Source organism: Euprymna scolopes, chromosome 5 (assembly GCF_053919585.1).
Source record: "Euprymna scolopes isolate OS-2025 chromosome 5, ASM5391958v1, whole genome shotgun sequence".
Taxonomy (NCBI): Eukaryota; Metazoa; Mollusca; class Cephalopoda; order Sepiida; family Sepiolidae; genus Euprymna; species Euprymna scolopes.
Window position 1 is genome coordinate 18,606,219 of NC_136486.1, and position 129,176 is coordinate 18,735,394.

Consider the following 129,176-nt stretch of genomic DNA (forward strand, 5'->3'; position numbering starts at 1 on the left):
TGACATTTTGAATTATGTTCATTACGTGATGTAAGCAACAACTTAATTATCTCCTCTGCCACCTTATCTCTTTTTAGTAAGTGTATCAGTGATTTCGCTTCATTTAACAAACTTTCTTTTTTCATTAATAATTATTTTTCTACAGTATTGTTTTTCATAATTTCTGGAAATGGTACTATTTGAGACCTGATAATTACATATGTACCATTTGTTTCACTTGAAATTCGTTATTTTTCTTATTATAATATAAAAGTGCTGTTTTTTTTTTTAAATAAGAAATTCATTTTTAATCTAATTTGAGTTTTTCCTATGTCCTTCTCTTCTAATGTTAAAAATCACTTTTTAAAATTTCACAAGTTTCAATTATTTGGAATTCATTTCTTTGTTCCTCCAACCTGTTTTCAAAATGGCATCATGAGGCTGTCGCTCCTCAGTTAGTCATAAAATTTGACTTTTTTATAAAAAATAAAATTGCTTGATCAATTTATGTAATTTTTGGAATATAACATTTATTTCTGTTACAGGTACATACATCATACAGATTTTTCTTTATTTTTGTTTTTAGGGAGAATTTTGGATAAGCACCAAAGTTTAAATTCAAATTAATTTAAAATATAAAAATAATTGCTTATTAAAATGCAAAACGATTCTACAATTTTACAACAATTGGAAAACCCACTTTAAAAAAGAATCGAATTATTTAAAAGAAAAAAAGAAAAAGGTACTTGTACAGTTTAATCAAGACATTAAGAAATGAAAATATAAAAAAAAAGTGATATTGTACGTATCCGTTTTGGACTGAAAATCTCAGAAAAAAAAAATTTCACTTAATTTGATCGAGTAATTTTTTTTTACAGCGGAAAAACACATTTTTCTGACAGCACGTTAAAGGTAGCCATCTTGGAATTTTTTGAACATGCCACGAGGAGATAACTCAGTTTAAAGCACCGACACTTCCTCCCCATCTTTAATACTATCTTTTCTTCCTAAAAATCAAACCTTTTGCTCGATATCATAACAAATTGTTTTTTCGCTGTAAAAAAAAAAAAAAAAAAATAAATAAATAAATAAATACAAACTACTTGATGAAATTAAGTGAAATTTTTTTCCAAGAACTTCATTCCATAATGGATACATACAATATAACCTTTTTTTCTCTCGATATTTTCATTTTTAAATGTCTTGATTAAACTGTACAAGTACCCAAAAAATAAATAAATAAAAAATAATTCGGCACTTTTTTTAATTGATTAAAAATTGTTAACTACTGTGATTTGTAAAAAAAAACAAAAAGAACACCCAAGATTTCAATGAGATATTTTCTCCCACAGTTTTGTAAAAGTATGAAATCTGAAAAAAAAATGCTGGTTGCTTGTTCAGACCCCCCCCCCCCCCCCCAAAAAAAAAAACAAAGAAAAAATCTGTATGATATTTGTACCTGTGATGGAAAGAGAGTACCATACACAGAAACAAAAAGGTATATTTATCAAGTAATTTTATTTTTATAAAGTAAAACTCCCACCTCACCATATTAAGAATAAGTTTTCTCCCCATGCTAAGAATGGCTTTTTAAAATCTCGATTTGGAGTTATCTCCCTTGTTACTTCAGGCTGCTTTCAAGATGATATCGCAAACTCATCACTCATAGTTTAATCATATAATTTGATTTTCTTACTTAAAAATAAAGTTACTTGAGCAATTTACGTGATATTTGGTATACAATATTTTCTTTGTCACAGATACAATCATACAGATTTTTCTCTATTTTTGTTATTTTAATGGAGGGGGATTTTGGACAGGCACCAAATGCTGCTTGGAGTTTCAAATCCCTATGAAAAGAGTATAGCTTTGAAAACCATTTGCTTCCATAGTGAATGAAAATATCAAATTGAGAAGTTGAACTGAAAAAACAAAAAAAGGTGTTTATCTAGAATTAAACCTATTTTTTTAAAAACTAAATTACAGAAAAAAACTTTATGATGTATGTACCTGTCATTATATACGGCACAATCACGTTGACACACTGGTTCTTGCCAGATCACCGAAATTAAGCAACGTTGAGCCTGGCCAGTACCAGATGGGTGACCATTTGGGAAGGCAAGGCGCTGTATGTACCGCGAGGTAAAATACCAGGTTGAGAAACTGGTGCGGTCTATCCATCTCTCGAGGGTAGATAAGACTCTCTTAAGCAGTGGTAGGCACTCCATTTAGTGATAGTGTCACGATAAAAATTACCCTTGGCGGAGCATCAAGTATTCAGCTACCGACAAGATTTGAATTACACTACAAACTCGTGTAAGGAGTTCAATCTCGGCTACGGTTACACTGGATGATCCTGTCATGGAACAAAAATGTCATCTTTCAAAAGTCACATAAATTGATCAAGTAGTTTTTTTTTATATAGAAAATCATTTTCTTAAAACAAATTTTAGCAATTTTAATAGGAAATTGTAGCCATTACAAGGCTAATTTTGATCTTGATAGTTCGAATTGAGTTGTCTCCCTTTTATTTATAAACCATAGGAAATCAAAACAATGTATCACCTCCTCATAAAATTTTAATTTCTTAGTTAAAAAAAACTTACTTGATCAATTACCGTGATTTTTGGAAGATGATATCTTCATTCCATGATGGGTATGTACATCATAGTTTTAAAAACTTTTTTCTGTATTTGTTTTTTTAACTAGGTTAAACTCTAAATAAACAAAATAAAAAAATACTAAAGGCATCTTTTTTTAAAATAGTTCCCCATTTTAAAGTTATCGTCGTCAGTGTCAGAATCTGAAGAGCTAAGCTGTGCCCGATAGCCACCCGACAAATCGGAAGCTGCTCTCTTGGGATATTTCCTCATCCGAGGCACAACAGCATCACATTTGTTGCAGTACGAACCAGGAGTTCGTCCGGATTCACTCGGACATGAACACTGCTTTTCACGATTGTTCTCTATTTTAACTCTCGTCAATCTCTCCTTATTGTCCGTTTTCTCAGATTCTAAATAAGTAGTTAATTCGTAGTCATCAGTATCACTGCCGTCATCGTCACCATCTTTGATTTTCTGAGGTGGTGGTGATGGTGGCTTGATGTAAGGTTTCCGCTGTTTAAAGTACATCTTAGGGTTTTTCTCAGAAGGTTGAGTGTTTATCGACCTTAACTGGAAAGAAAAGCTTGTGAACTTTGGGATTTTAACGTCGAGTAGTTCACACAGTTGCTCCATCACTCGGTCAACGTATGTATAGATGTGGAGGTCACATTGTCGCTCGAGCTGGGTCGGCTGGAGGTTGACAATGACCAGCTTGCCCCCGTTACGTTTGGTCATTGCAGGGATCCGTCCGCTTGGGTTGATTTGAAGAGAAGTACCAAGGCAGACGCTCAAGTCAGATTTTCTGGAAAAAACAAAAAAAACAAAAAAAAATTAAAAAAAACAACAAAGAATTTATACATTTGTCCTGATTATATTCAAATTTTTTTGGGTTCATATCCAGAATTAGCCCTATATTAAAAAGTAAAATTAAAAAAAAATCTGTATGATATATGTACCTGTGACAAAACGAAAATGTCAAATTCTAAAAATCACATAAATTGGTCAAGTAGTTTTAATTTTGAATAAATTCAAATTTCATGTGTATCCAAAGAGCGACTATTGTGCTCAACATTTTAAAAACAATCTCAAGAAATGAACGGAGATAGTTCAACAATAATTCAAATTTGCAAGATTTTTGCTGTCATGTCTATAAATACCCATTAATCAGTTAAAAATGATTTTCTTTATAAAAATACAACTACTTAATTAATTTATGTGACTTTTGGAATATGATATTTTTGTTTCGTTACAGGCACGTATATCAGATTTATCTTCATTTTTATTTTTTTTTAATACAGGGAGGATTCTGGAGAAGAACAATTTTTTTTAGGTGAGGATTGATAATTTGGATTATTTGGACTACTATTTTCATTTCCCAACATTTTGACTTATGGACGTGTGGTGCAACAAATAGAAATGTTAAGTCATGATCGGTTCAATCCTCAATACAGGCGATACTAAGAATAAAATAAAATTTACTTTAAACTTCTACCTGACTGATAGAACGAGAACAATCTACTCTGATGGATTAAACGATTTCAAAATTAAGTTTTACAAGATGCACTTGAACGTTGGAGGTTACATCGGCCGAAAGTTGTTTCGTTAACAACCTAGATGGGAATAGTGATCCAAATGTTGACACTTTTATCATACTATATTTCGATCAATGTACTCTTCTTCTTCAGCTGAAATGTAGTAGAATCATAAATATTAACATGAATGAAAATTCAAAGAAAAATAATGAGAATTCCTCATCTTAAAATATTAGGCGGGGGGGGGGGGGGGGGGGCGACCTTAATGTTTAAACACAGTAGTCCAGAAAAAATATGGCTGTTAAGTTCTTAAAATGCATCCAACGAATCTTGTAAATATTTATGACAATAATTTCATGTGGACTGAAAAAATAATATTCCAACTTGTCATTAAGCTAACAATTTCAGAATGATTAAATGAATTGCCAAGTAGCAATACACATGAAAAAATTGAAATAGCTTGAAATATTTCAATATTGGTATGCATAGAAAGAGCTTGATGAGCTAAGAAAGAATCTTTTTAAATTTTTTAAATCTGATTAAAATTAAGGAAGTTATGGCTATTTTTGTGCCTCACACGTTTGGATATTTTTCCCTCTTTAAGACCATATGCGTTTTGTCACATTTTTTACACTACTTTTTCAGTAAAAATGTCATATCTTTGTTAAAACACAAGACTAAGAAATGAAATTTACCATATAAGTGTATTTTTGTACAAGGAATCAGAATATGCAACTGAAAATCTCCCAAAGTTTATGGTTTCCAAATAATCTGCAGTAAATGTGCATAAATATGCAGCAGTTCCTTAAAAATGCCATGTATCCATAAACAGAAAAGAAGTTGGAGAACTCAAAGTTGAATTGTAATGTGCTTTATGTACAAAAAACTTAAATCTAAACATAAGACCATTTAAAAATGAATATATTGCAATATTTCTTTGGTATTATTGTAGATTAACACCTTCTGTTTAACCCCACTCAACTCCTTCTGACCACCCCTCCAAAATGTGATTCTACCTTTTTAGGAAATTATGTATAAAATGCCATGAAAAACTTTAATGAAAGATAAACAAATTATTTTAGAATTGAATGTAAAATAATTTCCTAATATAGGTCATTCTAGCATTTTAGGGCAGTTAACTGTTTTTTTTTTCTATGGGAAAATATGCATGCTTTTTTTTTTCTTTTTTTTTTTTTTTTAAGATGATTATGTGTAGTTTTAAGAGGGTTTCTATGCAATGAGAATATGGGGAGGGTTGCCATTCGGACTTTGAATTAATTGTAGGGGCTAAGGAAAATTATGTGTGAACATACTGAAAACTTGACAGAGACAAAGCTAACAAAAACAATATTAGAGGGGGGAGCGGTTAGTTTCACAAAAATTTAATGTAAAATAATTCACCATTTCCTGGCCATTCTAACATTTTAGGACAGTTAACCAATTTATTTTCATGTGTATTTTTCTTTAAGGAAGGATCTATTTTTTGTTTGTTTGTTTTAGATGCTTGTATGTGGCTTACAAAGGTATTCTATTTGGGGGGGGCTTGCCACTCGAACTTAGTGTTATTGTTAGGGTTAAAGAGTGTTTTAGGAATACGAACCGTTACTTCATTTTTGTTTTGTTGTCCTAACTGCAAAATGCCGTTTCCATTTCAAATAAATATTTTACAGAAAGATATATATATATATATATATATATATACATACATATATATGTGTGTGTGTATTCGACAGGTAAATAAGTCAGAAAATGTTATATTTAGTTTTAATTTAATAAGAAACTGCGTTGCGAAATTTCAAAGAAAATTCCATAAATTTGTTGATTTCTATTTTCGAGGTTGAAGGTGTTAATTCCATAGGCCGTTTATACTACGCTGGAGCAGGTTGTAAAAATATCTTTCGCTTAATAAGTAGAAAAAAAAAATAACGAAATAAAAAGCTTCCTAATTGTAGTTTGATGTGTTTTCTTTTAAAATTTCAAGAATATTGATATAGATTTTGAGGGTTTGTATTACTATACACATAGATTCGAAAAAGTTGTCAAAAAACAAATATATAACAAATGTTATCAAAAGCAAGTTACTTTTCTACATAACTGGATAATTTTTTAGTGTTTTTATTTAATGTAACATGTTTATTCAGCTTGAAAACAGTGTTTACCGATGTTTGGGAAAATTTAAAATGGCGCCCGACTCTTGAAACGGTAAGTTTGGGGAAAAGAGTTAAAAATAAAAAAGTAGACAAAATACTGCTAGAAACTCGCTCAATATATGTTACTGTGACATGTGACATAGGCTGACATATATTCGGTGAGTTTTTAACAGTATTTTGTATAGTTTTTTTTATTTTTAACTCCTTTTCTCAAACTTACCGTGTCAAAGAGAGTCGGGCCGGGCGCCATTTTTAATTTTCCAATATATCGGTAAACACTGTACGTTTTTTGAGCTGAATAAACATGTTACATTAAATAAAAACACTAGAAAATTATCCAGTTAGGTAGAAAAGTAACTTATCTTGCCTTTGATAACATTTATTTGTTATATATTTGTTTTTTGACAACTTTTTCGAATCTATGTATAAACGAGATTTTGATACTTATTTTGATTTTGAAAAAAAACATTTGTGGCTGTTCGCAGTAAAACATTGTTTTAATTCGCTGTTCCAAACTAATTTAAAGAATAAAAGTGCATGCAATCTACAAAAGTTTATTTTGTTTTTTTAACCATGTTTTTAAATTTGACGAGAAATGTGAGAAATTGCAACAGATTCAATGAATGTCCGCGTATTCAATCACCGCGAGCGGATATTTTGTCAACACGGTTTTTTAACAAATAAGAAATAATATTTTTATTATGTTTGAAACAACTTTAATAGTTTATTTTGGAAGTATATTCCATAAATAAAATAAAAAACCCACTTTAAAAACAGAAATTACGATTTTTTTATATTTTATTCGCAGTTTTGTCTTAGGGGTGTCAAATTTGCAATGGCGATTTTCCCAAAGATTCTGACACTTCTACAGATTCATAATGCCGAATTGGTTGGGATTGTTGTTATTATACATTCTGAAAACCGAAATAGTTCTAAACTAATGTTATTCTGATAACAAAATAGCTCTAATTAAACATATAAGAACATTTATATTCATATTTTCATGTTTTTCTTAATTCGTTCTTGAATAAAAATTAAAGAACGCGCGTTGTTTATACACTGTGCTGTGCTATGGCTGATTCTACAGGCTGGAGCTGCTGCTAGTAATACTAACTTCATTTGACCAAATTCGAGAAATAGAAACAATTTTTTTTTCGGGTAGGTCCTTTTAAATTATCAATTACCGCGGTCCTACTCAACATAAAATAATACTTTTAATTGATAAAGATAGTAAAAAGATTGATTTACTTACTACTGGGTGTCCGAAGAATTTTTTTTTCAAAATGTTCGATACTAGTCATATTAAAGTCTTATTTTTAACACAACAAAAAAAGAAATGGTCAAAAATATTTTGGACACTTAACAGTATTAAGATTAACACCTCTACTGATTGGTTCCAAAATTTCATGACGAAATTCTTCATACAATCATGGTACAGGCCTTTAGAAAACAGGGGGGGTCATTACAAAACCTTACCGAAAACGCCATTTTATGACGTTCACATTTTTATCACTTTATTTGCTTAAAACTCTTAAAATATATAATGTACATTCATATTTATTAATTCATTTGAAAGTATATTCATTTCCGAACAAAACAGTAGTAATTTGAAGACTTGAAGTGCTTTGGTTTAAAAAATATGGCTATTTTAGTAGAACTACTTTGAAATCTGTGATTATCCAAAGCGTTTTTTCGTCCGTGTGTATTACTATGCCAAGCATCAGTTAATAGTCAATTCTTGTAGGTGTGAAATCTGTAATTTTATATGCGTATTAAATCCTTATTCGCAGTCAATTGATGGCTGGATATATTATAATAAGGCTGACTGGGAAGCCATCAGGGAACTAATTAGAGATGCTCCATGGAAAAATATTTTCTCTCTCCCTGCTGAACAATGTGCAAACGAGACCACTGACTGGTTCAAAACTGCAATCGAAGCGCATGTTCCCATGCGGAAATTTTATAGTAAGCCCCACTCTCCCCAATGGTTTACGTCGACTTGTGCAACTGCCATTACTCAAAAGCAGCATGCATACCGTAGGTTTAACCGACATAAGTCCAGTTCAAACAGACTGAAGTATATAGAAGCTAGAAATAACGTTAAGAAAGAAATAGCGACAGCTAAGCGAGAATTTACGGAAACCACTAAAAAGCGCATCGAAGCACAAAAACTAGGAACTCGAGACTTCTGGAAAATCTACAACAGTGTAGTAAATAATGGGCAATCAACAATTCCCCCACTAACCAACAATCACGAGGTTGTCTCCTCAGCAACCGACAAGGCTAACATGCTTGCCAGTCGGTTTGCCTCAAACTCCATACTGGACCCTTCCAACCACCCCCTACCTGACTTTCCTATGCGGACAGACGCCACACTAGACGATCTGAAAACCACCCCTGCTCAGGTGCATGCTATCATAAAAAACCTTGACACCTTAAAAGCATGTGGACCCGATCTTATCCCAGCTGTGCTATTAAAAAAGTGCTCAGCCGAAGTAGCTCCAGTTCTCTCCAAACTCTACAACAAATGTCTTAATGAAGCTTGCTTTCCGGGCTGTTGGAAAACTGCTTCTGTTGTACCAGTATTCAAGAATTCTGGCGAAAGGACAGACCCATCAAATTATCGCCCCATTAGCCTCCTCCCACTTTTTGCCAAAATATTTGAGACCATAATTAACCATGCTCTAGTCCATCATCTTACAGATGCTAAACTACTGACTGACAAACAATATGGATTTAGACGAGCCCGTTCCACAGCAGACATCCTCACTGTGATCTCTGAACGTATATACCACTCACTGGACAAAGCGGGGGAAGGCAGAGCGGTAGCTCTAGATATATCTAAGGCTTTTGACAGGGTATGGCATGAGGGTCTCCTCAGTAAAATCAGATCATACGGTATCACTGGTAGAATACTTAACATAATTAAATCCTTCTTAGATAAGAGAAAAATCCAGGTAGTCCTCGACGGTCGCACATCTAAACAATATGATATAAATGCGGGAGTGCCCCAGGGTTCTATCCTTGGACCTCTATTGTTCCTGATATTCATAAATGACCTCCCCGACAACATTGCCTCTGAGATGGGTATATATGCTGATGACACTACACTCTATGGCAGACACGACAGGAAGACGAATGAACACATTTCTAAAGAAATGGCAGAAACACTAGAGGAAGACCTCCAATCTGTAGTGGAATGGGGACAAAAGTGGTTGGTCGCATTCAATGCTGCCAAGACTAAACTAGTTTCATTCAATAATTACAAGAAACCCTCTCTACCACCCATAGCAATGGCCAACGACTCTTTATCTGAGAGTCCATCTTTCAAACTCCTTGGCCTAACGTTCACAGGAAACATGAGTTGGAACAATTACATTGAAGGCATTGCCAGGGCCGCTGCAAGAAAGGTAGGCTCTCTCTACCGTGCTAGAAAACTACTAACACCCGAAAGTATCCTGTACCTCTATAAGGCCACCATTCGCCCATGTATGGAGTATTGCTGCCACATCTGGGCTGGTGCATCTGCTACTAGTCTCTCGCTCCTTGACAAGGTTCAAAAGAGAGTCGCAAACCTGATAGGCCCTGAACTGGCATCTAAGCTTCAGCCTCTGTCCCATCGACGAAATGTTGCATCCCTCTGCCTTTTCTACAAGTATTTTAGTGGTGAATGCTCTGACGAACTGCAATCACTTGTGCCCCCACGACGCGAGCACCCTCGACAAACCCGACAGGCTACTAGATCCCACCCCCACACTGTAGAGGTCCCTAGATGTAAAAGATCTTTTTACTCCAATAGTTTCTTCCCCAGAACCGCAAGACTCTGGAATTCTATTCCAGGTCCCTGCTTCCCCAACAGTACTGACGTGCAGAAGTTCAAGTGTAACGTGAACCGACACCTTGCTGCCCAAATCCCTACATAGTACCCCAGTAGTTGTTGCCCCTGATAGTAGCCCCCTACACCAAAGTGGCAATTTGCCTTGTTTGGGGTGAAAATGTAATAAAAAAAAAAAAAAAAAAAAAAAAAAAAAAAGATGGACTTCGTCATTCAATATGAGAAAAAAAAACAACTTATTTTTTGAACGAAGCAAACTTTCCTTAAGAACAATTATCTTTATAATTAATATATGGAGTAAGGATTTTTTGTTTCAATTTTTACATAAAACTTAAACTTAGCAGCCATTTTCTTTATAGGATGCTGTCATCAATTTTTAAAGAGGCAAGAAAAATGTGTGAATATGGTGTAACAGACATCATGAATTGGAACAAATACATTGAGGACATTGCCAAGACTGCTGCAAAGGTGGGCTTTCTCTACCGTGCTAGAAAATTACTCACACCAGCGAGTATCCTATATCTTTACAAAGTCACCATCCGTCCATGCATAACGTATTGTTGCCATATCTGGGTTGGTGCATCTACTACTAATCTCTCATTTTTGGACAGGGTCCAAAAAGAGTCTCAAATCTAATATGTCCTGCACTATCAGTCAAGCTCCAACCTCTGTCCCATCACCGCAGTGTTGAATTCCAATGCCGGTTTTACACTTTAATGAAATGTGCTCTGATGAACTCATTGCATTTGTGCCTCCTCGATGTATATATCCCCAACAAACCTATCTAGCAACAAGATTCCACCCCTTCACTATTGAGGCCCCTAGATGCTGGAAAGCCTTCTACTCTAATACTTTCTTCCCTTAAATTGCTAGGCTTTGGAATTCCTGCCCTATTTCCTGCTTCCCTGATTGTACTAACATACAAAGGTTTAAATATAATATGAGTAAACATCTTGCTCATCTCATCACACTGTTCCTTATAGACATGGTCCCAAATAGTAGCCCCTCACATTGTCGTTCAAGTGGCAAAATGATATGTTTGGAGTGAACAAAAGTTATAAAAAAAAAAAAAAAAAAAAAAAAAAATTGAAAACTAATAAAACATAATATCCATGAAACAGTTGAGGCTTTACGAGTTAAAAAAAATTTGAAGTGAATATTCATTCAGCTTATGAAACAAATAAAATGACTTATTAGAAGAATATGCAGAAGATACTTTACAAAATTCAAAATCTGAAATTTCGTTTTTGAGGAGAAATCTGATATCGACACTTTCCCCTCACAAAAACGTGTTAGTAATTTTTAAAAAAAGGGGGGGGGGAGGAGAAGTTGATCAAGAGTGAGCTTAGCAGAAAGATAATGGAGTCTTTTTTTTTTTTTTTTTTTTTCGCTTGAGTTTGTGTTTTGAGTCATTTTATTTTTTATACTTGAGAACCAGTGCTCATCTCCTTGGCAATCACCAATGTGAGAAATGATGACACGACGAGAACTGAAATAAGACAAAAAAAAAAAAAATCCACAGCACACAGTGTTGGAGTTGACGATGGTTGTCAAACTGGGGGGCACACGTGGTTGCACATAAATAACAATCAAAACGTTCAGAAGAGTTTGATGAAGCACTGTGACATCACACTAGTTTGAAAGCATGTATTGATCACAGCATCAGTACAAAAAAAAAAAAAAAAAAAAGACAAGAGAAAGTCATCAGATCAAAGTTATTGATATAATTAATTCATAGACAATTGTTAGATCTGTAATTTACCATGTGCATTGAACTGTTATTTGCAGTCAATTGATGGTTGGAGATGGAAATATTAAAATAGATTTTGTTGTTTTATACAAAAAACTTTTGAGCAAAGCAAGCTTTCTTTACTTGAAAATTTGTATGTGGATTTTTTTTCAGTTTTTACATAAAATTCAAACTGAGCGGCCATTTTCTTTCTAAGCTGTTATGTCTAAACATTATCTCCAAAATCAAAGACCTTTGTTATCAATTTTTTTTTAAATTCAAGGTGAGTGAGTAGATATAGTATAAGTGTTAAAAGCAATTGAAAAAACAATAGTATCCAAGAAGCATTCATTCAGCTAATGAAACAAAGTCAAAAAAGTGTTAGAAAAAAAAAAAAAAAAAAAGAGAGCAAATAAGTTGAACAGCAGAACAAAGGTTATAAGGAATGAACTTAGTAGAAAGACAATGGAGAGGAAGTAGGATTGTTAATCAAGGTGTGGCAGTAAAGGAATGAAATAATGTTTAGAAGATGGTTTACAAAACCCAAAACTTTAAATTTTGCACTTAAAGATGAATAGCAATGAAGCGATGTGGCATCACACCTGTCGGAAAGCATCCGGTGATAACAGCATCTAACTACAAAAAGACAAGAGAAAATCATCAGATAAAATTTATTTATTTAAGTTTAAAAACTTACTTTGTCTCTTTATTTGACTGATCAAGATCTTCATCTGGAAGGTTGTCTTCCCAATCCAAAATCGTATCCGTTAATCTTCCTCTACAAAATTAAATAGAAATTAATTTTAAAAATAAAAATACATACACAAATAGTGATGGGATGATCCTAATATTTTTCTCACGATTCTGATTCCTTTTTAATAGTTGTAGAGTTCATATTCATTTTTGGATTACTGTAAAAACACACATGCATATAGTTTTGAAAATATAAAAATACACTTGGGAGGTTGAGAAGTGATCTATAGATTTTCGTTTTTACTGGTTATTTTGAAATCAACAAGTGAAGCATGCATGATCCCCCGTAAGTGCACAGTGAACAGGCCATAAAAACATGACTAAGTTCAGCATTGCCCCAAAAGTCCCCAGGGGACGTCAAATCCTGATGAAAATGAGTGGTGCAGTTTTAGACCTTAACATATATAAATTTGAGTTCTGCACCAAGCAAAAAAAAAAAAAAGAAATGACTAAGTCCATCATTTGGCGTAGTTATTGTAGAAAAGTGCAAACAGACAACAGTGAATTTACAGGTCCACCCTCCTTTTGTCGGGGACCAATAAAGATTTTATCATTTAAATAATTCATATCAGCAATCAAACATTTGTTTTAAACAAAATAAAAAAAAATTTAAACAATTGTTTTTTTTAGAATCAGCAGATAGGTACCAATTTTTTCGATTCCAATAATCCTAAAAGTTCAATTTTTCTGATTCTTGATTCCAATTAATTGTCCCAAGGCTTTTTGGCCAACCTTGGCCTTCGGGCCAAGATCAAAGTGTAGTATCTGTTCTGATACTCCACTTCAACTTTTTGTCCTCAGTTAGTGGAGGAGAACAGAGACAATTTCTATTTCTTTTCTCCACGTTAAAAATTGACCCTGGTGTCTAACTTTGCCCCCATGGGGAGGCAAAGTAAATAGCAACATAAAACCATTCAAGCATTTGGTGCTTGTTAAGAATGAAAATAAAAAATCAGAATATTGAATTTCAATTAAAACCAAGTGTATCTACTTGATTGTCATGTAGAAATTATTAAAACAGCCAAAAATTACAAAAAATCATAAAGTAAAAAATTAATTATTAATGAAAATAGTTTTCAAAAAATTGCAAGTCATACTTAAATAATAAACACAATTCCAAACTATGAGTTACTTCCCTTTAAGTTACATTCCAAACATAATAATGGCGGATCAATGAATTGTGAAAGTACGTTTTATGTAATGTCAGTAATTGTTACATGACAATTAAGTATTAGGTTGGTGCAAAAATGTCATTTTTTTATGTTTAACTTTATGTCAAAAAACGACATTATTTTTGCACCAACCTAATAACATTGCTTTTAGTTGAAATTGATATAAAAATTAAGTAGATAATATTTTTAATAGAAATTCAATTTTGCAAATTTCGTTTTTATTCCGAACATGCACCAAGCATTTTTTTTTTTTTTTTAACGAAAACCAGATATGTTTTAATAATAGAAAATCTTAATAACCTACATATAATCTTGTCAGTTTCTCCTGCACTCCTAAGTATGGGCCCAATCCAAAAAGTATTAACCTAGCAATGATAATGACAAACATGGCACAGCTCATTTTTTTTTTTTTTTTTTAACATGTCATTCAAACAACATATCCTCATCTTCAAAATCTATTGAAGCATGTTCAATGTTCAACAATTGGTTATCATCAGGCATATTTGTTTTATTAAGTTTTATCTGATGGATCGTCACCATATCATGCAGGCGTGAAATATTTGCGGCATACGATTTTTCGACTAGACGTGAAATGGTTTGTAGCATCAAAAGCTCAACAAGAGAACAATCAGCTTCGACCTTACCTTGGACTATAGACAGCTATCATGAGAAGTCAGCTAGGGGAACGTATCACATACACTTCATCATTTTGTGATTGCAGTCGAGATAATGGAGTTTGGTAAACACCATCTTTTTGTATGGATGTTAATGCGTGTGTATCTCACCACTACACGGATATTGGAAAGCAGGAGGGTTGACCTGACCTTTCACCTATATACAGCGCCTTGATAGTTCGAAATGGTGAACCATCTGATACTGGCCAACGTATAGCCATGGACATGATTGTTTTTTTCTGTTGTTTTTCATTTCATTTTGCTACTCTATTTACGGCATAATCATGTTGACATATGGGTTCTCGTCAGATCACTAAAGTTAAATGTCGGACTTGATCAGTGTGAGATACCAAGCAGTGTACATCGGAAGAAGTCGACACGTTCCAGCAAGAACTACGCACATTGGAAAGCAGGAGAACTGAACTGACCTTCCACCTACATACAGCACCTTGACTGTCCCAAATGGTCACCCATCTGGTACTGGCCAAACTCAGTGTTGCTTAACTTTGGTGATCTGACAAGAACTAATGTTTCAACGTGATTGTGCTGTATATATATGTATAACAGTTGGTAATGAGGGTAATAACAGGATTCTTGGAAAAAAGTTTTAAAAGTTTTTATGCTTCAAGTTCTTTTATATCTCAAAATATTTATTCATGCTGTTTGGTTGTTTGTAGAGAAAAGTTGTTGTTTTTGGCTTTGCAGAACATGATTGAGTTTTTTAAAGGGAAAATAAAAAACAATGAGATCCATGTTTGGTGCATTTTTGGTCAGGAAACCAGTATCTTCAGACATCTTGATCTAGTAATGCCATCATTCAGACTGTATACAAATGTTTTTTTAAATACTAATGAATCAACTTTTACCAAAGTTAAAAGCCACTTGAGGATAAGGGCTAATGAGATGGTCAGCTGGATGATGAACAACATTATGAGAGGATTAACAGAATGAACAAAACCTTCCGTTTTTTTACATAGCTGGTTATATTTTGCTATTTTTTTTTGCCAATAAACTTGATTTATACATTCAATATCATGGAGTTTTTATTCCCCTCCTCCATCCCTTTTATCCCTACAGCCTTCTTCTCAGCACTCATCATGTTAGGGAGAAATCTTTTTTTTTAATTATTTCAGCTTTTCTACCTAAACTATGGACTATGAGTTACAAGGTAGGATAGATAAGGTCTCAGAAGCATTTAATCAGCTCTGCAAAATCTAAAGAAACAAAAAATTCACCTTCAGATATAAATTAAGATTTTATGATAGCAATGTCTTATTCACACTGCTTTTTGGAAGTGAAACTTGGCATCTCAAAATCAGCCAAGAGAAGAAATTAGATGTGTTTGATTCTAAGTGCTTTAGAAAGATTTTAGGATTAAATGGAAGGATCAAATATCCAACCAAGAAGTCAGTGATCGTACTAGCCAGCAAATGGTATTGTCAAAAGATTGGCCCAGAGAGAATTGCCAACCAAGTGTTCCAGTGAACCTCTGATGGAAAAAGAAGGTGAGAAAGACCAAAAATGAACTGGAAAAAAAAAAAAAAAAAAAAAAATGGAGTGAAATTTGATTGTAATGAGAAGAAACTGGAGGGAAATTGAGATTGAAAATGACATTTTTTACATTGTTGGTTGTATTTTTTTTTTTACATGGTTGGTTGTATTTTTTTTTTTACATGGTTGGTTGTATTTTTTTTTTTACATGGCTGGTTGTATTTTGCTATTTTTTTTTATAATGCACTTTATAATATATAATATGTAATTTTTGGAATATGATATTTTCGTTTTGTTATGAGTATGACCATTACAATACAGATTTTTCTTTAGTTTTATTTTTTTTATATAGAGGAATTCTGGAGGAAAAAAAAAAAAAGGTGGGTACCACCGAAAATTTCAGTAAAAATTTTTTTTAGATGATAATAAAAAAATTATACAGTATTATTTGGTTTTCTAAAATTTTCAAATTTAACCTTGAATAATAATAATTTGAAAAGCCTGCTTTCCTCAAGAACAAACTTCCCCATTCTTCAAATGGCTTGCTTATATACCACCTAAGATCGTCTATCTGCATAAATGGTCAGCAAAAATTTAGCGAGATTTTGGGATTAGTTTGTACGACTATTTAAGACAAAATCACCTGGAGGTCGCCATTTTGGTTTCTTCTATCATTCAGTAGCCTAACGCTACAGGATGCGCACACACGTAGGCATTTTTTAAGCAAGTAATATTTGCATTTCACATAATTCCAGAGTCTTTGTGAAAACAAACGTGCCCATAATCTGTGAGGCAATGCTGAAAAAGAATATCAGCTTTGTTGGTGCGTCTTGTGTAATCTTTGAATTTTAGCAGGACACACACACACATGCACATATACAACTGCCTTTTATATATTACTGCCAGGGCTACCTAGCATTGCTGAGGCAAAACTGTAACATAACTTTTATCGTTCTCACTCTTTCCTCCTACGCTGTTTCCTACACTCACCACCTCACTTCTTTGCTCAACCCATTCCTGTCTCTGGACATGGGCACACAACTTGAGTTGGCATAAGGGAAGTAATTCTAAAAAACCCAAAAGAGTTACTTCCCTTTACATAACCTTAGAAGATGTGTGTACATATTGATAACATTAAATGATATAAATGGCCAGTTACGCCCCCCACCTCCCCCAAAAAGACATTTTTTTAAAATTCTATATATTATACATTTGAAGTTAAGCTGATTAAAAAAATAATATCAACTTTGTGAGTGTTTGTTGTGTATTTTTCAAGTTTTAGCTGGTCATACAAACAGACACTTGCCCTTTATAAAATAGATAAAACAGAAGTAAAATAGTGAAACATCTATATAACTATACCTGCACATTCCTCTTGGTTTGTTATGGGTACATTTTTCTCCCGTAAACTTCAAACCCATCGTTGATACAGCACATTCACCGATATACTGTAAACAGGAAAAGAAATGAAGAAATTTGTTAAATGGTGAAGACATCAGAAGAGTTTAATGAAAATAGTTTAATTTAGCTTTCCGTAGCTGATATTGCTCAGAAATCAGTGACAAGTTTGTTTGTTTAAGCAGCATATCAACCTCCTTTGGGTCATTTAATGCTGAATACAAGTTTTAAATTTTTGATACTTTTAGAATCGATTTTCGCTGGGTATATTTGGGCAATGTTTTGGTATAGTTTGTTATTTGATGGTTTTTATATTTTATGGTAAAGATTTGCTTTTTGTAAGAAATTTAGAATGGTTTTAGGATTTTCTTTATCAAAGAGTTCTTTTAAGTTTGTGGCCTTGATGAATTTGTGTAAGGTCATAGCAGTCAAGTAAAAAGTGTTTCACTGTATAAGGTTCGTGACATGGTATACACTTGGGAGTGTCTTCACTTTTTAGTTATGTGGGAGTGAGTTATGTATGTGTGTCCTATCTGGATATGTGATAAGACTACTACTTCTTTATGTGATTTTCTGGTATCTAGAAGGGTTTTTTTTTTAAGCATAGGGGTGATTTGAAAGAGTTTGTTGTTTTATCAATTGTTCCAGTTTTCTTGTCATTTCTTTGTGATAAAATTATTTATTGAAGGTTTTTAGTCTGTATATGGGACCTTTATGTCGCTTGGAGTTTTAAGGAATTTTTGGCCGTCATGTCAGCTTTTTCATTTCCATGGAAACCATAGTGACTAGGAATTTAACCAAAGAAGAAAGTTTTGTGTTGCATGATAGAATGGCAGTGACAAGTTTGAAAAAAAAAAGTATCACATTATACCTGAAAGCCATTCCTTTTGCTTACATATGGAGAGTTTTGATAACTTCAAATATACTAGCGAGGGGTACCCGGCGTTGCCCGGGTGTTTGAAGGTGTGTGTGAAAACTCTGGGGGGAGGGGGGGGGGCTAAAATAATAAAAAAAATGTTTTGGTAGGTAAGTATGAGGATCGAACCCGAACCGTTGAGGCAAAGTTGTGTGAAAAAAAAAAAAGTGCAACGGTTTTAACCATTGGGCCACCGCGAGATGCTAACGGAAACATGTTTGAATTTATTTAATTACTTGGATTTGGCAGGTGCATGTTTTAATGACTTAATGAGGTCAAGTTTGACTGCAGGATAGTATTTCATTTACTGTGGGAATGCTTTTTAATTTATGCAGATTGCGTATGTATTATTATAGAATCAATCCTCTATTATTATATATTACGAGGAATAATTTGCCCAGTGAACTCTAATATGACGTGACCGTCTCGAGGAGCAATACTGCTCCCCATTTGGGAGGTTAACATCCCCTAAAACCCTGAGTAAGACTGGGTAAATATGCTGAGATTGTCCGTTAAACGTTAATTGAATCCCGGACAGCGGCAGGTGACCTATAAAAAGGGATGAGTTTATTGTGTTTGATAAAAAACAGACAAATATTTTTATTGTTTGAAACAATGACAAGAAATGTCAGAATAAGGAGCAATGACATTCATCTGGCCTGAGGAACACCGGATCAGATGTTTTGGGTTTATGAGTAGAGAAATTGACAGGGGTTGACCCTTGGAGGTCGTGTGAAAAGAATTTCATTTTTGGTCCCTGATTTACAAAACTGCAGGCAAATTTTCTGAAATGCACACACGCAAAATGTATCTGAGGATTTCCAGAAAGCGTCTCGGACCCTGATTAGTTTTGCAGATCCCCAGACCCACCCCGTCCCCTTAGTATAAGAACGAATACGTGGGTTGAAATAAACAGACTGAAGCCAAATCTCGAGAGAAACATATGCTCCTGGTGGACGCATTACACATCTCATTCTCGGTGCTTATTCAGATTGGCACTTATAGCGATAAACAAAAAAATGAAAAACTTTTATCGTATACTTGTCACAGAATGAAGATGGTATATTCCAAAAATCACAAAAAATTGATAAAGCAGTTATTTTTATATTTTTTTTGAAAAAACAAATTTGCCATTTTTTACCGATAAGTGAAGGCCAAAGACTTAATATTAAAGAGATTGGAAAAACGTAAAAAAAAAAAAAAAAAAAAAAAATACATGCACAGCAGAAATATAGGCGCAAGAGAACAACACAAAGCAACTGATCTGATTTGTCTTATCACTGCTTCTGGTAACAGCCACGCCAGAAGTTAGGAAGTACATTAGCTGACTATAAACATTAAAAGTCCTTTGTGAAATGTCTAATCTCAAGCATGAGATGGTTTTGTTGCTTTGTGTTGCGGCATGTTAAGCCTTTTCAGGATATTTGATAAAAGTTTTCATGCTTCAAGTTTTTTTATATCTTCAAATAGTTATTCATGGTGTTTGGTTTGGTTATTTCATTTAATGACATATTAACCCTTTTCAGGTTATTTAATGACAAGTTGAGTAATTTTGGAAAGATTTTTGTCATTCAAGTTTTTTTATATCTTCAAATATTTATTCATAGTGTTTTGTTTGATTGTTTTATAGAGGGAAATTGTTTTTATTTTTGTCTTTGCAGGACATGATTGAGTTTTGCAAAGAAAAGTCAATAACATCAATATTTGCTGCATTTTAGGTTAAAAAGCCGGCATCTTCAGACAGCCTGATCTGATAGTACCAGATCATGCATGATACAAGACGATAAAAAAACGAAAATATGAAGCTTGTTCCAAAAGTAATGCATCCTATTCTTTAACTAAAAAAAAAAAAAAAAAATTGATGCGCTAAGAAGACGGGAGTTGTACCATTAAAACAAGCGACCTTTTGCGCTTTAGAATTTATTTTCCTACATAGTAACCACTATTGTCAATGCACGTTTGCCAGTAATGAACGATGCCTCAGTTGTAAAAGTCTGGAGTGCTCTTTATCTCTATCATCACTCTGAAATCGACCAACCCATCTAATATTACTGACATCAACTACATCGGCCTGTAAATGTTCAACAAATACCGATAAATGTTGATCAGTTTTTAATTTTTTTATACATAGAGAAATTCAATAATGCACCTCTGCTTTTGATACACATCCATGACAGAGGTTGTTTTCTTAGAGTCTCACAGCGTCAATATCTGCAACAGAGAGATGAAACTTTCAGGTCTGAATACACAAGTTCAGTCATCATAACAATGCAATTTACAATCCTATCTGATCTATTCGGGCGGAATAAAAAATAGGAGGCATTACTTGTAATAGCAGGAAAAGAAATGCGTTCATTTTCGTAAGATAAAAATCATACCTGGACAGAACACTTATCACATTCTTCTACGAACACGTTTCCATGCAACTCTGCAAGACGGTTCCGAGGAAATCCAGATTTCAAATGCAACCCATCAATGTTTTGGCTGATTAGGAACTGAATGAAACCTGGAATGGAAAATAAAACAAAATGTTAGATTCTTGTTCAGAATTCTCCTTAGATTAAGAAAAAAAAAATCTCTGATGTACGTACGCATGTTTAAATAAAAATATCATATTCCAAAAATCATGTATATTGATAAAGTAGTTTTATTTTTAAATAAGAAAAAACTTTATAAGTACTTGAGGAGTGGCCGTCATGATCACCATTTTGAAAACAATTTAAAAAAACAAAGGGGAGATAACTGAACACTAATTCAAACTTGCTTGATTTATATCGTAATGGCTATGAATTCCAATTAATTACTTCAGAATTATTTTCTTTATAAAAAAAAAAGCTACAAAGAGTTATTTATGCACATAACAAGAAAAACTTCCTTTGATTTTCATCTTCAGAACGGAGAACCTGGTAAAACAGAACCTGTTGGAATCTGCCACAGTGGATTTGTTAGAGGCCTCCATAACTTGGAAGGGGAAGTGAAACAACAAACCTCAAGTTTGTTGATGTTAAAGTTTTTTTTTGTTTTTTTTTTATACAGGCATCACCACATTACAAAGGCCAAGAGGCCACTCGAGGGTAAGGGTTAAAGAGTGTACAATAATTTAATTATTCACATGCTTTCATTTATTTTATTCGACCGTCCACCTTACTTTTATCTCCTCCCCTCCTTAGTTATTACTCTTCCCACTCCCTCTCTCACATGCCTACTACATGGCATCTATCCCCGCCCCCCACACACTATCATTTCTTCCTCCTGGACTTTTTCTTCTTATATGAATGCCCAAACGTGATCTATACAAGTTTGGCTTTTAAATTTTTTATACAGGTTGATAAAATGTAAAATTGCTTATGATCAATCCTAGTCGTTTGATCACCAAACAAATATGATCGATCACATCGACCAAAATATCTTGACCCAGCTTTAACGATGCATGTGTGTACTTATTTTTACTAGCATGTTCATTAGCTTATCCACATTTCCATAAACTAATTTTACATATATGTCCAAGTGTCACTATGCTTTGTTTGGGGTGAAAAAAAAAAAAAAACATTAAAAATATTATTTACTGTAGAATTGCATTCAAGTTACCACAAAAATCAGATCACAATCATGATTTTTATTTTTTATAATCATCTATTTATTAATTTATTGTTAAAATATAAATTTTATATTTACTTTTACATGTTTTATTGTACATATAGCCGATGCTGCTATCACACAAATCCTCAGAGGCAGTCTCATACGAACATACACACATGCATACAAGCGAAAATATACCTATATATGATTCTATAAATTGTTCATATTTCCTAACATATATATATATTTCGAGTTTGGATGTGCTCAACTGATAAGCCCAGCTCAGGGCGAAACTGTAGTCTTGGACGTCCGGTTTGTTGGTTATTGTGGCTCGTGTGAGCTGCTACGTTGTTTGACTGGAAATAATTAAATCACCTCTCACATTTTGAAAATTCTAATGTTAATTCGCTCGCTAGGTTAGCATGTTGGATGACATCGTTCTAACGAGTGTAAAAATCCTACTTGTGAGACGTCGACTTGGGTTCTCAATGGTTGGATGATGCCACCCCATCCCCCTTGAGATGAAGTAGGTACATTCTGATTTTGCCACGGTTTGTTTGATCTGTGTTAACTAATAAACTTTCTTGTATGTGCCACAGTTGCTGAAGTAGCAGAGTACTCGCCTTGCATGCAAGAGATTCAGGTTTCGAATCCAGAGTTTGGATGTATTCACCTGAGGCACGAAAATGAGGGAGAAACTCTAGTCTTGTACTTTTAGTTTGTAGACTATCATGACTTGTGTGAGCCGCAATGTTATTTCACTTTGGAAATAATTATATCATCTCTCACATTCTAAAAACGCTAATATATATATATATATATATATATAGCACTGTCGTAAATAATCTCACCCGCTACTTACCTGGCTGAAAAATGCGACGCTCACTGTGTGTTTGTTTGAAAACAAGCGGTTAGAGCACTGTAAAAGTGGTGGACAAATGTTTGTTTAAATAGACATTTGGTGAGATAATTTACGAGCACCGCTCCCGCGGGTCGATCAGTAAAACTAACTGTCAATGCGATGGTTCTAGGTTCAATCCTCGGCTTGGGAGAAGTGCTAGTCTAGCAGCACTGATGAGTTGTGATACAACGAAACAGGACTGTATGTCGATGACTACATATATATATATATATATATATATATATATATGAGGGGAGTTTCGAAAGTAATGCCTCCTATTTTTTTTATTCCGCCCAATAAGGAGTGGATTGCAAATTGCATTGTTATGATGATTGAACTTATGCATTTATGATCTGAATGTTTTATTTTTTTGTTGCAGATATTGACGGTCTGAGACTAAGAAAGCAACCCGTCATGGATGTGCGTCAGAAGCTGAGATACATCATTGAATTCCTCTTTACAAAACGAACTGAACCGATCAACATTCACTGTGTAATATTTCCAAAGCTGATGCAATTGATGTCAGCACAGTTTAAAGATAATTTTATCAATTTCAGAATGTCGACAGAAATGTAAGTGACAAAGCATGCTCTAGAATTTTACGACAAGGCATCAAAAGAGATTGGCAAAGGTGCTTTGAGAATGATGGTGACTATGTCAAAAAATAAATTTTGGAATACAAAAGGTTTCTCGTTTAAATGGTACCACTCTAGTCTTCATAGCTCTTCAACATTTTAGTTTTTAGTTAAAAAAAATAGGATGCATTACTTTTGGAACGACCCATATATACTTGACATTTTGATATTAGTTCTCTGGTTTGTTTGTTTGTTTCTGGTAACAATTTGGCCTTTAGGACAGGAACAAAGTGTAGTATCTGTTCTGATACTACAATTCACCTTTTATGTTCTCTGTTAGTGAAGGAGCAATTCTTCATGATTGAGACAATTTTTATTTTAGTTCCTATCCAAAGTGCCCCTTTTTCGGGAGCTGAATTTTCTGGATTAAAAACTGACCTTGTGTCTAACTCTGCTTTCGCGGGGAGACAAGTAAATAGGAGTAATATTATTGCTATTTTTTTTTTTATTGAAATTTCAACACTTCTATTCAATTCTATTATTACTTTTTTTTTTTTTTTTTGCTATAGGAAAGTAAACATTTGAAGTTGGAAATATTTTCATAAAAATTACATAATAAAAACAAAAGTTTGAAGTTCTTGTTTGTGGCAATATCAAATTCCCTTACAGGTCCTATATAAAATATTAAAATTTATGAAACTGCTTACCTTGTCTTTCGAGGGCTACAAGCGCCATGTGAGTCAGAGTTGGCTGGGCACTGTCAAAGGTGATATCCACTTTTGGTTCTTCTCCACGTTGTTCCAGGGTCCATACACCTAAACACACAAAAACAAACATAAAATGTTATTTGAAATATTAATTCAAATTAATAACTTTATATCTACGTCCATTGAACTCTTTGTAAAATCTGACAGCTGAAAAATTGCGTTTTCATTACAATAAAACAAGAAGTACATACGCTTTTTGTCAATTTCAATTAATAAGCAATGTCATCTACCCAATTATCATGCTAAAATTATTTAAATATTTCTAGAATACTACATGAAACATGTATTACTATGATTCAAGGAAAAAGTATTTCAACCATATTTGTTTTGTCATGTATGATGTAAACACAAGGGAAATAACTCAGTTTTGGTCTAAGTTTTTGACAGTTTTCACAATGAATTGCCTCCTCCTGCTAATATATGTGCTCTGGAGTTATTATGTAAGCTAAAATTGCTAATTTCTTCGAAAATTATTTTAACAAATAATTAATTTTCTACCTTTCAGCTTTTTGTAATTTTTTTTTAGATATTTTCATTACTGCAACATGACCATTCAGTAGATACCATTGGTTTCATTTGAAATTCAATATTTCAATTTTTGCTACAATTTTTTTTTATTTTTGCTTCTGATTGCCTAGGAATTAATATAAAATATAAACATTTTCATTAATAATATATAAATATAACAGAGAATTAAATGTTCCTATTTACAATGCCTCCCCACGGGACAGAGTTAGACACCAGGGTCGTTTTTTAATGTGGAGAAAAGGAACAAAAATAAAATTTGTCTCAGTCGTGAAGGATTTCTCCTCCACTGACAGAGAACAAGAAATTGAAGTGCAGCATCTGAAGAACAGATACTACACTTTGAGATATTAAATCTTTTATTCATGTTAAAAAAAAAAAAAAAAAAAAAAATACAGAAAAAAAAAAAAAAACAACGATGAACAAAAAACTTAGGCACATGGCCAACTCAAAAGGGGGGATTTTGGGGGTCGTTGGTCATCCTTGTCACTCCAGAACTATACAAAGTCAAAAGTTTCTCCCAGCTAGTATCTTCTTTCACCATAATACCGCATTCACCCTTTCATATTGGAGGACGTAACTCCCAATTTTTAAAACATTTTTTATTGACGTGTAAAAACAAAAAAGATAACAATAAAATGGTAACAATAATTCATTTGTGTCGAGGGCGGGGGAAGAAAAAACAAAAGGTGATTAGTAGGACCCTCCCAACCCCGTCTAATTGATAGACTGCCCGTTCCACTAGGTTTGTAAAAGGAACCTCGCTTCTGCGGGTCAGTCTCTAGGTGGGGATGCCCTCTAGATGGGGGTGAATGGAGAAAAGAAAATTTTTGTGGGTAAGGGATGGAGGTTAGTTTGTATTTCTTTTTCTCCAAGATGGGTAAAATTTAGAGGAAGGGGTGAGAACAAAAATTGCAGGTAAGAGGGGATGGGGATCTTGGAGGCTTCCTAATCGGGGAGGGATGGAACACACACTCAGCTAGCTGAGAGACTACTTGTTTAATTTTACTTTACAGAACTGCGCGTTCCACACCTAGGCGGGGAACACGTATTCAAATTTGGCTCCTCTTCGTACACACAGACTTGCCACATGTATCCATCTTCTGTCAAATGCCGCGCGATGCAGCCTTCTTCTATCACATCTGATCTTCACCCGTAGTTGGTGTTTAAAGAAAGCGATCAGATCTTGATCAGAAAAAGACAACACCCCCCGGCAACCTTGCAGACGCGATGTCCAAATCACCATTCTCGCCATGGCCAGGATCGTAACGTAGACCATTTGTCTTTCCCGGTCCCACGGCGGCCTCACGTTGTCCACAACATTAGATACAGTAATTGGGCGAGGATGCTCAGGATCGATGCGAGCCGTCACCCCACTGACATACGACCAGTACTGGCGGAGTTCGCGGCAATCGAAGAAAGCGTGATCCGTAGTTTCCACGGCCGTTGTCCCACAACGGGGACAATCAGGCGACTCCAAAAACCCAGAACTGCATTGTACGTTGTTGAGTGGAAGTGCATTTCGGGCCAATCGCCAGGTCAGAGAGAACTCCGAATTGTTCAGATGACTCTAACCTGGCGCCCAGCTCCACGTGAGCGGATCTCACTCTGCTGCCACCCCAAACGCGCGCATAGCGGGTCGTCAGCGGCCCCCTTCACTAGATCCCTGTGGAGTTCCCTACGGGTAGCAGTCACAAGGTCACTGGACCTTGGTAGTCGTTTTAGCGCGGCTCGGCACTCTTTCATGTAGGCAGATTCTCCCCGCGGCCTGCGACGGCTCTCGATGGAAGGGTCGAGAACGAGGTCGGGGAAGGCGGCAGTAACCACGGGGTGCCACGGTTGGTCCTCCTGCATATAGTGGCTCAGGAAGGCCAGCCTCTCAGCATCTCGATGACACTTCAAGTCCGGCATTCCCAAGCCTCCCTCACACGGACGTTGAATACAGACCTGTCTGCTCACCCAGTGTCTTCCTCTGTCCCAAAGGAGCGAGGACAAGAGTTCGACAAGAGCTTTTAGGTGTTGTGCAGGCAGGGGAAGTACGGCCAGTCGGTAAAGGATGAGAGGAAAGACGTAAGTGGCGCACGCCTCAGCTCTACCCTTTAAGGAAAGTTTCCTAGGAAGCCACGAATTGACTGCAGCCTCCACCTTTGACCGTACCTCCAACCAATTCTTGTCAAGCTGGAGACCCGGTCCGAACCACACGCCGAGGATCCGGACCGGGCCATCTGTCCAGCTGAAGGGCGCAGGGAGGTTTGCGTTGCCACTTCATGCGCCCAACTGCAGTCCTACCGACTTGTTGCGGTTTATCTTGGCCCCTGTAATTCTTTCGTACTGTGTGAGTGCCTCCGACACGACCTCAATGTCTCTGAAGCCCGACACGAAGATCGTGACATCATCGGCGAACGCGGATACCTTGGCAGCTGAGCCGCCAGGCAGAGCCATTCCGCGCAGGGCCGAATTTGCCTCCCCATGTCTCAGCTTGCGGAGAAGAGGCTCCAAAGCCAGGACATAAAGCAGGGGCGACAGCGGACAACCCTGACGAACCGACCGAGAGATAACAAAGGGTTTCGAGCGCTTTCCGTTCACTTGCACGACAGCCATGGGCTGTCGATACATTATGGAGATCCACTTGCAAAAGTCCGGTTTAAAACCGGCGGCCTCTAAGACAGATGCCAGGAAACGATGGTCGACCCTATCGAAAGCTTTGGACTGATCTAAGTTTATCAGCGCGGCTTCCGTGTCGTCATCTATTCCCCCCTCTAGGATCATGCGGATTAGGTGCAAGTTGTTCTGAATCGATCTCCCCTTCACAGCGTAGTTCTGTTCCGGTTCAACCAACTCGTCGATAACAACCTGCAGCCGATTCGACAGGACCTTGGCCAAAATCTTCAACTCTGTGTTTAGCAGAGTTATGGGCCTGTAGTCGTCTAACTCTTCCCCTCCATGCCCGTCACCTTTCTTCAGCAATGTGATCACTCCCTTGGTCACCTGCCCTGGGATGGATCCCTGAGCAAACCAATGGTTGAACATATCCGTCAGAAGAGGCAGAAACATGGGCGACAGCCTCAAGTACAGTTCGTATGGCAGACCATCAAGTCCTGGCGATCTGTCACAGCTGACCTGCTTCAGCGCAGTAAAGACCTCCTGCTCCGTCACCCGGCCCTCGCAACTAGCCGCTCTAGCCGCCTCGAGGCGGGGAGAGTCGGCCAAATAGTCGCTAAACTCAAGGACCGGAAGATCGGGCTGCTGCGTAAAATGCTCCTCGAAATGTTCTCGAAACCCCTCGCAGATCTCCCGAGTCGATTCCAGGGTGCGTCCATTCGGATGTTTGATTTTTGCAATGTATTTGTCCGAGCCACGCCTAGAAACCTCACGGCGCACGTCTGCATCAGAATTGACTGCTTCGTTGCCTATCTTTCTAAGCCTAGCTCTAACTACTTGGCCTTCGTAACGCTCGCTAGTCTCGCGTAGAAGGTCCTGCTTAGCTAGTTCCTGACTAACCTTATCACCCTCCCCCGTAGCCTGGGCTAGTTTCTGCTCTAGCTTCTTCTTCGTCTTGGCCTTATCTAGTGCGAGGCGCTGGGCATACTTGACGGAGAAGCTTCTGATCTTGGCTTTGAGACCTAACCACCACTTACTCCCGGTAACCGCCCCCACTAGTGCCTTTTTAATCAATTCTCTTAACTGATCTTGGAAGTCTTGTATCTCCAGAAGGGAGGTGTTTAACTTCCAGTACCCCGCTAACTTAGGCCTATTTCCTAGCTTCAGCCGGGCCATAACTAATTTATGGTCCGTCTGGCCTAGCCAAGTGAACGTGGGACAAGATAAGAAGTCTACTTCGCCTCTCCTAACTAACATCCTGTCCAAATAGGTATTTGGATAGGAGGAAACACTATTGGTCCACGTCCACATCTCCCGCCCTGGATGCTCGAACCGAAACCTGTCGACCAGACCGCATCTAGCCATCAAATCAGCCAGGCTGGACTCGCACCTCTCCGATCCTCTAGCTCCGCCTCCTACCTTATCTATGTCGGGGTCTAAGATGGAATTCCAATCCCCCATTAGCACTACCCGCTTCCGACAATCTACAAACGCGTCAAGCTGACTGAAGAATGAGACCCTCTCACGAGCGGTGCTGGGCGCATGAACCGCAATCACCCGGAACACAGAATCTTTTACGGCAACATCGGCCACAACCAGCCTACCCACCGCATCTCTATGGACAACGTCGACCGTCGCCGACAGGGTACGTTTAACCAGCACGGAAACTCCCTTCCCCCGCGGGCTGCCATATGCTGAGAAAACCTCAAAGTCTCGAGCCAGCACCTGACAGTCCACAGAGGAAACGAAATGCGTCTCCTGAATCGCAGCAACATCCACTCCCAGGGACAAGAGGTCGTGCCGGAGGCGAGCCGCCCGGCCCGATGATCTCAAGCCCCTCGCATTCAGACTAGCCAAATTCAAAGCCATGGTACCTACCTTAAGGTGTGTTACACTCAGCTCCGAAGTCAGCCGGGGAAAGGACACCGACGTTGTGTGCAATGCTCAAGGTGGTCAGGTTTTTCATGTCCTGACCTTCTCTCACAATGCCGCCGACATCCAAAGGGTAAGTCAATTTAAGGGCCCTATAGAGTGACGGATGGACCAACACTGGGACCCTTCCCTTGCATTGTTTTGCGAGTTCCTCAAGGGAAGGGTCATTTTTCCTAATCAGTTCAATTCCCGGACCAGCCCCTTCAGCGGCTTCCAGCATTGTCCACACGTTGGTTTTGCAGGCCTCAGGAAGCCTGACGAAAGTTGTTAGCCGTGGGGCGTCCGGGAAATTAGAGGGGACATTAACGTCTTTTCCCCCTATCTGTTGGAAGTCCAGCAGAGGTTTTAAATTTTTTCTCTGCCGGTGTGGTAAGCCCATTGCCACAAACAGGGGGTCTACAAAACAAAGTTCCTCTCTCGTTTCGAGGGCGAGAGTCCCTGTTGGAGTGAGTCCGTAAGTGGGAGAATCTGAAGGGTCTCTCCCCCTCCCGGGTTCATTCTTTTCTTTCTGGGATGGCGGCTCAATTTGCATTGGTGTGGGGACGAGTGTCTGTGTGGTGTCTGGTGTTGGTGTTGGTGCGGTGTCTGGTGTTGGTGCGGTGTCTGGTGTTGGTGTGGTGTCTGGTGTTGGTGTTGTGTCTGGTGTTGGTGTTGGTGCAATTTCTGGTGTTGGTGCAGTGTCTGGTGTTGGTGCGGTGTCTGATGTTGGTGTTGGTGTTAGTGCGGTGTCTAGTGTTGGTGCAGTATGTGGTATGGGGGTGGAAGTGGGTTGTGTTGTTGTTAGAGGTGGTGTATGCTCACAGGGAGTGGGGGCTGCCTTTTCTTCCCCTTTCCTTTTCTTTTTTATTCTTTTGAATGAACCGGGGAGTGGTGAGGTTGAGTTCCTCTCCCTCTCACTAGCAGATTCATCCTCAGAGGAGCAGTGTTTTCTTCGCTTGATCCCCGTCTCAATTGGTGTGGGGACCGTTGGTTGTTGCTGCTCCTCTAATTGTTGTTTCTCCGGTTGATGCTGTTGCTTTTCTGGTTGCTGCAGCCGTTTTTGTTGCTGCTGCTGCTGTTCTGTCTGTTGCTGCTGCTGCTGTTTTTGTTGTTGCCGCTGTTTTCGTGGCATTGGTTGTGGCATTGGCCGCGGCAGCTGATGTTGTTGCTGCGGCTGGTTCAATGGCTGGTTTGGCTGCTGCTGCTGTGTCTGCTGCCATGGCTGTTGCTGCGGCTGTTGTGGAGGTTGCTGTTGTTGTTGCTGCCTCAGTTGTTGGGTTGGTTGTGGGACGGTGGCAGATGGGATTGTGGGCTTCCGTTTCCGCCTCATTACCGTGATCCATTCCTCCCCTTTGGCCTCCTGCACAGTTTTGGGTTTCCTCGGTGCTGGGGTTGGTGCTCCGGTTGCAGGAGTTATGACAGCCTGTTTGGACACTGGTGCTGTCTCAGAGGTTGGGACCGCCTTTAGTGTCACTTGAGTAGGAGTTGACCTTTGAGGGCAGCTCTTGGCCATGTGACCCTGTTTTTGGCAGAACCAGCAGTGCGGACGACGCCCCTCCACTACTACTGTCATTGTTGCCTCCTTAAATGTCAGCTGTGCTGGTATCGCCTGGAAGCCTTCTTTCTTTAGCCTCATGGCCACAGTGTAGCTGCCCAAGTGCATGCCGGTTTTCGACCGCACTGGGGTTATTTTTTCCACCTCGCCGAACTGTGTGAAGAAGGATCCCAGGATTTCTGCTGATATTTGCATAGGTACATTGAATACCTGCACCCGGGTCCTTGTCCTGCCCTGGTATTCGGGCTTTAGTTTTATTCTCCCATACTTAATTTCCTGTAGGGAGAGTCTCTCCGCATCTTCCTTGGTGGGTAGGAGGATGTCCCACATGGCGTAGCTCCTCTGGTACAGGTATAATACCGGGATGTTTAGCTTGTGTAGGAGCCCTGCCATGTCTTCCTTTTTCATCCCTAGGAGGCGGTTTTCCGGCATATCCGAGATGATGAGGGAGAGCACTCTGTCTTCGATTGCCTCCCAAGCGCCTGGCACTGGTTTAATTTCTGCCCCCTCTATGTATTGTCTGTACTTGGTCAAGTACAAGTCTCTATACTCTTGAGGGGACAGTTGCTTCTCTACAGTCTTCCCCCATGCCGACCCTCTTGTTGGTGTTGGATCTTTGGTGAGGTTGGACTGTTTTTGCTGTTCCTTGGCGGAAGGGTTGCTATTTTGAGGGGCATTTCCCTTTCCGCTTTCCTTTGGGACCGACTCTCCCTGCTCTATACTTCTTCCAGGAAATACTTCCCTTTTTGGGGAGTCGGCCTCCTGGGGAGCATTGTCCTCTTTATTGTCCTTGGGAGCTTTTGCCCCTTTTGTTTTGGGGAGGTCTAGGCTGTATGCCCCCTCGTTTTCTTGATTTGCTCCCCTTTTGGGGCAGTAGCCCTCCTGGGGAGCACTGTCTCTCTTATCGTCCTTTGGGGCTACTGCCTCTTGATTTTTGTTGTCAGAGCGGGATGCCCTGTCCAACATTGTTTTTTCTCCCCTTTGTGGGGAGTCGCCCTCTTGGGGAGCACTGTCTCCTTTATCGTCCTTTGGGGCTACTGCCTCTTGATTTTTGTTGTCGGAACGGGATGCCCCGTCCAACATTGTTTTTTCTCCCCTTTGTGGGGAGTCGCCCTCTTGGGGAGCTGCTGGTGAGTTTTCTCCCTTCTGGGGGGCGTCCTTCGGTTTAGTGTCCGGGCGGTATGCCCCGTTGCTTTTTGCTTCCCCTGTTGGGGAGTCGTCCTCTTGGGGAGCAGTTTTTCTTGCGGTAGCCCCCTGGCTGGGGGTATCGGTATTGGTGGTCCCCGGGCTGAGGGTGTCCATTTTTGAAAAAAAAGCTCTCTCTTCCCTGTATAATTCACCAAAATGAGTGACGTGGAGTCGGCGTCCAAAGTGGGAGCCGACTTTGGCGCCAAAAAGAAGTGGCGCCAAAGGCGGCAAGAGGGGAGATAGAACTGAGAGAGGGAGTGGGAAGTTAGTGGAGGGAAGAGAGAAAGTGTTTACGACCCTCCCTTGCGGGAAGGTCGTAAATTATCAGCTCGGATCCCCCCGTGAGGAGGGAGAGCAGAGAAAGACAGACCAAGTGGGGGTGCGGACAGAACGCTACCCAACAAGCTCGCCGGGCACGAGAATGTGTCGCCAGAACAACACTGCCTATCGCTGTGTATGTATCAGAGAACAGATACTACACTTTGATCTTGTCCCAAAGGCCAAGACCAACAGTAACAATATACAGCATAATCTCGTTGACACATCGATTCCCGTCAGATCACCAAAGTTAAGAAACGTTGAACCTGGTCATTACTAAAATGGGTGACCAATTTGGGAATTCCAGGCACTGTATGTAGGAGGATATTGACACCTCGCTGCAAAAAACTAATGTTGTCATCTTCCCTAATGGAGATATACATGCGACTGGGGACTGCTTATGAATTTTATACTCCCATGTTCCTATTTAGGAAGAAACCGGTTAAACCCAAATTGGGTTAGTGGCATTTCACACACACACACACACACGTGACAAAGAAGAAAAAACTACAGAGTTATCAGCTTTGAAGCATATGAACTGTTTCGCACATTGAACCTTCGATTTTCAGTCTAACCAAGAAATTTGGTTTGTTGTTAGATTTTATTTTTTATTGTAGCAATCATTTACATATTAGAATAACTACTTTAAGAAGGATGAATTGAGGAAGACAGCCAGTTGGATTTTTTGACAGCCGAGGAGAGAGAACATTAGAGCCGAGATTTACCGCTGGTCATTGTGCTGGTAATGTTCCTATTTACTTGCCTCCCAACGAGGGCAGAGTTAGACACAAGGTCAGTTTTAATGTGGGGAAAATCCAACTCCCTAAAAGGGGTGCTCTGGATAGGAACAAAAAATTACCTGAGTCTAGAAGGATTTCTCTTTCATTGACTGAGGACAGAAAAAGTGAAGTGTAGCATTAGAACAGAGACTACACTGTGATCTTGGCCTAGTAATGTTATTGATACTACACTGTGATCTTTGTGCTGATAATGTTATTGAAGAGGAGTTACATTAATTTTCATACAGGAGTAGAAAATCTATGCGCATTTTACTTTTAAAATACATACATTAATTGAAAAATACAAACAAAAAAATTAATAAATAAAAATAAAAAATTGGATATATGTCCATTACACCAACCGGATGTTGTTGTTGTTGTTGCATATTACAAACTGGATTTCTCATAAATGTCTGATATGGCTGGACCAATAATAACATTATTTAGGAAGCCATATCATTTTACAATACATGCCAGCATATAATCAGGCATGTCTCTGCCCTATCGTTATTTTTATGGCAGCCCTCCAATCTACGGTTCCCCTCCCTGCCAAATTTTTACAAAAAAAAAAATACTCGACTAGCTAGAATCACTACCAACAATTTACTTAAATCTAAATGCAGATTCCATGAAGGTTCTTTCTTAAAACTGCCTGCATGTGGAACTCTATTCCATTGGACTGCTTCCCAACCGATTACAATATGGTAGCCTTCAAATCCAATGTAAACAAATTCTTGTTGAGCCATCTCCTTAAATAATCCAAATTCTACCCAATCTACACCATTACCGATGACTACACTACCACTTTACATTCATTAAACCTTATCCTCGAGTGGTCTTCGGGCCTTGGTAAGTGGTGACTTCCTTGTAAAAAAAAAAAAAATATATATATATATATATTTATTTTCTGAGTAAGTCCATTATTCTAGAAATGGGCAGATCAGTTTACCCCATAACAATAAGGAAGAAAACACAAAATTTGCCAGAGAGAAAAAAACATCAGTGATACTCGCGCGGTACTCAGATGTCATTACTGTTGCATATTACGAACTAGATTTCTTGTAAATGTTTCGTATGGCTGAACCAACAATGGTGGGTACTTCTGCATCTATGTTACCGTGCTGAAATAACATTTTTACTAAGCCATTCTTAACATGGGGAGGGGAAGTTGTTCTGTACTTTCACCTAACAATTTAATAAACAAAAATATCATAACTAGATTTCTTGTAAATCTCTGGTATGGCTGAACCAACAATGACAGGTACTAATGCAAGTTGCAATGTCTCTGAAAAGAAGCATTTTATTTATGTTTTACCATTTATGAAGAATTTCATAGAACAAGTGAAAGCTATTTACCTTTTGGCCCTCTAAAATCTGGAATGCCAGCAGCGGTACTAATTCCAGCTCCCGTGTGAAACACAACATGTTTACTTGACTGAATCAGGTCGGCAAGTTCTCGAACCTTTCTCTCAACCTCTTCGTCAGAGTCAAATCTTTCTGGAACTCCACATCTGCCCTTGTTTTCGTAGGGAGAGAGCCCAGCAGCATAATTCACAGACATAGAGGAGCTGCAAAGTAAAAGGAATATTTTATGCACCTGAAAAAAAAAATAAAATAAAATAAATAAAATTAAAAAAAATATATATATAAACATTTTCTAAATTATAAGCAACCAAAGTGTTCACACACACACACACATATTCTCACTTTTATATATAGACTAGCGAGAGGTACCCGGCGTTGCCCGGGTGTTTGGAGGTGTGTGTGGAAACTCCAGGGTTGGGGGGGGGGGTAAAAAAATGTTTTGGTAGGTAAGTATGAGGATCGAACCCGAACCGTTGAGGCAAAGTTGTAAATTAAAGTGTGAAAAAAAAAACATGCAACGTTAACCATTGCCTCACCGCAAGATGCTAACAGAAACACGTTTGAATTTATTTAATTACTTGGATTTGGCAGGTGCCCGTTTATTGAGGTCAAGTTTGACTGCAGGATAGTATTTCATTTACTGCGGGAACGCTTCCCAATATGTTATAGGAAAAAGACTAACCCACATGCGGCGAGCAACAAATGTTGAATATTTATCTTCCCAAAGTCGAGCAAATTAAATAGACAGGCAAGCTTCATTGTTAACTCTGAGATATTACGATTTATATGTGATATAAAAAGTTTTAAAAAGTGGTTAGGCGACCGACAGCTTCTCTGAAAAAAGCCTTTTGCAGACATACAGAAAAGGCGAACACACATACAAACATACATACATTTTCGCTTTTATATTTATAGATAATACAAAATACATTGTTTTAAATCAGTTGTAAACATTTATAATACCCAATACCCATCTGACCTATCATATCCCAAATTATTACTCCAGTATATTCCTTAACAAAAATCCTAAATGAATTTATCTATTTAGTAAATATAGTGTTAAGTCGCCGCAAGAATTAGTAACCGTATTATTGCTTAAAAAACATTAAAAAAAAAGATTGACATAAGTTTATAAGCGATAACAATAATACGTAAAGTCATCTAGGACTTTGTCGCATAATGGTTAACACACTCAACCATAGTATTAGGTTGGTGCAAAAATAATGCTTTTGACAAAGTTGAACGTCAAAAAAATGACAATTTTTGCACCAACCATAGTACATATGACTGTTCTAGGCTTCGGACCTCAGACCAAACTACACTGACAATCAGTAGAACCGTGAAACACATTTTCGTAGATTACTGTTTTATTAGTAAAATCTATATAAATATATAAAAGTGGAATTGTGTGCCTGTGTGTATATAGTTCCCTACCAAACTACAATTTTCAGTCTAAAGACTCGAGATTTAACAAAGGGGTATTAAGATTTGGGAAAATCTTTTTAAGCGGTTTTTGGACGGAAATTTGGCTGTTAAGGGGTCAAAGTTTAACGATTTGACGATTTGACCTTTGCAGTCTCTAGCAATCTATTCAGACAATTTTGGGTCTAAGCATTTGAAATTTTACATAAAGGGTATTCAGACATGCAGCAAGCTTTTTAATCAGTTTTTGGGTGAAAATTTTGCTACCAAGAGGTCAAAGTTGAAAGAGTTGACCTTTGCAGACTCTACCAAACTTCTCTGCCAATTTTGGGTCTAAATGCTTGAAATTTTAGATGTAGGTTACCTGGACACAAGTCAAATTTTTTAATATATATATATATATATATATATATACACACACACACAAAGTTATGAACAGTATATAGGCTCAAGCAAAGCCAGGCTGAACTGCTAGTAATAAATAAATGAATAATATTTGTTTATATCCAAAACATATGGGCGATCTAAGGAAAAATATTTTCCTAGATCTCCACGGTTGGAGGCGCTAATAACCATATTATCATAAAAAAAAATAAATAAATAAAAATCGACATTTCCACAGTCAGACAATGTCGCAGCTCACAAGAGCCATTAAAGCAACAAACCGGAAGTCCAAGACTGTTGTCTGGCTGTGGAAATAATTATATATTCTCTCACATTCTGAAAATTATATTGCTTATTGCTCGTTAAGTAAGTTTGTCGTGTATATATAAAAATTCCTACTAGTGAGACATCGACTTGAGTTATAGCTGGTCGGTTTATATATATATATATATATATATATATATATATATATATATAAACAGTTCAGAGACCAATAAAATGTGGATTTTTTTTTTAAATAAACATTTAAAATTCAGATTTTTTACCTATGTAAGAGTGTTTATCAGAAAACACATTTTTTTTTTTACATGGCATGTTATTAAGCTGTACGAAATCCAGTTGTTATTGAAGATTGAAATATGTTTACTTAAAAAAAAAAGTTACATTTTGTTTAGTCTCGGAACCATTTTAATATTTCTTCAATTACAATGCTTTCAAACACTGAAAATTTCCATTCAATAACAAAACATTTCCTTCGCAAATCAAAACATTTTCATTAAAAACATTTGTATCATCTGTAACTGTGACCAGGGTTTCCGAGTTAGAATCGAAGATTTGGAGTCAGAAGAATGCAATGAATAAGTATGAAAATTTTTTGATCTCTGAAGAATGAACCGATAGTTTGAATATTGTAAAACTTTAAAATATGGAGTTGGACCTTTGTTTTGTGCTCACCAGACCAACCTAATAAAAATATACTAGTAAAAATATTAGATACAAAACGATTTTGCCTGATATTTTGCTAGAGTTCAACTTCAAAAATACTTTTAATTGATAATAAATGTTTATATATTGGAAAATTACCCAATAATCTAAACAAGAAGTGCCCCTCAGCCTATCCTAGTTATATCAACATGAAAACAGTTTATTATATATTTTTTTATTTCATTTTTTGCAATCCTTTGAGATAAGATTTCATCATTTGTATATTCATTTTTGCGGACTTATCTTCATAGTTGATGTTGTTTCACCATGTTTTGGCAAACTCATCCTGTATCCCCAGTAATGATTACCTTCCATAGGTATTGTTGTTCCAGGTGAGCATTATTTGAAGATAGTCGTTTCAATCCTACTCAAAACAGGCCTGAGAATTAGTTGGCCAAAAACGTGGTGAGACAACAACAACTATGGAAGGCAGTAATTATTATACTATCTTTTCATGAGGGTGAGTAGTATAATCTCTGTTGTCCTCCCATGAATTATCTCCTTCAACCTTCAGAAGAATATCACTTTCACAATTGGTTTTTCCAAGTACTCTAACCACTGTGCCCGATTCAACTCTCAGTGTGGGCAACTGAAAAATACAATTGCGAATTACTTTGGACCTCCATCCAGTCATGGCTGACGGAATGAAAGCATGCTACTCCGTGAAGTAAATAAAGGGTTCCATTTGAAATTCCATCAAAATTAGACAAGATATACCTGAAGGTTGGAGGTTACATTGACCAAAATGTTAAATTACACTCAAGATGAGAACAGCAGTCCGAAGATCCCAAATAATAATACTATCTTTTCTGTTATCATGCCACCCTCCCAGGAATTAACTCCTCCTTTTCGAGGGGTTGGAGAGTGAGTAATGTTTGTTTATCATGATACTATCTTCTCAGTTATTACCTCCTCCTTTGGGGGGGGGGGCAGGTTAGTACATGTCCATTCACCATCGTATCATCCTTGTAGGCTAGCAAAAATTGCAACCAAGATGATCTCTACTATTATATGAAAGGCACTTTGTGTGTGAGTTTGTTTCCTATGGACTCCAAAATGGCTGGGTCGATTTTTTAAAACAAATTCACACAAATGTATTTTATGTATTTGTAAATTTCACACAAATGTATTTGTAAATTTCATACAAATGTATTTTATGTATTTGTAAATTTCACACAAATGTATTTTATCTATTTGTAAATTTCACACAAATGTATTTTATGTATTTGTAAATTTCACACAAATGTATTTTATGTATTTGTAAATTTCACACAAATGTATTTTATCTATTTGTAAATTTCACACAAATGTATTTTATCTATTTGTAAATTTCACACAAATGTATTTTATGTATTTGTAAATTTCATATATGATTAAAGAAGGAACAGTCCAATTTGGACCAAAGTTAACACCATTATACAGCTTAATATCACAAATGCATTTGCGAAGTTTTATCACTGAACTAGCAGAAAGTCCCAACATATAAAATTATCAGTAGGTTCTTTGGAGATCAGGTGCACTTTTGAAATGAATGTTTCTGTTTAGAGCACAATTGAACCAAGATACTTAACTTTTGCATTTTATACTTTAATTCAAACTTATAAAAATAATTTTATAAAATCCACAGTAGATTCTCTACAATCCAATGTAGACCACAATGCCTTGGGGACTAAGTTGCTATGGAGGCATGTAAAGCTTCTTCCCGGTGCATTGTGATGGGTTCCTGACTAGAACAAGTAATCAACTGATTTGATTGAAAAATGGTTGATTTCAATTGATTGACAATGACAGATATTATATGTCAAGTAGATATTAAAAAATGACCAGGCTTTGATTCTGAAAAAAATTTTTATTTTTATTTGAAAATTTATTTAATATTTTATCTATATTAATAAAATCATGGGTGCTTGCTCAGAATAGTAGATTTTGAGACAAACGCATTTCAGGTGAAAACATTACGTACTTACATGCTAGATCCATTTTTTTTTTTTTTTACCAAAAGTCATAGACACTGGTGGGTCTGCAATTTTGTATTTGAAATTGCATGTTGTCAAATTGATTGATTGTTGTTATCTCCCCTGGATTTTGAGAAGTTTTCCACACAAAAACATAGGATAAAACTTTATAAATCGATAAACTTCATTGTTAAATGTAATTATTTTTCTACTGGATCAATTCTTTAGAATTTATAGTTTCGACATGACGCATAAGTAGGTTATGTTTTCACCAGAAATGCGTTCGTTTCAAAATCCACGATTCTGCACAAGCACCAAATTATATTTCCACTTCCCGTGTCTGTTACTCATCTTTACATTTTCTTTTTACAAGGAAGTCACCATTTATGAAGGCCCAGAGGCCACTTAAGGATAAGGGTTACTGAATGCAAGACGGTAGCGTAGTAATCATTAATGGTGTTGAGTAGAATTTGGATTATTTAAAGGGAACGGTTCAACAAGAACTTATTTACATTGGCTATCATATTGTAGTTGGCCGGGAAGCAGGCCAGAGAAACAGTGTTCCACAAGTGAGCAGTTCCAGGAAAGAAACTTTGTTCATGGAAGCTGCGTTTAGATTTAGGCACAGGTAGAGAGTGGAGGAAATTGTTGATTTGTAGCTAGAGTGTTCTTTTGTGAAAGTTTTGCAAGGGAGCACCATAGATTGGAGCTCAGACTAGCGTTTGCTATGAAAATAATAGAGCAGAGACACGCTTGCAATGTCTCTTCTGTGAGAAAGAGGTTGCAGGGAAGAGAAAAGGGCATTATCTACTAGGTTTCAAAGTCAGTTTTGAACTATCAAAACAGGATAAGGCGCGGTGATGAGCTTATGCCCAGATGTAACAAAAGTACTCCATCTTAGGACGTACTTGGCTATTATAGAGGTAGAGGATTGCATTATCAGTGAGATATCTACTGGAGCAGTAGAATCATCCAATCATTTTTCAGCAATATTGGTAACAGATTTGATATATGAACTTGAAAAGTTAGTCTGAATAAAAAGCGCTTCGGATGTATTTTAATGATCTTGTTTTTAATCGACTTATTTATTTTACTGAATTGTACATTTGTTACATGTAATTTCCCCCATTTTTTTCTTTTTCCTCACCCCGTTTTCCATCTTATTTTAGTCAACTGAATTTCCGCTATGGCTCACTTCTTTACAGATATATGATATCTATATATCAGGAGTAAAAGCCAATTATCATTAAAAAGAACAAACTTTAAAAATCCCAGTAACATAATTACAAATTTAAATCCACCAGAATACATTTTGGTTTATTCGTAAACATATCGACATTCGTTGGAAAAAAGAAAAAGAAATTACTTTGCAACCTTCCGAAATTTGAAAGGAATTTTGAAGCAGTTAAACTGTCAAATAGAAAGTTACTTTGGCACTTGTACAGTTTAATCAAGGCATTAAAAAAATGAAAATATCGAAAAAATGTTATATTAAACTGAAGATCCCAGAAAGAAATTTTCACTTAATTTGATAGAGTAGTTTTTTTTGTTTTTTTTTTAACAGCAGAAAAACGCGTTTTTATGAGAGCACGTTGAAAGCAGACATTTTGGAATTTTTCTTAATTTTTGTTTGGAGTTTAGAAGCGCCATGAGAAATAACTCCAGTTAAAGCGCCGACACTCCCTCCCCATCTTTTAATACTAGCTTTTCTTCCTAAAAATCGAACTTCTTACTCGGTATCATAACAAATTGTTTTTTCGCTGTAAAACAAAAAGTACTTGATGAAATTAAATGAAATTTTTTTTCGGGGAACTTCATTCCATAACGGATACGTACAATTGAAACTTTTTTTTCGATATTTTCAATTTTAATGTCTTGATTAAACTGTACAAGTACTGTTACTTCTGTTTTTAAAATACTTAACGGGCATTTCTTTCGTTTTTCATTTATTTATTTATTTTTACTATAGACAGGTTTCAGGTTTCTACCAGTACTTTGTTTAATTTTCTATTTTTGAGCGATTATCAAAACTCCAAAAATGTGACCCTCTCGTGTTGAGCATTTTTCTTATTCTCACGTAACACTCGATACTTGTTTTTTAAACTGAAACCCTTTAAAATAAAACACTAAAACCTTATCAAGCTAGCTAGAAGAGTAACTTTTGTTGTTTTAAACAACAATGTTTACTTGACATGTCGAAAATAGTAATATATTAAAAAATTACGAAAATTCATCGAGTAGAAATCCTAATTTTTACTTTGGAAGAAATGGTATTTTCTCTATATGTGGACACATTGAAGATTGCGAATAGAGGGGGACATACTTATCTCCCTGTTCGCGACTGTAATGGCTGACGTTCCGATAGCGATATCCATTTTAATTAAAGCTGGTGCTAATGCACTTACTGAACCGAACCGCGCTATCTTTAGAATAGTATTTTCAAGTTAAAGTTTTGCGATATCTTTTTTTTATTAAATTATTCGATGAAAGTACAGTAATAGTTACAAAATATCTTCTCTCCCCATGTTAAGAATGGCTTTCTAAATAACGTTATTTCAGCACGGATCAATAAGTGCACTTGCACAGCAGCCACAGACAGCACTGTTTTGGTACTAGTGCTGTCTGACAGCACTAGTACCAAAACAATAGCAGTTGAGTTCTACTCATTGAATTTTCGTAATTTTTGGATATATTACTATTTCCGACACGACAATTATATTTTTTTGCTTAAAAGGACACATTAAAAAATCGATCTGTCACCAACATTTGTTATATACTTAAGAATTTTTAAAAAATTATTTTTTAAGTGCCCTTCTTATCAATTCTCTGAAAGTTTTGGAAAGTATTTATGCAATGAATTTATAAATAAAAAGGCAACTTGGCAAAAATGGTACTAGTCAGAGACTGATCTGGACGTAAATAATAACGTCATTATTTAAAAAGCCATTCTTAACATGGGGAGGGGAGAGTGTTTTGTACCTATTCTATACTTCAACTTTACAATTGAATAAAAAAACAACTTTAATTAAACTTGGAAATACGGTTTAAAAAATAGCGTGGATCAGTGGATCACTCTCTGCACTAGCACCACAAAAATATAGTTTTATGACAATTTAGTCCAATTTAATGACCAAACGATAGAGTAAAATTTCAAAATCTTATTTTAAAAAAGTTGATTTGGCAAAAAAAAAAAAAAAAATTAATTAAATAAAATAAACATCAGAGTTAAAGAAATGAAATTAAAAAAAATACTCAGTTTCTAAAAAAAGCGACATTTAGAAATTGTTTATTTTTTTTTAAATACAAAAAACACGTTTTCGTGACGTCATTGTTTTGTTACGTCACTAAAAAACGAATCTATTTCGCGGTTCCGTTTCATATTTTGCACAAATCAATTCCTTCCAGATTTTTGATCGAACATTTTAAAAAAGTCAGGAAAGTCTGATCATAATTAAATTATTTTTCTATTTTTATGTACGTACTATTCACACAATCTAAAACAAATATTGGTACGTGCAAACTTATGTTTCCGTGCTAAAATAATAACGTTATTTTGAAAGCCATTCTGAACAGGGGAGGGAACGGTGTTTTGTAATTCTTCTGTAATTCCACCTAACAATTTAATAGAAAAGATATAAAACTTGAATTTAACTTGAAAATACTATTTAAAAAAAAAAAATAGCATAGTAACATAAGTACAAAAGCACCCAATTATTTATCTTTAAAAAAAAAAAAAAAAAAAAAAAAAATGCGAACAAATTTAATGTTCCGTGTTCCGATCGTGTAAATATATTTTTTAAAACGGTAAAATCGTTTTTATTTACTGGTCAATGTTTTTTTTTTTTTTAAACACTTTTTTCTTTCGACCTATTAACAGTCCAATGCGTATATTTTTAATATTTACTTTGTAATTGTAAAAATATAAACAAACAAATAAAAAAATAAATAAATGGCTAATATTCAAGTTTGGACCTGTTAAACGTTTTCCGGTACTTATGCAGAATATGGACCCGTGCTAATTTTTCAAATGTAGGATTCTTTAAAAGTTAAATTCAATTTTTACGGTATCTTGTTTATTAAATTGTAAGGTAGAAGGACAGAGTAGTTAACGCACTCACTCACCCTCCTCAAGAATGAATTTCTAAATAATAACCTTAATATTTCAGCACGGTCCGTATTCTGCAGATGTAGCCGTTTTCCTTTTTTTTAATTGATCACGTATTTTTCGCGGCAAATCAACGGAATTTACAAAAAAAAAAAAGAAAAAATACGGAATCGTTATTTTTGCATGTTTCTATTCTTTTTGCAAACAAAGATAGTTTTTTCAGTTTTTTTTTTCAATCGAGATGAAAAGAAAAACTATTATTTTCCATCTATAATTCAATTGCAAAGGAAAGTGATTAATAGAAAATTAAATTATCCAAACTGAAATGTCTAAATATGTTGTTAAATATTAAATTGTAGATTTAAAGTTAAAAAAAGAAATAGAAAAAAAAACCCTAAATGTTTGTAACGTAAAATAAAAAGTTTAATATTGTTAAATATCACTACTCCGATGTCATTATAAACAAATTAAAATGATAATTGATTAATTTAAGTTTTGTACCTGGAAATTATTATACTTTTGGTCATCCGTAGGATTTTCCCCTCCAGTCTAAATGGATTAAAAAGTCAGCGAGGAAACTGGATAATAAATCAAACAATTTTTTTTTAAATGCATTCAATCCACAATTTCTTAGTAACATTTTAACGACATTTGATAAAGTGTGAGGGGGTTACTTATCTAAATTTGAAACAGATAAATATAAGTATTTACGCTACCTAGGAAAAAAAGTAAGAAGGAGCGTGCATTTTCAAAAATGCGAGACCGTAAACTGACAAAGATTGCGTTTCTCTCATGACAAAGAAAACAAATGTCCTTTCCACAAAAAAAAAAAAGATTCGAAAAAAAAAAATGGTTCTCGTACCGGGGCAAAGTCGTCAATAATAACAAAACAAAAAAAAAAACTGAACGCCTTTTTGTGGTGCTTTTCACTTTAGTCGACGACTGATATTATTAACCTCCTTCGCCTTAACATTATTATTACTATTATTCGACAGTGTTGTTGTTGCTACACATGCGAGGCGAACGTTCAATATAATAGCCGCTCTCAACAAGGAAGTGACTGGCCATATCATAGAACATTAACCAAACAAAAAAAATTCTATTTTTGACTTTGATGTTTGAGTACACTTTCTATTTCGCATTTGAGTTGATGACCTCGTTCTATAATTGTAGTATTAGAGACCGTTGCAACAACTCTCTTATTTTGCTGACCGTAAATTCCTATTTTAGCTAAAACAAATCATTTAGAGTGCAATCGGCTTTGGCATAACTAACCAAACAACATATTCCATTTTGTTTATTTATTTTACTTAAACGATGTTCTAATTAAAAAAAAAAAATTTTTTTTTTCACTTACCTTCACTCCAAACAGAGCATATCGCCACTTGGACGTAAAAAAGATTAACAAGATGTTGGTTTTAACAAGATGTTGAATTTCTGCATGTCAGTACAGTCAGGGAAGCGAACGGGTAGCAGGAAGGGAATTTCAAAGTTTAGCTGTTCGAGGGAAAAAGCTTTCTGGTATTTAGGGATCTCAACAGTGAAGAAGCGTGATTTTGTTGCTAAGCGGGCTTGTCGGGGATATGTATGTCGAGGGGGCACAAATGCAACGAGTTCATCAGAGCACATTCCATTAAAATACTTGATGCAATATTGTGGCGCTGAGACAGGGGGTGTTACCTTGTTGATAAATTGGGACCTATTAGATTGGAGACCCTTTTTTTGGATCCTATCCAAGAGGGAGAGACTAATGGTAGATGCACCAGCCCAAATGTTGACGTATTTTGTAGTGTCATTACCAAAATATGTTTTTGGTGTAACAAATATAAAAATAATAGGGGAAAAAGTAAAGCAAAGTTAAATAAAAGCAAAGTAACAATAAACAAAAGGGAATCAAAATATGAAAAGCAAATGAAAACCAGACTTGAAAAATATATCAATTTAGTTTAAGTTTTATTAAAAGAAATAAAATGCTAGTTGCTTTTATTTCCCAAAGCTAAGGTTAACAATTAACCTTAAGTACCAATAGCAAAATGATTTTAAAAAAAACAAAACAAAAACAAACTAGAACATAAAACAATGGAGTCTCTAATTTAGAAACTATTCTAGAATTAATTCTATCGACTGGAACAACAAAGTTAAATTTATAGTCCAAATGATAGTAACAAATAACAACAGGAAAATGTTGTCCTTTTTAAAATAATGATAAAAAACAACAACAAAAAAAAAAAAACAGTCTGACTTGATACGTAAAACCTTGAGTTACCTACTCCTTAAACTACCCTGTGCAAAGGAGATGGATATAAAAAAGATAAATAAAGGCTTGTGAGTCAGTTACACAGTAAAGTTGTTAATACCTATCTATGTTTTTTGTTCTTTTTTCCTGCAACCTGAAATCTGTGAGCGAAGGTCTTTCAACATTTCATCTGATGACGAGACTGAAGAGAATTTGGGGGAAGAAATGAAATAATGGCCACTAATACACACTGACCAGAACACAACCAGCACTCATTGGAAGAAATGGATAGACAGGCTGGAAAATCTATTTGTTGCACTAGACATTGACAATGGCAACTTTCTTCATTACGCGGGGGATGAAGTTTGTGACATTTTTCGCAATTTCACAGACTACTAAAAAGGAATAGGCTCGACAACTATCACAGAAGATGACTCAGTAATATCGAACAAATATAAAGTGACAAAAAGTCACTAACCGACCATTTCATACTTCAGAAAAACAATTCCTACAAAATTTTCAAATTTCGACGAGCCATGCAAAGCGCAGATGAAAATCTAGACTAATACAACATGAGGCTATGAACCCTGACTTCACGTGTGACTTTGAAAATACTGATTGGAGGATTCTGGGTCAAATTCTATAAGGATGTGTATCTTCTAAAGTTAGAAGAAAGGCCTTAAAGAATAATTCTACACTGAAACAAGTTCTGGATGAGGCCAAAGAATTGCACACACTTTACAGCAATGAGAATCACAAGTGCCGTCCACAAAGGAATGACAAAAATATCAGCAGTGGTAGTAAAGATAACTGCTCCAGATTAGAGGATTATTATTGTGTAGAGTACACACCTATCTACAGATACTGGCAGCAAAATAGCTGCCATGACAGCTCAAATACCCAAACACTAGATGCACGAAAAAAAAAAAAAGATGTCGGACAGCAAACCTGCCACTATTGTGAGTACTTTTCAACACATCCGACTTGTCCAGACCAAGGAAAAGAATGTAAAAAATGCCATAAAATGAACCACATTGTGAGAGTATGCAATGTCGAGATGGTAAGAGAAATTCATTTCATCCACTCTCCTGCATTCCCATCTACATTTAGTGATGAATTTATATTTTCAGTTAAAGTTCTGACGTCCCCTAAAACATCGAAAGCTATTGCTCTTGCGAATAATTTCCTGGTAATTTTCATTTTGGATACTGGTACCAGTGTCAATCAATAATTGCTGGTACAAAACAGAAACCATCTATACACAAACACTATAACTCGGATATGCGCATACCTGTCTAGACATGCAATACCTGTTTGAGAATTTATAATAGTTTCATTGCAAAAATTCTACTCTGGACCAAATTACGGTAAGTTTGCAATAACAGACGCCACATACAAATTTATCATGTCTAAACTTTTACCCACCATCTTATGTAAATTTTGAATGTCGTTACAGACACATTCATGCGTTATAAAAAAATCCTATCTTACTTCCTACAAGCGACATCATCACGATTGCCAAGATCTACAGACAAAGTAGTTTATATTTTCCCCTCTTGCTGGAAAGTCACCCCACTCTCCCAGTCAAGACTGTGTAAATATATAACCATTATAACTATGTTGACCTGACACCCTTATTAACTGGATTAAACACTCATACACATACAACTAGCACTTTTTTTTAAGGTAATTTTTACCTTAGCACCAACTCCACTATTTCCTTTAAATGGATGACTTCTATAGATTTTAGACTATACTGAATAAGACAGTCTATTTTAACTTTGACAGAGACAAATAGTTTTTGATATATAATAACATGCATTATACACTGTAATTCACTACGCACGCGTGATAAAAAAGTGTACTTTTCTCTGCATGACACTGCCACCCACACCCAATTTTTTGGGGGGTTTATAGTCTTTGCAGGTGGGTATGCTGACAACATATATCAAGGTTGAATTTGGGGTAAATACTTTGACAATCCCCCCCTCATAAAATTGGGTGCCTATTCCAAAAGCCATTCTCACCCTGGCGAGGTTGGTTGTGTCTATTGCATATAACGTTTTTAACATGAGGAGGTTACGGGATATCTATTCCGAAACCTGTTCTTAACATTAGGACGTTGAGGAAATTTTATAGCAAACCCCACTCTCCCCAATGGTTTACTTCGACTTGTGCAACTGCCATTGCTCAAGGGCAGCATGCATACCGCAGATCTAACCGACATAAGACCAGTTCAAACAAACAGAAGTATATAGAAGCTAGAAATAATGTTAAGAAAGAAATAGCAACAGCCAAGAGAGAATTTACTGAAACCACTAAAAAACGCATCGAAGCACAAAAATTAGGAAATCGTGACTTCTGGAAAATCTACAACAGTGTAGTAAATAATGGGCAATCAACAATTCGCCCGCTAACCAACAATCATGAGGTTGTTTGCTCAGCAACCGACAAGGCTAATATGCTTGCCAGCCGGTTTGCCTCGAACTCCACACTGGACCCTACCAACCACCCCCTGCTTGACTTTTCTTTGCGGACAGACGCTACGCTAGATGATCTAAAAATCACCCCTGCTCAGGTACATGCTATCATAAAAAATCTTGGCACTTCTAAAGCATGTGGACCTGATCTCATCCCAGCTGTACTATTAAAAAAGTGCTCAGCCGAAGTAGCTCCAGTTCTCTCCAAACTCTACAACAAATGCCTTAATGAATCATGCTTTCCGGGCTGTTGGAAAACTGCTTCTGTGGTATCAGTATTCAAGAATTCTGGCGAAAGAACTGACCCATCAAATTACCGCCCCATTAGCCTCCTCCCACTTTTCGCCAAAATATTTGAGACCATAATTAACCATGCTCTAGTCCGGCACCTTACAGATGCTAAACTTCTGACTGACAAACAATATAGATTTAGACAAGCCCGTTCCACAGCTGACATCCTCACTGTAATCTCTGAACGTATATACCATTCACTGGACAAAGTGGGGGAGGGCAGAGCGGTAGCTCTAGATATATCTAAGACTTTTGACAGGGTATGGCACAAGGGCCTCCCCAGGAAAATTAAATCATACGGTATCACTGGTAGAATGCTTAGCATAATTGAATTCTTCTTAGACAAGAGAAAAATCCAGGTTGTCCTCGACGGTCAAACATCTAAACAGTGTGATATAAATGCGGGAGTGCCTCAGGGGTCTATTCTTGGACCTCTATTGTTCCTGATATTTATTAATGACCTCTCCGACAAAACTGCCTCTGAGATGGGTATATATGCTGATGACACTACACTCTATAACAGGCATGACAGGAAAACAAATGAACACATATCTAAAGAAATGGCAAAAAACACTAGAGGATGACCTCCAATCTGTAGTGGAATGGGGACATAAATGGATGGTCACATTCAATGCTGCCAAGACTAAACTGGTTTCCTTCAATAATTACAAGAAACCTTCTCTGCCACCAATAGCAATGGCCAGTGACTCCCTGTCTGAGAGTACATCTTTCAAACTGCTTGGCCTAACGTTCACAAGAAACATGAGCTGGAACAATTATATTAAAAACATTGCCAGGGCCGCTGCGAGAAAGGTAGGCTCTCTCTACCGTGCTAGAAAACTACTGACACCTGAAAGTATCCTGTACCTCTATAAGGCCACCATTCGCCCATGTATGGAGTATTATTGTCACATTTGGGCTGGTGCATCTGCTACTAGTCTCTCACTCCTAGACAAGGTTAAAAAAAGAGTGGCCAATCTGATAGGCCCTGAACTGGCATTTAAGCTTCAGCCTCTGTCCCATCGACGAAACGTTGCATCCCTCTGCTTGTTCAACAAGTATTTTAATGGTGAATGCTCTGACAAACTGCCGACACTTGTGCCCCCACGACGTAGACACCCTCGACAAACCCGACAGGCAGCTAAATCCCACCCCGACACAGTAGAGATTCCTAGATGTAAAAGATCTTTCTACTCAAGTAGTTTCTTCCCCAGAACTGCTAGACTCTGGAATTCCATTCCAGGTTCCTGCTTCCCTAACTGTACTGACATGCAGAAGTTCAAGTGCGACGTGAACCGACATCTTGCTGCCCAAATCCCTACATAGTGCCACAGTAGTTGCTGCCCCTAATAATAGCCCCCTACACCAAAGTGGCAATGTGCCTTGTTTGGGGTGAAAATGTAATAAAAAAAGAAAAAAAAAAAAGAAAAAAGGATTGGGCACCAACAACAACTGTAGTTTAATTTTTTATGAGGAGGGGGCATGCTTCCACCGGGCAACGTCGGTTAACGGGTCCTGCGAGTTAAATAATAACTCCCATATAGCTATGAATCCACCTCCTTTTCTTAAAATAAAAATTCCCTATATTAAAAAATCGATCTTGTGACTAAACACAAACAATTTTTATTTATATTTAAAAATTAAAAATCATACCAAAAAATAATATAACTATTAAAATTTAAAATAATTTGTAAATAAGACAAACTGCACCTTGCATTACAAAATAAATATTTAATATACCCTTATCCTTTTTCATAAAAATAAATCTTTCTCTATATTAAAAAATGACTTTGGGACGAAAACACACAAAAAAATCAGTTTTATTATGTTTGTTTACAGATGTACGTGTGTGTGCAAAGATCAACCAATATTGTTACGATGTGTGTCGGATCATGACTTCCATTAAAAAAAACGGTAAACAATGGCTACATTCGATGGCAAAAACAGTCATGTGACCGATACGTCATGAGCATGTATGCTAACAACTTCCTTTTGTTTTTTTATCACAATCAAAGAAACACACATATAAAACTTGACTTTTCATAAATAAACAAAAACAACAGACTTTTGATTTCGAACTGAAATTAATATAAACACAGTAACTAAACATGTAAAACACTTTTGATTGTCAGAAGTTCGGTTGGGAATTAATTTTTATAACTCTTCTAAACACAGAGCTAAAGATTTTGGCCAAGGTCCTATTGAATTGGCTCCAGATTGTTATCGGCGAGTTGATCGAACCAGAGTAGAACTATGCCATGAAGGGGAGATCAATTCAAAACAACTTACACCTGATCTGTATGATCTTAGAGAGATAGAAGACAACACAGAAGCTGTGCTGATCAATTCGGATCAGTCCAAAGCTTTTGATAGGGTTGACCATCGCTTCCTGGCATTTGTTCTAGAGGGCGCCAGATTCAAGCCGAGTTTCTGCAAATAGATCTTCATACTGCACTGCGCGTCGATGACAGTGGTATAGGTAAACAGAAAGCAGTTGAAATCCTTTGCTATCTCCCGGTCCATGCATCAGGGTTGTTTGCTGTCTCCCCTGCTTTATTCCTTGTGTTGGAGCTGCTACTTTGCAATGTGAGGTCAAGGACGTAAGTCTGGTCCTGCACGGAATCACTCGCAGATCAAGAGGCAGAGTCTCTGTGTTCACTGATGACATCACCGTCTTTGTGTTGTGCTTTCGAGACATCTAGGCAGTGACAGAGACACTCACGCAGTATGAAAAGACCATGGAAGCTAAAATCAACTGCAGCAAGTCGATAGGACTGCGGGTGGGGGTCTGGAGGTGTGCTGATACCCTTCCCATTCCCTTCAGCTGGACGGATGGCCTGGTTCGGATCCTCAGCGTGTTGTTTGGACTGGGTCTCCAGCTTGAAAAGGATTAGTCAGAGGTAAAATCAAAGGTTGAAGCCACAGTCAAATTGTGGTTCAAAAGAAATTATCCTTGAAGGGTTGAGCTGAAGCATGTGCCACCTACGTCTTTCTGCTCATCCTTTACTGACTGGTAACACTTCCACTGCATGTGAACTATCTAAAATCCCTGCAGAGCAAGCTGTCCTCGTTTCTTTGGGACAAGGGGAACCATTGGGGGTGCAGACAAATCTGGGTTCAACGTCTGTGTAAGGGAAGTTTGGAACTGCCTGACTTGATGTGCCATCGAGACGCCAAGAGGCTGGCCTTCCTGAGCCGAACCTTGACAGAAGAATCTGCGTGGGACCCCATAGTTGAGGCCGCTTTTTCCAACCTCATCCTCAACCACACAGCTATAGAGTGACATGCAGTTCTTGAGAGAGTGTATGGCCACGCTAAGTAAACTCCAAAGGTCTAGCGGCTTTTCATGGCTTACTAGAAAGGAACTTTATAAGGAACCAGTGAGGGAGGCCGCCGCTGACAAGCTCGCCGAGTGTTTGGGGTTGTTGAAGGAGATCTGCTCCCGGTGGAGCTGGGTGTCAGGTTTGAGTCATCTCAACAACTCTGAGTTTTCCTTTGACCTGGTGATTGATCCGAAACGCATTGCCCCTCAATGCCATACTACATAGTGCCAGATTAGTGAGGTCACCTGGGTGTCCTTGTTGCAGGACCTCAGCCAAGGAAACACCAGAAACATGTTCTTTGAATGCAGCAGACTCAGACAGTACTGGGCATATGTCAACAAGGTGATGGCTTGCACTGATTCCGAGCAGCCTTGCCTGCTGTACATGTCCCACATAATCCAAAGCGCCAAGCCGCCATTGGACAGGAAGAAATGCATTGTGTTTCTCATGATCCTGGCCCGAGCCAGAATGATGATATGGACATCAGGACTGCATCAGGAGTGCGGGGTTGTGCCTTTTACTAATCAGGATCTGTTCCCCTTCTTCAAGCACTAGATGAAGTAAAGATCAGCTGTGATAGGAAAAGATTACACTAATGCCTGTGACCAATGATGGATAAAAATAGCAAGTCTGTGCGTGCATAGAGATGCCAAGTTGGAATTTGTGTTCCCCACCTAAGCATAGCATGCACGGTCCAGATCCTGCCAGACTCCAGACCCCTAAAAGTGCCTAGATTATGCCCCTACCTCCATCCCCTATAGGAAACCTCCAAGATGCTCGCACCCAACTTTTCTTTTTCGTCCCCAATCACCCCAATAAGTGACCTAATTTTGGAGTAACTTCATATACACCCTCTCTACTTCCTTTTCTTTGACCTCGCCTAGAATTCAGCCCCATTTAAAGGTCGACCTGCTTGTTTTTAGATCCCATCAAGCTGGAAAACAGTGGGCGATCTACGATCTAGAGAGTGTTGGGAGGGTCCTACTAACTTTTTTGTTTATTTTTTTGACCATACCAATGAATTAAATAAACGAACATCTTTCATCTAATTTTAGTTTTACTCATGCTATATATAAATACACATTGTATTTATATATAAAAAAAAAGAAAAAAGAAAAAAGCGACTTGATTCAGGTAATCTTAAGTAGGATGACACCTGGTGTGTTTGCGGTATTTTTTTTTTTTTTACAAAGGAGTCACCACTTATCAAGGTCCGGAGACCACTCGAGGATAAGGGTTAATGAGTGTAAAGGACAATATCATAGTAATTGTAAGTAGTGAAAATTTAGTAAATCTGATTACTTAAGGGGACGGCTCATCAAGAATTTGTTTACGTTGGACTTCAAGATGACCATATTGTAGTCAGCTGGAAAGCAGGGAAATGGAAGAGAGATCCACAGGTGTGCGGTTCTAAGAAAGAAGCTCTGTTCATGGCATCCACATTTAGATTTAGGCACAGATACAGAGGGAGGGAAATTATTGGTAGTGTTTTTTTGGTTTTTTTTACATAGAGGTCACCACTTATCAAGGCCTGGAGGCCACTTGAGGATAAGGGTTATTGAGTGTACAGTAGTCAATGGGATAATTTCATAGTAATCATTAGTAGTGGAAATTTGGTAAAGGGGACGGTTCATCAAAAGATTTTTTATGTTGGACTTGAAGACAACCGAATCATAGTATGCTGGAAAACAGACAAACGGAAGAGAGTTCCACAGGCGTGCAGTTCTAAGAAAGAAGCTTTGTTCAAGGAATCTATGTTTCGGTTTAGGCACACATAAAGAGTGGGGAAAATTATCGACAGTGGTTTTAGATAGACCAGTGTGGTGAATGATAATCTTAGTTGGGACAAGCATAGACAAACAAGTTACAGTGACGAGGATTACCATAGACCCTCCTTCCTCACTTTTTTTGATTGGCTTTTGTGCCTAATTTTGTTATGTTAAACCTATTTTGACGAAATAAAATATATAAATCAAAATGTGTAAACTCATTTTTGCACCCCGAATCTGCATATGCGTGAATTAATGTAAACAAGTGAATATATTTTGACCAATCAGAGAACTTTCTGGATTTATTGAAATTAGTTTTGTGCGAACCATCTAAACCCTTTAAAGGGGCCAGATTTTCTTTCAATAAACAGTTGAGACTAAAAATTCAGACAGTGCTACGTCTCCTTAATCACTACAGTTCTTAACTCATACAATCATACACGGTCACTCGCATACTCACACTTACAAAGCACCGCACACACACAATGACTGCTTGAAAGCCTTGAATCCATTAATGTTGTCTGCTCATTTAAAACAACTCGTCAGTTGAAATGTTTCCGAATTATTATCACTGAACTATTTTCTAATATGATAAACAAAGATCATTAACTCCTATAAACAATTTTCATTAAATTATAATTTATTTTATTGAGCAGAGAAGTCTTAAATTCAATTTTCTTGACTCCTGAAACTCCAAACTCTTAATTAATCGATCCAGACTTCTAATGTCTCAGCTAATGAACCCCCTTGTTTTTACAAGAACTCTAAAAATATTCATGAACATTTTTATGTTTTCCTATTGCTGTAAACTTTCCATTTTAAACATATATAAATGATCTCTTTTGTGAATTTATGCCTTTTTAACTAATTATTTTGTTTTGTTTACCGGATGATAATGTAACTTTTCTCACATTTGAATTAAAACCTGCAAATCTATTTCATTTAAATTATCTTTCTGAATCCAACTCATCCTAAAAATATCTCCCTCCTTACAAAACACCCCAAAGTAAACCCCCATAAAACCTGTTGTGAACACATCCCTAAAAACTAATGATTGCCTCCCCATACCTTCTCAGTAAAAAAGCCCTAAGCTGTCTAGGGAGCATGAAGCCTTCCAAAATGTGACTGATGCTCCCAGTCAAGTTGACTGAAGCCAGCAGCAGCAGTAGTTCAAATAGCTCTTTTCAGGACTAACTTCCACAAACTATTATTGCAATTCAAGCGGCACTTTTCAGGGCTAACTACCACAAAATAAATTTGTACCTCAAGCAGCCCCTTTTAGGCTAACTTCAACAAACTATTATTACAATTGCAGTGGCCCTTTTCAGGGCTAACTACCACAACCTATTATTGCAATTCCAACAGCTCCTTTCAGAGCTAACTACGACAAACTATTATTGCTATTCTAGCTACCTTTTTTCCTACTACTGCCTGCCTTCTGAGACTCCCCTCTACAACCAACAAATTCCGTCTCACTCCAGCAGCTCCAACTCATTCCTGCAACCTTTTGTAGCTTCCAGCATTACCTGCAGTTCCAGTGCCTCTGGCGGGTGTACGAGCCCTTTTCTAGTCTCGCACAAAAACACGCGTTCACATCTGAAGCCATATTTCTTGTCATATACATATGCGCACACGTACACATGACGATATATTCATGTTCACGTACATACACTCACATTCACGTGCATACACACACACGCTAACATACACACATGTACGCACACACACGTGCACACGTACGCATACATGGGCAACGTCACTTCCCCTTTGAAGGAAATCCACACATGCGCAAAAGACCACCGGAAACAACTATAAAAGCAAGAGCAGTAAGCTGCTTCTTTCTTTTCGAACCAGCTTCCGACCTGAATGGTCAACGGACCAGCCGCCTCCCTGTCGCCATCTGCTACTGTGTGGGGAAAGAGCTAACAGACAGTATGTACACTTTATACACTTTCTCTCTCCATGAACTGGATTCACTTTCTCTCTTTCTCTCTCTCTCTACAACAGACTTTCCTTCTCACCAGCTAACAGCGAGAGATGCACGCCAAACTGGATTAACTTTCTCTCTCTCTCTCTCTCTACGACAATAGACTTTCCTTCTCACCAGTTAACAGCGAGAGACACATGCCAAACTAAACACGTGCTGTACCCTTTTCTTTCATTTGTTTCTTCACGAAATAAATCCTAGTGTGTTTTAATTCAAATAGAAACGTTCTTCGTTCCTTCCTCAAAACAATTCATTTTTCCTATTTTGCCTCACCACTACACGGGTTCCAGTGTCTCTAGCTCACTCCAGCATTTCTCGGCTCTCTGCAACAGTGGTAATCGAAAACTGTTCCTCTTGTTTTACTTATTGTGTGGGGTCCTTAAAACCTAAGATCCCAGATCTTCTTTAACACCTATTTGATTATTTATTTTTTAACCAAAACAAGAACTTTTTAATATCAGGAACAAATGTTGACTGGACACCGTATACTGCAGACTTTTAGTTTATGGTTTTATATAGGTCAAATAATTTAAGCACCTGAAGTGCATATTTACCCCCCCCCCCCAAAAAAAAACAAAACAAAAAAAAAAAGGAGCGGTACTTATGCACCTGTGTTACCGTGCTGAAATAATAACGTTATTATTTAGAAAGCCATTCTTAACATGGGGAGGGCGTTTTTTAAAAAATTATTCTGTACTTTCACCTAACAAATTAATAAAAATATCAAAAATATCGTAAAACTTGAAGATGTTTGTTCAGTGAGTCGACAGATCGATTTTTTTAATTATGTGATTTTGAGCAAAAGCAACAGTATTTACTTGTCATATCGAAAATAATAATATATCAAAAAATTAAGAAAATTCATCAAGTAGAGTAACGGCTATAGTAATTTTAGTAAAAAAAATGTTTGTCTCTATAAAACAGTACACCAGCTATTAAAGTGGCGAAAAGGGAGATAAGTACACCCATTGTATTCGCAATCTTTAAGGTGTTCGCATCTAAGGAAAATGCAATTTCCCCCTAATTTTGTGTAAAAATTATTTTTATAAATAATTTTCTACTCGATCATTTCCATTATTTTTGGATATATTACTATTTTCGGCATGGCAATTATGCAAGTACTGTTGTTTTTTTTTAAAGTGATATATTAAAAAAGAAAAAAAAAAATCAATGTGTATTAACAAGTAGGAAAAAAAAAAAAAAAATACGAAACTAAATGTTAAACCGGAAGTTAAATTCAACTTCGTATTTTTCAACAAATTCCATGCGCACGTGTTTGTGAAATATTTTCAAAATGAAAAAGTAAGTTCAGTTATTTCTATTTTGTTTTATTAACCATTTAAAAAATATTTACTTTTTAAGGTTTCGAACTTGATATTCATCAGAGTGCAATTATTTTAGTTTCATTCGAAATTCTAAACGATGCTTTTATTTGGTTAAAAATGTTTTGTTTACGAAAATGTTTGGCATAAATAATGGATTTTAAACATTGTTTTCACGACGACAGATGTCGTATATTATTAAAACAACGTTTAAAATAGATATTTAAATTATAAAGTCAATATAAAAACGTTTTTAAACGGTACGTGTTTAGTTTAATCAAGACATTAAAAAATGAAACCCATGAAGGGTTTGTATTACAATACACATAGATTCGAGAAAGTTGTAAAAAAACAAAACAAAAGCAAATATATAACAAATAAATGTTATCAAAGGCACGGTAAGGGTGCTAGTGCAGAGAGTGATCCGCGCTATTTTTTTAAAATCGTATTTCAAAGTTTAATTTAAGTTTTATGATTTTTTTTTATTCAATTGTAAAGTTGAAGTATAGAATAGGTACAAAACACCCTCCCCTCCCCATGTTAAGAATGGCTTTTAAAATAATAACGTTATTATTTACGTCCGGATCACTACTCTGCACTAGTATCAGATAAGTTACTTTTCTACCTAACTATCTAATTTTTTAGTGCTTTTATTTAATGTAAAATGTTTATTCGGTTCGAAAAACAGTGTTTACCGATATGGCGGCAAACTCTGTATTTGAACACGTTAAGTTTGAGAAAATGAGTTAAAACTAAAACTATTTAAAATACTGTTAGGAGCTCACTCAATATATGTTACTGTAACATAGGATGACATATATTCGGTGGGTTTTCTTAATATCCAGAAAACTATTTGTCTGACCCAAATTTAAATGTGATATTTGTTTTCAGTGTACCCAAAAAAAAAACATTTAAAAGTCGTCAATTTAACGGTGAATGCTGAGTTGCAGTTAAAGTAACCCCCCCAATCATTTTAGTGTTTGTGCATCTTTTACCATGCTATAAATACCATTTTTTTTTTTTTTTTTTTTTTTTTCAAATTTTTAAGTAAAAATTTCATGCAAAAAGTCCATGAAAACCTTAAAATTTGCTTAGTAATCAAGTGAAAAATGGAATTTTTACTTGATTAAACAAGTTGCAATGATTTTTTGTTTGTTACTTTGTCCAAATATGATACAAGCGATTCACAGTGCTTCTACAGAATTTGAATTAAACTAAACTTAATTTGGCCAAACTCCCTTTTAGACAGTCCAAAAAAGAATCTCAAATCTAATAGGTCCCACATTATCGGCCAAGCTCCAAAAAAACCTAACAGCCAGCCATAGTTCTCGTCAGAATGTGCTGCTGCCATTGCACACAGGAATCACTTTTTCCATTGCTTCCAACGTAAAGATGCATTGAGACTAAAGCCGCTTTCAGGACTGCCAGCAACCATTGTAAGAAAGTAATAAAGAATGCAAGAGAGTTGTATGCTCAGTCTGTCAAGTCCAAAGTAAGCTGAGCAGTGGCTTGGTTCCCACCAGTTTTGGCAAATAGCAAACAGAATCCTGAACAGAAGTGTGTGTGCTCTATCCCAACTATCATCAATGGACCTGAGGTAATCTCGTCAGCATCAGACAAAGCCAAACTCTTTGCCAAGAACTTTGCAGCTAATTCTACCCTTTGCGACCAAGGCCGCCAACCCCCTGTATCAGAAAACACGCTATGTGATATACAAATATCTGTACGTGATGTTGCCAAGCTAAAGCAATTGGCCCTGACGGTATTCCAATTATAGTATTCAAAAAACTTCAACCAGTACTAACGCCCATACTTACAAAACTGTTTAAATGTTGTCTTAAGGAGAATTGCTTCCCATCATCCTGGAAAATCTCATCAGTATGCCCTGTATTTATGAATTCAGGTGATCGCTCATTTCCCTCTCAGTACAGGCCAATAAGTCTCCTGTGCATCATGAGTAAGTTGCTGGAATCTGTGTTAAATAGAGAAGTAATCAACCATCTCAGCAAAAATAACCTTCTTAGTGACACACAATATGGTTTCCGTTCTGCTAGATCTACAGCAGATGGGCTTACAGTTATATCTCATAGGATTAGCGAATCTCTCGATGGAGGCAACCTTTCTAGGGCAATTGCTCTTGACATATCAAAGGCCTTTGATAGGGTATGGCAGAAAGGTTTACTTCACAAGATCTCCAGCTATACCATAGCTGGAAATGTCTTAATTATTATTGATAAGTGATGATGCAGATGTAAAAAAAAAAAAAAAAAATTATGCGTAAGCTTTAAGTATTTACTTCAAAAGTGCTCAATACATAGGTAGAGCTAGTTAGTAATTTATAAAATATATATGGCGATTAAGCTACACTGAATATTCTGCATTTCATCCACTCTAGGATTCTTCAGGCTTATGCGCATAAGCCTGAAGGATTCTAGAGTGGATGAAACACGGAATATTCAGTGTAGCTTTAGGTGTATCAAAATTTTTGTAGGAATTTTTGACACCCCTAACATGAAACTGCAAATAAAATATAAAAATCTCGTAATTTCTCCGTTAAAAGTGGGTTGTTTATTTTCTTTATGGATTATACTTCCAAAATAAACTATTAAAGTTGTTTTAAAAGTAAAGAAATATTTTTTTTTTTTTTTTTTAAAAACTAATGAATTTTCTGAACTCAATATTTTTCAATTTTTAAACTTTAAAAATCTATCAAAATTTTTCTATTGATTCTATTTTTACGATATTTTCAGGGTCAATGTGAAATTTTATGTTCTTTCCAATAAACCGAATATAATATTTTAGACAAACGTTTTTTTTTTAATTCACGCCCCCCCCATTTTCAAGTTTCTATTAAAAAGTAAATAATTAATTTACTCACAAATTGAAGAGAAAAGGTCTATAAATAATATATTCAAATTTAAAACAAAAAAAAAAACGTAGTGTTTTTTAGAATTTTACCTGTAAAGTTTGAAGTTTAAAACCTTTTTTTTTAAACCACGTTATTCGTTTGTTCTTTTTTCTTTTCTTTTTTTAATGGAACCTTGGTCCTTGCTCCTTTTAATAGAAAAAAAAATTAGGGCTTGAATTACATTTTTCGAGGAGTTATAAGCTTGGAAAGACAGTGGGTCGAATAATTCACGCTTCACATTTTGAAATGTCTATTAAAAAGTAAATAATTTATGTACCAAAGTCTTATATATCACAAATTGAAGAGAAAAGGTCAATAAATAATATATTCAAATTTAAAACAAAAAAAAAAGTAATGTTTTTTAGAAATTTACCTGTAAAGTCCGAAGTGTAAAACCTTTTTAAAAAAAAAACACATTGTTTTTTTTTTTTTTTTGTTTTTTTTTAATGAAACCTTGGTCCTTGCTCCTTTTAATTGAAAAAAAAAATTAGGGCTTGAATTACATTTTTCGAGGAGTTATAAGCTTGGAAAGATGGGGTGGAATTATTCACTATTTTCACAAAATTTCTGACACACCTAGTGTCACTTAATCACCATATATATTTTATAAATTACAATATATATATATATATATATATATATATAGTAACATTTTTGGATGTCATATTTGTTGTAATAAACATTCCTATCTCGTTTAAATATGTTTTTCATTTATTTTTATATAAACAAAATTTTGGTAGTTATGCACTTATGTTACCGTACTGAAATAATGTTGTTATTATTTAGAAATCCATTCATAAAATGGGAGGGGAGGGTGTTTTGTAATTATTCTGTACTTTCACCTAACAATTTAATCATAAAAAAAGATATTGTAAAATTTGAAGTTAACTATCTACGGAAAACGTGGGATAAAGTTCAGAATAGTTAACAGTCAGGAACTCGTAAAACAAAAAATGTTTTTTAAATAACAAAAATAAAAAATGAATGCTTTATGTCCGTAAATGAGTTTACAGATTTTTTGTGTACGTCACGACACAAAAATTCTCATGTTATATGCGTTTATTACTCTTTTTATTGATGCATGCATAAAAAGATTTTATCCAATTCTTTTCAAATTTTAGGACAAAAGAAATTAATATATTCGCTATTAAATAGCATTTGAACAGTTTCTATCTTAGCTTTGCACTACAAAGTGTCATCTTTTTTTTTTTTTTTTTTTTTTTTTTTTTTACATGGGGGTCACCACTTATCAAGGCCCAAAGGCCACTCAGGAATAAGGGTTATTGCGTGTACAGTAATCAATGAGATAGTATTGTAGTAATCATTAGTATTGGGGGTTTTGATAGTGTCTTACTTAAGGGGGCGGTTTGTCAGGAGTTTGTTTATGTTGGACTTGAAGACGTCCAAGTTGTAGTCAGGTGGGAAACAGGCAAGCAGCAGAGAGTTCCACTGGCGTGCAGTTCTAAGAAAGAAGCTTTGCTCATGGAATCTACGTTTGGATTTAGGCACAGATAAAGAGTGGGGAAAATTATTGACAGTAGTTTCAGCCAGACAGGTGTTTTTCATGAAAGATTGGCGAGAGGGGACGAGGGATTGGAGCTCAGGCGAGCACCTGCCATGGAAATAACGATAAACCAAAGACAGGCTCGCAATGTCTCTTCTGTGGGAGAGAGGTTGCAGGGAAGAGAAAAGGGCATCCCCCACTAAACCACGAGATTATTGAGATATTCTAACTTTTGACTGGAAGGATGTAAGTGTTGTGTTCAAATTCTGTCGCAAAGACAATTCTTTTCACTGATTAGCTAAAACAACTAGAAACATTGTCGACAGGTATAATTTACACTTCGAGTGTTTATGTGAATACATCTCGGCTGCTTATTTGACAAAAGTAATCTACCACCAGCAGACATGCTTTGTCATTAATAGTCAGATTTAAATAGCAATTTCTTTGAATTTACAAATCGTATCAAAAATATTAAAATACCATTTTAAAGTAAATTTTATTGTGAATCCAATTATATAAGTTTTATTTTGATGGACGTAGGAGAAATGTACTTATTACTGATTTAAAAAAAACTATGAGTGCAAAATTAAGTAGCAGTGTGCACTTTGTCCAGCGCTGAACGTTATGGTGTCTGGTATTGCTACTCCAAAAACAAAAACAACGGCTCACCTTTCCCCCCTTTTCCTTTTTCCATTTTCTCTTTACAAAACAACCAAACCAAACACCATGAATAAATATTTCCAGATATAAACAACTTGAAACAAAATGTTTTTTCCAAAATTACTGTATTTGACATTAAATAACCTGAAAAGGGTTGATGTTTTATAAAACAAAGCGACTAAACCTAAAAATATTTTGATTCAATGGATGTCCATCATGAATGCAGACTCCACAATATTATTGGTATTACACAAGTAATTGCATGTACATACAAGAGAAATTTGTTTTTTTGTGTAATTGCTACAATTCTTTGCCGTAATAAAAATTATTTCTCTTTTCAGCAAAAAATCAAGGATGCCTGTAAATCCAAAAATGTCAGATGAAGACTCAGATCCTGACCCAAACTCTAGCGAGTTTTACTACGATGATGTCGATGAATTCCATGCCAACAGGAACAAGGTAAAGCAATTTGGTTATATTGAAACTTCTATCGTACACATGATGGCCGAAGGTCGGTGTTAATCTGAAAAAAAATTATACAAGGTTTCTAATAATCTGAAACAACTGTTTTAATAACTTTTAAAACAAATTAAAATAAAGGGTTTTGTGATTTTTGTATTTTTGAGATGAGGATTTATAATTTGTATTATTTGAGTTAATTGGACTTCTGTTCTCATCTTGAGTGTTATTTGCACAACATTTAAGTTGATGTAACCTCCGACCTTCTTCCAGTGCATTTTGTCAAACTGGCAAACAACGACCAAAACATTGAAGTTCTTTGCAGATTACAGAGTTTGGCAACAAAATTACTGAGTTCGACAAGATACATTTGAGGAAGATAGGTTACATCGGCTGAAACATTGTGCGAATAACACTCAAGATGAGAACATTCGTCCTAATAATCCAAATAATACAAAGTGATTAGAATTATTAAGTTTATAAATAAATTAATACTTACATTGTAATTGACAATTGTTTAATTAACTGCAAAAATAGATTTTATAATTTGAAAAATGTAAGAAAAAAAAAAGTTAAATTATAAATTTGTAATTTTGAAATCTGAAAAAAAAAAAAACAAACAAGTTTTGTTTCAAATTTATTTATAAAAAAATACTAATTTTATTTTCACAATAAAAGTGAAAAAAAAAATTTTGTAATATATTTTTTACTGCAAAAATCATAAAAAAATACTATTTGCTGGCCTTAGGAGGATTGCATACTTTTTCAAACTAATATAGGCCAAAACATTGTAAGAAAAAATACAGATTCAGTGAGCTTGGATATTTTTTACAGGTTTTAAAGTTTCACTCTAAATAAATTCTTATGTCTTTACTATCAAGGAAGGTCAGTACAGTCAGGAAAGCAGGAAACAAGGAGGGAATTATAAAGTCTAGCAATCTGAAGGAAGAAACTATTAGAGTAGGAGGGTTTCCAGCATCTTGGGACCTCAATAGTGAAGGGGTGAGATTTTGCTGCCTTTTAAGTTAGTTGGAAGTATGTACGTTGAGGGGACACAAATGAGTTCATCAAAACGCATTCCATTAAAGTACTTGTAAAACAAGCACATCGATGCAACATTGTGGCAATGGGATGGAGCTTAATTGATAGTGCAAGACCTTTTTCTTCTGGAAATTGCTTGAGACGAGGCATAAAGCAACTTAATGTAAGGAGCTAAGAATGAAAGATGATTATTGCAAAGACAGGAAATGCCTATTGACATTAGTCTTGAAAAGACAAAGCCTGTAGGTAGAAGGAAATCAGTGAGCAGGAAGAGTTCCACAACCTTGCAGTTCTTGGAAAGAAGTCACTTGAATAGGAAGCTGTATAACAATGAGGTATTAAAACAGTGAATCGATGGAAACCACTAGACCAACGAGTCAAATGAGCTGGAACAAAGGAAGCAGGGAATAGATCAAACAATTCTGAAAAAACACATGCCATAATAATATTTGCAGAAAAGACTGAGACTAGCAACATCACATCTGTGAAAGAGGGTGCAGTGAAGAAGAAAGGGTGGGACCAATCAAATTACAGATATGTTTCTGCAATTTATTAATGACCTTCGAATGGGACAGAGATTCACCAGGCCAAATATGACAACAGTAGTTCATACTTGGTCTGATCGTAGATTTGTAGAGATAGAGAATAGCTTCGGATGTGTGAAAGTGTTTATAGAGAACTGATTTTATGAGACACAGAATAAGCAATGGATTCAATATGAACGCCAAGAAAGATTTAATGATAAAAAGATACCAAGAAGTTTTTAGAGTGGAATTCTTATTGAGAGCAGAGCCATCCTTAAGAATCTCAAAAAAAAGCTACAATTGAAAGAAAATTGCTAAGTATTAACAGGATTAAACAAAATGAGCCTTTTCTTATCCCAATCCATAACTGAACCTAGGTCAATTTCTACATCAGCTGAATATTTCAACTAATCAGAGGAAGATTGACGAGAAACAATATCAGAAAAGAGGATGGTATCATCAACATAGATGTTAATTTTTTTTAACAATATTCTATGCAAGATCATTTATATGGAGAAGTGTGTTGGACCTTAAGGAAAACCAGCATTGATAGGAAAAGAAAATGAAGAGCTACTATCCAGAGTTACTCGCAAGCTTCAATCAGAAAAAAAAAAGACCTAAGAATGTCAGGAACTTTATCACCAATACCATAACCTCAAAGTTTATGGAGAAGACCAGGATCATCTTTGAAATGTCAAGCCCAATGACCCTACCCTCTCTTGAATTATCCATAATCCAACAAATCCATTCAATTACAACAGTTAATAGATCAACTGTTGAACAAAAACCACAAAAGTCATATTGAACATTGCTAAAAAAAAGTCCAGACTTTCCAGAAAAATGAATAAGCTTCCATTGATCAACCTTTCAAAAACTTTGCTAATAACAGAGAGAATACTAACAGGACGATATTCAGTTGAATCAGACTGATCACCAGCATTTTTACAGATAGGAACAACAGAGGACAGGAAACGGAGATTGAATAATTTTCAAGAGGATAGAAGAAAGTTCAAGCGCACAATGTTTGAATACAGCAACAGAAATCAAATCAGGACTGGAAGCCTTAGACTGGTCACAACAGGCAAGAATTCTAGCAACATCTTTGGAGTAATAATTACACAATCAAGAGACTGATCCGAAAGAACAGCACCAAAATCATCGAGAGAAGAATTGAGACCCATTTTGGATCTTGTCTAAGAGTGAGAGTAAATGACTTTAATTTTCTTCAGATGTGTCTTGTTGAACTTTAGAATTGGTATGAAATTTGAATGGAATCCTTTATTTAATCCCCAAGAATAACTTGTTCTCTTCTTTTGTCAGCCATAACCAGGTAGAAGTTTTAAGAAAATTTTAATTTTATTCTTAGTATTGCCTGTATTGAGAATTGAACCGTCAACCCCTAGAAGACTTGCATTTTGAACTATTACTTAGCACTTTACCTGTTTCCCATGGATTCTTACAAACAATTCAAGTATAAATTTTAATCTATTCTTATGACTTGTAACTATAAATTAAATTTCATGCTATAATTGTCCACAAAAGAGTTTTCATCTAAATGAAGAGCCAACACTATATTATTGACAATTATTATTTGTGTCGACATTTCTTGATTTAATATATCAAATAACCTAATTTCGACAGAATTCAACCCAGCTCTAAACTACAACCTTACTCGCTTGATAGCTAGCTGGCTTCTTTCCTTCTCGCTTTATACAGATGCTTGATTATCTCAATCCTAAATCTCTGGTGCCTCTTAGAATTCCAGCTGATGTATGTTACTTTGGTATTAGATGATATTTTACACTTAAAAGCAGTTAGGGTTGGCTATTTGAAGTGGACATTATTTTTTCTAGAAAGAATCCCATCTCTAGTTGTCATTTGTGCATGACATTTTCTAAAGGATTGTACAAGTCAAATGTCAGGGTATATCCTTGCATACAAACCAGCACCAAAATATGCACAGCTTTGTTTTTTCCATCAATCGGATTTGTTAACACAACTACTTATACCGTCTCTCCCCTTAATGTTTTATGTTAGTTATTTTTTTTTTGTCCCTCAATTGAACCTAGTAATTCACTCCTGTTTGTCTGAACTTTTCTCAATAACCATGCCTTAAATTATTTTGAAATTTTTGCATGAACATTAGTCATGGTGAAAGTAAATTTTTGCCAGAACGGATTTTTCGAGATAACTCTAGTTGCTCCCGTAGGGGGCATTATAGCGGTAAAATTGATCCCAAATCGTTCATCCGTACGCACTTTTCTTAGTAACCACGCCTTGGACTTTTAAAATTTTGGACAAACATTAGTCATGGTAAGTGTAAATTTTTCACAGTTTTGCATGCTTGGCTTGTTCTTTTTTTAAACTGATGTTTATTTTCTCTTTGTAGATCTCGTTGGACAAAGCAGTTTTGGCTGATGATTCCACATCGGAAGATGAGGTTTGTAATCGTTTCTTTTTTCTTTTTGAAAACTTTAAATTTCACCAGAATGTAGGAGCATTAAAATATTTAGAAGCGAATTTGACAAATAATAAAATCATTATTCAGCCAATGACGTTGAAAATGAAATCAAATTTGATGGAGGTGGATTAAAAAGTTTGATACGGAAGCATTTTTTTTCTTTTCTTAAGCTGCCACCATTTATTGAGACCTAAAAGTCACTCGAGGATAAGGGTTAACCTGAGCACCAGTTGAGTGGTGATAAATACAGTGATGATTGGTAATGATGATGATGATTGGGTAGAATTTAATTATTTAAGAAGACAGCTCAAGAATTTGTTTGCATTGAACTTGAAAACGACCATGTTGTGATCAACTTGGAAGCAGCTCCATGGTATTGTATTCCACAGACGTGCATGTTCTACATGCCAGAAATAGTACAATTTACATCTTTACGGCATATTAAGGTATAGTTTGAAAGATAAAATAAGAAAGCGATTTCTTAACCAACTGAAGTTAATTTGTTTTCTTTGTTGTAAAAAAAGGCTTAGTTGATTACTTAAGCTATCTCTGTTTATGAAACATTGGCTATAGTTTTTCGTGACTGAATGATATTTTTAGGGAATTCTTATTTCAGTCACGTAAATTCTTTTGATTTGAGAACAAAATGCATGCTCGAGTCATCTTTGTTTTTCTTTTTCCCAGGATGAAACGTTTGCTTATTCACCTAAGCAATAACAGCGGCCCTTTTTTTTTTTTTTTCTTTCTCTCCTAACGGACAATAACATGAATGAAGCAATGCTCAAAAATGAAAAACTTCTGTTGAAAAAAAAAAATCCATCTTTTTATGTTGCCACTTCAGACTCTAGATGGATAAAAATTCAGACATGGACAAAGTATATCCGGGTGGCAAAGGAATTGAAATTGTTCAGAAGTTTTTATGTTGGTGTTACCACTGGAGCACAGGGTGGAGCAGGTGCTAGGGTGATTTCAAGAGTTAGCATGGAGTAATTTCAGTGAACTTTTGTTATTACTAGCCAGATGAGCGTTATCACAGTTGACTAAAGAAAGAATCTATTAGGCATGTGTATGCAGTGTGATGCATGGAAGTGCAATCTGGACAGTGACTTTTGCTTTTTAAATATAGAGGAAATTCTGGACAAGAACCAAGTTCTGTAGGGGTTGCCTTCTATGCATATTTGTTGTTGTTCAACTTTTTGCACTGGTTGGACATGTAATCCAGCCTGATGGACCTGCTAAAAAATGTGCTTCTGTGGTCCCCAGAGGTCTAGCGATGAGCTGGGAGGCCTCTTTGTTATCATTAAGACTTCTCTGGAAAAGGACGCTAGCCTCTTGGAATTGGAACTTCTGCCTAGAATGAGTTGGTGAGCATCATGGCATACCGACTTGGTCAATGTTATATTAAAAAAAATGAATGTATGGAAGCAAGAAGGAAAAACAAAGAAGTTTAGTTTAAATTTTTATTCAGGGTCAATGCGATTATAGCAGGTGCTGTTGGTGATGGTGGAGGCGGTGACGAGGATGTTGATCAGCTGTTTGGAGTAAGGATAGCGGTCGGTCAGCAGGCTCTTGGGAGTTGTTGGCAAAGAAGGGGTAGTCTGGACAGCTGCTGCAGGTGTCGTCTGGTGTGAGGTTAATGATGGCTAGGGCTGCTGCTGATGTTGTTTTAGGTGAAGTTGACGATGGCTGGCAGCTGTTGGAATGTCTGTGTCAGTGGGAAACCTCACTGTTTGGCGATCTAGCCTGTTTTGCTTGGTTGTTGAAAATCAGCTGTATTTATACTTGGCTCGCAATTGTAGTTGAAGACATGGTTCTGGGTGTTGATACGTTGTTTTTGTTTTAGAGCTGTGTTAGTTTCGATGTCTTAACGTATGGCAGGAAGTCATCTGTTTGGGGGTTATGTCCACTTGTCTACATCAGATTTATGCTGATAAACTTGTGGATGTATTCAAGTAAAAATTATGTTCTCATAGTGTTTCATGGGTTAATTATTTGCGTTGATGTACGTGCAGGAAGATCGTCAGTCGTGATGTTCATATTTAAAACTTGATTCTTTTTCCATTGAATGGTTCCCTCCAGTTGTTTTCTTGCTGGGATGACTTGCGAATTATGTTGCTGGTGTAGACAGAAAAAATCAAGCTTTGACATTCTTATGTGCATTTGGTATGTCCGTTTGGTTTATGTTGACAAACAGGGTCACTATCACTGCTCCTGCTAATTTCATGTTTTTTTTTTTTTTTGTAAATCTGGAGGAATATGTGATATAACATCAATGTTTTACCATCAATTGATGGATGACTCCAGACAGGAAAAGACAAGGTTTTAAAGTATCAGTTTCCAATTAAACAAAATATTAAATTTTGAAGCAAATAAAACTACTTGTGTTGTTTATGGACCTTTTTTTTTTTTTTTTTTTTAGTGTCATTATTTAGAAAACCATTCTTAACATGGGAGGGAGGATCTTTGTTAACTTTTCTGTACTTTTCCCTAACAATTTAATAAACAAGAGATACTGTAAAAATTGAATTTAATTTGAAAAGCGTATTTATAAAATAGCATGGTACATAAACTGCACATGCGCCAATAAAACTTATATTAAGACGATTTCTTTTTCTTTTTTATGAAATTTTCTCAGGACATGGTGTTGGGGATCGAGTCTGATTCAGCTGAAGAAGATCAAATCTATAATCAATGCAAGCAACAGTTGAAGGCCATCAAACAGAGCAGCCGGAAAGATAAATTCAGAAAGAAGAAAGATCTGAAGGGTATCATTATTTTTCATTTTTATATTTATTTTTGAAAATGCTTGCAATTCATAAAGAGAAAACTGATCAAATTTTTAGAAAACAACTTCTTTTTCTACTATTTCTAACCTTGAAGATTTCTTGTTTTAACTTGTTAATGAATGTTGGTGTATTAATGAAGATTATGGCTGGCGATGAATATGTGTGCGTATATGTAGCCCATGAATGAGAGAAAGTAGTGGAAGAAATAAGGATATTTACAGTTGACTTGACAGACATTTTATTTACGAGGAGGCAATACATGAAACAAATTACATCTATAAGTTTTAGTCTGATATTACTTGAGTTTGTGTGTCACAATTATCACGGACAGAAGTAATATATCTCTATATATCCATTTATCTAGATTCAAAGTTGTTTTGTTGACGCTTACCAGCATTTGTTTCATCCTGTTCTCATGTCTTCATCTGAAAACTCGCATATAGACGTGAAAGGGAGGTAATTCCGCCTGAAATAAGAGTTAGCTCCCCTTGATCGTGGTTCTATCGTCCTAACAACTTGAGGGGTGATACTATAAAATGATTTTGTACTCCCATAGTTTAAATTTCAAAGTACATGAATGTTTCTTTTGTTACGCTGCTTCTGAGCAGATATTTCCATCTCCTAAGACATTCACAACAAGAACTTATTTTGTAGTCAATAGTACAATATCTATTAGATTGGAGACCTTTTTTTTTTTTTTTTTTTTAAATGCATATACCACTTTTGGTAAATTTTTTTCCAATGTATTATTTAATAAATGTCAGTGGCACTTGCCAATCTTAACATGGGTAGAAGAGAAGTGTTTTGTAACATGTATGCCCATTAGTATTTTTCAGTTTGGAAAAAACATGACCTCCATTAAAAACAAAATGGGTTACATTGGATAATAAAGATCTTAATATTCACAAAACTACTTGTCTGCGCCAAATTTAAATGTGATATTCATTTTCAGCATACCTGAAAACTCATAAAAGTTGTCAATTTAATAGTGAATGCTGAGATGGAAAGAAAGAAAAAAAAATGCTCCACTTTTATTCTGAGGTCAAAAATGCAGTTTAAGGCAAAGAAGTCCAGACATGTTACATATGTGAAAGGTAAACAGAAAAAAATTTAGTATACAATATGAGGTGATGTGATATCGTCTGTTAAAGAAGATCCAGTGAAGAGTTTAAGATTTTACGTTGGTGCATTAAATGACAGAAGTAAGAGAGCTGAAGTATAGCAAAAAAAAAATAAAGTGTGAAAAGGATTACAAACTATCATAATTGCACCCTGCAAGCTGATTGGTCGGAGTGTAACCAAATCACCTAGCAGGGACAATTATTCTGCAAGAGAAAATAACTTCTTATTTATGATTGTTACAAGTGTTATGGTATGCATTTTTCATGTTCCAAAAGAAGCAATCAACAATAAAGACAGTTTACATATTTACAATCCGCAGAATTTATTTAACAAAGAAGAAAAGAATTTGCACGTTTGTACAGTAAACATATTTTTGCGTTAGTCCATGCAAGTCATTGTTAAAAGTGTGGACGTGCCGTAAAATTTGGCGGTGAAAAAATCTTTTCGCATGCCTCGGCTATGACCGCTTGGTGAAAAAGAGAAAGGAAGTCAAGTGTCATAGCGGAAACTTGTGGCGCCACGATTAACTGTCAATCACTGAGGCCAAAGGGCAGACAATTACCCGTTCTTTGTTTTTCAAATTGTGTTCAGGTGTTTGCCTCACTTAGCAGTATTTATTAAAACATACATTCCTACACAAGTTTTGCCTGACTTGTGTATGCGTGAGTCGGCACTAACCCTATTTGGATTTTACCACCTTCCTCTAAAGGAGGAAGTTTCATGGGAGTATGAAATTCACAAGCGGTCCACAGTCGCATGTATATCCCTGTTAGGGGAGATGACAACATTAGGTTTTTGCAACTCTTGCAGGGAGGTGTTAACATCCTCCCACATACAGTTCCTGGAATTGCCAAATTAGTCACCCATTTGCCTGACTTGGCCACCATGTGATAGCACAATACTGTTAGGGAATTTGAATTCATAAATATAAAGGTTGATGGGATTTTTTTTCAAACTAGTGTAATTATTTATTTCAAGAGAGAAGAAAATGTGTGATAAAATATATTTTTGTATTTAATTTATTTTACCTTTTTATATTTATTTTTTTCAGATGAAGCTGATGAATTGAAACAGAAATGGGGGGACAAGAAAAGTCATTTTTACGGTGGACTTCAGGATGCTGAAATAGGTAAGAGCATTTTCAGCTTTGTGAATGTGTAATGCATGCATCAAGTAGGATGCTGAGAACAGATGGCCTTGTGCCAGATTTCTGCAGGTGCAAACAGAACATAAAACAATATGAGATTTCCCTTTTGAAGAAGAATATGAACATGACAGCCACAGAGTACACAAGTGATATAACTAATACATTTAAAGATTTATGAAACTTCCCTTGTGTATTCACTGCACTGGAATTGATTGTCCTGTTCATGCCGATCTGAAATTGTCGTCTGATCCAGTCAGCACTTCAACAAAGAAATTCTCCCTCCAAATCAAAAACCACCTAAACTAGTTTAGTAACAAATAATATTTGTTTCTTTGGAAATTGCAAGTGGTACTCGTTTTACAAAGACGAATAGCAGCCTTGTAGAATTAGATTTTTGCCTGACTATATTGAAATGCATCAGTCCCATTAACACAGTCCTTTTGCTGAGAACCCCTAAAGGATTTAAACCTGCCTGGAGAGGCACATGACTAACTGGCCAGCACCCCTGCATAAAATCAACTGCCTCAAACATCCAGTTCTCATTTCTTTTCTGGAGGAGAGCCGGCTCTGACTGCCTCCCCTTTCCATCTCTTGAATTTTTTTCACTCCTGACTGATTCTGACCTTTGTAGTGATCACCATTCAGCCACCCAGAATTTGACTACTTAAGATATCTACTGGAGATAATGGCCAGACAGTTTCCATTCAAAGAGGACTTTTGGACATCACTTTTTGCAAACAGGTCAGTTTCAACATGATCCCTAGTTTAATGAGAGCCTTATTTTACTTAAAACAAAGACATCTCTTCGGTGATCAGACTCTGGCCAGAGACATTTTGAGTCCTCTGTACCTCCTCTCTTCCTTTGAGCATCTATTACTGCAGCATCTGCCTTTCATATGTACCAGAAAAACAGGCTGTGCAGTGCATTTTTACAGATTCAGGTTTTTATGGTCAGTGTGCATACATGAAAAAAAAAAACATATTACACCTACAAGAGATTGCCCTTTTAGAGGATATGGACATGAATGTCACAGTGTATGCAAGCGATGTAATTAATGCATTTTAATTATAATATAGCTAATGTATTTTATTTCTCTAACTACAAAGCAGATCTAATCTTAAAATCTGTGTTTTCAGTTCTGAAATGAAGAAAGCTCATTTTCATAATACTCAATTTGTGTTATTCTTTCGACTTTGTATGTGGACAGGCATTGGTTTGGCTACTTTAGTTTAAATAAAGAAAAAGTCTACATTTATAACGGAAAGAAAAAGTCTACATTTATAACGGAAAGAAAAAGTCTACATTTATAACGGAAAGAAAAAGTCTACATTTATAACGGAAAGAAAGCGTCTACATTTATAACGGAAAGAAAAAGTCTACATTTATAACGAAAAGAAAACGTCTACATTTATAACGGAAAGAAAACGTCTACATTTATAACGGAAAGAAAACGTCTACATTTATAACGGAAAGAAAACGTCTACATTTATAACGGAAAGAAAACGTCTACATTTATAACGGAAAGAAAACGTCTACATTTATAACGGAAAGAAAACGTCTACATTTATAACGGAAAGAAAACGTCTACATTTATAACGGAAAGAAAGCGTCTACATTTATAACGGAAAGAAAGCGTCTACATTTATAACGGAAAGAAAGCGTCTACATTTATAACGGAAAGAAAGCGTCTACATTTATAACGGAAAGAAAGCGTCTACATTTATAACGGAAAGAAAGCGTCTACATTTATAACGGAAAGAAAGCGTCTACATTTATAACGGAAAGAAAGCGTCTACATTTATAACGGAAAGAAAGCGTCTACATTTCTTTTGAAGAAAATCATTATTTCAGTTTGTTTTGAGTTTTGTAATACTATTTTGTTTTGATTTCCAACATTGATCGGAAAGAACTTTCATTTTTGTCTTATTACATTTGTAATACCACCCTGGGCAGGTTCTCGTTACATACATGGGCAAGAAACTGCACTAACCCTAAGTCTCGGTGACTATACTCTTAACTCTGTCTAGTAGTGAACCATTCAAGGGTGACCAGACTCTCACTGGAAAATACTGCTCAGATGCTTGGAACACATAAAACAACCCTAAGTCTGTGGCAACACTGTTTACTTCAGGCAGCTGTATGTTGCTTTGACTTCGTGTTGAGTTCTCTTTTCACAATAGCTTAGTCTGTGTCTTCACCATCTAGGCATCAAAGTAGACCTGAAATCAACTACATCCTCAATTTGACAGGCAATCAACAAATGAAGAAAAACCAATGATCATTTTTCTTATAAACAAAACATAATTATTCACTAAAAAAAACTCTGATCATTTAGAAGTCTGACTCAAGATGCAAATATTCAGGGACTGATGGCTTCCATTAGTAAAGTTATGGCGAATAACCCTAAGTCCGGGGGCTTGGCTTTGCACAGCATGGATTCGGTAGCTTGGAGCAGAGTGGAACTTAAATCAAGGGTTCTCTTTCTCTGTATGATGTGGCCTCTCCGGCCTCAGAAAATGTGCGTCTTAAATCAGAAGCTTCTCTCTGACTGGTGTGAAAACCCCAGGCAGCTGGCAGAGGGTTTCTTGAGTCTGGGATTTTTCTCTGGTGTGAAAGCCTCAGGCAGTTGGCAGAGTGAGTCCACAAGACTATTTTTGCCTTTCTTTATATTGAGAACCAGGTGGGCTTATCCCTGCCTTCAATTCCCAGAATTTCACACTCTCGGCAGTTTTTGAAATTCTCAAGTTGTAAAAAAAATTTTCATTTTCTTCTTCATTAAATCTATAATCTCTGACTGCCACTCTCAACAGAAGGGTTCATTGCCTTCACTCTCTATTGGGTCTCTATCTTTCACCATCACTCATATGGGAGTTTCTCTCCTTTTTTTGCTTCATTTGCATAACCAAGATTTTTTTCCAAGGGCCATTTCATATGAGTACAAAAATAAATAATTTGGTTATCTGAATAAAATACGCATCAGGTGCGCTTGGAAGCCAAATTACAACACAATATTACGAAAATAAACAAATAATTTCAACCTTGGAAAAACTCAAATTGGCTAAAAAATGATTTTCTTTATAAAAATAAGACCACTTAATCAATTCATGTGATTTTTGGTGTGCGATATTTTTTTCCGTCATGGGTACATATGTCATACAAATTTTTTTGTTTTTTATTATAAAATGAATTCTAGACAAGTACTGTTTATGCATAAATATTTCAAATACAATTTTGATTTGCATACAAAATAGATAAATGATTTTTTATTTTTAATTGAAACTTTAACATTTTTATACTTTTATGATTTTTTTTTCTTTTTTTTTTTAAAGATGCGGATGCTTCTGAGGATGAACTTAATGCTGCCATTTTGGAAGAAAAAGAAGCCCTTGCTCTGCAGAAGAAAATGACACAAGATTTAGATGAAGATGATTTTGAGCTTGAAATGTTTGCAGTATGTAACTGTTGAAAAAACAAAGTTGTTTCCCCTTGATTATTTATTTTTTTTTGTGCTTATGCAAAGAGGTGACAGATCGATTTTAAAAAATAATTACTAAATTGTCATGTTGAAAATAGTAATATAGAAAAGAATTATGAAAATTCATTGAGTAGAACAACAGCTATTGTGTTTTTAGTAAAAAAAAAGTCTTTCGATATCGGCTACATATGTTGGATGCCATTATAATATAATCTAAAATATGCTTTCTGAGTTATATCCCCTGTTTCTATAATCTTCATGGTTTATTCTGAAACATCTACAAAAAATGCAATTTTCTCTAATTTTCTGTAAAAATTTCTTTTAATTATAAATAACTTTCCACTTTTTTATTTAAGTTTTAATTTTAGTCTTTTCCAAATCTTAAATCTGAAAGTACACAAACACCACAGGTTAATGGTGTACCATTTGATGTTCTGTTGACTTAATAATCTACTGTTTGTAAATGGTATATAGTTAAATAAGCCGTCCTAAACAATAAATAGCTTAAGACTCAAATTAATAGTAAATTCCATTTTAATCTCTACACTCTCTTTATATAAACTTGTATGAATTTTAACATTATTTTTTGTTTTTCTTTATAGCCACCAAAAAAGATAAAAGAAGAAAATGAAAAAATTGTCAAAGATTTAACCAAACTAAAGAAAAAAGAAAAATTAGAGGTTCGTATTTTTCATATGATGTTTATTTTAATTCTTTTGAAACTTCATGAACTACTGCTTCTGAGATTATGTTGTTAGGAAATGAGTGTAAATTGTATTTTTTGAAAAGAAAATATTACAAATATTTTTTTTACCCTTTCAAGATGGGACAAAAAGTTGAGAACAAAAGATTTTACACAAAAATAAAAAGAAATTGATTTTCTTTAAGAAAAAAAATGTTTTGGTTAGTTTTTCTAAACGAAGTATTGTTGCTTATATGATGAACGCCGCCGGAAAATATTGGATGTATTGCCCACACGCAAATTCAAGATCCGAGCAAAGCCAGATGTTAAATCTGATTACTGACATAATTCAATTAAAACAAAAGAAATCGATATTCCAATTGAAGAGTTGGGGTCATGGAAAATGACTTGCATAAACGTAAATAATGGCATGACATACATTTTGACCTGGGATGTGTTGACCAAACACAATGAGCATTCCAAAGTGACCATCGAGTTCCGATGTATGGAACAAACAGAAATCACAATTACAGAGAGCGAGCAGCAACTCGAGCAGTAAATGACATTTCTACTGTTGCCCTGGACTGATACCACACTACCTAACCCACATTTTCATTTTTTTTTGTACTTATTTTTTACTTTTTCTTTTTTTCGCCTCCAAACAAGGCACAGAGCTACTTAGTCATAAGGGGCTACTATTTGGAACCAGATTTGCAAGAATACTATTTAGGAAGTTAGATAGTGAAATGTCTGTTTAAAATAAACTTTAATTTCTGCATGTCAGTACAGTTGGGGAAACAGGGGCCCGGAAGGGAATTCCAAAGTGCAGCAGTTCAAGGGAAAAAACTATTTAAGTAAAAGGCTTTACAGCATCTAAGGATCTCTACGGTGTGGGGGTGGTATTTTGCTGCTTGTCGGGGGTATTGTCGTTAAGGGGTAGTGCTTTGAGTTCGTAAGATCACTTGCAATTGAAATACTTATAAAACAGGCACAAGGATGCCACGTTTCAGTGATGGGACAGAGGTTTGAGTTTATTTGATAGTTTGGTGGCTCTTTTGTCTGGGAACGAGAGACTAGTATTGGATGCACCAGCAATACTCCATGTATAGTATGATTAGTGACCTTGTAGAGATACAGGATACTCTTAGGTGTGAGTAGCCTTTTAGCATGGTAGAGAGAGACCACCTTTTTTGTAGCAGCCTCACCGACTGATCTCTCTTGTCATATGTTATCTAATATATAAACAGCTGTCTGTCTGTCTCCATATTTTCAAACTCTATCTCCTCCGAAACTAATGATTGGAATTTTTACAGGCCGTTCTTTTATGGGTCTTTAGCTGGTTAAAATTTTTTTTTAAGGGGTCAAAAATGGATTAAAATTGAAAAAAATTGTTAAACATTTTATACATTCATCGTAGTTTATTTTTAATTATTAACCGGGTTTTATGCGTGTCATTTACAATGGTAACAGCACCAGCTTTGAATGCTACAGTTTTGGTTTCAATTCTAGCTGATGGCACCTAAATACTTTTTTTTTTTTACTTTTGAAATCATGACTCTATAAGAATATATACGAAATCTGGACAAATTAAAATATCATATTTAAGCGTATTTTACGCCGAATTCAAGCTAATTAAAAAAACAAAATTATCAAAAAATCTTTATGTACCTGTCACGGAACAAAGATGTCATATTCCAAAAATTACGTAAATTGATCAAGTAATTCTTTTTTAATATAGAGAATAATTTTTTTACACTTTTTAGCGATTTTAGCCTTTTTTAATAAGTAAAGGGAGATAACTAAATTCGAACTATCGAGATCAAAGCTGATTTTGATCTCTATAGTTCGAATTTAGTTATCTCCCTTTACTTATTAAAAAAGGCGGCGAAACACCCACCATTTTTGTTTCCTCATAAAATTTGATCTCTTTAATAAAAAAAAAAGTAACTTGATCAATTTATGTGATTTTGAAATACTGTAACAGAACACACACGAGTGTGTGGGGAAAATATCATCAGGAACTGTAGGATAGCTGGTATTTGAAGATATTAGCTGCAGTAGCTGAAAAAAGCACATATGCAAATTAGGAAATGTGCGCAGACTTGTCAAATGAAAAAAATACTCCATGTAGTTGGGAGAGAGAAACAAAGTCCGTGCCAGAGAAGATGGATGTGTAAAGTTGAAGGCAACAAATGGTTGACTAATGTCAGTGTGAGGAGGAGCAGAAAGAAAAACGTGTGCTTGGTGAGATGAATGTGCGGCCCTGTAGTGGTGGTGAGAGGCTTTTAAGCTGGTGTCGAGATGTTAGGGTTTTGTTAATCTCATGGCAGACCAAATGAACAGTTAGAAAAAAAAAAAAAACCCAAGAAACAGGCATCGTTTGGAAAGTAACGGTAATAAATGTCTTTTAAATAAAACAGAAAAAAAAAGCTGAGTCAGATTTATTTTTGTTGGTTTGTTGTTCCTTTTCAATGGCACCAGATGGTTTGGAGGTTGGAGAGAGGTTTGAATTGTAAGGAATACGGTTCAAGCATAACGGCCACATTACAATGTAATATTTTCGTTCTGTCATAAGTTATGTATATCAAAGATTTTCTGTATTTTATTTTTTTTTTTTTAAATTAGTTTTAATTCTGAATAAAAGCACTTTTTTTTTTTCATAAAAAAATTGTATAAATGAAAAGAAAAAAAAACAAAAATGAAACAGAATTTAACCCACACGTCTGTTTTGTAATTTTGTCATGATAAAAAAATTTGTTTTTATTTTCAGATTTTAAAGAAAGAATCGCCTGAGCTGTTGGAACTTATAAAACAACTTGAATCAAAGGTAAGAATTGTTTTGTAAACAGCATAAATTCTTCCTTTATAAATTCAAGCATAATATTTATAAAGAGGGAGGAGGTAAAGCATGGTTATCTGATCTTGAGACGTGGGTTTATTCTCCATTCACCCCAACTCTGCATTTAATCCTAAATTCGTAACAATTTAATTATTGGTGTACAAATTGTGTTCATATATGCTACTAAGATTAAGCTTCTTGCCTTTACTTTAACAATTACAAAAAATACCTCAACCATCAATTGCCATGACAAATTACCTTGGATTTATTTTATGTAATGTACATTTTGTTGTAATTGAAAAACATTATCTTTCATCTAGCAATTAATGATATAGATATAAAATGTTCAATGATTTTTTTTTAAAAAGTGCAACAGAATGTACATTACATAAAATAAATCCAAGGTAATTTTTTGATTCAATTTAAATTAAATTTTTATACCTTACTTTGTAAAATTTATGAAAGTGCACTTTGAAGATGAATAAATTTCAAATTGAATTTTGTACCTTTATTTTTAAAGCCTATAGTAAAAACATTTTGTTTAACAATTTTCATGCCCTGGATGAAATGCTTTTCTAACTTGTGTGTGTGTATATATATATATATATATATATATATATATATATATATATATATTGAAGTGGATAGGGCTCCTTCATTATGGTAAAGGTAGTTCGTTCAATAAAAGGAAAACTCTGATAAAAAAATCTATCTCCGTTGATGGTTCCTGTAACTGGACTGTTACTGACATCAGTTCAGAGCTAATAGGGCTTCTGTGCTGTGGGAAGGCAACCTATCTAAAAGGTAAACTTTGATTAAAAACCTGAGAGTTTGGTATAGACCAATCATCTCATTTCTTTGGACCTTCCCTATCTCACTCAAAAAAGTGGATTGTATACTGTCCAAGCTCAATTCCACTGTAAAGAAAATTGTACACGGTTATGTTTCAGAGTTTTTGTTTTTCTTCTGTATTCTGTCCTTAATACATGAGTACAAATATGACGTTTTCACCATAGGGTTGGTCCTAGGCCACGGGACCAGTTATGATGTTTTATTATGACGTCACAAGACGAGACAGAGAAAGACAAAGAAAAAAAAAACAGACGACTTGTTATAAATAATAAGTCTATTACAAAAAAAAACAACAATAAAACACTAATTCCTTGTTACATCAAGCCGTTTGAGTGTGGACACTGTAAAAGTCCGTGTTTGTAATCGTGGTGGTGGTAGATGCGGGGCGGCGCGTCTATATCTCTCTCCGGCTTTTCTCTCTGACTGCCCCTCTGACTGCCTGCTTGCAAAAAAAAAAACCTGTGTTTTATATATTTTTGGCTAGCCCGTCGCACATCACCTTTGACCTGAGGCTGCTGATATGCAAGATATTAATCTTCCATTCATACGTATCAAGTGTTTCAACCGGTCAATTATTCGGGTCGCTTGACTGGCATTCAATACCGTATTTATACCTATCAAATGTCGACCGGTTCAACTTTTCTATTGTTTTCTCCGATATATTTTTAGCAATGATTTTCTGTTTACAAAACTTTGGCTTTCTTCTTGTTTCTGTTCAACTGTTATTCATCTACCAACTAGTATCAGTAATTCTAAAACCCACGAGCCAGGTTCGATTTCTCATTCCGCACGCTTTACAGTGTTACACAAAACTTGAAAAATCTCTGAACGGTGGTCAACCATCATATTTATATCTCAATCATATGAAAAAATCAACTTCTCAGAGTCAGAATAAATTTGATCCGAGATAGATCTTGTGCACACAAAGGGTATGACATCCTTTCAGATAGTTTTATAACAATAATAAATGATTAGGATAAGATAAGCCTCTTTTAATTATTTATTATTGTTATATATCTTTTATTATTCTAAATTTGAGTCAATTAATGTTCTTTGCTGTATATAATTACAATTATACAAAATACATAAAATATTCTTAACTTTGGGAATTGAGATATGTTTAAAAAAATTCCATTTTTATTTTATTTGTATTATTTGAACTAGACTTTTCATCTTGAGTGTTATTTTCACAATGTTGTGATTGATGTAACCTCAGACCTTCTTCAAGGTGTATCTTGTCTTGGGGAATCTTTCTGTCTAACTTGAGGATTCTTTCTGTTGAATTCAGTAATTTGCACAGAATTTCAAACGGAACCTTTTATTTAATGCACGGGGGTAGCATGTTCTTGTTCTGTCAGCTACGACTAGATAGATGCCCTAAGTAATTCACAATTAGTTTGATGAAGAGGGCAAGCAGAAAATTTACATTTTGTCTTTTTATTTTTTAAGATTTAACTGTTTTTTTTTTTAAATTCGCTTCTTCCTGATTCAATGGCCCTGTCGGTGGGGCATTAGAATACGCCGACTGCCCCCCTGCAGAGGGTAAAAGTCCCTCAATGGGGGTCCTGGATATGACCTTAAACTATATCCAGTGGTGAGGCCCCAGCTTGTGGGCTTTGGGGAGTGTGGAGCCACCCTTTAATTACTATTGCTCCCAGGTCCACTCTGACCCGGAGTGGTAGTACCTGTTAGGGTTCCAACTATGGGTTAAATAGAAACCGACATGAAAACAACAAATATATTCTATTAAAAAATTTTTTTCTTCCGAATCTTTGGATCCGGCATTAAATAACCCGAAAAGGGTTGATATACCGTAAAACAAAAACAACCAACCAACCAACCAACCAACCAATCCTGATTCAAAAAAATCTAATCCATGCTCATAGGATGACTCAAAGGGAACACATTATTTCTCGTATATGTTTATGTATGTATGTGTATATGTATTTGCATTTACAGGATTCACTCCTAAATTAACAGATCATTATGAATTTTGAAACACAGCTGTTAGACATAGACAGCATTTCTCAGGGCAAAAATGCAACATATTTCTATTAAAACTTCTGTTTCTCTACCTCTGGTTATCCATCCCTTTCCCTCTCTCTCTCTTTACCCCTCCTCCCCCCTCACTATTTTCTTCTCCCTTTCTTCCTTCTCTCTTGATGGAGGAAAATATGCATACACAGCTTTTAAATTTTAGATATTATTCATCCGGGGCAATGCCGATGAAGAATATACCAACTTTATCAGTGTTTGTTTTGTAGTTTTTGATTTTTAGTTGAACATACAGTCAGACAATTGGCCATTACATAATAGATAATATTTGATAGTTGCTATTGATGATTAAATTGTTAAAAACTTTTTTCAATATTCACTTAATTTATTTTTATTTATTTATTTTTTTTTTTAAGTGGAAATGATCTAAACTTATTTTTTAGATGGAAATGATTCAAACTTTTTAGATGGAACTGATCCAATCTTATTTATTTCTTTTAGATGGAACTGATCCAATCTTATTTATGTTTTTTAGATGGAAATGATCCAAACTGTCTTGCAGCCGTTATGGAAGCTTGTAAATGAGGAAGGTGATGATGTTCCCAAACAGACTGCAACTTATGTCAACACAAAATTAAGGCTGACTCTTGGGTTAGTAAAACCTTTCATGATTATTTCCCTTGAATATTTTTGTTTCTTTTTTTAATACTTTAAAAGGTTTATTCATATAAATATATTGGATTGTTCAAACTACCGTTTTCTTTTTTTTTTTTTTTTTTTTTTTTTTTTTTTTAAATATTATTCTCACAACATTTCGGGTGATGTAACTTCTGACATTCTTCAGGTGTATCTTGTTGAACTCTGAAACCTTTCTGTCGAAATTTGGAATTTTGAATGTAACCTGTGGCATAAAAGATAAAGTACGAGGTAAAAATTTAGTTTTATGTGACACTCTTCAGGAGGTTGGAGGTTGAGGATTCAATACTCGGTCTGGACAATGCTAAGATTACAATTGTGAATAACTTAAGACTTCTACCCAGTCATGGCTGATGGAATGAGAGCATGCTACTCCCATGCATTAAATAAAAGGTTTTGCACGAAATTCCACCCAGAATCCAGAGTTTGACAGAAAAATTCCTGAGTTCAATAAGATATACCTGAAGGTCGGAGGTTACATTGGTTAAAATGTGAGAATAGTACTCAAAAAGATGAGAACAGTAGTCAGAATGTTTCAAAAAATACAAATTACTAATTCTCATCTAAAAAATTCAGAAACATAAATTTAATGTACTTTATATGTTAAAAACCAATATTCTATTCAAATTTACTTGAGCAAAATTCACTGTACTGTATGAAGTCTTGAAAGAGTTAAATGTTTTTTTCAGCTCATGATTTAGTAGTTCTTTGCTTTTATTATCTTAAACACTTCATCAAATCTCCACACTAACCTTCCTGGCCTTGATAAATGGTGACCACTGTGTAAAAAAAAAAAAAAAAAAAAAAAAAAAAAAAAAAAAAATGATAATGCAACATTGCTGAAAACAAAGAAATATTAAAAGAAAACAATTTTTGACAAAAACCAAGGCAGCCATTCCAAAGGTATATTTGAAAATAATATGAAATGTTTAGGCCAAAGAATAAGATTAAAATATACACCAAAATACAAAGTAACTAATCCTGGAATAAAAGAAGTTGATTTCTTAATGTATGGTTACTTTTTCTTATTATTTCAAGTAAAATTGGTTTACGCAATAGATCTTAAGATATAATAATAGCTTTGTTGTGGCGTTGTCATGTTTCAAAACATGAATTCAAACATAAGCAATAACAAAAAATCAATAAATAAATGAGTAAACATTATCAATAATGTTGGAAATTATTTTGGTACTGGTACATATTGTGAACCAGATGTATCTTAAACGATTGCTTGGCTTTAGCGGGAACATGATGTCAACAGTTGGATTATGCCAAGCGTTGCCGATAAAATCATAAGAATGCTACATAAAAGAAAACTAGCAAAATGAATAAATGTAAAATGTAGAAATCAAAAACAACAAAAAAAAGTAAAATGACTTACTGTAATTTGGTGTTTTTATTATTCATTTTTTTTTTTTTTTTGTTAAATAACTAACAAGAAAAGGTTAGAAGAAGCAAAAATTATTTATTTTTGAGTCGAATAACTTTAAGGAAATGTTTTAAAAAAAAAAAAAAAAAAAAGGAAAGAAAAATTTTGTTTTTCAAATATATTTTGCCATTTTTTTTATTTATTTTTTTTAAAGTTTTTTTTTTATGAAGGAAAACTGGAAACAAAATTGTTTTTTTCTTTTCCCAAATATTTAAAAAAATATTTTTTGTAAAATAGTTGTTTTTTTTATTGTTTCAAAATTGAGGAGAAGCTTTTGAAGGTTCTGTCGATAATTTGGATGTAACAACTGGTGTTTTTTTTTTTTTTTTCTTTCTTCCAATATTTATCCAAAAGTTATCTGTCAGGCATGCGAGTGCAGCCTTGTAATTCCACATTGTGATTGGTTGATTGGCAAGTTATGTCAGACAGCAGCTAAACCCGAGCTGTTGCTTGGCATAATCCAGCTGTTGACGTCATATTCTGTCAAAGCAAAGCAAATATTGAGATACGTCTGGTCCACAAAATGCATCCGTACCATTATTTTAATAGTCAAAACAATTTGTTTCGTTTTAACTATGTATTGGTGTAATAGAGCTCATATGAGTGTATAGGAAAATATCAGCTGGAATTGTAAAATAGCTGGCTTGTGAAGATATTAGCAGGAGTAGCTGAAAAAAGTACATATGCAAATTAGGAAGTGCGCATGAAGTTTGTGCAACGAGAAAAAGAATAAAAAGGACACCACGTAGTCGGAATGCGTAAAGTCGAAGAAAAGAAATGACTGGTTACAGCTGGCATGTAGTGGAGCAGAAAGAAAAACGCAGCCAGGTGAGATAGATGTGTGGCCCTCTGGTGGTGGCAAGACATTTAAGCTGGTGTTGAGATGGCAGGGTGTTGTTAATCTCATGGCAGACAAAATGAACAGTTAGAAAAATGCAAGAAGCAGACATTGTTTGGAAAGTAATAGTAATAAATGCCTAAAAAAAAGCCAAGTCGGATTTATTTTTGTTTATTTCCTTTTTGACAGTGGAAATCCGAGAGATGTTTGAACTGTAATGAATGTGGCTCGATCGTAGCGGCCACCTTACATTGGTGTTAAAAACAGTATATAATATACTAGAATACAAGCCCGCAGACCACCATAATTCTACTGAGATAAAATTTATTTATTTTAATTTTTTTTTTTTTCCCAGGTATTGTATCAACATTATGTTTTACCTTAAACTGAAAAGTGAAAGAGTTGCTGTACATAATCATCCAATTGTGAAACGATTACTTCAATTTCGAAATGTAAGTACTTTTTTTTTTTTTTTTTTTTTTTTTTAACCCTTACGGCAATGGAATTGAATTAACTCGTTTTTTTTTTTTTTGTCTTTTTTTTAATACAAATAAAAATGGAATTGTTAATATCTACTAGTATTGGGATGATTAATCAAAATCGGTAATTGTAAAAATTGGAACATTTGAGGATATCTGAATCGGAAAGATTGGTGTCTATTTTTTAATGCCAAAAACGATTCTTTTGTCTTTTTTTATTTAATTTTATTTAAAAGAAAAATCTTCCATTACAAGCAATTATGATAAAATAATATTTATTGATTTTGAATTACCAGTAAAACTAAAATTGATGAATCATTCCTCACAAGTGTATTTTTTTCATTTAGGAAAATATATGCATATTGTGTTTTTACAGTAATCGGGTGGGGTGAGGAATGACAACTTTATGGTTAAATATTTAGAGCTTTATAAAGAATTAGAATCGGGAATTTAGTATGGAATCAGTAATAAATATTGGAATCGTCCTATCACTAGTATCTACCATTGTGAAATATGCAATCAGCCACATCGAGTTCAAATCTGTTCTAGCATCTCTTGCACTCAGTTATCTCTAATACTGTTTGGGGGAAAGTATGAACCCACAATTTCCTCTTCTAGATCAAAGGTCAGAGTGGGCCAAGTGTTACATGATAAGGGCTGTCCCCTTTTCATGTAAGTATAAAAATGGAGAATTTAGTTTAAAATGAAAATGAAATAGCATAGGCGGAATTCGAACCTCGTAATCTGGTTTAGAAATAGATTACGTGTGAGAATTTAAAAATGTAAAACAAACATTTTGTTTAGAATATAGATAAATATTTTAAGGAAAGAATGTGAACTCTCAAGTTTGTTATGAAATTTTAAATTGAAAGAATGCAGCTTATAAGATAATGTTTTTAACATATTGAATATAGGTTAAAATTCCTTTTGAGAAATAGGAAAAGTTTTGGACACGTATGTCCAGGACACGTGAAAGAATGCACATGTTTTAACATGTGTATGACGTCATGGAAAAGAGAAAGTTCTAGGAATAGAGAAAAACCTTAGTTAGGAGAGACAGTCAGTGAGAAAACTCAGGGGGAGTCAGACGTCTAGAAGCGAGACGTCACTTCAAGAAAAAAATGTGAAACTTTGAATTCTTGATGATGGAATCATGGCCGTGTGAAGAATAAACCATCAAGTGTTTTTTGTAAAGCTCGTCTTGTGTCTTATGATTCTTATACAAAGGTAAAGTCCAATTGTATTATATATTTGTGTTATATGTCTTTACATACACGTCTCAACATCATCATGTCCTCACTCAAAGAGCTTTCTTCTCCTTCTTCCATCAGCAAGATCTAAGAAAGAACATTTAAAATATATAAGAATAATAACATGAACAATCTCTCAAAATCTCTCGTACAACAACTTATACAACTTCTCTCTCTCTCTCTGAGTCTTACAACATCCCTCACTGTAATAAGACTCTTTCTAGGCATCTCTCTCAAGACAAACACACTTCCTAAGACTCTCTCAATGAAACACTGATATGCAACACAAGTATGTCTAGAAGGAATGGTGGAAGGATGCAGAAAGACAGGTAAACATTTCATGTTAATGAGTTGATGAAGGAAGGAATTATCTATGTGTGTTAAAGTTATGGAATTAAAAATAACATGAAATTGTGCACTCATGTATTGCCCTGTTCGACAATGATCGCTAACCCCAACGTTGTGTGCTATGGACTTTTTTTCTTTCATTTTTCTCTTCTTATTCTGAAATCGTGTTGTTGTTTCTTATGCATGCGTGGCTGGCGAGAGAATGCATGGGTACACAAATATAAAAAAAACTAGCAAACAGTGCGGCGTTGTCTGGTTGTAAAATACTCAGAAATATTATATTTTAATTATAATTCTTATTTATTATAAATAGAAATACAGTAAATATTAAATGTAACGTTAATCACTTTGAAAAAAAAATGAAGTAAAAGAAAACAAAGAAACTGAGACATGTGCATGCGAGTTATGTTTTTCCTAAACAGTTCACTTCTTGTAAATAAAAAAAAAAATACTCAAACTAAAATCTTAACCAAAACCTAAAGACAGTCGGTCAAGTATGATAATCATTAGACTAGCTTGACATGATCTTTTAAAAAATGTTTTCAAACTTACTTATACTTAATGTAAGTTATGTCATGTGTATGATTCACTCATTCGTAAAACAGTTGACAAACAGACACAAATCCAATGACTTGCATGTACCAATTTTTCAATTTTGACCCCCCCCCCTTAGCAACCCTTTTTTTCTCAATCAAAACAGATTAAAAAGTTTTCCACATGCCTGAATACCCTATATGCTAAATTTCAAGTCTGTAGATCAAAAATTAGTTGAGTATTGAATTACACTACAAACTCGTGTAGTGAGTTCAATCTCGGCTACGACCGTGCTGGATGGTTGGTTGTTTTTGTTTTACGGCATATCAACCTTTTTCAGGTTATTTAATGCCGAATCTAGTTATTTTGAGGAACGATTTTTAATGGAGTATATTTTTTTTTTAAAGTCGTATTCTATTTAACCCATAGTTGAGATCCTAACAGGTACTACCACTCCAGGTAAGAGTGGACCTAGGAGCAATGGCAATTAAAGGGTGGCTCCACACTCCCCAAGGCCTGCAAGGTGGAGCCTCACCATCGGATATAGTTTTAGGTCATATCCAGGACCCGTGCTGGATGGATATAGTATGAGAAGTGTCGTCACACACACACACACACACACACACACATTCTTACTTTTATAGAATATAAGATAAATAACACACTGACTCTGACACTTTCTATAAATATTTGTTGTACTCTGGATTCATGTGTGACACCATTGTGGGAAACTTCCCTCAAAGCGCTAACGTCCATATCTTAGATTTTCTATGGAGGCTGAGTTCATCAGTTGATGTCAGCTCATTTTGATCTCCCAAAGCTTTCCCGACCTGGTCCAATCTACGATCTGGCTTTTACTGTGTCAAATTTCCAACTGTTCTCAACCATGTTCAATTGGCGACTGTTGTCAACTGTTAGACTCAAGACTTTTCCTGACCATCAAAAACTATTGCAAAACCCATCGCTACTCACAAAACCAACTCTAAAATATATTGACCGTTGTCCCAGTTATCGTCACACTTTGACCAACAATCCTACCTCAGTTTCCTTTTGTGTTCCTTGGTGAACAATTTCCTATCCATTGTTATTCCACCAACCCTATTTCTGATATATTTTTTCCCTTGATAAACTTATTTCTTGATTTTTGTTGTACTTGCTTTTTCTCTTTCTCCCCCACTTCCCAACACTTGGTGGTGGGGGGCTGCGATAGTAACACAAAATAACAGAATTATTGAAATTGCTTTTTTCTCTCTGATTGAAAAGTGAAAAAAAAAATGTTTTTTATTTGTTTGTGCACAGTTGAAAATTTGTTACGATGGCTTTTAGAAATTTTAAGTGAAAATGATCCTTCCAACCTATTCTTTATAATTCAACTTCAGTCCGATAGTTCTCTTTATTGTTTTGTCACCGAAGTTATGAGATGGTTATAAAATGGCACCTACTAGTGTCTTTGTGCCATCTTTGCATCTTCCCATAAGACTTTAAGAAGGGGGAGGTAACTCTGACCGAAATAGTAAAGGAGTTAGCTCCCTTTGATAGTGTTACATCATTTTAACACAAGTAATGTTTTCTATAATGGCATAATCGAGCGCAAATTATTGAAAAGTTTTTTTTTTACTTATGGTTTTAACATAATGACGAATACCTCTCTGAAAAGCATACTTGCATCCGATTGTTATTTTGTTATTTTTAATTTTATTTAAATTTTTATTTTTATGACCTATCAACCTACTTTGCATTATTTAATGCTGAATTCATCATTTTAGTAAACATATTTGGACCAATTAGGTTTCAAGCACCCCATAAATTAGCAAATATTAAAAGGGACAAATACTAAAATTCTGTTTTGTGATGAAAAGCCACACAACTCAAAATAGTTTTAAGTTAAAAAGAAAAGGTTATTATCTGTTTTTTTTACAAATTGCAGAAATAGAAGAAACTGGTGTACACTGGAATTCATCCTTTTCATAATGTTTTATTTCTGGGGTGCCTCAAACTTAATTGGTCCAAATATTTTTAATACTTCAAATTCTCAATATCTTCAAGATTTGTTTTTATTTTAAATGTATGGTTTATATGTGATTGGTTTGTAATTTTTGTATGCATATTTATTTTGTAAATGAATAATAGTTAGTAAACGATAGTTTCTATTTAACCCATAGATGGTCAAATCCGGATACGAGTGGACCTGGAAATAATAATTAAGGGTTAACTCTACACTCTCTTAAGCCTCATCACTAGAGGTACTTAAACGTTCTCCCCAAGACCACAATTATCTCAACTGTATTATATTTTATTTTATTTTTTTTGACTTGGAGTCACCACTTATCAAGGCTCAAAGGCCACTCAAGGATAAGGGTTAATGAACGTAAGGTGGTAGTGTAGTAATTATTCATGGTGTAAATTGGATATTATTACTAATAATCACGGTATTACTATTTGACACTCATCAACATATATCCTCAAGTGGCTTTTAAGCCTTGATAAGCAGTGACTTGCTAAAAAAAAATGTCTGAATTGACTCGGTTTCAGTTCGACATAATTTGAACGGAGAGATTTATATTTTTATCAAATTTTCTTTCAGCTTCTGAAGCAACTTGAACCAATTGATGAACAGTTTCAGGATGAGATGGAGATGCTGGCTTCTTGTTTAGAAGCTGGTCAATCTGTGACCTTTGAAGCCGTAGACGAAGAACCAGAAATGACCACGAAACAGTAAGTTTGAATCATTGTTAACTGAAATAATTTCTAAAATTGTCAAAATATGAAGATGCATCGTTACTAAAAAGTCGTGTTGGATTTTCTTTTTACTTTTGTATTAAATAATATTATGCATGCGTTATTATCGTTTACATGAGTTTGTATTTTGAATCGGACATCTTTTGAAAGCGCGGGGAAAATATTGTTCTATACATGAAGAAAGATGGGAAGGTTCACAGACTAAAAAAAAGTTGTGAATCACTGCACCTCGTCATTAGTTGGGAGTTCAATACTCATTGGATTCTCCTTTTTTACTAATTGCTTAATCTTATTAATTCATATTATTTGGATTCTTCAAACTACTGTTTGCATCTTTTATGTTATTTTCACAACATTGCGGTCAACCTCAGACTTTCTTCAGGTGTATATTGCTGAACTCTGGAATCGGCATGGAATTTTGAACGGAATCTTTTATTTAATCCGCGGGTGTTGTGTTCTGTTCTCATTCTGTCAAAATTCAGTTTTACAATTTGACTTTTCTTGAGGTGGAACGTTCAATCTGCAAAGCTAGCGACACTTAAAATACAATTGCAAATTAGTTAGGACTTCTACCCTGTCATGACTGATAGAATAAGTGTTATAGAGGTGGGGGTTGTAGGTGGCAGAGATGGACGGTCGACTGTCCAGGCTTGCGAAGAAGAGTCGAAGGAAAGTTGGTTAGATCCTAGCTAAAGGCAATGATCCTGGATCCAGGTGTTCCGAAAATGATGTAAAAAAAAGTTCAAAATGGGGGACGTAGAATCCCCGAAATTAGGTCACTGACTGATATTTCAGACGATGCATGGTGGAGCGTTTTGACATCATTTGTGCCAGTAAAATAGAGGCAGCAGACAATGAAAAGAGAATGGTGACCATAGACAGGACAAACGGACACACTATGTCATTCTGCATACACACACACCCCACAGCCCCTCCATGTTGTCAGAAAATAAACATTATTTTCAAATCCTTCGTTCATGTTACGTATTATTTTAAAAATGCAAGGGAATTTTTGTGTGTACCTGTTTTTGTGTGTACCTGTTTTGTGGAGGTGTGCCTACTTGTACGGATTTCAAGCAAACCCTGATTAACGATCCAGCTAGATTTTTGAATAGCACAAGGGCATGCTAACCCTGTGGATTAAAAAAAGGGTTCTGTTCTAAATTCTGTGCAGAAACATTCCCGAGTTCGACGAGATACACTTTAAGAAGGTCGAAGGTTACATCGGCCGAAACGTTCTGAAAATCACACTCAAGATGAGAACAGTCGTCCAAAGAATCCAAATAATATGAATAATCAATCCTCATCTCAAAAATTCAGAAACACAATGTTATTAAATCTTCATTTTGGATTGTTCAAATAGTTTTGTGTTCGAGGACCATGTTAATTTTTTTTTTTCATGGAATGTTTTCTATAATCCAACTCTAATGTTATCAGTTTTACGATAAAAAATAAGATTCAAGATTAAAAAAAAAAAATGAGGGGAGATTGACACTACAGATTAACAAGCACAACTGGATCCACAGCCACAAAAAATGCTGATTGCATCACCCATCGCTACTTTGTGTGCGTGTGAAGACACTTCTCAACCTATTTACTCAGCAGATATTTGATCTATAGACTTGAAATTTGATATATAGGATATTCAGGCATGTGGAACACTTTTTAATTGGTTTTCATTCGGGGAAAAAAGTGCTGCTAAGGGGTCAAAATTGAAAAATTAATATGTGGGCGTTTGTCAACTGTTTCATGACTGCGCTGGCTTGTGAAACCTTATGTTAAGTATAAGTTGGTTTGAAAACATTTTTTAAAGATCATGTCAAGCTGGTCTAATGGTTATCGTACTTGACTCACTGTGTTTAGGTTTTGATTTCGATCTGTTTGAGTATTTTTTTTTTTACTTACAAGAAGTGAACTGTTTAGAAAAACAAACACAATACTCGCACGCACGTTTCAGTTTTCTTCTTTTTTTTTTTTTTAAAGGAATTTAATGTTACGTTTAATACCAGGCAATGTCAGGTATATCTTCTAGTACTATAATATTAGTATTAGTTATTATTGTTAGTATGAATACACATTTAGAATAGGACATTTTTTAAAAGGGGGGTAAATATTGTTCAGATACATAATGAAAAGGTTCACAATGTAAAAAAGGTTGAGAACCATTGCGTTATGCCATTAGTTGATGTTCAGTACTCGTTAAATTCTCCTTTTTTTCTTGATTGCTTAATCCTTTTAAATTTTCATCACGCATAGTTCAAATATTTTAGTGTTTAAATATTTAATGTCAGTTTTATGAAGAGAATAAAATATTTGAGTTTATTAATAAATTTGATTGAGTTTTCATATCGTGTCACATATGTAATATTTCTAATCTTCAGATCCCAAAGAGTTCCATCAACGGATGCAGAAAACAATTTGGAATCCGAGGTTATGGAAGAAGATGATGAAACTGAAGATGCCAAGAGAGCTATTACCTATCAGGTAAACCAATTTTTCTTTGATTAAATAGAAATGCTGAGGTTTCCAATTAATTAATGACTAAATTTACCTCCATGTAAAAGAGTTATATAGCAAAAGACTAACGTAATGACTTAAGATTGGAATATTTGATTAAAGAACAAAAACCAGATTGCGAATTAGTTATTAACAAATGTAACCATCAAAAACGATGGAGTATTTTCTGCTTGCTCATGGTGTTTCTATAGGGAACATATTTCATAACTGTTATGTGATAAGCTGATTGACCCATTTTAGGAATAAATGGACTTGCCCAGAGACAATAAATGCATTTACATTTAAGCAGTGTGGCAGCGATTCATGGCAGTTATGGCTCCAGAATCATGATGTAAACTTTTATTATTACACTTTTTGTCAATTATCATTCAAACACAATAGTGTTTAAATATATTGTTACGTGTTAGTTTTACTAATTTAGAACTGCTTTAAAGCTTCATCGCTCACTCATTTTGCGACCAAATTTCAAACAATTTTTACAGTTCATTGGTCACCTTTTCAGCTATAGTTTGAAAAAAAAAATTTCAATTTTCATTCAGTAAAACAAAAGTTATAAAATTACTGTGTTCAAAAATTCTCAGACTCTGTAAGGAATAGAGAGACGTTTTTTGGTTGGGGGGGGGGGGATTGGCTGTTGGTTACCATAGCAACCAAATATGTTATACTACTTCAAATCGGCTGGGAACAGCGGAGATAATGATGTAACAGAATATATATAAAAAAAAAAACTGTCGCTAATAATTCACCACTATCTTGATCTGTCGCTCAGCTATACTGTTGCTAATAATTCACAGGTAACAAGTGAAACAGGGAGAGAGAGAAAATTTTATTTCAAAGCAAAGCCTGGAAAAATCATGGATTATATAGAAAAATGCGAGCATGTAAAATAATATGGTTAAGATTTAAACATGGAAAAGTAAAAGGACTAGTTGTTAAAACATGGAAAAAGAAAAGGACAAGATATTCTAGTAAAAAACATAATAAATTTATAACTTAAAATATTGCAGCATTAAGAATTGATTATATAATGTTAAATTGAATTAAAAAAAATTCTTAATGCTGCAATATTTTAAGTTATAAATTATAATTTTTACTAGAATATTGTCTTTTTTCTTTTTCAATTTTAACAATTAGTCCTTTACTTTTCCATGTTTAATCTTAACCATATTACTTTTCATACTCGCATTTTTCTATTGTAATAACACAAGATCACCACAACAACAACAACAACAACTCTACGTATATATTTCTTGATCTTAATCCACTCGCTGATTAGCATGCGCAATAGCAATCTGACATTCTCGAGCAACATGGATTGGAGTAAGTACGTACAAGATGCTGCCAAGTCTGCTGCAAAAAAGGTGGGCTCCCTCTACTAGTCAAAAAAACTACTCACATCTGAAAAAGTTATATTGCTATTAAGCCACCATCAAGGAGAGTAGAAAGTAGATCTTGGGTTTACTTTCAACAGTTGGGGAACTCTTGCTTTCTATATTTTGTCCTTTAGTCCTCACATTCCAGAAGTGAGGTTTCTGACAAAGAGAGAAGAATTGCTGTTTTCTGGGTCAGAATCTATTTTATCCAACACTTATCATTGGCAAGTTTTTGATCTTAAAGTACTTTTTTTTTATTTTACATCCTTACATCAAGTGGCTTCATGCCTTGTCTGAGTTGGTTTCCATTAAAAAAAAAAATAAATAAAAAAAAAACATTTGCCTGTGTATGGAGTATTGTTACCATATCTGACTCATGCACTAACCATTGACCTCTTTCTTTTTGGACAGGGTACAGCAAATTTCTAATTTAATGCATTCTGCACTGTCTTCCAAGCTGCACTTCCTGTTGCATCGTTGCGCTTGTAACGAACTTGTTATGTTGGAAATAGTGATATATCAAAAAATTGCGAAAATTCATAGAGTAGAAAGTTATTTATAACTAAAATTAATTTTTACGGAAAATTGGGGGAAAATCGTGTTTTTCTTAGATGTTATAAAGTAGATAATGAGGAGTTCACACACAAGGGACATAACCATCGCCTTCTGTGAGAGTTGAACGAATATTTTAGATTGTTTAGTGACCAACATTTTAGCCTTATAGCAATAGACTTTTCTTTTTCATTAAAAACACAATAACAGTTGTTCTACTCAATGAATTTTCATAATTTTTGGATATATTACTATTTTCGACATAACAATTAAGTTGTTTTTGCTTAAAACGATATATTTTTAAAAAAATTCAATCTGTCGATTCTATCTTAACAAGCACAAGATTATCAACTATCTCAATAACAATTATTACCTCCCTTACTTACTACACATATACATTGAAATATTAAAATGGAAACACAATACTTATTGTGTTAATGTTACAAAAAAATTTGACAATTTCCCTGGCTTTTGGGCTGAACTCAAAGTGTAGTAACAATTTATTTCTGTATGTTTATATTTATATAAAAAAAAAGAAATCAATTTAGGAATCTTAAGTAGAACAACCCCTAAAACGGACAAAAACCTAAAAAGCTGATGTTTTGTCTGAGAAATAGATTCATGCTAAGATTGAACTCGTGATTTCTTTATTTTTTTAGATGAAGAAGAACAAAGGACTGACCCGCTACAATAAAAAGGATAAATCCAATCCTCGAGTGAAACATAAACTGAAGTTTAAGAAAGCCAAAGTCCGAAGGAAGGGACAGGTAAGTTCACACGTGTCAAATTTGACCAGAAATTGTTTGGATATAAAACATTTATTTATCAATGTCAAATTTGAATGTTCATTTCTTCAAACTCTACAACTGAATTTTTCCAAGTGTTTAAAAAATGTTTAATCTGTATATTCCTAGTGTTATCAGATCGGGCTGTCTGAAGATAATTTCCTTTACAAAACAATCAACCCAAACACCATGAATATATATTTAAAGATATACAGAACAGTAACCCTTTATGACTTGAATTATGATGTAAATGATTAAAATATTTGTTAATTTTAGTTAGTTTAAAGGGTAATAATACTATTGCCTTCAAACTGGAAAAATTATAAAGTTCAATAGCTAAACTACCACTGAGAAATTTTACATTTCATAAACTTACCTTGATTATTATTCATAGTGCTTGAAAAATGTGTGTTTATGACAAGAAATGAAATCCTCCACTCTCTGAGACAAATAGTGGCATACTGAATGTAAGCACTGGACAGTTGTAATCTGGAGGTATCTGGCATCTACTCAGATATCTATAAGGCATACTTGAATCAATTCTCACTTTTTTATACTGTTATGTTCATTTATTTACGACTGAACGAATTAGTTCAACCAGGTCATAAAGGGTTAAGCATAAAACCTTTACGAAAATAAGTGAATGCAGCAATAAATAACCTGAAAAGTGCTAATATGCCATAAACCAAACCAATCTGTATATTAAAAAAATCTATAAGACAACTTCTCGTGTGGTTGTATAATCATGTTTCTCATCTCTATGACATGACTTACAGATTTTATATTTACTAATAATTGGTTTATTGAAATAAAAAAATGTATTAGTGCAAAGTACTAAAATGAAAAAAAAAATTGTTTTTTGTCCAGAATTCTCCCTATATTAAAAAAAATAAACATCTCTACGATGTATGTACCTGTGACAAAACAAAAATATTATATTTCACAAATCATATAACTTGTTATTTATTTATTTTTTTAAATAAAATAAAACTTGATGAGTATCGGAGACATGACTGTCTCACCCGCAATTTTGAAAAAAAAAATCTAAAACACAAGAGAAATAACGTGACAATAATAGATTTATGTTGTAATGCCTACTAATTCCAACTAATCACTTAAAAATGATTTTCTTTATAAAAATAGAACTACTTGATCAATTTACATGATTTTTGGAAGATAATATTTTCATCATGGGTACATACATCATAAAGATTTTTCTTTATTTTTGTAAAGGAGAAATTTTTATAAAGGAGAAATGAAAAGAATGAAAAAAATCTTTTAAACAAATTTAATTGATGAATTAAATCCACCAGAATACTTTGTATTTCTTTGAAAGAAAAAAAGTCAGACATTTTTAATATTTTATTAATGATTGAAAAAAAAAATTACTTTGATCTTTCGAAATTTGAAACGAATTTTGAAGTATTTAAACTGCCAAGTAGAAAGTTATTTGAACTACTTTGAATTTTTAGCAAATTTTCATTTATTAAAAGATTGGAAGCTTTTGAAAGCTATTTGCATCTAAATATTTTATAAATAAAAACTAAAACAACATGAACAAAATTACTAATAGTTTTATCACAATTTCGTTCAATTAACAATCAAACAATAAAACAATAATGTAATTAAATTTAAGTTTCTGGATTTTTGAGATAAGGATTGCTTATTTGGATTCTTTGGATTACTGTTCTCATCTTCTGTATTATTTTCACAACGTTTTGGTTGATATAGCCTACAACCTTCTTCAGGTGCATCTTGTTAAGCTTGGGACTCTTTCTGTCGAACTTGCAAGGACCAATGGTGGAGTAAATAAACTACTTGGTAAAATTCAGTTGTAAGTTACACTCTTCTGGAGGTTGAAGGTTCAATCCTCAATGCAGGCGACACTCAAAATACAATTGTGAATTATTTAGAACTTGAAACCAGGGCATGTTACCTCTGTGAATTAAATAAAAGGTTCCGTTTGATATTTCTGTGCAGATTCCAGAGTTTGAAAGATTTGCAAGTTCAATAAAAATAATCTCTAGTTCGAAACACACCTGGAGAAGGTCAGAGGTTACATCAACCTAAACGTGACAATAATAATCACAATAAAAACAGTAATCTGAAGAATTCAAATAATACGAATTTAACTTAAAAAGTCCCATTTAAAAGAAAATTAGTTTGATTAAAAACCAAAAAAAAACAACAAATGATTTAATTTTGGAAAAAAAAATGTAACAAAAATGAACTTTATGTCTCCTGGGCAACACTGTGTTAGTACAGATTACTGTTGAGATGATTAATTGGAATTGAGAATGGAAAAAATCAGAACTTTTTGGAATATCATGATTGGAAAAGTTTAAACCTGATTTCTGATTCTTAGAATTGTTTTGTATTTGTTTTTTGTTTAAAACTTAATTTTGCATTGCTAATATACTAATGATGAAATAATAAATATTTATTGATTTCAAACTGCTAGTAAAAAAAATATCTATATCATAACTTTAGGTAAGAAAAAATAACATGAGACAGAAGAAATGACATAGGTAAAAATGGCACAAGTGAAAAATATAGATGAAAATCTCACAAGTTTATCAAATCACTTTTTGAATAATTTATGAGGAAAAAAATTAGAAAAAGAAAAAGTTCCTTTTGTGTAATGCATACATAATTTACTTTTGCGCACATATTACCCAGTTTTTTGGCAATCCAAAAAAAACCCAACTCTATAACTAAATATTTAGAAACTTGAAAAGAATCTAAATCGATAATTGTATTAGAATAAGGGATTTAGAACACAATCGGTAATTGTATTGGAATCGGTAAAAATATTGTAATCGTCCTATCACTAGTACAGATAGTTGATTATGTAATAAAACAATTTTATAAGAATCCGGTATATAATGGTTTGTTATGTAATGATCCGTTATATAATAGTTTGTTATGTAATGATCTGTTATATTATAGTTCATTATATAACAAATCATTATGCAATAGTTTATTATATAATGATTCAATAAGTGAAGACCTAGATGGAGAGAATAAACATCACATAAAATACAGGAAAACAATTTTTTTTTTTTTTTGTAAATTTATTTATTTTTAATTAGGAATAAAATTGTACAACCATTTTCTTTAATGAGTTATATGAAGGTGTTTGTTATAATTGAGATTTTGTGTTCATTTTGTAAAGAAACCTCAGAATATTATTTAAAGACACTTGATAACACAAGTCATTATACGTGATTAGGTTTGATATGTAACGAAAATTTGATGTTTGATACAAATGTTCCATTTTTAAATAATCAGTTCTGGCAGGTGTGACATTCACTCCTCCAATACTCATAAAATGTGATCTTTTTATTTAAAAATAAAACTGTTTCGTCAATTTACATAATTTTTGGAATATGATACTTTCATTTTGTTATACGGATTGTTCTTCATTTTCGTTTTTTTACTTCTGGACAAAAACCAAATAATTTTATTCGGATTTTTTTTCTTTTTTTTATAATAATAAATCCTTATTATAATTAATAATTAAAAAAAAAGAAGAGAGACTCTTCAAAAAGTGAAGATCACTGTTATATACAAGGTGCCTTCAATAAGTTACCAAACTTTTTTTTCGTATGAGCAGTTTTATTGATAGTACACACGTGAAATGCTAGTCCCCTTCGAAGTAATCTTCTCCAGCTGCAATGCACTTGTATTGTTCCAACACCTTCTGGAAAGCTCCATGGAAGTTCTCCTGTGTGAGCTTATCCGTGACCCTTGTCACAGCCTTTTTCATTTCCTCAGTTGTCTTATAATGATAGCCTCTAAGGTTTTCCTTGAGCTTAGGGAATAACCAAAAGTCACAGGGAGCAAGGCTTGGAATACAGGGAGGCTGAGGAATTGTCTTGATACCCAACTTTGTCAAATAATCTGTGACAAGGATGGAGTTGTGGACTGGTGCATTCACGCAAATCTTCCACATCTTTAGGTTCTGGATACGACCTTAAACTATATCCGATGGTGAGGCTTGCGGGCTCTGGGGAGTGTGGAGCCACCCTTTAATTGCCATTGCTCCCAGGTCCACTCTGACCCAGAGTGGTAGTACCTGTTAGGGTCCCAACTATGGATTAAATAGAAACTGACTTGCAAAAAACAAATTTATTCTATTAAAAAAATTTTCTTCAAAATCACCGGATTCGGCATTAAATAACCTGAAAAGGGTTGATATGCCATAAAACAAAAACAACCAACCAATCCACCACATCTTTAGTCCCTTGCAAATAATTGTGTACGGTTCCCACACTGACATCAAACTGTGCACTTAATGTCTCTATAGACACACGATGGTTCTTATACATAACATTCTGTCAATCAACTCTGGTGTTTTGACTTCCTTACTCCTCCCGCACCTCATCTCTTACAGACTCCCTGCCTTCCTTGAATCTTTTATGCCACTCCAAAACTGATGCTCGATTTATGCAAGATGGTTCAAAAGCAGTCTGAAGCATTCCATACGTTTCTGTGTCATTTTTTCCAAGTTTAAAACAGAATTTTATTGTATATCGTTCTTCTAAAGTGTCCTCATGTCTAGATTGCATTTTTGAAATTCACCAGCTGTGACAATCAGGCTTTAGTAGGGTGTATTTCGATTCCTGCTGTAGCTGTTTATTTGAACCTGGAATCATAAAAACTGGTCAGTCATCTCATGAGATGTATAGCAATAACATACTGAATTTTCAAGAATCTACAATTTTAAATGCCTGTACAAAAAATGCCCGGAAACATATTTAAGACATCTTGTAAGTTGAAAATTTCCATATAAGTCATACCCTACAACTAGACATGACCTCAAAATTCGAACTTTGCAAAAAGTAATCTTTGTTCATATTTTTGTTGAAACATAAATTTTGCTTGTGATTTGCTTGCAAATTTGCAAAATACATTCTTTTTTACCAAAATCTCAAACCTTTCTTTCTAGGTTCGTACACCAAGGACAGAGCTGCAACGTTATGGTGGAGAAATTTCTGGTATTCGAGCGGGAGTACGGCACAGCATCAAGCTTCAATAATGGCCCAATTGTAATTCATTTTTTGGACTCCTTTATTGTCATCTTGTGGAACTGGATTTCTTCCCAAATTTTGCAACCTATATTTGAGATGAAATTGATTTTGTTTAATTATAATTAAAAAAATAAAAAGCAAGAACAGATTTCTTTGTTCATTCTTTTAGACATGTCAGTTTCTTATTTAGAATTCAATCTAATTAAAAAAAAAAAAATATGGAAAAAATTTTATGATGTACGGAATGTAAATATTATTTTCCAAAAATCACGTTAATTGATCAAATAGTTCTATTTTTTAATGAAGAAAATTATATATTTACAATTTTTAGCAATTGTAACTTATTTAAGATTTCTATCCAGTCATGACTGACGGACCAAGAACATGCTACCCCCATGAAGTAAAGAGTTCTATTTGAAATTCTGTACAGATTCCCGAGTTCCACAGAAACATGCTTGAGTTCAACAAGATACATCGGAAGTAGGTTGGATGTTACATCGACTGAAATGTGAAAATGACACTAATAAGTACAGTAGTATTTATTGATTTTAAAAATCAACATTTTCGATAATCATAGTATCATTGTCAGAATTAAAATCAATTTGTGTTTTTTTTTTTTTTCTCATTGCATGTTGTTAATATGAAGAGAAAAATGGTATTCGCATGTTGTTCTTCATTGATGATATTTTCAAATGTCCAGGATAGGAGAAATGTATGGCTTGTGTGAAATGAATTAAGATTGTTTTCGCCATGATATAAGCTTTATAACACTATTTTCCTGTACTATGCAACACCAAATTATCTTGCTGGCTGGCTAAAGATTAAGTGTGATCAGGGGTGTATGACACTTGGCCAAAAAAAATGTCTCGTGCCAGAGAATTGATAGAATGTTTTTGTTAAGATAATGTGGAGAAAAATTGATTTTCCAATGAAATAAAATAGGCAGGTTGGCATTGGAAATCTAGCTGAGTGACCAGAAAAATTTTAGAAATAAACCATTTGTCTTGCATCAGGCAGGAGAGCACCTTACAGATAAGAAATAAATTAGATGATGAGAGAGAGAGAAACTGAGTTCAGAAGGAAAAGAAACAAAAAAAGGTGAAAAATAGATTTCTTTAGAACAAAAGAAAAAAGGAGGGAAAGAAAGAAGGGGTAATCTCCAAACAACAGAGGAGAAAATGCTAATCTCGAAGAGATATAAGGGTCAGATTCAGGGTTTCCATAAAACCTTTTGTTTAGCAGATAGGAGACACTTGCCTGCTAACCTTGAATTGGGCAGGATAACTTTTTGTGTTGACTGCCCAGGACTGAGATCCCAGAAGGAGCTAAGTGGAGAAGCTCTTCCTCCTCCCAGCAAGAAACTATCTGAAAGAATTCAAGTTGAAAATCCTGCATCTAGAACCCAAATAATCTAACTTTTTTGTGCACAACTATATCTGAAATTATTTAATGCAATAATTATTTTCATTTATAAGAAAGTGACCTCTGAAGTTTTTATTGATTATTGATTGCTTGGATTTTATGAAGATAATTCAGTAAATTTCCAGATCTAACCTGAAGCCTGAACTACAGCTGCAAGAGGCCCATGTCTGCTTATCACTGCACCCATAAGAGAAAAACTCGAACCCATAAGAGAAAAACTCAACCCAGACATTTGATAACAAACGACCAGCGTGTTAAAGATTTTGTGCTTTGTGCACGCTGAGCATCAGAGCAGTAATTCCAGTGACCAGTAAGTGTCTGGTTAGATTTTGCAGGGTCCATCATTAGATGAAGATAAAAGTGTAATCACTGGGACTTAGGGTTAGCGCCCATATGCCGAGGTTGACAACATAATCCTCCTGGCCTGGTCACACTAATTGGTTCTGTGATGCCGGATTGTGCACCTCCCACCCTCAGACTTGGTTACAGTGTTGTTTAAAATTTAAATAAGTTTAAGTTAGCCAATATACAGCGCAGAATTTTTATTAAAATAAGCAGATAAATATTTGTTTATTAAAAAACAAACTGTGTTGTATTTTGGCTTTTTAGTGTAAACTTTGTTTATTTTAATTTACATGTTTTTTGTGTTTTACAAAAGCCTTCATTAAATATAGTTCTGTTGTATCAGTGAAGATAAAAATGAAATGTAATATTTCCGCATATGTACCTCTTCATCGTACAGTATATAGATACACTATGGCTGACTGGGATAGCTTCTGTACATTTATATCAGATCTACCTCTGCATTCCATGTTTAAAAAGGATGTGTCTTATATAGTATCAGACCTAGCAAAATGGTTAATTGTAGGTATAGACCGTTTCATACCCTCCAAAAAAATCCCAGCAAAACCCAAGATCAAGCTGTGGTTCTCCGGAATGTGCTGCTGCCATTGTGCACAGAAATCACTTTTTCTATTGCTTCCAATGTAACAGAATCCTGACACTAAAGCCGCTTTCAGGACTGCCAGCAACCACTGTAAAAGAGTAGTGAAGAATGCAAGAGACTTGTATGCTCAGTCCGTTAATTACAAAGTAGTTGAGCAGCAGCTTGGTTCCCACCAGTTTTGGCAAATAGCAAACAGAATCCTCATTTGAAAAGTGTGCTCTATCCTAACTATCATCAATGGACCTGAGGAAATCTTGTCAGCATCAGACAAAGCTAAACTCTTTGTCAAGAACTTTGCAGCTAATTCTACCCTATGCAACCAAGGCCACCAGCCCTCTGTATTTCCTCCAGTATCAGAAAACATGCTATGAAACATACAAATATCTGTGTGTGATATTGCCAAGCTAATCAAAAACCGTGATTCCTGTAAAGCAACTCGCCCTGACAGCATTCCAATTACAGTGCTGAAAAAGCTCCAACCAGAACTAGCTCCCATACTTACAAAGCTGTTTAAGCATTGTCTTAAGGAGAATTGCTTCCCAACACCCTCCAAAATCTCATCAGTATGCCCCGTATTTAAGATTCAGGTGATCAGTCGTCTCCTGTGCATCATGAGTAAGTTACTTGAATCTGTGTTAAATAGAGAAGTAGTCAACCACCTTTGCGTCTTCTTGGTGTCTTCCCCACATATGTATCACATTCCAATATCTCTGAGCCAAGGTGTATTTGCGGTCTTTGACATATTGCCTTTTTGGCTCCAGGAATGAGATTAAAGTCGAGTGAACTTCCAATTTACCAAGCGAATCATATTGGCTGGCATCAATTGCATTTTATTGTTGACATTCGTTTGGCGATGTGATCAGCTCCACTTTTTAGACTGACTTTTTCTTACATCTTAGATCATTTGTAGACATTTATGCTGATGACACTACCATCTATGGCAACACCTCAATAGTGGTAAATGACCATATTCTTTTTGATGCTCTCTCCTCTGATCTTAAGCACATGGTACAATGGGGAAAGAAGTGGCTGGTTACTTTTAATGCATCTAAAACCAAGCTTCTATCTTTACATCATCAACACTCTGATCCCCATCTGGCATCAATTGAAATGAATGGCTCTCACCTTGGGGAGGCTCCATGTTTTGACAAGCTTCTGGGCTTAACCTTTACTCCTGATCTAAAATGGAACACATACATTAAATCCATTGCCAAGGTTGCTGGAAAAATAGTAGATCCTTCTATCGATCCAGTAGATATCTCACTGCTGATGCAATTCTCTGCCTATATAAGAGCCAGGTATGTCCAATGATGGAGTACTTGTTGCCACATCTGGGTAGGAGCTACTAGAAAGACCTTATCCTGCTTTGACAGAGTTCAAAATAGATTTTGTAGCCTAGTAAGGGATGCCCTTTTCTCTTTCTCACAAAAAGGACGTTGCGTTTTATTCTGCATTTTTCTCTTCTAAGATATTGAATACTATTTAAAAACTGCCTAAAATATTTGATACTATTAAAAAAAAAAAAAGAACATCTATTTACGTCAATATTTTTATTCTTGCTGACAATAATAACGAAATACAGAAAATAAAGAATCATTTTCAAACAAACTCCAAACTCCTGATCTTAAATGGAATACGTACATCAAATCTGTTGCCAAGGTTGCTGGCAAAATGGTCGGATCCTTCTATCGATCCAGTAGATATCTCACTGCTAATGCAATTCTTTATCTATATAAGAGCCAGATACGTCCAAGGATGGAATACTGTTGCCACATATGGGCAGGGCATGAGCTGCTAGAAAAGACTTGTTCTGCCTTGATAGGATTCAAAATAGACTTTGTGGCCTGGTGGGAGATGTCCTTTTCTCTTCGCTGCAACCTCTATCTCACAGAAGAGATGTTGCGAGTTTGTATCTGCTTTATCGTTATTTTCATGGAAAATGTTTGACTGAGCTTCAATCTATGGTCCCCACTCGCCAAACTTTCACAAGAAACACTTGTCAAGCTGAAAACACTATCAAAAATTCCCCTCACTCTTTATCTGTGCCTAAACCTAAACATAGATTCCATGATCAAAGCTTCTTTCTTAGAACTGCATGCCTGTGGAATTGTCTTCCGTTTTCCTGCTTTCGAGCCATCTATAATATGGTTGTCTTCAAGTCCAATGTGAACAAGTTTCTGATGAGCCGTTCCACTTAAGTTAACAAATTTACCGAACTTCCATTACTATCGATTACTATATTGTCCTTTTGACTACTGTACACTCTTTAACCCTTATCCTTGAGTGGCCTATCGGCCTTGATAAGTGATGACGCCTATGTAAAAAAACAAAAAAACCCCCCCAAAACTAACCTTCACTTATGAATTAAATTCAAACAATAGTATTCCATTTCCTGACGTTCTCATAGATGAATTCATTACTTCTCATATAAAAAGACTATTACAACCAATTCCTGTATCTTAAACTTCAAAAGTGAATGCCCATACCAAAAAAAGACCGCAATTATAAAAAAAAACATTAATCGAGTCGAATTGATCCCCTCAAATAAAAAATATTATACAGTGAATTAAAGAATATCAAACAAGTCCTGATATATATATATAGTGCAGTATAATAACCTAGACCAAACTAATAATAACGAAGTTAACAGTCCCCACCCCATCAATAGATTCTAGCGCAACAAGCTACACCACAACTTTAAATCAGATGAAGCTTTGCAGCTAATTCTACCCTATGCGACGAAGGCCATCAACTCCCCATATTTCCTCCTATAACACAGAACACGCTAGGTAACATACAAATATCTGTGCATGAGGTCACCAAGCTAATCAAGAACCTTGATTCCAGTAAAGCAACTAGCCCTGACGGCATCCCAATTATAGTGTTAAAAAAAGCTTCAACCAGAACTTGCTCTTATACTTACGAAACTGTTTAAGTGTTGCCTTAAGGAGAAGTGCTTTCCGACTCCCTGGAAAACCTCATCAGTATGCCCTGTATTTAAGAATTTAGGTGATAATTCATCTCCCTCTCAGTACAGACCAGTAAGTCTCCTGTGTGTTATGAGTAAGTTGCTGGAATCTATGTTAAATAGAGAAATAGTCAACCACCTCAGCAGAAATAACCTTCTTAGTGACACACAATATGGTTTCCGTTCTGCAAGATCTACCGCAGATGTGCTAACGGTTATATCTCACAGGATTAGTGAATCTCTTGACAAAGGCTTCCTTTCTAGGGCAATTACTCTTGACATATCAAAGGCCTTCGAAAAGGTATGGCATAAGGGACTTCTTCATAAGATTTCCAGCTACGGTATAACTGGAAATGTTTTCTCAATCATTAAATCATTTCTCTCTGATATGCTCATAAGAGTAGTGGTAGATGGACAAAAATCAGAGGCCTGCACTATTAATGCTGGAGTCCCTCAAGGGTCAATCCTGGGCCCAACTCTCTTCCTGATCTACATCAATGATCTCCCTAAACACATACTTAAATCATTCGTTGACATCTATGCTGATGACACGACCATCTACGGCAACACACACATCAAAGGCCGTAAATGACAAAGTTCTCTCTGATTCTCTCTCCTCTGATCTTGAACGCATCGTTCAGTGGAGGAAGACGTGGCTGGTTACCTTTAATGCATCTAAAACCAAACTCCTATCCTTACATCATCAACGCTCTGATCCCCATCTGGCATTAATTGAAATGGATGGCTCTCGTCTAGGAGAAGCCCCATGTTTTGACAAGCTTCTGGGTTTGTCCTTTACTCCTGATTGGAAATGGAACACATACATCAAGTCTGTTGCCAAGGTCGCTGGAAAGATGGTGGGATCCTTCTACCGCTCCAGAAGATATCTCACTACTGATGCAATTCTCTATCTATATAAAAGCCAAGTATGTCCAAGGATGGAATACTGCTGCCATATCTGGGCAGGAGCTGCTAAAAACAGCCTATCCTGCCTTGACAGAGTACAAAATAGACTTCGTGGCTTAGTGGGGAATGCCCTTTTCTCTACTCTGCATCCTCTCTCTCACAGAAGAGACGTTGCGAGCCTATCTTTGTTTTATCGTTATTTCCATGGCAGGTGCTCGTCTGAACTCCAATCTCTGGTCCCCCCTCGACAACCTTTCACGAAAAACACCCGTCTAGCTGAATCCACCGTGAAAAATTTTCCCCACTCTTTATCTGTGCCTGAGTCAAAACGTAGATTCCATGAACAAAGCTTCTTTCTTAGAACTGCACGACTGTGGAACTCTGTTCCGTCTGCCTGCTTCCCACCTGACTACAACCTGGATCTCTTCAAGTCCAACGTTAACAAATTCCTAATGAACCGCCCCCTTAAGTAAACACTTCATTAAATCTCCACACTAACGTACTGTACTTGCAATAACCCTTATCCCTGAGTGGCTTCCGGGCCTTGATAAGTGGTGACCACCGTGTAAAAAAAAAAAAAAAAGAAAAAAAAGGTACTAAGGAATATAATACATCGATATATAGCTTGGTCAATAATAATAAGATCAGATTTATCATCTAATACAAGAAATTAAAACTACTGACCTTATAATTAAAAACAACACTTCGCTGACAACAAAATCAATCGATGAAACCAATGTAGTCTACCAATTCAAATACCCCTCAGGAGGATGCATCTCCAATAATAGAAATACCAATAGCTTACATTCAACACGCGGCCAATACATTGTCCAGATAATTGACCCTACACCTTTCAGATACAAGCTCGAATAATCCGTATAGATAATTTTCATGTTTTCAACTAGGATTTTTCTACATTGGGAACGTAAAAACGTAAAAAGACTAAAAATACTGGAAGCACTGTATATAAGAACTAAACAGCCAAAAATTAACAATGTAAATTTTGAAAATAGTAATAACATTTTAAAGTGCCTGGGTACGTAACCATCCACTATGTATATATGTATGTGTATATGTACATATAATTACATATATATATATATATATATATATATGTTGTTGGTTGGTTGTTGTTTTTGTTTTACGGCATATCAACCCTTTTCGGGTTATGTAATGCCGAATCCAAAGATTTTGAAGAAAATTTTTTTAATAGAATATATTTGTTGTTTTCACGTCGGTTTCTATTTAACCCATTAAAGGATGGCTCCACACCTCCCAAAGCCCACAAGCTGGTGCCTCACCACTGGATATAGTTTAAGGTCATATCCAGGACCCCCATTGAGGGACTTTTACCCTCTGCAGGGGGGGGGCAGTCGGCGTATTCTAATGTCGCCCCCCCCCCCCCGACAGGGCCAATATATATATGTTGTAATGTGAAGGTATAAATAATAAGAAAACTGCAAATTCTGTACCATTTTGTAAATCACACCTTTAAACCATTGTACATTTATTTCAGTCACGTTTAAACAACAAGAGCTTACGAAGTAGTCATTTTTATTTTTAAGTAACAGAAGTTTCACACATTTTTTTTCACAATTACACTGAAATCTGTATCTCATTTTTTATCCTTTTTAAGATTAATTTTGATTGAATTATTGAAATAATATTTTATTACATTTACACAAATTCTGATTTTTTTTTGCTTATTTGAATAAAAGATTAACAGAAGTACATTTATCGTATTGTTGTTTTAGAGGATCAAGCAAATATTATTTGATACATTGAATTCTGCAAATCTTTTAACAAGCGAGAATACTGAATTATTTATTGCGCAAACGTAAAAGAAAATATTATTTAGATTAACCAATGAAAATGCGTTTTGAAAAGCAAAAAAAAAAAAAAAAAAGTGTTGGTTTAAGGAGCGTCCGTTATTTCAGTTGGAAATATACATCATCGTCTGGCCATTACAAATTTCTTTCAAATTAAAAAGGTCTGAAAGTTTTATTAATTGGTATTAGGCATCAACTAATAAATATCCCCCAAATTTTAGTTTATTTTAGGTATTTTAAATGAATTTTGGGGGAATAATATTAACACAATCGCTACATTAAAAATTCAAGCATTTCAGATTTGTATTTAATTAAGATTAACCATTATTTATTTATTTATTTTTTAGACATTTTTCTACATAATCACAATCATGTGATTTATTTTGATCCAAACGAATAAAGACATAAATTTCATATTATTATATCCTCATTTTAATATTAAAGAAACAAAATTGGTAAAAACTGTTCTGTTCAAAGAAAATGAACCATATAGTGTTTATCTGTGACACTATTGTTTCCCGGGGAGACTAACTTGGTTCAGGAACTTCCTAGGAATGCAACCAACTACCTGGGGGATTAAATGATATCAAACGATAGCCACATGAAAACAACAACACCACGGGTCGATATGTCGTCGGCTATAACCGGCTGGCATGGGCCGCTTCTTGTGTATTCATTGCATTGTCACAGGCAGCATTTCCATCATCAGCAGGGACCGCATATTAAAATTTAACGCTTGTGTAGAAACAGCGAACAAATGCATTTTTATAAAAATATAAATTACTTTACATTTAACACTGGCGGAGCATATTTTTTATAAAAACCAGTTGAAACCAGACGCATTGTTATGTTGCGCCATTCGACCCCAGAACGCAAGCTTAATAGAATTATATTTAATTCTTTCTTTCTTCATTGAAAGAGAAGTGGGAATGATAAAAAATCTAAATCAAAACGCGGATTCCATGAACAAAGCTTCTTTCTTAGAACTGCACGCCCGTGGAACTCTGTTCCGTCTGCCTGCTTCCCACCGGACTACAACTTGGATGTCTTCAAGTCCAACGTTAACAAATTCCTAATGAACCGCCCCCTTAGGTAGACACTTCGTCAAATCTCCACACTAACGTAATGTACTTGCAATAACCCTTATCCCTGAGTGGCTTCCAGGCCTTGATAAGTGGTGATCACTGTGTAAAAAAAAAGAAATATATATATATATATATATATATATATATATATATATATATATATATATATATAGAGAGAGAGAGAGAGAGAGAGAGAGAGAGATAGATATTCATACAGTTTGAACATTGTTTTGTTTTCGTTTTCTCCGGGTTTGACATTTCGTTTTCTAGGATCTCAAATCGTTTTGACTTGGTTGAATATTAAAAAACGACTGTCATTCAAACCCAGCCGACAGGCTCTAACCTTCCGAAACGCACAAAGCATCTGCTTAACACATCTGCACCTCACAAGTACAGACAAGTTAGGCACAAGGTTCATTAATATAGAAGCCCCCCCCCCCCAGCTCCCCTCAAAGGGGCGCTCTCCATTGTGCCACATACCAACGGTGAAGATAAAATATTGATTCTAAATTTATCTTGATGTAAATGGTGGCGGTAACAAAATATGTTAATGAGAGGGAAATAAGTCCACCTACTTTCTGTTAATAATAGAAACTAAAATATTGATCCAGATTAAATAGTGAAATCGATTAATGCATTAAAAACGGATTCTTTTGTCAAAACACGGGAGAATGTATGACGAAAAGCACGACGGAATATATTTTACACAGATTTTATTAATAAATCTATTCTGGTCAATAAAATAGAGGAAATATCACGTTACTTTTCATATAAAATAACAATAGTTCAGTGAATGCTATGGAAAACTAAAACTATTTCTGCGTTCGAGTAGTAATTTATTTCTTTGAGCTATGTATAAACACTGCTTCAAAATAAATATATTTTTTTTACGCCATTTGGTGAATTATAATGCCGTACATGTATATTTTTCGAGTGTAGGATTATATATAATTACTTTCACAAGCAAACGATATCGCAGCTCACACAAGTTATGAAGCTGCAAACTGGATGTCCAAGAATAGAATTTCGCCCTCATTTGGGTTCAGCAGTTAAACATATCCGAACTCGGGATTCGAAACCCGAGTCACATACAAGAAAGTCTATTGACTAACACAGATAAAGCAAACCAGTAAAGAACCGAGCGCAATGTCTCACAAGTAAGATTTTACACATGTTAGGATGATGTCTTTCAACAAGCTCACCAAGCAAGCAAATTCATAATGGACTTTTGAATGTGAGATGATATACAATTATTTCCACAATCAAGTGGCGTTGAAACTCACACAAGTCATGAAAATTGCAGACTGAATGTCCAAGACTCAAGTTTCGCTCTCATTTGAGCTCATCAGTTGAACTTATTCAAACTCAGGGCCTGGACTCTTTGTGGTTAGATGACTAAACATCTTGTTGAGAAGAAGTCGGACTTTGTTGCGGTTTGCTTGATCTGTGCTAGTCAATATACTATCTTGTATGTGGCGTGGTGGCCCAGATGGCAAAGTACTCGCTTTACATGTAAGTGGCTTGGGTTTCGAATCCCAAATTAGGATATGCCCAATTGATGAGCGTGAATGAGGGCGAAACTCGAGTTCTGCACTTTCAATCTGTGACTTTCATGGCTTGTGTGAACTACGAAATCGTTTGGTTGTGAAAATTATATATATATATATATATATATATATATATATATATATATATATATATATATATATATGTGTGTGTGTGTGTGTGTGTGTGTGTGTGTGTGTGTGAATATATATATGAAGTTTTATATACTAAAATATATACTAATAATTAAATAATGATAGGTTTATAAGAGCTCATAAGAGTAGTCGTTGATGGGCAGAAATCAGAAACTCACAGTATTAATGCTGGGGGGTCCAATATTTTTCCTGATTACAATACAATTACCGATTCCGCACTAAATCTCCGATTCCGATACAATCACTGATTCTGATTCCGATTCTTTATAAGTCCCTAAATATTTAACTATAAAGTAGTTATTTTTTCTAATTATCGTAAAAACAGAGGTTAAATGTGCAGATATTTTTCTCAAGTGTAAAAATACACTTGTGGGGCGGGGATGATCTATGGATTTTAGTTTTACTATCAATTTAAAATCAATAAATATCTACTATTTTATCATTATTACCAGCAGTGGAATAATTTGCTTTTAGCAAAATCAAATAAAAAAAATAAAAGAATCGTTTTTTTTGCATCGCAAAATAGGTACAATTTTTCCCGATTCCGATACTGATACCCCTAAATGTTCCAATTTTTCCAATTCCCGATTCTGATTCCGATTAATCGCCCTCACACTAATATATATATATATATATATATATATATATATATATATATATATATATATATATATATAATTTAAAGGAGATTAGAACAATAGTCTAAAGAGCTGAGTGTATTTTAATGTAACAGTGAAATTACTAGTTTAATTAAAATACAGGAAATAGAAAGTGCTCGTTGTAATTTAGATATATAATAAGCTCGATAGTTAAATGTCCTAGAGCTAATTCAATATTAAGTAATGTGATTTATAATTTAAAAATTAAAAAAATTTTTTTTTAAATTTAAAAATCAAATTTTAATTAAATTAAAAATCAGTTTCATAAGAAGGAACAACAACAAAATCAATTATCTGTACGATCGTTTCGGAAATCCGTGCTTTTTATTGTGGTATACATGAAGTTATGTAGAACAATTATATATAGTTTTTTTGGTAAGCACGGTCTCCTCATCAGCAAATTTAGGAGGATTTTTATTGAATTTAAAAGACACCATAAATAAACCTAGCATTAAAAGTAAGGCAGATGAATCTTTTAGTTTTTCTTTTTTTGAAATCAGGAACTGTGTTTAAAGTAGTCATTTAGATGTTTGCTATTGCTTTTTATTTTATTGAATATATATATATATATATATATATATATATATATATATATATATATATATATATATATATATATAATTATTATTATTGTAAATTAATTCATATTTCAAAAACATTATAAACCCGTAAAGAAGGTTTTCAAAATTTTAATTATCCGACAAAGAGTATAAATAAACTTGAAAGACCTTATTCGATGGAGTTTTGAAAAATGCAGTTCTTCTCAGGGGTAAGAGGTTTGCAAAATCTATATAATTATAAAACTCAAATGACCTTGGAACAGGTTTTGTAACCACACATCTGGTTTACGACTTCCGGTTACGCATGCGTACATAAACATAAACCCATAACAACGTAAACAAATAAACACAAATCGCTACTTTTGCAGAATTTGACCTGCGCACTGAAATATTAACGCTATTATTTAGAAATTATTATTTAACATGGAAAGGGTAGGGATGTATTGTTTTATAGTGTAGGTTTTCAGCGATCCAATTGTTTTTTTTTTCGCGTTTAAATTATCCAAATGAACAATTGTTAATACTTTCTGCTTTTTTTTTTACATCGTTCATTTCCGCATTGTCTTAATTAGTTTTATTGACCTTATTATTAACATATAAATTAAATATTTAACCCAATGGGTCATGAATGTTTGTTTAAAATAAATGAAAAGAGTTACATTTTATTTTCATTTTCTATTTAAAAAGCCATTCTTAACATGGGGAGAGTGTTTTTAACTATTCTGTACTTTCAACTAACAATTTCATTTAAAAAAAGATGTATCAAAATTTGAATTTAACTTTAAGTATTATGGTATGTGTTCAGAGCACATTAACCTATAAATATGGCAAATCACTTATAATTCAATGGCTGTAAGTTGTTTATTTTTTCAAAAATAAACAATTATAAACGGAACGACTCATAGAAATCTTTCTATATTCTTTTTTCATTTTGATATACTTTCATAGAAATGTTTCTGTTATGTCAAAAAAAAACTATTTTCTTTACGCCACAAGTGTCACGCTTATGCATTAATTCCGTCGCTAATATAACATACTGGCCCAGCGGGTCACGGGTAGTCTAGTATACAATACATTTTGCAGGTTAATGCATTGAAAAAACTACAAATATGAAATTAATTATATATATATATATATATATATATATATATATATATATATATATATATATATATATAGCAAGTTATAAAATGTATATGGCGATTAAGCTACATTGAATATTCCGCGTTTCATCCACTCTAGGATTCTTCAGGCTTATGCTCTACCTACGTATTGAGCACTTTTGAAGTAAATTCTTAATGTTTACGCATAAATCTATACTTTCGTATATTAATTTTATGTGAGTAAATTAAGTAGTTATATATATATATATATATATATATATATATACATATATATATATATATATATATATATATATATATATATATATATATATATATAGAGAGAGAGAGAGAGAGAGAGAGCAAATACACACCCACGCTCACACACACATATATGCACAGAACATATGTAAACATGCATTCAGGCATAATCAATTTCTTATATTTGGTTAGTATTGGAATTTAATCAAATATGGCCGTGTATTTAAATTGGAAATAATTCAATTCCACGGCTGCAGCCCATCGGCTTTTCACTTCTCCTCAACGCATTTACATTTTATCTCAACATTTTATCGATATTTTCCTCATCCAATTCCATTGGTGGAAATCTCAGTTCTACGTCACTATGACGTCATTCAATACATCAGAATCATCTAAACATTGATATCTTTCAAAATGGCGCCCACTGTTTATATGTGGGTGACAACGCAAACCTTGTGTAAAACATGTCACGTAAAGAGCGCTGACAGTTAAGAGATTTGTGTAAGACCAATGAAATATGAAACAATATAACATTGATTTTAAAATAGGATACCAACGTGGACAGTGAAAGAGTATATGAGAAAAATAGAGGACACATTTAATGGTCAGATGATAATACTTGGGAGCATTTGTGATTAAAAATGAAAATGAAAAAATTACAATCTCTCTCTATTCTCTCAGACAAGATAGATCGAGCATTGATATCAGTGTTCTGGTTCCTCTCCCCAATCAAACATTGACCAACAAACATTGCTAAAGGACCGCTCCAGAAGATATCTCACTAATGATCCAATTCTCTATCTGCCAAGTACGTCCAAGGATGGAGTACTGCTGCCACATCTGGGCAGGAGCTGCTAAAAACAGTCTATCCTGCCTTGACAGAGTACAAAATAGACTTCGTGGCTTGGTGGGGGATGACCTTTTCTCTTCCCTGCAACCTCTCTCCCCCAGAAGAGACGTTGCGAGCCTGTTTTTGTTTTATCGTTATTTCCATGGCAAATGCTCGTCTGAGCTCCATTCTCTGGCCCCCCCACCAATTTTTCACGAAAAACACCCGACTAGTTGAAACCACTGTCAATAATTTTCCCCACTCTTTATCCGTGCCTAAATCAAAACGTAGATTCCATGAACAAAGCTTCTTTCTTAGAACTGCACGGCTGTGGAACTCTCTACCGCTTGCCTGCCCCCCCCCCCCCGCCGAATTCAACTTGGATGTCTTCAAGTCCAACACAAACAAATTCCTGATGAACCGCCCCCTTAAGTAATGGCACCTATCAAATCCCCAATACTAACTATTACGATATTATCCCACTAATTAGTGTGCACACAATAACCCTTATCCCCGAGTGGCTCCTGGGCCTTGATAAGCGGTGACCCCCATGTAACCCCCCCCCCAAAAAAAAAAACTCAATGACTAAAGGAGAATACAGATTGGACCTTGGGTTTACTTTCGGCAGCCCCATAACTCTGCTTCTCATATTTTGTCCTTAGTCCTCATATTCCATGAGGAAAGAATTGCTGTTTTCTGGGGCGGAACACTTACCGTTAGCTAGTTTCTCACCTTGAAGTAATATTTATTTATGTTTTATTTTTATCGTTTTTAGCTCTTTACATCACGTGACTTCATCACTTGTCTGAAGCGATTTCAATTAAAACATATATTTTAATAATGTACTGAATTTAAGTGATTCTTTTACCGACATACGGAAATCATTCATCACAGATAAATCTTTGCTCATAGTAACGAGAAATATAGGCATGAAAGTGCTTGCATGTTTTTTTTTCTTTTTACAAAGGAGTCACCACTTATCAAGGTCCGGAGGCCACTTAAGGATAAAGGTTAATGAGTGTACTGTAGTCAATGGGACAATATCGTAGTAATCGTTAATGGTGGAAATTTGGATTACTTTAGGAGACGGCTCATCAAGAATTTGTTCACATTGGATTTGAAGACGACAATATTGTAGTCAATTGGAAAGCAGGTAAACGAAAGAGAGTTCCACAGGCGTGCAGTTATAAGAAAAAAAGCTTTGTTCATGGAATCCACGTTTAGGTTTAAGCACAAATGAAGAATGGGGGAAATTATTAATAATGGTTTCAGTTCGACGAGTGTTTTTCGTGAAAGTTTGGCAAGGAGGGACCATAGATTCGAGCTCAGACAAGCACTTGCAATGAAAATAATGATAAAGCAGAGACAGGCTAGCAACGTCCCTTACTAGACTACGAAGTCTATTTCGAACGTAGTCAAGGCAGGATAAGGTGCTTCTAGCAGCTTCTGCCCAAATGCGGCAACAGTACTCCATTCTAGGACATACTCGACTCTTATACAAGTAGAGAATTGCATGGGCAGAGAGATATCTACTGGAGTGGTAGAATGATCCAATCATTTTTTCGTGTGTGTGTGTGTGTGTGTGTTTGATTTCAATACTAGTGTACGTCATGTAGTGCTGCTTAGTGACTATAACAAAGCATTTTCTCTTCCAAATAAACTTTGAGTTTTAAAAAAGTAACAATATTTTATCTTGTGAAGTTATAACGATACTTCGTTTCTCTGTCGATCGACAAGCTTGCAATTAGAACGACAGTCACTTCCAATCGTATATTAAACAATTCGTGTTAAAAAATCGCACGTTTATTGACTGTGAGTGCTGAGGTTCTTTCGTTCGGCCGGCTGTTGAAGTCTCAATAGTCTCGGCTGCCAGTCTCCACGCTTTTTAGGCATTTCCAATTTCGCACCGACTTATTACTTTCACATGTAAGTGTTATTTTATTTCTATTTATTTTTTACTGTCATTTCAACAAACAAAGCACAGGGCCACTTAGTCGTGAGGGGCTACTATTTGGGATCAGATTTACAGGGATGCTATTTAGGAAATTGGGTCACGAGATGTCTATTCACATTACACTTGGATTACAGTCAGGAAAGCAGGTGCCCGGGAGGAAATTCCCAAAAAGCAGCAGTCCGAGGGAAAAAGCTATTTGAGTAGAAGGCCTTACGTTATCTAGGGATCGCTACAGTGTAGGCGTGGGATTTTGCGGCTTGTCGAGTGTGTCGAGGATATTGTCATCGAGGGGTAGTAATGTTTGGAATTCATCAGAGCACTTGCCATTGAAATACTTGTAAAACATAAGGATGCCACGTTTCGGCGATAAGACAGGGGTTGCAGTTCAGTTGACAGTTCAGGACCTATTAGGTTGGCGACTCTTTGGCGAACTATGGACTTGTAGAGATACAGGATACTCTCAGGTGTGAATAGTCTTTTAGCACGGTAGAGAGATCCCACATTCCTTTTCTGTTTGGAAATATTTTCATTGGCTGAAAATTATTTTGCTTTAATACTTTACGTGAAAAGTGGTTAGATTTGAAATGTGAGACAAAAGCGAAGTCCAATGATGCGGAGAACGAAAGCGTGTAAGCAATTATAGGCACTTGCATTTTAGCGTTCGTAGTAATCACTTTGCTATTAAGATGACATCGGAAGCTATTTAAAATCAAGTTATACATAAATAAATACATAAGAATCGATGCAATATTGCTAATACGACAAATTAGAATTTGAAAATGAGCGTGAAATAATGACTACAGGATGGAACGATAAAATTGTCGCCCTAGAAGAGACAACATGATTCCATTTGCGTTTAATTGTTTTTTTTTTTGTTGGAGACCATGTACGAGTTTGCCAGTTATGTACAAATCCCACGAGCGATAGGAATCTTCTATCATGTCTGAAAGTGACACAATGTTCAATGAGCGAGATCAGAGATGCGCCGCTGTACAACTCATGTTCTCTACCGATCCAAGTTACGACAACAGGACTATTGCCAGCACCCTCAAAATGAATAACAAGGATATGCCCAGGATGATATAAGCAAAGTTTCCGGCCACGGTTATAATCTTTAGTGTGGTTTTAAGTGAGAGCCGCATCATGCCACCTCACATCTTCGGAGTCGGCTTGAAAGTCAACCACAAAGTGAACTTGAATGTGATGAAGAGTGTAGTGATCCTCTGGTTCAATCAGGTAGCCGATGGGAGACTCTGGGTGTGGCAGCAGGGCTCGACGCCGGACCACAAATCCAAAGAGACCCAGGCTTGGCTTCAGAAGGAGTGCTACGACTTTGCACCCTTCTCTCACTCTCCACTCTTCCTCCCCCGACTTGATTCCGCTGGACTACTTCATTTGGTCATATGTCGAGAATACATCACCAACATAACCCATGATCGCTGCCATATGCCGAGTATTCGATGAGAATTCGTCGAGCTCCTACCAGCGCTTGTGGAAAATGTATGCTCTTAGTTCCGGACCCGTATCGAGGCGAGGCGGTGATTGAGGCTGAAGGCGACTACATTGAATAGATGTCAGCTCTACTACATAATCAAGTTATCTGAATTGATTTTGTCAATCAAAGTTTTAAAATACAGCAGTAGTGTTGTTTTCTTTAGGGCGACAAATGAAAAAGTAAAAAAAAAATTATTAAAGAAAACATTTTTTTTATGAAAATTAGCGAAAATAAAATGTTTGGTAAAAAACAAAAACAAAAACACAACAAAAAAAAAAAAAACACCAAAGAGTTCGAAGGGGAGGTAAATAGCGCGTGACTATTGCCAAATTTAAAAAATAAATTGTGCATTAACAATCATAAATATAAGTTAGTTACCTTGTTTTTAGCATACTTGGGCTACTTCCCTTGTTATTATATCACGCGTTCCCCCCAAAATATGGCGAGGGATTTTTTACGCTAAAGATCGAAAACTCGTGTTTTTTTTTTTTTTTTTTTTTTTAAATAGTGTAGTAATCTATATATATAAAAGCGAAAATGTATGTTCGCTTTTTGTGCATGTCCAAGAAAGGCTTTTTTCAGAGAAGCGGTCGGTCGCCTAACAACTTCTTAAAACTTTTATATCATATATAAATCGTAATATCTCAGAGTTAACAACGAAGCTCGCCTGTCTATATAATTTGTTCGGTTTCGGGAAGATAAACATTCAACATTTGTCGCTCGTCGCATGTGGGTTAGTCTTTTTCCCATAACATCTTGGGAAAATAAAAATAAAAAAAGCGTTCTGCAGTAAATGAATACTATCCCGCAGTCAAACTTGACCTCATTAACTCATAAAAACGTGCACCTGCCAAATCCAAGTAATTAAATAAATTCAAACGTGTTTCCGTTAGCATCTCGCGGTGGTGCAATGGTTAACGTCGCACGTTTGTTTTTTTCACATTTTAATTTACAACTTTGCCTCAAGGGTTCGGGTTCGATCCTCATACTTACCTACCAAAACATTTTTTTACCCCCCCCCCACTCCCGGAGTTTCCACACATACCTCCAAACACCCGGGCAACGTCGGATACCCCTCGCTAGTATTTAAGTATTTCTGACATGCCAATTAAGTAGACATCATGCTTTTAGTTGAAATTGGCACAAAAAATCAGTAGATATTCTTTTTTTTTAAATCGAGTTTTTCGTTTTCTGAAATTTGCTATTATAGTTTTTTTTGCCTTAATCAATCTATATATATAAAAGCGAAAATGTATGTATGTATGTATGTATGTTTGGATATCTGCTACAATCTTTCGACAGGCGCGACGAAAATTCGCAAAATCGGTATCACATCGAAGCTCCATCATTTGCTCGAAAAATATCGAAAAATTGGCCAAAAACGTTAACTTTTTCACTCCGAAATAAAAAAAACTAACGTAAGGCAAACGAACGATGAAAACAGAAAAACGAACACGTGAAAAATGGCTTAAATAAGCCTGTTTCGATATTAAAATTTAAAAAATCGGTGGGTAAGGCAGTGCAAAATGTGATGCAAAACTGGTAACTCCAACTGGTAACTCCAACTCTAACCAAGGCATGAAGCCACTTGGAGTAAGGGGCTAAAATTACTATTTCAAGGACAGCAAGTGGATAACGATAAGTGTTAGATGGACGGATTTTGGTCTAGCAAGAATCAATTCTTTCTTTTTTGTCAGAAACCTCGTTCATGAAATGTGAGGATTAAAGGACAAAATAAGGAAAGCAAGAGTTACAAAGCCGTTGGAAGTTTTGGCAAATCCAATATTCATCATCATTGTGTATCAGAGCTGCTGACGCAACAGCAACAGCTGCATAAAGATTTACAAATGACCAAGCCGGTTGCGCAAAGTGACGCCAAAGAGATAAAAAGACACAAGTATTCGGAGAGTGGAGTCCGAGACCTGACGAGAAAAGCACGTGTTCGATACATGTGGGTGACGTCACAAGAGAGACTCAAAGTCACATGCATCCAAAGTAAAAATAAATTGTTTAATAAATATTAAAAAAATGCGTTGTTAGAAATATCAGATATAACGGCTTTTATTAAAAAAAAACCCAAAACAAAGTAACTCGAGTTTCTTCCGATCCCCTGCTTCTTTGTTATAACGACCACATTACAATTGTAAAAGTTTCGATTTAATTGTATCAACTAATCAAACGCTTTTTTTGTTTTGTTTTTAGATGAAAGTCTCTATAGAGACCATTATGGCGAAACTTTGGTTGTGTCAATGTAAGTTCATATTATTATAAAGTTGGATCATTTATTGCAGTGAAAATGAGATTAAAACGCCAAATGATGTTCAAAATAGAAAACATATGATCGGACTTATTTATTTTTTATGGAAATCGCTCCAGACAAGGCGTGAAGCTATTTAATATAAGAGCTAACAAAAAACGAACGATTATTGTCGCAATGACAGGAGATACTTATTAACGTTAGTCTCGAAAAGACCAATGTTAAAATTAGGGGTGGAAACAGTCAGCAGAAAGAGATTTCCACAAGCCTGCGGTTCTCGAAAAGAAACTATTGGAATAGGAAGTTGTATTACGATGAGGTATCAAAACAGTGGATTGATGGAGACCACTATACAAACGAGTTACATGAGACCGAATAAAAAAAGCAAGGAATGGAGCAGACAATTCTGAGGAACACATGCAATAATAGTATTTATAAAAAGACTAAGACTAGCAACATCACGTCTGTGAGAGAGAGATTGCAGAAAAGATGGAGTGAGATCAATTAAATTGCAGATACGTTTCTGCACCTTATTAAGAACTCTCAAATGGGGCAGAGATTTACCGTATGTCAACAATACTCCATATATGGTCTGATAGAGATTTGTAGAGATAGAGAATAGCCTCATGTGTTAGAAAGTGTTTATAGCGATAGAGAGAACCTACTTTACAAGAAACAGAAAGAGCAATGGATTTAATATATGAGCTCCAAGAAAACGGCGAATTGATTTTACGATTGAAAGACAAAAGTTGAATCTTAACAGGTTAAACGAAACAATCCATTTCGTAGGATAATCTACAATTGAAGCAAAGGCAACTCCTTGATTAACGACATGTTTCAACGGATCTGATACAACTTTAGAATAGAGAGTGGTAGTATCAACATAGACGTTAACTTCCTGAACAGTAATCTCTGAAAGATCATTGATATTAAGAAAGAAAATAGAGCCCAGAAGAACAACAGTATTGATAGGAAAACAGAATGAAGAGACACAATCCAGAGTTTTTGTTTGTTTACTTACCTCTCCACGAGGGCAGAGTTAGACACAAGGTCGGTTTTTAATGTTGGGGGGAAACCAGCTCCCCCCAAAATAAAAAAAACTAAAAAAAAAACTGTATCAGTTATGAAGGATTTCTCCTCCACTAACCGAGACCAAAAAAGTGAAGCGAAAAAGTGAAATGCAGCATCAGAACAGATACTACACTTTGATCTATTAAATCTTTTATTCAGGCAAAAATTAACGTGAACAAAAACTTAGGCACAAGGCCAACTCAAAAGGGGGAAAGGGGGGGGTCGTTGGTTTCACTCTAGAACTAAACACAAGTTTCTTTTAGCTAGTATCTTCTTCCACCATAATACCGCATTCACCCTTTCGTACTGGGGGACGTTCTACTTAGCACCCAATTTTTAGAACATTTTTTTATTAGCATGTAAAAGCAAAAACGATAACAATAAAGGTAATACAATAATTCATTTGTGTCGAGGGTGGGGAAAGAAAAATACAAGCAGTGGTTAGTCTAGTTGATAGACCACCCGTTCCACTTTGGTTTGTAAAGGAACCTGAGCTCCTGCTGGCCAGTCTCTAAGTGGTGATGCTCTCTAGATGGGACGAAATGGAGAAAAGAAAATTTTGTGGGTGAGGAATGGGGGGAGGGAGTTAGTGATTGATTTCTTTCTCTCCAAGATGGGTGAAATTTAGAGGGAGAGGTGAAAAGAAAAAATTGCAGTTAGGAGGGGGTGGGGATCTTGGAGGCTTCCTAATTGAGGAGGGATGGAGCACTCACTCGACTAGCTAAGCGGATCAAGATAACGTTACACTTGACAGAACTACCCGTTCCACACCCAGGTGGGAACATGTATTCAAATTTGGCTCCTTTTCGTACACACAGACTTGCTACATGTATCCATCTTATATCAAATGTCGCGCGATGCAGCCTTCTTCCATTGCATCTGATCTTCACCCGTAGTTGGTGTTTAAAGAAAACGATCAGATCCTGATTAGAAAAAGACCCCTTCTCCCCGGTCATCTTGTAGACGCAACGTCCAAAGCACCATTGGCGCCACGGCCAGGAGTGTAGTGTAGACCATTTGTCTTTCTCTGTCCCACGGCAGCCTCATGCGGTCAACGATATTAGATACGGTAATCGGGCGAGAATGCTCGGGATCGATCCTGGCCTGAAGGTCAAGAACCCTTCCAGAGTTATTCGCAAGCTTCGTTAAGAAAGAGAAAACCTAACGATGGCAATCTCACCAATACCATAACCCGGAAGTTTATGTAGAACACCGAAATGCAATCGATAACAAAAGATTAACTAATTTTCGTATTGATTTGCAAAAAAAAAAAAAAAACAAAAAAAAAACTCATTATTAATTTTTATTTATTGCGGACTATTATCCTCACCTTTTTCTTATTTGATGAGGATAATAGTCCGCAATAAATAAAAATTAATAAATAATACTCATTTCAATGAATCCAATTAAAATAATATATACCATTCAGTACGGACCCGACTATGGAAGAACAGATAATAAATAAACATGAATTTATAATCCAACCTTGATCGCCCTTCGAGGCCCGTGGCGCAGTTGATAGATATGGACCTTTGTTATGAAAAGGTGCAACGAAGTAAGTATTATAACATGCGTTTGATGCACAGTTACGGATTAATATGGATTAGTATTTAAGTTACAATTGTTCTCGAAAACTATATACCGATGTGGCTAAAATTTTGCATGGATTTTTGTTATGATAAGGTAAAGCGAACTAACTATTATGGTATCCGCTCAATGCACAGCTACATATTAATAAATATTAATAGATATTAGTATTTAAATTCCACTTTTCTGGGAAACTACTATGCCAATATAACTGAAATTTTGTTATATATCTTTTTTATGAAAAAATACAGCGAACTAAGTATTATGGTATCCGTTCGATATATATTTAGGGATTAATAGGGATTAGTATTAAAGTTTAATTTTTTTTCAGTAATTTTGTTTGAACCTTTGTTAGGATAAAGGTGCAGCGAACTAAGTATTATGGTATCAGTTCGATACACAGTTAAGGATTAATGGAAATTAATAGGGATTAGTATTCAATGCAAAAATTAGCACAAATGTAACCCTATTCAACAATCAGTTTGGCATAAAGAACCCATTTTAAGTCAACGGGCTATAACGTTTGCCGGTTTTAAGGGTCTAAAAGTCTAGAATTAAACCAGAAAAGAAATTCGTATAAAACTAGAAAATAATTCATAAATAAATTGACATTTCTTTCGTAAAATATTAAAATTTTAGAAATAAATATTGATTTCGTAATAATGAATTGTTCAAGCTTTAAATATGAGTTCTAAAAAAGAAATAAAAATGTACTCGACTTTTATAAGACGACACAACCGTTATCCGATCAACGGTATTAATTGCAAAATTGGAATTGAACCACTTTTTCGATGACACTTGGCGAATAATTAGTAAGATTGAAATAAATGAACGAAACGTTGTCAAAAAATTCCGCTTGGTTAGCAAAGGGAGGCGATCAGAAAGGCGGGAAATTTTCGTGGATGGTTAAGCGCACGAAACCATTGTAACAGTTGGGCTTTTCACTTCGGTGATATTAAAAAAAAAAGTAAAAGAAACGAAACAAAACGTAAAAAAAAGAAGCTGAATTAGGAAAGAAAAAGAATGAACGAACGAAAGAAAGAAAGAATAGGAAAGAAGGAAAGAAAGAATAAAACAGAGAAAAGAAGAAAGGAAAAAAAAGGAAGGAAGAAACAAAAAAGAAAATTTAGAGAATAAATAATGGACACATGGACGAAAAACAAAGGGAATAAAAAGAACGAAAAAGAAAAAAAACAGAAATAGAAAAGGAAAAGATGGACGCAACAAAGTATAAAAAGAAGAAAACAAAATAATCATGAAAGTAAAGAAAAAATAAAAAGATGAAAATTCAAGAAAAACAGAAAAGAAGAAATGGACCAAAATGGAACGAGAGAGAAAGAGAGAGAGAGAGAGAGAGAGAGAGAGAGAGAGAGAGGGGGGGGAGGGAGGGAGGGGGAGAATAGAAAATAAATAGAAAAATCCAGAGAATAAAGAAAGGAAAATCAATAAATAAAAAAGGAAAAAAAGGAGAGATAGAAAAATTCAAGAGAGAAAAAGAATAAAATAAAAATCTTGAAAAAATAAAATGAAAAAAAGAAAAATGCAAGAAAAAATCGAAAGGATACAAGATATAAAACCGGAAGGCAGAAAAACGTGAAAAAAAAAAAAAATGAATAAATAAAATAAATAAAATAATAAATAAATAAAAAAGTAAAGAAAAAAAAGAAAGGAAACGGTAAAAAAAGCAAGAAAGAAAAAGAAAAAAAAAACGAAAGAAAGAATAACAAAAAATGCAAGAGAAAAAAAGAAAGAAAGAATGGAATAGAAAAAAGAAGAAAAAAGTCCATTTTCATCCATTTCACCACAAACGCTCAGCTCTTCACTTTGCCTTGTTGAAATAAATAGAACTCTCATTGAGGAGGTTCCTTGTTTTGATACACTTCTCGGACTAACATTCACGTCAGATCTGAAATCAAAGACTTACATCAGATATGTTGCTAAGGTCTCTGTAAAAAATTATTGGATCATTCTACGGCACCAGAAATCTCCCACCTGATGCAATCCTTGTCTAAGAGCGAGACACAGCCGAAAATGTCGTACTGTTGTCACATATGGAGAGATGTCAATCAGAACATCCTTTCATGTCTTTGTTACATAGTGTATATGAGAGCGTGGGGGAGATATCATCAGCAGCAAAGGATGGTTGGCTTACGAAGAAATTAGCAGCAACAGTAGCCGAAAAAAAAAGCACATTTGAAAATTAGGAAGTGTGCGCGAGAAAAAAAAATGAATCACGTGGTCTGGAGAAGTAAAATTTGCGTCGAAGAAAATGGACGTGTAAAATCGAGGACAAGAATGGGCCGGCTGTGGCCATCATGTGGTCGGAGAAAAGAAAAACACCACCAGGTTAGGTGGACATGTGCCAACGAGAGACTTTTTAAGTGGTGTCGAGACAGGAGAGTAACGATAACAAAAACATTTGTTAAAAAAGAGAAAAATGCCGACCCGGAATTTCTTTCTTTCTTTCTAGTTTTATTTTTATGAATTACTGAAGTAAAGTGTAACGCCACGTAACATTACACCTTGGCAGAATATAAACGCAACGTTACACCTTGGCAGAGTATAAACGCAACGTTACACCTCGCAGAATACAAAATCGATCACGAAATCAAGTGAGGATGCCCTCTTCGCCTCCCTGCAGCCACTTTCTCACAGAAGAGACGGTGGTAGCCTTTCTCTATTCTATCGCCATTTTAATAGTAGCTGCTCGACTGAGCTCCAGTCTCTGATTCACCCAGTAAAACATTCACAGCAAACACTCGTCTAGCTACAACCACTGAAAATAATTTGCCCTTATTCCCATGTGTAGGCAAAATTAAACGAAACCTCTATGAGCAAAGTTCTTTCCAAGCACTGTCAGTCCGTGGAACACAATATCACGAGACTGCTTCCCAATTTACTACGATATGGTCATTTTCAAGTCGAATGTTAACAAAATCTTGCTGACCCATTCAATTTTTTATCTAGATCCAACTATGGTCTGCAGTCCTTAAGGTGTTTATCTTGCCATTCACCTGACACAAACCATTTACCATTAAGCGGTGACACGTTTGTAAAAAAGAAAGATCGAAACAAAGAAACACAGGATGAAAAAAGAATTAAAGATGAAAAGGAAAAACAAATGAACCCCAAACACTTCAGGAAATTACCTTATTTCATTTCGCGCCTTTTTACGTTTTTTATTTCATTTCAAAAGATGGATGAACTGATAATTTGTACTTTTGGTGTAACCAAAACGATTTCTCACATAGCTGAAGCGTGTCGTTAAGTATTGGATAGCAATTAACTGAACCCGTGGGAGATTTAGCGCGATTTTATATGCATACGACTTGGTAATCCCAACGATACTAAATTATAGGCGCGCGCACGCACGCACGCACGCGCGCACACACACACACACACACACACACACACACACACACACACACACACACACACACAATAATATTATTATTATTAGCAATATTATCATTATAACTATCACAATTGTTATTATTATTTTATTATATTATTTACTATTATTTTGTTTGAAGTATTATTATTATTATCATTATTATTATCATTATTATTATTATTATTATTATTATTATTATTATTATTATTATTATTATTGTGAGAACTATTAATAATAATATTTTTACCGTTCAACACATTTGATTTACTTTCTAATCATTTATTATGCATAATGAAATCAATTGCGTTTTGTTTTTAGCCGTTTGAAATGAACGCAAATGCGTTGCAAATTTTATATATCTTCCTTACAGGTTTATAAGTTTTTTCAAAATTTGAATAAATTATCAATAACAAGATTTTTATTTCATATTATGTATATTATACATATGTATATATATATATATATATATATATATATATATATATATATATATATATATATATATGCATGCAGGATAAAAATTACTACCAGAACAGTAGCAGAAACTCGCCATGAAGCAAGCGAACAACAGAAGAGGTGTTTTGAAAGAAACAGCTTATTTTTATGCTTGTATATAATGATGTTTATCGGCTGTTTTCACTTGTAAAGTAATCCTTTGCGGATAAAATTAATCTCAATGGAGAAAATGCACCCTTCTAGGGCTTTCCTCATCTTAGGTTTTCCTTGTATAGGATGGTGTTTTTTATGGGGGGGGTATTTCATTGCATATCTTAGTTTTTGTTTTTTTCATCCGAAAAATATATGCACATACGTATATATATATATACATACATATATTAGATATATACATGCATATAGACATACGTATATATATATATATATATATATATATATATATATATATATATATATATTACATATATACATACATATATATACATATATATATATGTTTTATTTTTTATTACCGTTTTATCTGTTTGGTTACATGTTTCGGGTGTTGGACTGTTGGACTGTTGGACCATGTTTACGATCCACAAAACTTAAATATTGTCGATACCCGTCCCCTCCCCTTCTTTTTTTTTTCTCGTATTTCCTGTAAAACGCTAATTATTTACTTATGCAAAAGCACATAAAATTTTGTAATAGATACTATATATATTTATAATCTTTCATCGATACCTTCGGTTTCACACTGAAAACTCAATCTGGAAATTAATTGTGTCGATGTAATGGTAGTGTGAGTTTCAACCGTCCCTTAAAGTGTAATTGTTTATATCTCCCTTTCACTTGGTTCACCGGGTATATTTGCTAAGTAATTTTTGAAATGTACATAGAAATGCTCTTTTTTTAAATTTTTTATTTTTAAGTTAACATGTATACGTCTGTGTTTAAAAAGCGACCGGAAGTTTGAACAGAACGCGAGCATCGAGAAGAGCGAAAAATTGTGAAGTCACATTTAAGGACTTGGTTCGGGTTTAGCGAGACTCTACTACAACTCTACAAGTTTTAGTCGTTTTTGTTTAATTGTTTATAAAGCATCAAGGTTATCGTCGAGGACAGACAGAACCATGGCATTGCCGAGAGCAAACCCTCAAAGCAATAACATTTTTACCTCGAGGGCAACAATCTCGAGGTAGCATACCATATTCACCGCATGTAAAAGAGGGGATTGCCCTTGGCCATATTGATATCAACAAAGAAGATAAAAAAAGGGCAGAATGAATTTAGAAAAGTTGTTTTTTTTCTTGTGTGTCAAGAAAAAATAAGAAAGGTAATGCTATATTTATATTCTTGACGTTTGACATCGTTTTTTTTACGGACATGAACAGTTTTCGCTTGTTGACTTCTTTTTATTATTGTTTCATGAGTTCTTTTGTTGTTGTTGTCCGTCGTCTTTTGTTTGTAGCAAATATTTAGTATCCGCCATCTTGATTCAATAGCGTTTATGTCTTCATTTGGAAGCAGTTAGATATGAACATTTATTTGAAATTCCCTACGATAAGCGTTTCAAGGAGAAAGCATGGAGAAGAGGTTAATTGCAATAGAGTTGATACATCGTTTAAGTCTCAGTTATATTGCAATTAAAATGAGAGACCTGCAAGCAAATTTGCGTTTATATATGCACTAGCAGACTGCCCGGCGTTGCCCGATTGTAAAATTTGCATAAATATTACATTTTAATTCATACAGAAACTGAGACATGTGCATGCGAGTATTATGTTTTTTTCTAAACAGGTCACTTCTTGTAAATTAAAAAAAAACAGTACACGAGCTGAGATCGAAACAAAAACTTGAAGACAGTGTGTCAAGTACAATAATCATTAGGTCACCTTGACACATTCTTAATTTTTTTTAAAATCCCACTTATTCTTCAACATAAGGAATCTGTCATGACCGATTCACGAATGCGTGAAACAGTTGACAAACAGATAAAGATACAATGATCCCCACGTACCGATTTTAACAGCCTTTTTTAAGGATGAAAACCGATTAAAAAGTTTCCACATGTCTGATTACCCTCTATACCAAATTTCGTTGAGTATATAGGTTGAGAATTATACTCACATACACACACATTCTCACTATATATATATATATGTATATATATATATATATATATATATATATATAAAGTTATAAAAATATATATGGCGCACCACAGTTACATACTTACTACCTAGTTACATACTTACTACCTAGCTCTACCTATGTATTGGCGCACCACAGTTACATACTTACTACCTAGTTACATACTTACTACCTAGCTCTACCTATGTATTGAGCACTGTTAAAGTAAAGACTGAAAATTTACGCATAAAATTATATTTTTGTATATTAATTTATGTGATTAAATGAAGTAGTCACACACATCGTGTGTGTATATATATATATATATATATATATATATATATATATATATATAAAGCTGAACGTCTGTGTGTGTGTCTGGTAACGAATAGGCTCCTATGTGGTTGACTATTATAGAAAACTGATCACATATAATGATAGAAGATGTATCGAGACACAGAAATGGGTATGTTTGATCTGGCATAATGATGATTCATTAAAATTATGGGGTCTGCGTACGCGCCTGGTCCACAAAGTATAGGAATAAAAAATTTAAAAATTAAAAAAAAAACGTTTACAAGTGTTTTTGATATAGATGTACATAATAATACTTTGATAAGTATTTTTTAACTTAAATAGAGATGGTATAATAAAATTGTGGGGTCTGCGTTCGCGCCTGGCCTCCATAGTATGGAAATAAGCACAAACTTTAATAAAGACTTTTCATATCTATCTGTGTAAGTATACTTTGATAATTATGTTTCAGTTTGAAGAAATATGGTATAATAAAATTATGGGGTGTTCGTTCGCGCCTGACCTCCATAGAATGGAAATATGTCACAAAGTTTAACAAGGTTTTTTAATATAGATCCACAGAATATTGTGATAAGTGTTTCAGTGGGAACAGATATGGTATAATAAATTATGGGGTTTATCTATTTTATTTTTACTTTCATCATATTTTTCTTTGGTTTTGGTTCCCCCAAATTCGAAGCT

The 129,176-nt window shown here is 35.0% G+C and overlaps 2 protein-coding genes across 5 annotated transcripts; one reads left to right on the top strand and one right to left on the bottom strand.

Moving 5' to 3' along the window:
- Positions 1-1,228: 1,228 nt before the first annotated feature.
- Positions 1,229-44,175, bottom strand: LOC145276718 (NAD-dependent protein deacylase sirtuin-6-like). 3 transcript variants are annotated; one of them, XM_080127924.1, is made up of 8 exons: positions 44,009-44,132; positions 43,648-43,724; positions 34,288-34,528; positions 23,995-24,102; positions 20,611-20,738; positions 17,281-17,366; positions 12,526-12,606; positions 2,099-3,384 (listed from the first exon to the last, which is right to left on the bottom strand). In XM_080127924.1, the coding sequence occupies exons 3-8, from the start codon at positions 34,490-34,492 to the stop codon at positions 2,721-2,723; spliced, it is 1,272 nt and encodes a 423-aa protein (XP_079984050.1). In that variant the 5' UTR covers positions 34,493-34,528; positions 43,648-43,724; positions 44,009-44,132; the 3' UTR covers positions 2,099-2,720. The 3 variants fall into 3 exon arrangements, with proteins under 3 accessions (XP_079984049.1, XP_079984050.1, XP_079984051.1); XM_080127923.1 differs by lacking the exon at positions 43,648-43,724 and having other exon boundaries at positions 1,229-3,384; positions 44,009-44,175; XM_080127925.1 differs by lacking the exon at positions 43,648-43,724 and having other exon boundaries at positions 34,288-34,499; positions 44,009-44,117.
- A 2,241-nt stretch (positions 44,176-46,416) lies between these two features.
- LOC145276717 (something about silencing protein 10-like) lies at positions 46,417-99,731 on the top strand. Of its 2 annotated transcripts, none has more exons than XM_080127921.1 (14): positions 46,417-46,442; positions 61,968-62,085; positions 66,040-66,090; positions 68,747-68,876; positions 71,071-71,148; positions 74,497-74,618; positions 75,245-75,322; positions 78,095-78,151; positions 81,546-81,661; positions 84,329-84,425; positions 89,169-89,299; positions 91,705-91,807; positions 94,425-94,532; positions 99,502-99,731. In XM_080127921.1, the coding sequence occupies exons 1-14, from the start codon at positions 46,432-46,434 to the stop codon at positions 99,589-99,591; spliced, it is 1,290 nt and encodes a 429-aa protein (XP_079984047.1). In that variant the 5' UTR covers positions 46,417-46,431; the 3' UTR covers positions 99,592-99,731. The 2 variants fall into 2 exon arrangements, with proteins under 2 accessions (XP_079984047.1, XP_079984048.1); XM_080127922.1 differs by lacking the exon at positions 46,417-46,442 and adding an exon at positions 56,407-56,534.
- The last annotated feature ends 29,445 nt before the right edge of the window (positions 99,732-129,176 follow it).

Coding starts and splice junctions, on each gene's coding strand:
- LOC145276718 (XM_080127923.1), bottom strand. CDS start 34,492: ATGTCTGTGAATTATGCTGCTGGGCTCTCTCCCTACGAAAACAAGGGC. Junction 24,103..34,287: donor AGATTTTAGAGGGCCAAAAG/GTAAATAGCTTT, acceptor TTGTGTGTTTAG/GTGTATGGACCCTGGAACAA. Junction 3,385..12,525: donor CAGTCAAATAAAGAGACAAA/GTAAGTTTTTAA, acceptor TGTTTTTTCCAG/AAAATCTGACTTGAGCGTCT.
- LOC145276717 (XM_080127921.1), top strand. Junction 78,152..81,545: donor TAAAACAACTTGAATCAAAG/GTAAGAATTGTT, acceptor TATGTTTTTTAG/ATGGAAATGATCCAAACTGT. Junction 89,300..91,704: donor CCAGAAATGACCACGAAACA/GTAAGTTTGAAT, acceptor TCTAATCTTCAG/ATCCCAAAGAGTTCCATCAA.